The sequence below is a fragment of the Phocoena phocoena genome, chromosome 3 (assembly GCF_963924675.1).
Source record: "Phocoena phocoena chromosome 3, mPhoPho1.1, whole genome shotgun sequence".
Taxonomy (NCBI): domain Eukaryota; kingdom Metazoa; phylum Chordata; class Mammalia; order Artiodactyla; family Phocoenidae; genus Phocoena; species Phocoena phocoena.
In genome coordinates, this window is record NC_089221.1 from 123,398,882 (window position 1) to 123,543,060 (window position 144,179).

Here is a 144,179-nt window from a genome sequence, read left to right on the forward strand (position 1 = left end):
GACACGAGTGTGTGCTTCCAGGAAAAAACGAGAGGAAGGAGCCAGTCTGAGGGTCTCGCCGGATTCCCCCACGCACTTCCAGCAGCAGACAGCGGTATTCCGCGGCGGTCGGCGGCGTGGTCAAAAAAAAAAAAAAAAAAAAGGCGCCGCGGCCCCTTTAAGAGCCACAGCACCTTCTCCAAGATACCATCTTGCACCAGGAGTTCACTTAAGCTCTCTACCTACCTTGCTAAATCCCTCCTCCTTCACTGGGTACGACAGGCGGGCGGGGCGAACGAGCCTTTTCATTGGCTTTGCGCGCACGGCCCCTCTGTCTCCTATTGGTTCCCGCGCCCGCCACTCGACGCTGTCTCCCGCCCTTTCGTGCCGTCGTGCTACGTTGAGTGAGGGCTCTTGGGTTAGTTCCTGTTAGGCCCCGGCCGGGGGAGTAGGTTGAAGTCTCCTAAGATGCCCGGTGGGCTGGGGCACTGAGAGCTGTGAAGAAGGCGTCAGGAGGCGGCGAGGGGCGACCCGCGGCAGGCCCGAACAGGAGCGGCGGCGGAGCCCGCCTTCCCTGCACCATGCTCATAGAGGATGTGGATGCCCTCAAGTCCTGGCTGGCCAAGTTATTGGAGCCGATGTGAGTGAGGCAGGCTGGGCCGGGGCTGGCGAACGTGGGCGTTGGGGGCCCGTGGGGGTGTGGGGGGAGGGGAAACGGCGTGGGGGAGGGCGGAGCGGAGGGGCCGCGGTCGGGAGGTCCCGGCGACGTCTTCTCTGTAGTACTATCACCATTGTGAGGGTGGGGGGGAGGGAGAGCAAGGGGCGTAGAGGCGGTGTGGCTGGGGGGGCCGGGGGGGGGGAGGAGTGCGGGGAGGACTGCGAGGGTTTTTTAAATGTAAATATTGGGGTGCTCAAAGGGGCTGAAGGAAGTGAGGGAATTTAAAACATTGCTCTTTGAGAACTGAGGGAGAAAGCGGGGCTGTCGAGGGATTTTAAAATTTGAATATCGGGATCTTGAAGGGAGTATCAGGATATCAAGGGCTTTACAAATAATATTATTACGGGACTAAAAGATCTAGAAGCAGAGTATCGAGGACCTTTTGAAAACATGAGGGGAGAAAGGGAGAGTAGGGACATTGAGAGATGTATAGCAAGTTCTGAGTTCTAAAGGTTCAAGAGTATTGAATTAAAATAGGGTGGTTGAAAGGGATTTGTGGGCATCGAAATGTTTTAGGAATTATTGGGAACCTGATAAGCCTATTGAGGGATGTCATTATTGAGGAGTTGATAGTGCCAGGAGAGCTGATGATTTTTAAATACCATTAGGGGTTGGGAAAATTGAGATTTTTGTAAGTTTGATTGGGGGTTGAAAGGACTACCCTGGTATCTAATATTATTGGAGGACGAGCTGGGAGGGGTATACCGGCAGCTTCTAGGGATTTTTGGTTACAGGTATCAGAGTGATAAAAGGAGGGGTAGTAGGAAGAATGAGTTTTGTAAGTCCTGAGAGGGCAACTGAAGATATTGGGGTGTAGGATTATCGGTGCGGGGCTTGTTTTTTAAAAAATATTTTGGGTAGTGTTGTGGAAATATTGCTGGGACCCTTGAAAGAAATAGCGGCAGTATCAACTTTTGGTTGGTTTTGTAATCATTTTCAAGGGGCAAGGTTGTGAAGTTCTTATTTGGGACACTGGGGCACAGGTAGTCTCTGAAGCATATCTCCATGAGCAAAGACGAAAAGCTGGAGGGAGGGTTGGAGAGAGGTGCTATCTCACTGTCTCGGGAAGGAAGGCATGGGAAGGGATCATTTGCTGCCCCCTTGTCACTTCTTCTTACTTATCCTCCTAGTGGAGGGGAGGGCTTTCTGGCTGAAAGAAAAGGGGTACATGAAGAGAAGGGTAGGCTTTGATTCATTAGATCAGATCACTTTAGTGGAAAATTTGAGTTTTTGCAGAGGCAGAAAGAAGGGGTAGTTGGGGAGGTGTGGAGGTATGGTGAAGTTGGGGCTGTTGGGAGACAGCTACTTCCCTGTTGGTATATTTCCTTGTCCTCCTGAGAAACCCTGTTAACTAACTTGTTGTTTTGCCGTTTTGGTTTCTTGGGTTGGGATGGTAACACTTAGGAAGACTCATCTGTAGTCCAGTGTGTCAGCCTTGTGAAGGAAGTAGAATGGGAAAGGGAGACAGCATTAGGAGCATTTTGATGTCTGAAATGATATTTATTTGCTTTCTGAGGACGACGAGTGTGTGAGTAGAGCACAGATACGAATAAATGTACACTAAGAGCCTCTGAGTTTTACATTAGTGATGGTCTGATTAAAGTGAAAGGGACTTCTGGACACCCTTGAAAGTTTTATAGAAGAATATGGGCCTCTTGAGTGTTCATCATACTTTCCCTACACACAGTAACAAGCTTGGAGCACAAAGATGGAAATGAAGGTGGGAAATCATGAAGTAGATTTAGTGAAATTGACCATATATGGAAGAGGCTAGAAATAGAGAAAGGTCTATTGGAATATTCTTTACCTTTGTGTTTTTAGTATTTTGGTAGAGATCCTTTTGAAAGTATTAAATGTGTACTTTATGTTTTGGGTAGAAGGTGACAAGTTTTAACATTATAGTTAATTGCTATCTTTTTTTTAAAGTTCCCTGAAATGTTTTGGTCTGGGTAATGTTTTTTGGTTTCTTTCTTAATATCAGAATTTAGTTTGGGTGGGAACTTAAACCTCCTAAGGGTGTTTTCACTAGGGTTTTTTTTGACTATTTACACTGATTTTTTCATAGATATTCTGTAATTTTCATGGGTAAAAATTATCTTTCGAAATGATTATTTCTGTTTAGTTTCCCCATTTGTTTGGAGTTATATGTTCAACTTAAAGCTCACATCATGCATCTTTTCTTTTAATAAAAATTTTGTTACTTTTTTAGGGTTAAAGATCTAAAGTCACTGCTTAGACTTTAATAATACAAATGATTTTCCTAGAACTACAAAATTAAAATACTTATTTTTAACTCATAAGTAATGATTTTGGATGAAGGTGTTAATAAGAAATAGTAAATGCAAATGCCGAGGTCACGTATATTTTCATTCTTAGTATGTTGTCATGGAAGATTATTTTTCGTTTAGACATCCTAAAATGTAATAAATGATATGCTAAAGTGGGTTGTATTTGTAAATTTACTTTTTGCATATTCCAGATTCAAGAAAATTTTCATAGGAGATTGGCATGTTGCTACAACATAGCATTTCAGAGCAGTTGTTAGGCTTTCATATAATGTAGTTGCAGTGGATATGTTGGAATCATACTGTAGCTGTGTACATCATTTCCTATTGCACTTTCTTATTTAGCTTAATTTGAAGTTAACTCAATTTAGGGAGTTCCCTGGCGGTCCAGTGGTTAGGATTCTGAGCTTTTGCTGTCATGGGCCCGGCTTCAATCCCTGATCTGGGAACTAAGATCCTGCAAGCCACACGGGTGGCCAAAAAAGAAAAAAAAAGTTAACTAAATTTATAAAAGTTTTTGATTTTTAGGGATTTTTAAGCATGGTCCACCTCGTCATAGTGAAACGAAGGCACGTAACAGGATATTACTAAGCCAGTCCAGTTTGTATGTGATTATTCCCTGTAGACAAATAAGAAATCTCATGCTGTTAGAGCTTATCTGTTTCGTTCCACTCCTTTTGTAGGTGTGGGACATATCTATTACTTTACTAGAGGAAAATCAGAAGGAGGAAGGCTAGAAGAAATGACTCCTTAACTGGCTAGGAGAAACCCAGTACCATTTTTGTTGGCAGTGTAGTAAAGGGGAGAGAAACCATCTTAGTCAAGGAGTTTGTCTCTTCCTCCCACTGCATGAACAGACTGAACTCACAGATCTTCTTTGGGGTCCTCATCTTTCTTCACTTTAAAAACCTCCTAGGTATCCTAGTTACAGAGACTGTGTAGGGATTATGCTTAAGTAGGACATGTTGGGTTTCTTTATATTAGAAATAATTGCTCATTTTAAGTATTTGGACTCCTTAAAGGTAAGGGTCTAAGTAAACCTCGGGGATAAATCAATCACTAGAGAAATTTCTACAAGTTTAGGAAATGTTCAGGCAAGCAGTTTTCAACAACAAACATGCGTTTCTACCTAAAATGCTGTCTTTAATGAGGAATGTTTTAAGTTATTTATATTACATATGTTAAATACGTACAAATACATCTAATTTACTGCTGCTTGTTAGGCTTATTGTAAAAATTTGTCTTGTGATGGTCATTTTGTAATGTATAGAAATATTGAATCACTATGTTGTACACCAGGAACTAGCATAAGTGTTGTAGGTCAATTTTACTTCAAAAACAAACAGACAAACTCATACAAAAAGAGATCAGATTTGTGGTTACCAGAGGTGGGGGGTGGCAGGAGGGGAATTGAAGATAGTCAAAAGGCACAAACTTCCAGGTATAAGATGTATAAGTACTAGGGAAGTGAAGCATGACTAATATAATTAATACTACTGCGTTACATATGAAAGTTGAGAGTAAATCCTGACTTCTCATCACAAGGAAAAAATGTGTATTTTTTCTTTTATTTTGTGTCTATATGAGATGATGGATGTTCACTAAATTTATTGTGGTAATCATTTCATGTATGTAAATCAAATCATTAATGCTGTACACTTCAGATGTATATAGTTCTGTATGTCAATTATATCTCAATAAAACTGGGGGAAAAAAAGCTATAACAAAAAATTGTCCTGATAATATGTTTTAAAAAGAGTGATGGGGTTTGCAATATTTTTGGACAGTTGTATCCATCTATTTATCTATCATCTATCTATTTTAGTAGAGCATCATTATGTGGCTTAGGGCATTTAGCTTCTAGTTCTATATGTGATTCACTGTTTGACTTTGGAGAGATTGTCTAACCTTCCTGTATTAAACAGAGTTAATATGAGTATTATGATGCAGGCTATAAAAAGTGCTTTGTGTACCTCAGAATCATTAAATATAAATGAAATTTTATGGTTTTTGAAATGTGAAAATATGTTGAACTCTTTGCAAAAATATTTCACTTACTAATGTTAAGTGCTGCTGCCTCTTACAAAGTAATCAGTCTAGTGCATGACAGGGTTAGATTCTCCTTACAGGCCCTATAGGTAGGGACAAGAATTGCTAGTGAAAGGACTTGGTGTGCAGTTTCTGTGAGTTCAGGTCTTTGTAAAAAAAATGCACCAGGAGATTGACTGTTTCATTTCTGAGTATGATGGAAAAGGCAGCAATAAGGTTCATTTAGGTCATTTTATGACTCCGTGGTCAGCGGGTGTATACTTGGGTTGAACTCTAAAGTTTACATGCTGCTTATAGGTTTGCAGTCCTTACCAAGTTAACTCTGACTAGTAATCTTTGCAGTTGCTCAGATGGGAAGAAAAATCACCATGTAGCAGCTGTTAGATCACATCTCCTGATAAATAAACTACAAGGGTAAAATGAGTATTTTGTAAATATGTTCTTAAGATCAAAAAGTAGTGATAATTTTCTGAAATATATGTAGTGGCTTTATAGAATTGGTGTGCCTCTAAAGTCCTGTGGGACTTGTTTAAGGAGGCCGTTCACTATTTCACAGAAAGAGACTTATTTTGACCGGAAGACTTCTTGGCAAGTTATAGTATACTAAGTTAGGAAGGTATTTGTTCTTGTCCTTTGGTCCGCCTCCTAAATATTTCTGACTTCATTCTCCCTGGCCCAATTGTTGTAGGCTAGAAGCCATATATTGCTTTTATAGCCTTATGTTTCCTACCACTGTCTTGCCTCATCCTCTCACAGTGTTGTTACTTCATTATTAATCTCTTTTTTTAAAGCATTTGATATTTTGTACTATAATTATTTGTTTTCATTTCCATCTCTTAGCCTTGTGACTGCAGGGCAAGGTCTGTCTTGCTCAAAGTAATTCCATTACCCAGCAAGATGCTTGGCATTTTGTTAAGACTCAGTAAATGTTTAAATGAATCAATGTCCTCATATGTATATTTAGGTTGGTCACAATTAGAAAAGTAAGATTATGTTTTAGTAGTCTAATTTTCTGGGTGTGCTTAGCTGAGGGCTACTGCACTAGGAGCCATAGTCCAAGTATCACAATGAGATACAACTGAGAGTCATATTTTCCCCTCCAGATAAATCTAGGGATATTTTCTTTTACATCATATTCATTTATGAAAGCCAGTAATTAATGAAGGGGAGTATGAAAGCTTTCATTTGAAAAGAAGTAGAAGTACCAATATTTGTGTTTCTTAATATGAGTTAACAGGTTCTTAGAAATTAATAGTTATTTATTCACTTATACTCTGATAAAATCAACTCAGATTTTACTTATTTTTCCAGTACTTTCTTATCAAAGGAATATTCTGAACATAGATCTCAGTGTCAGACTTCCTGTTTTTTTACTTTTTTATAAGTAGAAATAAAAGCATTGCATTACAGAAAATGTAGAAGAGACAGAAGAGGATAAAATTATTTGTATATATTTATTTCTAGTTTCTCTTCTATGTATGAACTTTCATGTAGCTGTAATTAGACTCAAATGTAAAATTTTTTTTTTTTTTTTTTTTTTTTTTTTTTCAGTACGCGGGCCTCTCACTGTTGTGGCCTCTCCCGTTGCGGAGCACAGGCTCCGGACGCGCGGGCTCAGCGGCCATGGCTCACGGGCCCAGCCGCTCCGCGGCACACGGGATCCCTCCAGACCGGGGCACGAACCCGCGTCCTCTGCATCGACAGGCGGACTCTCAACCACGGCGCCACCAGGGAAGCCCTAAAATTTTTTTATTTTTGGCTGCATCAGGTCTTTGCTGTGGCACGTGGGCTCTTCGTTGTGGCACGTGGGCTTGTCTCTGGTTGTGGTGCACGGGCTCCAGGGCACATGGGCTCTCTAGTTGAGGTGCACGAGCTCAGTAGTTGTGGTGCGCGGGCTTAGTTGGTCTGCGGCATGTGGGATCTTAGTTCCCTGACCAGGGATTGAACTCGCATCCCCTGCATTGGGAGGCGGATTCTTTACCACTGGACCACCAGGGAAGTCCCTCAAATGTAAAATTTTTTATCTTGATTTCTCCAGTTGACGTTAGCATTTTAATATTTGTGTATTGTTTCTATAACCACTTTGGATGCCTAATGTTTCATAAACATTCAACAATAAGAGTGGTTACTTTGACTTTACTTTTTCTGTTAAAAATAATGCTGTTTTTATATAATACATGTATATGTATTTAGTGTCTCTTAGGTACCCATAATATTTTCTACGTTTGGCTTTATTTCCTGAGGTTTGTTTACCATAAGTACAACTACTAGTCAAAAGAGTATGGGCATTTTTTTTTAATTAATTAATTTATTTCTTTATTTTTGGCTGGTTGGGTCTTCGTTGCTGCGCGTGGGCTTTCTCTGGTTGCAGCGAGCGGGCGCTTCTCTTGTTGCGGAGCACAGGCTCTAGGTGTGCAGGCTTCAGTAGTTGTGGCACGCGGGCTTAGTTACTCCGCGGCATGTGGCATCTTCCCAAACCAGAGCTCGAACCCATGTTCCCTGCATTGGCAGGTGGGTTCTTAACCACTGCACCACCAGGGAAGTCCTAAGTATGAACATTTTTAATGGCTTTTGATACACGTTAGGATCAGGAGGTTTTTTTCCTGTGGCCCAGTAGCGTAGTCATTAGTTGTCTCACCTCTGAAACAAAAATCACACTGAGAGGGGCTTCCCTGGTGGCGCAGTGGTTAAGAGTCTGCCTGCCGATGCAGGGGACACGGGTTCGTGCCCCGGTTTGGGAAGATCCCACATGCCGCGGAGCGGCTGGGCCCGTGAGCCATGGCCGCTGAGCCTGTGCGTCCAGAGCCTGTGCTCCCCAGCGGGAGAGGCCACAACAGTGAGAGGCCCGCGTACCGCAAAAAAAAAAAAAAAAAAAAAAAATCACACTGAGGTAGAATGTAAAACAGCACACATTCAGAAACATGTAGTAGATTTTTCTGAAAATGGATGAGGTTTAGGTAGTCTTGGCTTTTTCCTAAAGTAGTTAGTGGTGTTTCTTGGCTTGGGGCTTAAGGTAAGGGAGAACCTTTACTCTTTGTCCTTGGGATTGGGTATATGTCTAAATCTGTAAAGCTGAGGTGCTAGCTCAGTAGATGTGTCAGTACCTGCAATGGAGATTTCATTTAGAAGGAAAAAGACAAATTTGAGCTTTTTACAGATAAGACATTTTTAGGACAATATTTCTGTTCACTTCCCCTAATAAAAATTAATTCTAGTCAATTTTTATTTTTTAAATTAAAAGATAGATAATTGAAACGTTCTTAGGACATTATTATGCAAGATGTGAATTTTAAGGAATCCTCATTTGTAACTTCCATTAAACTTAGGAAATTTCTTTTGTTGGTTCTTTATTTTAACTGAAAGGTGATTATTGGTTGAGACTTAGAACACATTAATTTGTTGTGCAGATAAACATTAGAAAAATGTATATGCTGTGATAGATTTTACTTGCATGGAATTGCAGCTGAGTTTTAGTTCCACAGGTAAGCTGTCTGCCTGCTCTTGAATGGATCACATGATTTGTCTTTACATATTTACAGATTTAGGTATCTATAAAATGAATAATGATTGATTATGCTGTTAGGGTCTTTTAAAGACTATAGTAGAATAGTAATTTTAGGTGGATATTATTACCTTTTCTAATCTCTTTGTTATAATGGAAGCCCCTTTTTGTCTAGAAATGTGTGTATTTAACATAGCCATGGCTCCAGAATTTTAAAATGTCTTTCTTTCCAAAACGTACTTGTCCCTGTAGTTAAACAGAAATGAATTTCCATAAGTTTTGGTTACAAATGAAGACCTAAAAGGTTTTAAATACTCTTCTTGGGTACTGCTTTTTGTGTAAGAGAAGTAGGAAGTGGCCCTGCATTTGATCCTATCAAGGATCTTAACCATGCTCAGATTTTTGTGACACACTTCTGGAAGTCTTGTTGGGCTACTATTAGTATTGGTACCATAGCTGCTACTGTATTGTAATTGTCAGTTTTTAAAGGTTATATGGTAAGTGGTGATGAAAGAATAAATAAGAGCAATCATAAAGGTATAGAAAATTACAGCAAAAAACTCCCTAATGTATTTAAGTTTCAACATGACTCATTATTTCAGACTGGCAATTTCCTTCACAGTGCATTTATGGATACATATTAGGAGCTGTTAAATTTAAATGGTCCCATTCCTTTGTCTGTAAACATGCTTTTGTATTTGGTGCAGAATTCTAACTATCAGTTATTAACAGTCAGTTGTTCACTCACATTAAACAAATATTTAGAATCTGTGATCACTCTTTTTTCTTGGTGTCTAGTCTTTTTCTACTCTTTTTTTTACCTTCTTGTAACTATTCATCTTGAGGTTTTTTGGCTACGCGCAGGCCTTCTTTAGTTGTGGTGCACGGGCTTCCTTCCCACTGTGGTGGCTTCTCTTGGTGCAGAGCATGGGCTCTAGGGCACGCGGGCTCTAGAGCGCAGGCTTAGTAGTTGTGGTGCACGGGCTCATTTGCTCCGCGGCATGTGGGATCCTCCCGGACCAGGGCTTGCATCCGTGTCCCCTTCATTGGCAGGCGGACTCTTAATGACTGCGCCACCAGGGAAGTCCCCCATCTTGAGTTTTAACACTGTCACATCAAGAAGTATTTCATCAGAAGCAACCTAACTCTGCATTTGTTTTTCAGAGTCTGAATACTAAATATATGTATAGGATATCTGGGTTTGTTTAACTCACCTCATTTATCCAGTAATCTGAGTTTTGCCTGTTTCTCACTAGATACTTCACATCCTTACCCAGTGTTAATACCTGTTAGGTCATGAGACTCCTTGAAGGTCCCTATAACATGGGAAAATAACATTGCTTCTTTTCTTCCATTCTTACTTATTTAAAAAAATCCTTTCTCTCTGTGTTTAGAATATCTTCCTTATCTAGGATCTGAACTTTCTAAGTAAAGGTAGAGATGTAATTTCTTTTTCCTCTCCTCCATTTGAATGTTGATTAGAACTATACTGATCAAAGGTCTTACTGTTCTCAGGAGTGAAATGAAGTCTGTCTACACATCTCTATTTTAAGGTGTTTATGGAGGTGCCAAGGTTGGCATGGCATGGGCAACATTTTTTTTTTTTTGTGGTACACGGGCCTCTCACCGTTGTGGCCTCTCCCGTTGCGGAGCACAGGCTCCGGACACGCAGGCTCAGTGGCCATGGCTCACTGGCCTAGCTGCTCCGCAGCATGTGGGATCTTCCCGGACCGGGGCACGAACCCGCGTCCCCTTCATCGGCAGGTGGACTCTCAACCACTGCGCCACCAGGGAAGCCCGGGTAACATTTTTTGAAGGTGGAAATGCTATATATCTATTTTAGAATTTAGCAGTTGGATTTCCTAAGGTAATCTGTTCATAATTCTCCAAAATGTAATAGTTTTTACTTAAAAATTCCAGCTTTTTTTTTTTTTTTTAAATTTTTATTTATTTATTTTATTTATTTTTGACTGTGTTGGGTCTTCGTTTCTGTGTGAGGGCTTTCTCTAGTTGCGGCAAGTGGGGGCCACTCCTCATCGCGGTACGTGGGCCTCTCACTATCGCGGCCTCTCTTGTTGCGGAGCACAGGCTCCAGACACGCAGGCTCAGTAATTGTGGCTCATGGGGCCAGCTGCTCCGCGGCATGTGGGATCTTCCCAGACCAGGGCTCGAACCCATGTCCCCTGCATTGGCAGGCAGATTCTCAACCACTGCACCACCAGGGAAGCCCCCAGCTTTCTTTTAATTAACATGTAGCTCATCATCTGTGTACTTATACTCCTAGTGCACTTTGACCTTTGCCCATCTTTTTTTTTTTTTTATAGTTTTGAGTTTTGTAAAATTGACAAAATTGCAATTTGCTCTCTTAGAATTTGGTACATAAATGTGCATGGATATTTAAAGAACCAACCTTGCCTGAAACAGTGTTAATATTGACAATGAAAAAGTCTGCTATTTTATTGGAATTATTAATTTTAAAAGTATACATTACACTAGAAAGGAGGTAAGGGTGCTGGTGCTTGTTTTTTATTTAGTAATCTCATAAAGTTATTGGAAATGTGATTGATACCTTGAACTGAAACTTTTTAACTTTCTGATTGATGGTAGAGGCCCAAGGATTATAGAATAAGATTAGTTAGATTTGAATAGTGTATTATAGGGATATGATCACTTTGCTTGCATAATGATTTTATTTACTGTCATTCTGAATTTTTTCATTTTACCTTCACAACAGTGCTGTGAAGCCACAAAGGATATGTTACTTAAATGTACATTTATGGGGGAAATAGAATATAAATATATAAGTGTGTGTATAATTTTTTTTTTTTTTTTTTGCGGTTCGCGGGCCCCTCACTGTTGTGGCCTCTCCCATTGCGGAGCGCAGGCTCAGCGGCCATGGCTCACGGGCCCAGCCGCTTCGCGGCATGTGGGGTCTTCCCGGACCGGGGCACGAACCCGTGTCCCCTGCATCGGCAGGCGGACTCTCAACCACTGCGCCACCAGGGAAGCCCTAAATTTTTTTTATAAAATGGAAACTTTCTATTTCATGTAATATATATAAAATGTTAAGTCTGGCAGATTGCTACTCAAGGATCATGTGCTGCCCTGGCATAGGAGATAATTTTGAATGTCAAAGTCAGGTTACTACTACTGACTAGAAAAAAAAGAAAAAGTGATGTAGACAAAGGTTATCTCTGCTGCCCTTTCACCACTTCTCTTGTCCTTTCTGTTCTCCCAGATCTTTTCTTTCTTGCTTATAGCTGCTGAAGTGTTTGCCAATAAAATTTAAGGTGACATCCTTCTTGTGTTCTCACTTTTTATCTTAAAAGATCCTTAAGATACTCACTGAGAAGATTAGTAGTGGAAATTGATTGCCACTTTTAGATGTTGGTGCTTGGGGTTATAGGGAATGGGGAAAGCTGTCGCATCACACTTTCCCTGCTTCTTCCTCGTTGATCATGTGGAACCAATAGTTCCTGAGGATACTGATAGTGCTTCTACAGGCTGGGAGTCAAGGTGCAACTTAAGGGTCCGTTGCCACTCTTTCCCTATTACCACTGAGAGCACATAAATGTAGATTTGGTCCAAAATTCTAAGTATGATTAGAACATTGAAAATAGGAGGCAAATTATTTTATAAGAATAAGCAGAAAAAGAAAAACTTATTTGTACTATATATATGCTCTTTGTTAAAATAGTCGCCTTTGTTTGCAGTCACTTTTTAAAATAAAGTTTTTGGCTTGAAGCTTTCTAAAATAGTGGTGACTTCGTTAATGACATCAGTGTTTGAAAAAAAATGTTTAAAAATTGTTGTTTTCTCTTTGTTTAACTAGATGTGATGCTGACCCATCAGCCTTAGCCAACTATGTTGTAGCACTGGTCAAGAAGGACAAACCTGAGAAAGAATTGAAAGCCTTTTGTGCCGATCAACTTGACGTATTTTTACAAAAAGGTAATTATTATAGGCCTTCAACCAAGTATTTAAGTAAAGATTTTAAATTTAAAACTTCCTGATAAAATCTTGAAGATAAAGCTTGAAAGGAAGGAAATTGGTCAGGGTCCTTTAAATACTTGAATATACCTATTCATGCTTAATTATTTATTGTGTATTTTGGCAAAATTTTTTTTCCCTTTCCTTCTCTGCTTCTCCTATATTGAGGCAGTGGTAACTCAAGTGCTTTTTAGGTGAAGTAATGTGGAAATGTGATTGATACCTTGAACTGAAAGGCATTTTCAGTTCAAGCTGCATACTATACTGATCAAAGGTCTTACTGTTCTCAGGACTGAAATGAAGTCTATCTACACATCTCTATTTTAAGGTGTTTATGGAGGTGCCAAGGTTGGCATGGCATGGGCCATGCCACAAGCTGCAGGGTAGAGCCTGGTTGATGGTTGAGGGGTAGCAATTTAAGGATAATGAAGTTGCTTATTCTTACTGTTTATTAGGACAATGAAGGTATCTGTTTTTCTTCTTCTTGGCCGGGGCTTCTTGATATCCAAGAAGAAATGGGCATGATCCTCTTCTCTTTGTGTCTTTAACTTCATCAACTTATCAAAGTCTTGTCCATAGTCTGCGGAGCTCACTAGGGGCCTGCCTGCTGCTTCTCTGACCTCATCTCCTACCATTCCCCCTCACTTTTTCTATTCTGGCCACATTGACCACCTTGCTGTTTTTTCAGCATGGCAGACATGTTCCCAGCTCAGGGCTTTTGAACACTGTTTACCCTTGCTTGAAACATGGTTTCTTATGGTTTCTGGTCTCTTCTCAAATGTCATCTTCTTGAGTGGTTTTGCCTGAGCATCCTGTATACAATATAGTATACCCCATACCCCTAATCACTCTCTCTTCTTCCCAGCCTTGCTTTATTTATTTATTTTTTCATGGTACTTGTTACTCCTTGTCATGTTATATGTTTATTTGCCTGTTTATCTATGTGTATCTCTTTCCCCACCTCCCCTTTGTCTTTCCATTTGTTGAGATTGGTGACTCAGAACCTACAGGCTTGGCATGTAGAAGATACTCAGTAAATACTGTTGAATGGACAAACAGGAATGTGGATAATTCATACTTACTAGTTCATCTAGCTGTTGGTGATGAGATGATACCCTTTAACTCAAATATTTACTGAGAAAGAAAAGATAGTAAATATGGCTTCTCAATCTAAAATACAGGATTACATATTTTGGGGGGCATTTTTAAGGCTTTTTATACATAATAAATCTAATGCAGGATTCTTCCAGTACCGATGAGTATTTTCTTTTCTAAATGTATTAATTTATATTACTTAGTTTTAATTAAAGATAGTAATGATATATGTCTTTTAAATTACAAAAGTAGTACGTGTTTTAAAAAGTGCTTTAGAAATACAGAAGCATATGAAGAAGGTCTTCTGATCATGAAGGCTTTTGAATGGTCTGATTAATTTGTCTTAAAGTTATGTGTAACAAGAGCTCACAATTTTATATCATGGAAAATGCTTACTGCACAAATTAATAGCATAAAAAAGTTTATGAAAAGATGCTTTTCTGAAGAAAAATTAATTTGACATTTTAGAAATAGCTATTTATGTAAAATGTGTAATAGTTGCAGTGTAAGCAGTCTGTGTTGTACTTCTGATATGCTCTTTAGCTGTTCCTGAGGGGTAGGACCAATGAAAGTGATTTAACTTTGGTTTGAATAACATAAATATTTTGACATTTAATTTGTAATAAATTCATCTGTTTCTCCCCATTCGATTAGTCTGAAGAGTTATAAAATAGAGCATCCCTTAAGTAAAACACAAAATGATATTTTCATATCATTTCTCATATCAAAGTTTATTTTTCAACTGAGTTAAAAATATTTTTAATTAAATTTTTGAGTAGGCAGTACATTTAATCTAACAATATAATGGTATGCCGTGAAAAGTCTCTCTCACCTCATCTGCTCCCTTCCCACCTCCAGTGCACAACCTGTCATTTTTATGTCCTTTCAGGGTTTTTTTTTTAATGCAAATATAAATAGATAAAATATTTAATCTTATATCTTTGAGAGTTGATATTATCAGTACGCATTCTTTTTATAGCCATTCTGTGTTCTGTTCAGTTGTCATATAATTTATTAAATAGTCTCTTATTCATGGACATCTGGGTCGTATCCAATCTTTTACGTACTCAAACAAGCAATCTTGCATATAAATCATTCTGTACATGTGCAAGTATGTTCAAAGGGTTTTAAAACCCAGAAGAGGGGTTCTCCCCCATAAGGGTTAGGCTCATTTTTAGTTCCACCAGCAGCGTATGAGATGTCCCACTTTCCTCAGCTTTGCCAATAGTGTTGTCAAACTTTTGGTGTTTGTTTGTGTAACACATATTATTTCTTCTCCTAGAGACTTCAGGTTTTGTGGATAAACTATTTGAAAGTCTCTATACTAAGAACTACCTTCCACCTTTGGAACCAGTTAAGCCTGAGCCAAAACCACCAGTCCAAGAAAAAGAAGAAGTTAAAGAAGAGGTAATGCAGAGTTTTCTCTTGCCTGTGGGCGCTTCTTAGATCTTATTACCAGTATCATTCTTAGCTGGTAGTTGGCCTCTTTAGAGCTCTCTTGATGGAAGTTTCTGGGTTTTGGGCATGGTGCAGATTCTTTATCAGGGCTTCTTAGTTCCTTGGACTTGAGGAGTTGGAAGAATTTCAGATAGCTTGTTTAGTGTTACAAGAAATATTTTAGTAATATTGAGGAGTTCAGGGAAATCTTTTCCAGTGACTTTTAGAAAAAGAAAACTTGGTTAAAAATAGGCTTGACTACCTCAATGAGAAGCACCGCAACGAAGAGTAGCCCCCGCTCACTGCAAGTAGAGAGGGCCTGCGCAGCGACAAAGACCCAACGCAGCCAAAAAAAAAAATTAAATTAAAAAAAAAAAAAAATAGGCTTGACTGAAAGTAAAGTATTAATGAAACCTCAAGAGAAATCATTACATCATTTTCATGTGAAGAGAAACCATTTCTTCTTTTTTAACCATATAGTTTTTTTAGTTAATGGAATTATAAACATCACTTTCAACATAGGAAAGAAAAGGAAAATAAATGTTTTTACAGTGTTGAAGTATAAAAACATGATTTAGATGGTAGTCTAATTGTTTGAACCAAGGAGGAAATTTTACAGAGTTCATTTGTAATTCTTTTTATATATAGATGTCATAGTATTTAGTATTACATGATGAGAATATGGGCTCCAAAATTAGGCTGTGTGAATTAAAATAGTAGCTTTAAAATAAGTTATTCTTTGTTTCATTTTCACATCAGCAAAATGATGATCATAGTAGTACTTATCACATTGAGGATTAAATGAGATTTATACACCATCCCCCACCCCACACCCTAGTCCAGTGCCTGGCACATAAATGTTGGTTATTATATAGAAGTATTTCCCAACTTTTGTTTTTGTTATAATTATTTAATAAACTTTTTATTTGGAAATAATTTTAAACAGAAAAATTAAAAGAATACTACCCAAAACACCTGTTTTTCATCTATTGAAGATTTGCCCTGTTTGCTCTCTTTATATATCCTCACCCAGAACTATTTTTTTTTGAATCATTTTGGGGTAAGTCAGATACATCATGACCCTTGATCCCCAAATACTCTGTGTATTTCATAAGAATAAGGATATTCTCTTAGATGGCTTTAGTACCGTTATCAGTTTCAGTAAGTTTATCACCTATAAAACACTTTTAAAAAAATATTTATTTATTTATTTGGCTGCACTGGGTCTTAATTGCGGCATGCAGGATCTTCATTGTGGCTTGCGGGATCTTTTTGTTGCGGCATGCGAACTCTTAGTTGTGGCATCCAGGATCTAGTTCCCTGACCAGGGACTGAACCCAGGCCCCCTGCATTGGGACCATGGAGTCTTAGCTACTGGACCACCAGGGAAGTCCCCTAACATCAATAAAACACTTTAATCTACTGTCGTCTTCTACTGTTTTCCAGTTTTGTCAATCGACCCAACAGTGTCCCTTTTTTATAGCATGTTTTTTTTTCTCTCCAGTACAGGATTCATTCTGAAGATCACATGTTGCATTTAGTTGTCATTTCTGATATATTTTTATTCTCATTTTTTTTTTTTTTATGGCTACACCATGCAACACGCGGGATCTTAGTTTCCCTGACCAGGGATCGGACCCGTGCCCCCTGCAGTGGAAGCGCAGAGGCTTATCCACTGGACCACCAGGGAAGTCTCTTTGATACAGTTTTAAATGCTAGCTTGATTGAACTGATCCAACATTAAAAGAAAACAAAATGTAGCTATACTTAATTAAGATCACTTGGGCTTCCCTGGTGGTGCAGTGGTTGAGAGTCCGCCTGCCGATGCAGGGGACGCAGGTTCGTGCCCCGGTCCGGGAAGATCCCACATGCTGCGGAGCGGCTGGGCCCGTGAGCCATGGCCGCTGATCCTGCGCGTCCGGAGCCTGTGCTCTGCAGTGGGAGAGGCCACAACAGCGAGAGGCCCTCATACCGCAAAAAAATTAAAAAAAAAAAAAGATCACTTGAGATTACTGTCACTTTTGTTTTTGGCTCATGCTCTCTAGTTGTCTCGTAAAGTCTTTTTAAAATAGAAGGGGCATGCAGCTAGAGATTATCATACTAATTGAAGTAAGTCAGAGAGAGAGACAAGTACCGTATGATATCACTTATATGTGGAATCTAAAATATGGCACAAATGAACCTATCTATGAAACAGCAACAGCATCATGGACATGAGAACAGACTGGTGGTTGCAAAGGGGGAGGGGGCTGGGGGGGTGGATTGGGAGGTTGGGGGTAGCATATGTAAGCTTGTATATATAGAATGGATAAACAACAAGGCCCTACCGTATAGCACAGGGAATTATACTCAATATCCTATTATAAACCATAATGGAAAAGAATATTAAAAAAAGAATATATATATATATGTATAACTGAGTCACTTTGCTATACAGCACTAATTAACACAACATTATAAATCAACTATACATCAATTAAAAAAAAAAAGAAGGGGCCCCAGTATGTTTCTTCAAGTAATGGAAATAGGAAGAAACTTTACTTCCATACTTGATAGTGTATAATTTTTGGTTTAAGGTATAGGTTAGGGAATTCCTGGCTCCCCAGTGGTTAGGACTCCGCGCTTTCACTGCCGAGGGTGTGTGTTCAATCCCTGGTCAGGGAACTTAAAAAAAGGTATATGTTAAATCTTTTTATAATAAGTTAAAATTTTTGCAGCGTATGTCCTTTTTTACAGTCATTGAAGGTCAGTGGATTGGAAGTGTCTGTTTGAAAGACAGCTCATTTGGATATGAGGAAAATTGCATTATTTTGAGTTTTGAAAGAACAGTTTAAAAACAAATTGTTGCACTATTTCATTTTGTATCTTTGTAGTAAATTCTAATTTTGAAAATTATGAAAAATGGATTTCAGCTTCTGTATATGTATAACTACCCCAAATGATGCTGTCTGGCATTTCCCCCATTTTCTAAGCTTTTATACGTAACTTAATTGTCATTACTAACAAATAATAGCTTGTAGAATAGTGTGTAAATATAATAGTTTATAGTAATTGTTAGATAACATTGAAGGAAGGGGATTTGAGGTAGCACTGTCTTTGGCTAATTATCTCTTTTTCTGGTCTGTGCTCAGTTGATGCAGTTGCTCTGAGCACGGGAGCAAATCTGAGGACTAGCTGTTTTAACTTTCTCCCTTGGTCCCCAGCTACACGGTACCATCAGTTTTACAGTAAAACTATTGGTCACACAGGGAACCGGGTGAGAGAAGTTGGATCATTGGCACAACTCATCCTGGGGCTGGAAAAACACTTGGTATATATGTGCCATAATTTATGAAGCACAGTGTGTTCTATCTGCATTTGGAAAATTACTTCTGAATTTGCTGTGGTTATAATTAGCTGTCATCAAACCCTTTACCCTGTCTGTCTGAGTTCATGAACATACACAAGAATAATCATGAAAATAGTGGATCTTTGATATTATAATTCCTTATTCACACTATATCACAATCATCTGAAACGTTAGAAGGCAGTTTTTCTTAGACCCACTGCATGGATTTATGACTGGAAATATGAGAGCCTCTGGCACAGTTTTTCCCCTGTTTGGTTTTTCTGAAAGTACCTTTATTTCACTTAATTAAAAAACAACAACCCTGTTTTAGAGACTTTTCGGTACACATCAAAAGGAGAATAATTTAATGAATTCCCAGTATTCATCACCCCAGCAGCTCATCAATCCAGGGCCAATCCTGCCTCATCCACATACCTGTTTAGTATACTTTTATATCTAAAATGGTCCAGTGGAATGGAGGCTTTCAGACTTGTATAGCCCTGATAGACGAAGATAATAAATAATTAAAAAGTCTTAAATATGTGTGTAATGATCAGACTTCTAAAAGAAGATGTGAGCTAGAAGAATTTAAGTCAGGTGGACAACATAGAAGAAAAACTTTTAAAATTAGCATGTCTGGTCATAATCTGATTCCATAAAGAAATTTACTTTTCATATTCTTAGACTACTAGGCTCAAAGTAGGTAAGAGGTTTTGGAGTATGAAGTCTTTACATATACTTCATATTAGTTCAAGAAAAATTGACAGTTTAGTGCCGTGTAGCTCATTTCAGAGTAAAAGTTTTAAATAATTATGGAAAAACATATCCTTACCGCAGGAAGTTCTGGAAATTTTATTTAAAATAGAAAAGAATACAGATTATTTTTGTTTAACTTATATAAAAAGTTTTTATTATGAAAATGCTTGAAAGAAGGCAGAATGTAATGAGTCCCCATGAAGCCCTCATTTCCTCTTCAATAATTATAGATCCATGGGCAGTCTTTTTCTGTACCTTCAACTACTTTCGATCCTCTTAAATTATTTTTAAACAAATTCCTGACATCATATTATTTCATCTGTAAATACTTAGCAGGTATCTCTAAAAGGTTATATTTTTAAAGCCCTCAAGTGTTCTTTCTTTTTTTAAAAAAAATTTATTTATTTTTGGCTGGTTTGGGTCTTTGTTGCTGCTCACGGGCTTTCTCTAGTTGTGTCGAGCGGGGGCTACTCTTCGTAGCAGTGTGCGGGCTTCTCATTGTGGTGGCTTCTCTTGTTGCGGAGCATGGGCTCTAGGCATGCAAGCTTCAGTAGTTGTGGCACGCAGGCTCAGTAGTTGTGGCATGTGGGCTTAGTAGTTGTGGCTCTTGGGCTCTAGAGTGCAGGCACAGTAGTTGTGGTGCACGAGCCCTTAGTTGCTCCACGGCATGTGGGATCTTCCTGGACCAGGGCTCGAACCCATGTCCCCTACATTGGCAGGCGGATTCTTAACGACTGCTCCACCAGGGAAGCCCAAGTATTCTTATCATGTATAAAAATAACTGTAACTTCTTAATGTCATCAGATACTTAGTGTTTAAATTTCTATTTGTTCATAAATGTCCATTTTTTCCCCATTTGTTTGAATCAAGATCTAAATCAAGTTCGTTGAACTGCCTTTTTTTTTTTTTTAATTCCCTCTTTCTCATTCTCTCTCACTTCCCTCTCCCCAGGGTTACTACTACTCTTATTTCTAATACCATGTACTCCTGTTTTTTTCATTTTATGTTACAAGAATCACATAGACTTTTTTTTTATCTGTACAAATCAAGCATTTTATTTAGTTATATAGCAAGGGAGCACTCCTTTATTCTCCACTTAAATACCATGCTTGAGATTTAAAATCATGTTTGGTAGTGTACTGCAGGATGCTAAATCAGACTTCACCCATATTGCTTTGGATTTCTTGATATCTTTTTATGTTTTCCATCACCCATTAGAACGATTAGTTTAGCTTCTGTAACCTAAACTTGACACTTCCTGGATGTAGAAGTCATACAGTCCTTTGTCTAGCTTCCTTGTTAGCTCATTATTTTATGAGATTCATCCATATTGTGCATGCCCTTTGACTTTTTTTAAACAGCTTATTGAGGTGTAATTCACCAACTTTACAAGTCACCTATTTAAAATGTACAAATGTGATGATTTTTATTGTAGTCAGAGTTGTGCAGCCGTCTCCACAATCCATTTTAGAACATTTTCATCCTCCAAAAAAGAAACCCCATACTCACTGTCATCACCTTCCAAGTGCTTCCCTCCCTAGCCCCCACCCCAGGCAACCTCTAATCTATTTTCAGTCTCTATGGATTTGCTTATTTTGGACATTTCATATAAATGGAATTATACAGTATGTAGTCTTTTGTAACTGGCTTCTTCCACTTAGCATAATGCTTTCAAGGTTCCTCCAGGTTGTAGCACGTATCAGTACTTCTCTTTTTTTTCATGGATGAATAGTACCCCATTTTATGAATATATCATATTTTCTTTATCCAGTCATCAGTTGATAGATATTTGGATTAATAGGCAAATGGTTAATACTTTTTGCCTATCATAAATAACGCTGCGGTGAACATTCCTGCACAGGTTTTTGTTTTGTTTTATGTTTTTATTTCTCTTGGCTCCTTTAACTTTTTTTTTTTTTTTTTTTGCGGTACGCGGGCCTCTCACTGTTGTGGCCTCTCCCGTTGCGGAGCACAGGCTCCGGACGCGCAGGCTCAGCGGCCATGGCTTACGGGCCCAGCCGCTCCGCAGCATGTGGAATCTTCCCGGACCGGGGCACGAACCCACGTCCCCTGCATCGGCAGGCGGACTCTCAACCACTGCGCCACCAGGGAAGCCCTCCTTTAACTTTTTAAGAATAGTTTTTCCTATTAGAAAAACTAATTAGAAAGTAGTTTAGAAAATTAGTTTCCGGGACTTCCCTTGTGGCGCAGTGGTTAAGAATCCACGTGCCAATGCAGGGGACATGGGTTCGATCCTTGGTCTGGGAGGATCCCACATGCTGTGGAGCAACTAAGCCCGTGTGCCACTACTACTGAAGCCTGCATGCCTAGAGCCTGTGCTCCGCAACAAGAGAAGCCACCGCAATGAGAAGCCTGCGCACCACGACGAAGAGTAGCTCCCGCTCGCCACAACTAGAGCTGCGTGCAGCAACGAAGACCCAACGCAGCCAAAAAATTAAAAATTTAAAAAAACAAAACGAAAACTAGTTTCCTAAAATTAGAAAAATTTAGAGTGAATTAATACATGTCCATCAAAAAAACCTTAGAAAATACAGAACAGCGAAAAGAAGGAAAAAGTTCTCTAAGTTGATGTCTTTTAAGTCTCTTTATATCTTTAAATTCCCCCTTCATACTTACGTATATATCTACCTCTCTTCTTCCTTTCTTCACCCTCTTTTTTTCCTTAAATTTTGTTTTGTTGAAGAAACTCAGTCATTTGTCTTACGGAGTTTTGACTCTGGATTTTGCTGGTTGCATCCTCTGTATTTCCTGTAAATTGGTAGAAAGAACGATTTTTAAATATAGTCTAATAATTGTAGAGTGCTTTTGTCAGCACCATATGGTTGCCATATTGTGGCTGCCATTTTATGTCGCCTGAGTTTTACTAAATTGTTATCTTCTGTTCCATTCATTCACTTGCTTATTTGTGTATTTTTAAATGAGCTTCTCCATTAGATGGGCATTTGTTTACCTCTTCCAAATGTCTTTATTTCATTTCTCTCTGGTAAAGGCCATATATTTGTTTTGAGATTAACTTCTGTTTAAAAACTATAATAGAATCACTAGTTATCTATTTCTGGTCAATCTTGACTGTTAAGTTTTAAAAGAAGCCTTAACATTTCCAGTAATTCCAATACCATTTTTCCATAATTCACATGAAATACTTAGTTTTATAGCAGTGGTTAACTTAACCATTTGTTCCCAAAACCTTTTCTGTGAAATAAATCTGAAGTTCTCCTCAAATGAATTAATGTGTGAATGAATATATTTTGTAATTAGGAAAACACACACCATTTTACTATATGATACTTAGAGATTTGCTATTTTTACTGTTTCGGTTTAAAGAATGAGTTGCTGTTTTCCTCCTATTCTCTACCTTAAGTTAGCATTTAAAAATTAACATACTGCTGTTAAAGTAATTTCAGCATCTTTTTTACTTCTTCCTGTTGACCAGCTTTTGGGGATGTGATTTGACTTCAGTATTTCAGTATATTTGTGCCCTCTCGTGTGCTGGAAAGATTATCAGGTGGATGTGTTTTATAATTTATAGAAGGACTCTTCTTGTTTCTAATGAATATTTTCATGTAGGTATTTCAGGAGCCAGCAGAGGAAGAACGAGATGGCAGAAAAAAGAAATACCCTAGTCCCCAGAAGACTCGTTCAGAATCTAGTGAACGAAGGTTTGTGTTTATTTTTAATTAGGAAGACATGTATACCTCACTTTTCAGTTACCGTAGAAGGGCATTAAAGGAATTTTTAACATATGCTCTACTCCTCTCTCTACGCTGATTAAAGAAAGAAAATGTTTTTCCTCCCATTCCCTCTGTTTTTTTTTCTTTGTCATACTTTCTCTTCCTTTTATAAACAGTCTTCATTATGTGCTTTCCCCAAGAGCTCAGGGTGGGAGCAGTCTCCTTAGAGAATATTAATGAAATGTTCCATTTTGTTAGGGGTGCTCAGTATTAAAATCATCTGTAGCATTTTCTTACAAGTAGTGCAGTTTATATGTTGAATCATCAGCCTACCATCAAAAAATTAGTCTTTGTTTAGGAAAACTTTGTTTTGAGCCTTTTGTCTTTTCTAGTTTTAAATATGTTTTTCCTCTTACCCCTCCCCATACTTTGGATTCACCTCTTTTTTTCATTTCTTCCCACCCAGTGTACTTGTAGGGAATGTTTTTTTCTTTTTATATAATGGATTAGAGGAATTATATGGTAGTTTTATGGTTTCTGGAAAAGTATAGATGCTATGAATTTTGGTGAATCAAGGAGGATATTTCATACTACTGATTTGTTTTCAGACTTGGTTTCTATAGCATACACATGGCTTTCATATCTGTGTATTATAGGACACGTGAGAAAAAAAGAGACGATGGCAAGTGGAGAGACTATGACCGGTACTATGAGCGGACTGAAATGTACCGTGAGAAGTATGACTGGAGAAGGGGCAGGAGTAAGAGCCGGAGTAAGAGCCGAGGCCTGAGTCGAAGTCGGAGTCGAAGCCGGGGGCGCAGCAAAGACCGGGATCCCAATAGGAATGTTGGTGGGTCCATGAGGCTTCCCCAAAAAACTCCGTAGTTGCTTATCTTCCTATATCACAAGGGTGCCAGAGTGTCCCTTAAAAGTAACTGTACCTTTAATATGTTTGAACAACGTAAAATCTGGAATTGTCTCAAAAAACTTGATTTTTGTTAAAGACAAGGCTCTATTCTCAGGTTGGAGTTAGAGGAGTTTGACTAAGAAGAAGCTATCCATAAGTGTATCATTTATGTGAGTAGACTTAAGTCATGTTGTATAATTGAAACAAATGTCCTTTAGTCAACAAAACTGTTACTGGAGGAAGAGGGTTGCCTGCTCCCCTACCCCCACCCCCGACTGAAAATAATTGATTTGCTTTAAGGTTGCTTAGAGTATTTAAAATTAAAAAGAAAGAAATTTAAGTAGATTACTGGGATCCCAACCACTGATCTCCCAGGATAGCAGTTTGGAAGTCAATTCTTTTTTTTTTTTTTTTGCGGTACGTGGGCCTCTCACTGTTGTGGCCTCTCCCGTTGCGGAGCACAGACTCCGGACACACAGGCTCAGCGGCCATGGCTCACGGGCCCAGCCTCTCTGCGGCACGTGGGATCCTCCCGGACTGGGGCACGAACCTGCGTCCCCTGCATCGGCAGGCGGACTCTCAACCACTGCGCCACCAGGGAAGCCCTGGAAGTCAATTCTTGGATAGCATTCTTATTAAATATCAGTAGAGAAGCAGGTCTTTCTTCATTTTGTATTGATGTTGATGTTATAAAAGGTGATTTTATACAAGTTACTGGTCAAAATGTGTCACACTATTGATGTTCCTGGTTTTAGGATATATTAATAATGAGAGCACTTTGAAATATGGACAGCTCAGTAAGTTTACTTCAGTATTCTCATCTTTCTTTTTCTGTGGGAAAATAAACGTAGTTTAAGAACATAGATGTCTGATCTTATTTGTTTCTTGTTTTTATTTTGTCTCTGAAGCAGAACATAGGGAAAGATCAAAGTTTAAGAGTGAGAGGAATGACTTGGAGAGTTCCTACGTGTCTGTGTCTGCACCACCTCCGAACTCTTCTGAGCAGTATTCCTCTGGGGCACAGTCTATTCCCAGCACTGTTACTGTGATCGCACCTGCGCACCACTCTGAAAACACAACGGAGAGTTGGTCTAATTACTATAATAATCATAGCTCTTCCAATTCTTTTGGTCGAAACCCTCCACCAAAGAGGCGATGCAGAGATTATGATGGTAAAAGTTCTCTTCTATCTTGTACCCAGAAGTACTAGTAAAGCAAATGTTGCTAGTAGTGCATACCTTTTCATTACAGTCTGGATTTTATTAAAAGGGGTGAATGAGGAGGAGAATCTCTTTTGGCATATGCTTCTTGTTGGGTGTAATAGTTTGGCCCTTGTTAACAGAATGTTTAAATTTTACCCTTTAGTTTGTTTTTTGTTGTTCTTGTTACTTCAAACACTATAAGTATACCACAAACTTTGGTAGACACTAGGAATTTTATTTTTTTTGTGTGGTGTTTGTCCCTGGGAATTTGTTAATAAGCATGTATAACCTACTTAAAATTTTAACTTGCTAACTTTCCATTTGAATGAATGGATCAGGCTGTGTGTGTGCATGCATTTATTTTAATTTTTTATTATGGAAATATTTAAATATTTACAGAAGTTGACAAAATAGTATAATTAACCCTAGTGTATCCATGATCTCGCGTCAACTCATGGGCAATCTTGTTTTTGTGTATACTTCCACCACTTCTCCCTGGCCTGTATTATTTGAAGCAAATAACAGACATCATAACATTTTTTCTCTAAATATAGAATGTATATATTTTTACATTTTATTTATTTTTAAGTAGGGAATAGAATCACATGATTCAAGCATTAAATCACTGTCACTCTGGTCTTCCAGCCACAAAGATCTCCTTCCCAAGGACAGTTTAATGCTGTCAATTTCTTGTGTCTTTCCAAACATAGTCTTTGCATGTGTACATAAACAAAAACGTATATTTCCCCCACTTTCTTTTTTACATAAATGCTAGTATACTATATACTATTCATACTTCATTCATACTATGCATAATGTTTTTTTCACTTAGCAGTATTTTCTGGAGTCATCCTGTGTTAATATATAAAGAGCTTCTTCAGTATTTTTTACACTTCTTAGTATTCTGTATGTACAAAAATGTGTTTAAACCTGTTTCTTTTTGATGGCACTTTTGAGGTGTTTCAAATATTTTGCTGTTACAAACAATGCTGCAGTGAATAACCTGGTACATAATGCTTAGTTGAATACTTTAAAGTTTCAATTCCTAGATATAGTAAAGAATGGTTGCTTTAGAATAATAGCATGAAAGTAGATAGTTGAAAGTAGATCATCTAATTCAAGTTCCTTATCCCTCCCCACCTTTGTTAAATTGTTATTTAAAATATCTGAATTTTTATTATGAAAACTCAATAGCGAATGGGTTAATCTAATAGTGGTTGGTAGCCTGTTTTTGATCCAGTTATTTGCTATCTCAACAAAGTGTAGTCTCACAGTATAGAAAGTAGAGAGTACACCTGCCCCTACTTCAGGGATATGCGATGGTTAACAGAGTAACACTCAGAAGGCTTTAGACTCCCTGGAGAAAAAACACTTCATAAATGAGATGGGTGGGTGTTTCAGGGACTTGTTTGTTTTCTAAACTCTGGGTAGATCATAATAAGATTTATCTTCTTACAGAAAGAGGATTTTGTGTACTTGGTGACCTTTGTCAGTTTGATCATGGAAATGATCCCCTGGTTGTTGATGAAGTTGCTCTGCCAAGCATGATTCCTTTCCCTCCGCCTCCTCCTGGGCTTCCTCCTCCACCACCTCCTGGAATGTTAATGCCTCCAATGCCAGGCCCAGGCCCAGGCCCAGGTCCAGGTCCTGGCCCAGGCCCAGGCCCAGGTCCTGGCCACAGTATGAGACTTCCTGTTCCTCAAGGACATGGCCAGCCTCCGCCTTCTGTTGTGCTTCCCATACCAAGTAAGTATATGTTGAATATTTCTTTAGTGGAGAATTATATTTAGAAGAATCCATCCCTTTTACCTAACTTGACACTAGATTTTAAGTTTTTGAAAAATAAATTATTAATAGAATTTGGAATATATTCCCATAATTAAGATGTTTTTCTTTTTTTTCTATCCAGTGTACATTGCATTATTTGTAGTACCTCCAAGTGTAAATTTTATCAATAGTGGCCTAATCTGTATTGACCTGGAGTCAGAATCTTGCTAATTGATAGCATCTTAAGAAAGCCAGTGTTTTGAAGAGGTCAGAAAAAAAAGAACATGCCAGTAGTTCAGTGAAATTTCCGTCTTTAAAGAAAATCTCTGCAAGAGTATTGAAATAATCTTTAAAACATTTTATTATGGAAATTTTCTTTTTTTTCTTCCAGTTTTATTGATATATAATTGATGTACAGGACTGTTTAAGTTTAAGGTATTCAGCATAATGATTTGACTTGTGTACATCATGAAGTGATTATCACAGTAGGTTTAGTGACCATCCATCATCTCTTATAGGTACAAAATTAAAGAAATAGGAAAAAAAATTATTTTTCTTATGGTGAGAACTTTTAGGATTTACTCTGTTAACAACTTTCATATATAACATACAGCAGCATTAATTATATTTATCATGTTGTACATTACATCTCTAGTACTTTTTTATCTTATAATTGGAAGTTTGTGTCTTTTGACTGCCTTCGTCCCATTCCTTTTCCCCTCTATGGAAATTTTTGGATATACACAGATGTAGAATAATAATATACCATGTACCATCATCCAACTTAAGTGGTTATCAATATTCAGCTGGTTTTGTCTCATTTATTCCTCCCCCTCCCCACACACAATTTTTTTGCTTATTTTTTCTTTTTGCTGAAGTAAATTTCAAATGTCATAGCATTTCACCAGTATGTACTTCAGTATGAATCTCTTCAATGATAAAGACTTCAAAAAAAAAAATCAATGTGCTGTTACCACATCCACCAAAATTAAGATAAGGAATGTTTAAAAATGATCATTTAAAAAAACTTAACTGGGGCTTCCCTGGTGGCACAGTGGTTGAGAGTCCGCCTGCCGATGCAGTGGACATGGGTTCGTGCCCTGGTCCAGGAAGATCCCACATGCCGCGGAGCGTCTGGGCCCGTGAGCCATGGCTGCTGAGCCTGCGCGTCCGCAAAAAAAAAAAAAAAAAAAAAACAACTTACTTAACAGTTGCTGGTTTAGCAGAAACAGAAATAAGACTAAATTTTTTAAATGTAACTGAAAAAATTCTGGGGCAGTCAGTTTACATGTGTACAAAGACATAAGAAAATATCTACCCAAAGACATTTAATGTTTTAAGAGTTAGCAAATTATTTTTAAAAATGGTTGCCATTTAATTTATTTAAGTTGTACTTTTTTAATTTTGGGGTTTTTTTAATCTTAATTTTTTTTAATTATTGCAAACTCACAAGAAGTTGCAAAAATAGTTTAACATGATTCCATGTACCCATCACATAGCTTTCCTGCAGTAATATTCTTTATAGAACACGTTTCATTAAAGTTGATAACGATTCGGAGACATTTAATGCATAGATTTGGTCAGTAGCAATATGGTTATTTTAACAGTGTTTGTTAGTATTTAATATTGTCACATGAATGGTATAATTATGAAGCTCAAGGTGAGATTTTATTTCCCAGATTAAAAGCCATCTTTGATGTATAGGAATTCTCACAGTATAAGATCTTAACCTCATTTTGGGAACATATCTGTTTAAAAGTTAAATCTAAGAATGTCATTTCCCCCCAACATTTTGCTATGAAAAATTTCAAGGAAACAAATAGCATCTAGGTTCTACAATTAACTAAAAATGTGATCTCTCCATGTTTAGTTTTGATGCATTTCACGGTATGTTGTAACATCAGTACACTTAAACATGTTTATCATTAACTTGAGAGTTCTGTAGAACTCTCTCACTGCAGAAAGTTTGTTCAGGTCCCTTGGTAGCCATTTTCTACTGCCCCTCCAGATGCAACCAGTTCTGCCATTTTTCCACCCTAGATTAGTTTTGTCCGTTACAGAACTAAAATGTCATTTAAATTAATTATGTACCCAGTGCTTAACCTGCACATATCAAATTCCTTAATTCTGTTCTAAGCCAAAGTAGGTATTTTAAGTGTGAATATCCAAATTAATACTTGGTGTAGTGAGTATTTTTATTAGCTGGGAAACATTAATGCTCTACCTTTCACTTTTGGTTGTCTGTAGGACCACCCATAACACAGTCAAGCTTGATAAACAACCGTGACCAGCCTGGGACAAGTGCAGTGCCCAATCTTGCACCAGTGGGAGCAAGACTACCTCCTCCCTTACCCCAGAACCTCCTTTATACAGTGTCAGAACGTAAGTATACATTTGATTTAAAATTACTGGGGTATAGAAAAGCCAAGTTTTCTCAGAACAGTCTTACACTTAAAAAAAATACAATTAATTTCTATTTTTATGGACTGTGCTATATAAAAATTATATTTGTGTTTAAAGGGCAGTTTACTGTGTGGTTATGATATATAACTATTTTAATTTTGTGTGATAATGGGAGAGAAGGGCAAGGCCTTCTGTATTGGAGAAGTCTACTCTGCTATAGAGTAGCAACATTCCTCCACTAAAGGAATTTTATTTTGAAGCTTCTGTTCAAAAATTGTTCCTCTGATTGAATTTCCAAAACATAAGGCTTATCTCCTAAGAGTATACAAAAGGTCCGATAAAATATACCTAATTATTTAACTTGTAATGCTGAAGTGAAGATAGCATCATTTAAACTGTAATATTTAGTGGTTAGGCTGTTTTGTAACATTTATGTTTAACTGTAATAATATGTTGTTCTTAATTCTCTTTTATTTCTTAAGTGTTTTTTTTGTTGTTGGTGTTGGTTTTAGTTGACTAAGGCTTAAAAAAATTTTTCTTCAAAAACATAAAAATAAGGTAGTTGGTGGTTTAAAATGTCAGACTGTGAGATTTTCTTTACAGAGCTAGGTAACTTTATAGATAAATACATCTTTTTTTGTAACTGTGTTTATCATAAACATTTCTTCATCTCTGTCATGACCTGGAGAGGCAACTTAGAAAAGTAATTAAGCCCAGGTTCAAATTCTGCTTCCATCACTTATGTCATTGTGACCTTAGGCAAGTTACTTAACCACTTTGTATCCTAATTTCCTCTTTTGTAGAATAGAAATAATAATAACATTACTCACCTCATTAAGGTTGTTTTGGGGAAGAAATGGATTAATACCTATAAAGCATCTAGAATAGTATCTGGCACCTAGCAAGTTACACGTAAGGAATAGTTATTATAATTTTGTAGTTATCATTGTCTCCATAAATTTCAGCCTCTCTGAAATCAAACCTGTTATCTTCCCTTAAGTCTTTACTACCTCCACAATGCCTGTCTTTCTTTGTTAATGGAAATAACACCCACCTTATCACCTAGAATTGAAACCCTGACATGACTGACTCATTGCTTTGCTTTTTTATATCTAGTTAATCGAAAAATTCTTCCTCTTTTTCTTTGAAGCATCCCTTTCTGTCTCTTCCTGCTGTGGCTTCTGCCCTCATCCACGCTTGAATCACTTCACATTTCGGATTATTGATACAATCTTCTTGAGTCCATTACGTTTCACCCCCATCTTCCCCCCATGTCACACCACATAATGCTGCTAAGCTAGTCTGCCTAAGAAAACCAGCCATGACAGCTCCTTATGAGAACTCTTCAGTGGCCATTATTTCCTCCTAAACCATAGATGAACCCCTTTCTATGGCTTCTCTTTCTATAATCTATTCCTCACTTCTTGGTAGTCTCTTTTCACTATTCCCTCATGTGTATTTTCTGTGGTCAGGCCAGTTATAACCCTGTCTGTGCCCCTGTCATGACTCAACTTTGTTTTCCTGTTTTCATTCTTCGTAATGTACTCCCTCTCCTGTTTTTGCAAGACCCAGATCTTCTAAGTATATGGGGAACATTACTGCTCTGTTCTGAACTCCTACAGTACCAAAAAGCATTTATTACATAATGACATATAATTGTACGTAGGCCACTATTTGATTTCTTTTCATTTATGTAAATCTTATGTTCAGCTGTTCTTCTTCAGAACAGAAACCACATCTGATAGTTAAGTAATTGTCCATACTGTTTCACTTTTAGTATCTCACCGTCTTCTAATTACTATAGTGTCTTGTTGCAGTGCATATTTGTTTTACTGCTTCTCTCATTTTTTTTAATTATGGGAAATTTCAGACATATATAATAATAAAGAAGGTAGTATAATAAACTGCCACATTCCCATCACCCAGCTTCAACATGTTTCATGTTGATCAGTCTTGTTTCATCTATTCCCCCCTGAATCAGCTCTTAACATTACTTCTTAATGCCTTTTATTTATCTGAGAGTCTTCTGCAGATGACACATTTTCATATTGTTAAATTTAACATTGTGACTCACAATAAAAATTCCATTTTGTTTTTAATTTCTAAAAAATCTGGCGATTACCATTTATTTTAATATTGTTAAATTTAACATAGTGACTCACTCTATAAAAGTTCCCTTTTTTTTTTCCCAGCATGAGATTTTTATTTTCTATTTCAGATAAGTTATGGGGAAATGTATATCAAATTTTGTGCCCTGAAGTACAGCTTTTTTTTTCTTTTTAAATTTTTATTGGAGTATAGTTGATTTACAGTGTTGTGTTAGTTTAGGTGTACAGCAAAGTGAATCAGTTATACATATACATACATCTACTCTTTTTTTTTTTAGATGTTGGGGGTAGGAGTTTATTAATTAATTTATTTTTGCTGTGTTGGGTCTTCGTTTCTGTGTGAGGGCTTTCTCTAGTTGTGGCAAGCGGGGGCCACTCTTCATCACGGTGCGCAGGCCTCTCACTATCACGGCCTCTCTTGTCGCGGAACACAGGCTCCAGACGCGCAGGCTCAGTAGTTGTGGCTCACGGGCCTAGTTGCTCCGCGGCATGTGGGATCTTCCCAGACCAGGGCTCAAACCCGTGTCCCCTGCATTAGCAGGCAGATTCTCAACCACTGTGCCACCAGGGAAGCCCCATCTACTCTCTTTTAGATTCTTTTCCCATATAGGTCATTACAGAGTATTGGGTAGAGTTCCCTGTGCTATACAGGAGGTCCTTATTAGTCATCTATTTTATATATAGTACTGTGTATATGTCAATTCCAATCTCCCAATTCATCCCTCCCCACCCCTCACCCCTTTCCCCCCTGGTAACCACAGGTTTGTTTTCTACATCTGTGAGTCTGTTTCTGTTTTGTAAATATGTTCATTTGTACCATTTTTTTAGATTCCACATATAAGTGATATATGATATTTGTCTCTTTCGTCTGACTTCACTCAGTATGACAAAAATTCCATTTTGATTTTAATGAAAAAGTATCTGGCAGTTACCATTTATTTCAATGACTTAGCCTAATATTAATTCAGCAAATATTTATTGAGTGCCTACTATGTGCCAGGCATTGTGCTACACCCTGGGGAGCCAAGATGAACAAAATGTCTGACTTCATGTTTGAAGATGATTTTTCTGTTATTCCTTAAAAGCCAGACTATTTTTGGTATATCAGTAAAGTCCTTTTAGAACTGAAGTTTCAAGTTTCTGTTTTTCAGAGGCTGATAACATTTCTAAGAAAATTTGGGGGACCGATACAGTTAGCAGCTTCTTATTTTGCTGTGTTAAGGACTGCATATGAAGACATCTAATATTTTGATTTTAAAAATACATTTTTATACCAAATAACTCAGAATAAATGACAGTCCTTTTAAATTTGGCTTTATGAAATATCACATTTTTTTCCCATTTTTGTTTCAGACCAATAAAGGGCAATAGCTTCCTATTGGCATTTGTGAATTAGTGCTTTAGAAGATAGTCTTATATGCTGTGTCATTGTTTATAAAGAGACTTAGTTGGTGGGCAACTGAACATTTTGAAACTTATAGAATATTCAATATTGGGAAGTTTAAAACTGTACTATGCAAACTGCTTTCTTCCTTTCTTAAAAGTTAAAATGTGATTCCAAAATTTAGAGAGAAATTTGAAAACCTAGGAGATGGTTTCTGATAATCTAAACATAAAAAATTTTTTTTGGTGAGTGTAGTTTGTTATTTATAAATTTTTTGTATCTTTCTATTCAGTTGATTTTAAAACATCTTTTTTTTTTTAATTACCTTTGAGACAGATAAGTTGAATTCTTTAAATTGTTCAGGTTTACTTTTTAAGCGCTATAGTTTATAATTTCAAGAAAATTAGAACTTGCTTCAGTTCAAATGAAGTAAAAAAGCTATATGTATGTTTGCAACGTAATAGGGAACTTAAGCTATTCTTAAAGTTTTACAAGTTGGGAAAGTTTAAGTTACAGATTTTTTTGGTCATTGAAACTATCGTTAAAATTCACAGCATAGAAAATGTGTGTAAGTGAAGAACAGCATATCAAATGGTATTTAGCTGTGAAAATTATGTCAATAGGGACCCAAATAAACATAGAAAAATGAAATCTGGGTTTTTGGAGGTAAGAATAGGAGTCTATTGAATGCTAGGTACTGGGAATATACAGATGAATAAGAAATGATTTTTCTCCTAAGAAGTTAAAATCTATTAGTGGGAAAGAAATATGTTAAAAATTACAAACCCACAAAAATCAATCACAGTGTATTTTGCTGTTAAAACTAAATGAACAGAGTGCCTCAGAAATACAGGTAACAAAGGAACTAATTCTGCCCAAAATAAAACCTTCATCTAGTCTGTAATTATCACTCATTTTTGAAGAGGTCGGTTGAATGTTAAAAGAAGAAAAAGAATTACCTCACTGGAAAACTGGGTAGGATACATGGGGCTCCTGGTAATGCTATTTAAAACTTAATGTCAGAAATGGTTATAATTTAGAAAAAGCTCTGAAATTTGGTTTTTTTGGAGTTAAGATGTCCTAAATACTCTGAAAAGGACTTAAATAATGAAACGTAGTTGGAATTATATGGAAAAACACTTATTAAAATCAACTATTTCCTTTGAAGTACCTAAACATTTTACCCAAATTTGAAGTCACCAATTCAGTGTATAGTTTTGGGGTTTTGGGTTTTGTGGGTTCCCCCTTCCCCCTGCACAAGACAGGACTATTTTAAAGTATACTCCCTTTTCTGCCTTAAATTTGACCTGTTTATTCTGCTTCTTTGAAGAAGTAGTAGTAGAAATATTTTGTAACTGCTAGGCTCGTTGTACTGGGTATGTGAAAGAGTGATAGTAAAATATAACATCCTAGATTTTATTTATTTATTTATTATTATTATTTTTTTTTTGCGGTACGCGGGCCTCTCACTGTTGTGGCCTCTCCCATTGCGGAGCACAGGCTCCGGACGCGCAGGCTCAGCAGCCATGGCTCACGGGCCTAGCTGCTCCGCGGCATGTGGGATCTTCCCGGACCGGGGCACGAACCCGCGTCCCCTGCATCAGCAGGCGGACTCTCAACCACTGTGCCAACAGGGAAGCCCAACATCCTAGATTTTAGAGACTGATTTTTAGGTTGAAGGCAGTTGTCAATCTTCAAGTGAATTTACATAAAATACTTTTATCCTTCGGAAAGTACATTTCCTGTTATTAACTATGTCAAATTATTAAAACATTATATTCTTAAACGGGAGATTTCTCATTTAATTCTGTGGAATATATAACATTTTTCTGTGCACAATCATGGATTTTGATGTCTAGAAAAGTCATTCTCCAGTAGAGTCGTCATATATTGTCTAGAGTTTCTCTCCCCTTGTGTGTTACTTAGATTTGTGTTGCATTAGTTGTCATATTGCCCATTTCAAATAATGTCTAATGAATATCAAATAAAGGTATTCATCCAAAGAAATACTTAATTGTCATTGGGATACTTTTAGTAAATAAACTTTCATCCCTTCTTTAAGTATTGAGTCCTGCTATGTGCCAGGCACCGTTTAGGCCCTGACCTTTAGAAAGTGTGCCAGGGACCTTGTATTCTAATAGAGAAGACACATGATAAGCATGGCCAATAATTGGAAGGTATAGCTTTTTTATTTTTTCTGATTGAGCTTTTAGTTTAAAACTCAGGGGGACTTCCCTGGTGGTGCAGTGGTTAAGAATCACCTGCAGTGCTGGGCACACGGGTTCGATCCCTGGTCCAGGAAGATCCCACATGCTACGGAGCAGCTAAGCCCGTGTACCACAACTACTGAGCCCGCGTGCCACAACTACTGAAGCCTGTGTGCCTAGAGTCTGTGCTCCGTAATAAGCGAAGCCACCGCAATGAGAAGCCTGCACACTGCAACGAAGAGTAGCCCCCACTCGCCGCACCTAGAGAAAGCCCGTGAGCAACAATGAAGACCCAACACAGCCAAAAATAAATAAATAAATATTTTTTTAAAAATAGAATTTTTTTTTCTTGTGAATACTCTTAAAGACAAAATCAGGAAAATTACAAAGAGTAGCTAAAATTTTAGTTTGAATAGACTGTCTACAACTGACTAGAGTTAACATTAAGAATGTGAGGGCTTCCCTGGTGGTGCAGTGGCTGAGAGTCCGCCTGCCGATGCAGGGGACAGGGGTTCGTGCCCGATCCGGGAAGATCCCACATGCCGTGGAGCGGCTGGGCCCCTGAGCCATGGCTGCTGAGCCTGAGCATCCGGAGCCTGTGCTCCACAAAGGGAGAGGCCACAACAGTGAGAGGCCGGCGTACCAGGGGAAAAAAAAAAAAAAAAAAAAAAAAAAAGAGAATGTGAAAATGTTGCTGTCAGGCATGTAAGATACATGAATGACTCAAGATAGGAGTATGAACTTAGGATGTTTGCGGTTTGGAATTATTTAGTCACTCTACACTGATCAAAACTAAATTGAATGAATCTGGGAACTATACTCAATATCTTGTAATAACCTATAATGGAAAAGAATCTAAAAAAATATATATACATACATATTTAACTGAATCACTTTGCTCTACATCTGAAATTAGCACAACATTGTAAATCAAATATATTTCAATAAAAATTTTTTTAAAAACTAAATTGAATGAAGCTAAATTGTGACTGGCTTATCTTCACCATTATTGTAACCAATTTGATTTTTTTTTTTTTTTTTTTTTTTTTTTTTTGTGGTATGCGGGCCTCTCACTGTTGTGGCCTCTCCCGTTGCGGAGCACAGTCTCCGGACACGCAGGCCCAGCAGCCATGGCTCACGGGCCCAGCCGCTCCGCGGCAGGTGGGATCCTCCCGGACCGGGACACGAACCCGTGTCCCCTGCATCAGCAGGCGGACTCTCAACCACTGCGCCACCAGGGAAGCCCAACCAATTTGATTTTTAAAAACTTTTTGTTATGGAAAATTTCAAATACAAGAGTAGAGCAAATAGTGTAGTTAATTGTCATTATTCATTTAGTGGCTTCAACATGTATCAACACACGGTTAATCTTGCTTTATCTGTAACTCACTCCTGACTTGATTATTTTAGAACAAGTCCCAAACGTAACATTTAATCTGTAAAATCTTCATTATATATCTCTAAAAGATAAGGGATAAACACACATGCACACAATTACTATACTTTAATCACAATCCCAAGATATTTATAACAGGTATTATTGTCAAATATCCAACCAGTGTTCATTATTCCCAGTTGTATCATAGATGTTCCTTTATAGCTGGTTCATTTGAAGCTGGATCCAAATAAGGTTACATATTACATTTAGTTAATATGTTTTTAAGTCTTTATTTATTTAATTTTTTTAAAGTCTTTAAATCTGTAACAGTTTCTCCTACCTCTTTTTTTTCTCCTTGACATTTATTTGTTGAAGGAACAGATCATTTGTCCTGAAGAATTTTTCCACAATCTGGACTTGGCACATTGCATCCCGTCGTGTTATTTAACACGTTCCTCTATCCTCTGTATTTCCTGTAAATTAGAGGTTTAGATCTAGAGACTTAATTAGGGTCACTTTTGCTTTTTTCCCCCCCCTTATTTTGAATGAATATTTTATTGATGGGGTTTTGTACTTCCTACTGCAGTATATCATGATGTACATAATACCAAGTTGTCTCCTTTCTGTGTTACAAATATTGATCACTGTGTACAGGTGTTTTCATCCTGATGCATCCGTTTAAAAAGTTGCACGTGGTTATTTGTGATCCCTGCCTAGATCTCTTGTTTCATTTGGGGTTATAAAAGTGTGATACTCTAATTCTATTATTTCTTCTACATTTATTGGCTGGCATTCTACAAAGTGAAACTTGGGAGTTAACCATTTCTTTAACCTGAAATTCACTTTTTACAGGAAAGACAGGATAAATGCTTGTGTCCTTTCATTTATCACTTTTCAGAAAATGAGTTTGTTTCCTAATATCTTCCAGAGGTACCACTGTATTTTTTTTAAGTATCATAAAGAACTCATGGATTTCTAATCCCCAAAATACCAAATTTCTAATACCAAACATACTAATGTTTGGTATGTTTCACCCCATTATGGCCCTTTTTGATGTTCAAATTGTCTAGTTTTTGACCATGGGGAGCCTCTTCATGTTGGTTCTGCAGATTGCTTTGTTTTGTTTTTGACATGCTAGTGTTTGGTAGCCATCTTGCTTTTGGAGGGACAGGGTATACTAAGGTGTACCAGGCCCATCTTAGAAGTTTTCTAACCAGTCCTAGAATCAGCCTTTTATCTGAGGAACTGTTTCTTTTTGAAATACTATTTAGAGACCTGAATAGATGTTGTTAAAGAAAATCAGGCCTCATTTGAATAAACAGCCATCTTTCTGAAGTGTCTGAATGCATGTTTTTTGTCACTTGTTTTAAAAAGACATTGTACAAAGTAGCCTTTTAGTTTCTAATTTACTTTGAGACAGTTATTAATTAAATACACATGGTACATTGAGTGCTGTATCATAAATTTAAACTAGTCATATGGACTAGTTTGGGAGTACTAGTTGTACTTCCCATTTTTCTCTTTAGCTCACTACTGCGTTCTGCAAGGAATTCTCTGCAGTAGGTCATGCTTAAAACTATTTTCAGATCATTGAGGATATGTTAAATTGTTTTTGCATTGTAATGATTGATCCTTTTTTCAGTTTTGAAAGGATTGGTGCTAAGCCCCCAGTTATGTGGTCTGCTTATACAGTATGATGTCACCTCCTCTGCTCCGTATATAGGAAGAGAAGGGTACTAAAGTTTAGCACATCTATTTCTTCTCTACATTTACTGTGAAATCAAGTGGTGCTTTGTGACTTGTTTATTAAGGTGTATTAATAGTCTTCTGGATTGTTCACTTTATAAGGACATTTCATCAGGTATAAAAAAATTCTAAATTCACTTTGTTTTGTGTCACATAGTGAATGTCTGTCTGACTTTAGATATAAAATATTGAGTAAATCTTAAAAATAGGTCTCATACGAGGTAGTCAGTGAAAAAGATACTATTAAATAACCAACCAAAGGGGGTTTTGCTCCTTGATACCTTGTCTTTTTTAATCTTGTTCTACAGAATTTGGCTTCATTGTTTCTGACATTTCTTGCATCCATAAATATAGATTCTAAATGTGCTTTCTTTCCAAAAGTGGTCCTTAATATCTGAGGTAATTTCATGTGTACAGTGGCTAGTCTGTTCACCTGGGATTTTTTCCTTTTTTTCTTTCTCTATGTTTGTTATCCACCTGCTAGTAGGATAACAAATTTTCACTGTCTTGTTTAATTTTTCTTTTGAATATTTCTTATTCTCTGAGGGTATGCTTGTGGTGGGTTTCTTTTTTTTAAGTTCCTTTATTATTTTTCTTTTTTCTGCTCTCAGATAGGGAGTATAGTTTGTGCATACCTGAAATTATATGAGTTTGGGGAGGAGTGTTTTTATTTTTTTTAAATGGGTATGACAGCTTTCATAACCACATGTCTCATTGGATACAAAACTCTACATGAATAATAGCTCAAGGTTCCATTGTCTAATAACTTGATAAGGTTGATTGTTCCGTTTTGGGTAAATCACGTAATTATTCCATTTAAGATTATAAAAAATGGACGTTTTGCAGTCACACTATCTAATTCTTACTCTTTGTACCTCAATGCTTCCTAACCAGTTGCATGTCTATTTCTTGAGTTAGAAAGAATCTTAGTAACATCTTTCTTGGGTACAGTTCCCATTGGTATACTTTCTCTGTTCTTGGCTCAGGTCTCAGGAAGTAGATCATTGCTTACGAGAAGCTTGTGACTCTCAATCCCAGCTGCCCTCCTATTCTTTCCTCTGTAGGACAGCCCATGTACTCTCGTGAGCATGGTGCTGCTGCATCTGAGCGACTTCAGTTGGGGACACCGCCTCCTCTGTTGGCAGCTCGTTTGGTGCCACCTCGAAACCTCATGGGATCCTCCATTGGGTACCATACCTCAGTCTCCAGCCCCACCCCTCTGGTCCCAGGTAAGCTTTGCTACAGATGGCCATCCACCTCTGATCTTTTGTACCATAAACTGGCCAACCTAAGAGGTGATCTGGTATCCTGATCTGCTCTCACAGATTCCCATTAAAACTCCTAGGTAGTTTTATTTTCTGTTTCTCTGCTTCTTTGGTTTGTCCCTAGTGGCTCCTAGATGATTAGGTCTCCTGTGTGTCTGTCATCTCTGGTGTCCTTTGTATTTACTTTCCGTGCCTCTGTAACTAAGGTCATGCTAGTTCCTTGAACTAGTTTCTAATCCGATAGATAGGAAGAGAGTATCTACTTGAATGGTTTCTAATCAGTTACATGTTACAAGAAAACTAGGTTAATTTTTCTTTAAAAGAAAACAAAAACATCTGGTTTCTTCCTGATCATGGATGAAAATGTCTTTTTCCCATCTGTCCCTTGTTGTATGGAATGGCTGTGTATAATGTGATTTCTTGAAAACTCTTCCCTCCTATTGACGTGTACATTTTGAAGATCTGTGGAGTGCTTTGAGGGTGTCTCATGAGGTTTTTAACATTTCTCACTTTGCGTTTAGATCTCAGTTCATCATGATTAACTAAAGGACTTTCAAGTTTCTTAGGGTTCTGTGTATTCCCAGGAATTATCAGATCGAGGCTATTTGATTATGTAACTTCTTTAAAACTTTCTGCAGCCTTAGTGTAGATTTTTCTGTCAAGAGTACCAAGTGGTAACTGAAAACTTTTAAATCATAATTTGCTGATCTTATACTCTGAATTATAGAGCTAATCGGCTAGTAATAAAGATCTGAATGTACCTTATCTTGTAGCTGAAACCTAATACGAGCAACAAAGGAGTTTTTCCACTAAGAAAAAAAGATGCAAGGATTTATATTGATAAATTACAACTGTGAGAATCGGCATCTTCACTCCATCTTAACCTTCTTTCATTTTATGTACGATGAAAAGGATATTTTGGAGATAAACACATTCAGAATTTTTTTAAACACTAACAAAATATTTATTTAGCATAAGAATTTTAAAAATTAAATTTTTAGGGACTTCCCTGGCAGTCCAGTGGTTAAGACTCCGTGCTTCCACTGCAGGGGGCGTGAGTGCCATCCCTGGTTGGGGAACTAGGATCCCGCATGCCACGCACAGTGTGGCCAAAAAAATAAATAAATTTTTAGTTGTAGAGAAAACACAGAGAACATGATAAAAGTGGCACTGATGAAGCGGGTGGTAGTAAAATGATGATTACATTTATAAACATAAAATGTATCTTATTTAGCTGTTTGAAATAAAACATTTGAGGTATGTTTTACATATGAAATTGGCTCTTTTCTCTCCAGTTTAAAGTGCACATAACCAGGCACTTCCCTGGTGGTCCAGTGGTTAGGACTCTGTGCTTCCAATGCAGGGGGCGTGGGTTTGATCCCTGGTTGGGGAACCAGGATCCCACATATTGCGCAGCGCGGCCAAAAAAAGAAAAAAAAAGCAGATAACCAAATTAATAGATTTTTTCCCCCAATTAAGAGAGTACTGAGAAATTAGGTGAGACGTGATAACAGAGGAAACCCAGCCAGTCATTTGTATATGGCGTTCATGTATGTGAAAATTTCTCTTAAAAATGTGCATTTAAGTTTGCATTAGGTGATTAATATAGAGGACAAAAATGGCTAGGTAAACGAATCCAGAAATATATCAGTAATTCAGAATGGATTTGCATGTCTGTGTTTTGTGACCGGAACATTTTTGTTTCTTTGACTTCCAATAGGTTTATCTATATACTGTAATTCAAAGAGGGAAATATATATGGGTTGATATATTTGTTGAAGAAAATTCATTTTTCTGGTTATTTTATAATAGGAAATTATTTAACTACTGTTATTTGTTTCATGTTTTGTTGTTTTGTTTTCCCTCAGATACCTATGAACCAGATGGTTATAATCCAGAAGCTCCTAGTATTACCAGTTCTGGTAGATCTCAGTATAGGCAGTTTTTTTCAAGAACACAGACACAGCGCCCAAACCTGATTGGCCTAACATCTGGAGATATGGATGCAAATCCAAGAGGTAAGAATGCATTTAACTTTTACTCATGCTAAATGTCATTTGGGCGTAGTATTTCTGACCTCACTAAGGTCTAAAAATACTTTCAACAGTCTCTCTTTGAAGGGTGCTGTGTAATCTCAAATGCTTTTGAATATCTCCAAATTTTACTTTAAAGCCATAAATAAAATAAAAATAAATATATTCTGCTTATATTTATTTTTAAATAAAAATAATACTAGTGTTAATTAATTGCTTTTTGTAGGACTTTAGGCTATTTTAGGCACTATGCTAGATGTTAGATATAGAAAAACGACATGATCCCTCACCCTCAAAGAACTAATCATTTAATGGCCTACTTTGTGTTTTAAGAGCTGTGCTTCACACTAGTAACATTCAGAATTTTAAACACTATGATAAAATTATCCTTTGACTATTATTTATGATTATAACCATACGTTAGGACCTTTATAAAGCATAGCCACAAATCTTAAAAGATTAAATGCAAGCATTGCCTTTAATATGGGTTGATACCATCCTTTCACCTCTGCTCAAAAAAAAGTTTGGTTAAAGCGTTTGATGAGATTCCAGTTTCTTACTTCTTATTATAGTTAGATTTCCAGTATTTAATTTCAGTTTGAATGACTGGCCATGTGCCATCCTGAGGATATTTTCCTGATTTAATTATATGGTGGACATTTTCCTTTTCTTACCTTCTTTCTTATCCTGATTTTATTAACTCTTCTTTACTGCCATTAATGACATTATTGCTCCTACCAGTTAACAGTTTTGTGTCAAGATTAAACTAAGTCCTTTTTAATATATTATTATCTCTCATATTCCTTACCAACAACTTAAATGAGGTACTATTTTTATTCTCTTTTTTATATATAGACATTGAGGCGAAGAGAGGTTAAAGAACTTGCCCATTATTAATTCTTTTCTGTTCTATTCTATTCTATACATCAGCGGTCTCCAGACTTTTTGGCACCATGGACAGTTTTCGTGGAAGACAATTCTTCCACAGACGGATGGTGCAGCCGGTGGTGTTGGGGATAGTTCAGGCGGTAACACGAGCGATGGGGAAGCTTGCTAGCCTGCCGCTCACCTCCTGCTGTGTGGACCGCTACTGGTCTTTGGCCTGGGGTTTGGGGACCCCTGCTATACATGACAGAACTAGCATTTGGACCCAGGTTTATCTAATTCCAAAGAATATGCTCTTACTTTCTGTGCTGTAATGCATATATTGTTACCAAATTACCTGAAATTAGTGGGAAGTTTGTATTTTCAGCCCCATAGTGATTATTCTTTGCTGCTGATTTTACTTTTGGTGGAGTCGCTAAAGTTATGGAGAATACTCAGAATATAACATGTGCAGTTTTGGGTTGGTATTTGCTTTTTGGTTCAACACACCTCTTTCCACTGACAGGTAACCTATCGTAAGGTCAACGTCTTATAGTATTTTAGTCTTAACTGTTGTGAATGGAATGTGTTAATTTATAACATTGGCTTTGAATTTTCCTTTCAATGTTTAGGTTTGAATAATCTTAAACCTACAAAAAAATCAAAAGTGCAATAAACACCTGAATACTTTCACTTAGGTTCACCAGTTGTTAACATTTTGTCAGCTTTGGGCATGAATGCTCACTTGTGTGCACTCTTCTCTCTGTCTTCCTCCCCTTCCTCCCCTCTCCCTTCACATTGTTTTCTTGAATCACTTGAAAGTAAATTTTGGAGATTGTGACACTTTAAGATCCTTTAGTTTACATCTGAGAATAAGACACAGTACTATATATGTGCAATATCATTGCCACACATAAAAGAAAATCATAATTCCATAGTAGTATCCTATCCATGTGAACTTCTTGTTGAATCCTATAAGGAGACAAATATTTCACTCCATTTGTGGCCTAATAAGTTTGATCACTTGCTGTAATTGTTAGAGCTCTCCATTGTAAAGTAAATAATTTCTGGAGTGGTACTTTGGCATCAGATAAATATCTTATTCTCCAACACCCTTTCACTGATTTTTTTTTCCTTCCATTTATGATCCTTGCCTGAATCAGTCATTACATCAGAGTTGGCTAGGAGTTTTTAAACGCGCATATTGTATTTTTGAAAAAGGAGGCAATTGATAATTTATTTTTGCTGTTAAACATTTCTGAAAAGGAAATGGTAGTAGTCAGGTGCTATTCACAGTGATTTTTAGCTTTTGGACTAAATAATCATTTGAAATTCCCCAAATACAACGCATAGTCAGTAATGTTAATTTTTGTTTTCTACAGCTGCTAACATTGTCATCCAGACTGAACCACCAGTTCCTGTTTCAATTAATAGCAACATAACCAGAGTGGTTCTTGAACCAGATAGCCGGAAAAGAGCTATGAGTGGTTTGGAAGGGCCACTGGCAAAGAAACCTTGGCTGGGAAAGTAAGATAATTTGCTAATTAGTAACATCTAATTGATGTTTCTGGTTTTTTGTTTACAGTAGTAAATTTGTAAAATTAAGAGTTGTCATTAATCATTAATTTTCAATCTATGTGCCTCAAAGCTAAGGTTCCCAAAGGCATCATTAGTATGTCTTAAACATTGAAAAGTTAACAGAATATTGATAATAGATACTAGTAATTTGTACTAATTTCTAGGCCTAACCCAGTATTAGAATTATTGAGACATCAGTCTTCTTTCTTTCTCTCTACCTGTTTGATTCCCATGTAATAAGGATAATGTGAAAATTACCTAGTCATTTCTGAAGAATGTTAAGTGCTTACAAAGGATACTTGAATAAATATAAACTTACATTCTTTGCTGATTATCTCTTGCCTAGGCATAATGTAGGAGAAGTAACCAAGATCTGTTAATATTCCTTTCAGGCAAGGGAATAACAATCAGAGTAAACCAGGATTCTTGAGAAAGAATCAGTATACAAACACCAAATTAGAAGTCAAGAAAATCCCTCAGGAATTGAACAACATTACCAAGCTCAATGAACACTTCAGCAAATTTGGAACTATTGTTAATATCCAGGTAGGTGTAGCTATGTTGGTGACAAAATCCATGTATATAATGTATCTTCAAAAATATTCCTATCAGCTTACCTTGCTTAAACAAGCCAGTGATTAGTCTGATCATCTCTGCTATGTGTTTTAAATTCCACTGTTTATCTGTATGCCCAACTTTATGATGGAGCTGTTGTGCTGAATTTGTCCTCTGAATTCATTTGGTTCTTTTCTGCAACCTCTTCCTAAAAGACAGTGGGCCAGTTATTGTATTTTTGTTCATAGTTATATCTCTGGACAGATGACTTTTTTACCTGCTTTAGTGTTCTAACTAAGTAGGTGAGATTTTTGGTAACTTCTAAGATTGTAAGTTTGTTTACTGACTGGCTTTTATTTTGTGAAATATTAATTGGTTAAGGATGGTTCTAATCTTGAGAATTTTAGGCACTGTAACATATAATCTAACCTCAAATAAATTGAAGCTTTTATATTTTGCTGTGTGTTTGTTAGATATTTGAATTTATCAATTTGTGGTTGGGTGTTACGCTGTAATTGAGGGTACTAGAAGGTCTGTTAAAGTTGGGATTTCAGTCAGTTACCCCTGACACGCAGTGTTGCCATCAAACCAAAATACGATTTATGTACCTCTCACTACCTTTTTTCTCTTAAGTTTTCCCTAGGTCATTATTCGTTATGGCATTTAGAAAAATTAGGAAGCTTTTAATGTAAATGAGTATGAGTCTGCTTGGGTTGCCATAACAAATACCATAGACTGGGTGGCTTAAACAACAAAAATTTATTTGCGGGGAATCCAAGACCAGAATACTAGCCAATTTGGTTCCTGGTAAAGACTCTCTGGCTTGGAGACGGCCATCTTCTTGCTGTGTGCTCACATGATGGAAGGAGAGGGAAGGGAAGAGACAGAGAGAGCTCTTCCTGTAAGGTCACCAGTCCTGTCTGATTAGGGTGCCACCCCTTTGATCTCATTTAACCTTATTTACCTCCTAAAAACCCTGTCTCCACATACAGTCACATTGGGGGTCAGGGCTTCAACATATGAATTTGGGGAGGACATAACTCATTCCGTAGCAGTAGGCCATAATTTATATAAGCACTATTCTCTATTTGGGGGAATTTATGTTGTTCTTACTATTTTTTATAAAAACAATGCTATTGTGAGCCTCCTTTTGTATAAACCTTTTATTTTTTTATGATGCATTGCTGAATTAAAGGGAATTTTGAAACTTTTTATTTGAACTGCCAAATTGTTCTCCAAAAGGGTTGTGCCAGTTGATGCTCCCTAACGCAATGTGTGAACCTCATCAAAACTCTAATATGGATCCATTAAAAATTTTTAGACCAGTTTCAAAAGTGAAAAATTGTACTTGCTTTAATTTGCTTTGTTTTTATTCCTAGGTAGACTCTAATTTATATAGACCATTTGCAGCACTTTTGGATTTACCTGTCCACTGTCTTTGCCCATTTTTTATGAAGGCATTTATAATAATGCTTTTCCAAACCTTTGCCTGTCATATATATGAAAATTACTTTTTTGTTTTGTCACTCATTTTGTTTGTGACAGGTTTGGACTGACAGTGGTTTAAAATTTTATTTGGTCAAATTCGCTGTTTGTCTTTATGGGTCCTGCCTTTATAGGTGTACATAAAAAGGCTTTCCAAAGCCTCAGATTATACAGATATTCACCTTTTTTCCCTGGGTTTTTTTGTTTGTTTTTTTGTAAAATGTTTTCTCTCTCTGGAGTTTATTTGGATGTGTAAGATACCAGGGAAGAACCTAATAACTTTTCCCCAAGTGGTTATATAACATCACTAGGATTATTTATTAAATAATCCAATATTCTTTCATATATAATGTTGAAATACACGTTATCTTTTAAGGGATAGCTAACTTTATTTACATAGAATTCACAATGGATTTCAGCAGGCTGTTTTCTACTTCTGAATTTTTTATCAATAATTTATCAATATTTGCTTAACTACAATCATTAATTTATGTGTGTTGTTGTTGTTTTTTCTTATAGGTTGCTTTTAAGGGAGATCCAGAAGCAGCCCTCATCCAGTATCTTACCAATGAGGAGGCCAGAAAAGCCATTTCCAGCACTGAAGCAGTTCTAAACAACCGGTTCATTCGAGTCCTGTGGCACAGGGAAAATAATGAGCAGCCAGCACTACAGTCGCCAACACAGCTGCTCCTGCAACAGCAGCAAACACTTAGTCACCTGTCACAGCAGCACCATCACCTGCCACAGCACCTTCATCAGCAGCAAGTGCTGGTGGCCCAGTCTCCTCCCTCCACAGTACATGGGGGTATTCAGAAGGTAATCTGCTGGTTCACAGGGAATTAAAGATCCTTTAGTCCCATCCTCTAGATCATTGTTTCTCAATTTGTGGTCCTGGGGTCTTCTACATCAGAGCCATTCAGTTTGATTTGTAGACCGGCAGCATCTGATCTCCTAGGAGCTTATTAGACATACAGTTTCTAAGGCTTCACCTCAACTTACTGAATTAGAATCACTATGAGTGGGGCCCAGTAATCCGTTTTAACAGGCTTTCCAGGTGATTCTTATGTACCTTGAAGGTTGAGAAGTGCTGTGTTGCATCAAAATCACTTATCTGGGTGCACATTCCTGGGTCTTACCTTCTCAGATCTACAGAGTCAGTCTCTAGATATGGGACCGTAAATCTGCATATTTAAGAAATACCTTTAGTGATTCTTCTCAACACTAAAGTATGATAGCCATCCACGACCGGACAACTTTGAATCTAGAACAGCTTCTTTGTTTTGTGTTAGAATCAGACACTCTTTTTTTTTTTTTTTGGCGGTACGCGGGCCTCTCACTGATGTGGCCTCTCCCGTTGCGGAGCACAGGCTCCGGATGCACAGGCCTAGCGGCCATGACTCACGGGCCTATCCACTCCGTGGCATGTGGGATCTTCCCGGACCGGGGCACAAACGCGTGTCCCCTGCATCGGCAGGCGGACTCTCAACCACTGCGCCACCAGGGAAGCCCAGAATCAGTCACTCTTATAGCGATCCTTTTGTCCCACTTTTTCTCATATAGAAAAATTCTGTTCTCTTTAAAACTGAAATGGGAGCTCCAGGAGACTGGGATTTTGTCCGTTGTATTCATTTGATCCCTAGTGCCTAAAACAAGGCCTGGCATACAGCACTCAAAACATATTTGAATGACTAGATGAACAAAGTAAAGAACAAACCACCATGCATTAAAACCATTCAGATATTGATGATAATGTTAATCTCCTCCTAGGCATTCTCTTGTTTGGATTAAATGCATTCAGATTGAAAAAAAAAGGATTCTTTAACAGTACATAGTATTAACTCCATTTATCATCGTGTTTATTTGCAGTTAAGCCTGCATTTCTTTGGTCTCTGCCCCATTTCATGTTAGGGCCAAAGGTAAATGTTCCCCCAGGTGTTGACTGAATGGTATATGAAAGAGTGATACAGTCACCTCTGTGATCCATTAGACCCTGTTCTGTTAATGCAGCCCAAGATTATGTTATGTTTTTAGGGTGGCCATATCACATTCTTATTAAGCTACTGTCAATTAAAACCTTTAAGTCTTAAAAAGCATTACATATTGAAGGGAACATTAAGAAAATTATTAGAAAGTTTTTTCTGTATGAGTATATACACATATGCATGCATAATTTCAAACATCCAAAAAAGTATGGATACTAACAGTCATTTGTATATCCACCTCTTCACTTAAAAAAGTCAAACCTTACAGATGATTGAAGCACCCTTCCTTCGCATTTCCTTATCTTCCTCCCCAGGGTAATTACTGTCCTAAATTTGTATCATTCCTAGGCATTTAAAAGAACTTCCACCGTAAATGTGTTTATTTTGTATATGCAGATGATGAACAAACCACAGACATCGGGTGCATATGTTCTTAACAAAGTTCCTGTGAAACATCGTCTTGGACATGCAAGTGGTAACCAGAGTGATGCAGCACACTTGTTGAATCAGTCAAGTGGTGCTGGAGATGATTGCCAGGTATATATTTCTGTGGACCTTTAAATATATTTAGAGTTGTTCAGTGACAGAAAGAAATTAACAAATTGATTAGCACCCAGATTTATAATGTCTTATTTCCTCAATCAAGATAATTGTGAGAGCTAACCTAAATGTGGCCAGTAAACTTCCCTAATTTCCATGATTGAGCCAGAAATTTGCTAGTTAAATTTTCTTTTCCTATTGAAAGCTAAATAGGAATTTGAAATTTTTAGCCATTTATTAATAGATGTCTATTAATCCATTCCTTTTATAATGTTTCTTCTTTAATATAATTAAGAACATCATAAAGGGGATTCAGTCATAGTCAATTCAAAAGTCAGATTTTTTTTTTTTTTTTTTTTTGCGGTACATGGGCCTCTCACCATTGCGGCCCCTCCCGTTGCGGAGCACAGGCTCCGGACGCGCAGGCTCAGCGGCCATGGCTCACGGGCCTAGCAGCTCCGCGGCATGTGGGATCTTCCCGGACCGGGGCACGAACCCGTGTCCCCTGCATTGGCAGGCGGACTCTCAACCACTGTGCCACCAGGGAAGCCCCAAAAGTCAGATTTTGAAATATGTTTTTAAGTAGTTTCCTTTCCTTTTGGGAATATATCTATATGATGACTGTCCAGATTGGTGATTTTGTTTTCCAAGAGAGCTAGGAAAACTGAAAAAGAACAGGTGGGGTTAGCCCTCCTAGACATTAAAAAATACTGTGAAGTCAGTATAACTCAAACAATTTGATACTGGCACATGAAGAGACAGACCAGTGGAATAGAATCGAAGACTGAGGTTATAGACTCACTCACAAATAGGAATTTATCATATGCTAATACATTATCTCAGTTCAGTGGGGAAAGTATGGACTCTTTGGTAAATGGTATTGGGATAACTGGATAGCCTGATAGAAAAAAAAAATTAGATCCATTTTAAAAATTACATAATAAACCAGGATAATGTCCACAAGGACCTGAAATTTATATGCTGATGGTAATGCTAAATGGTACAGCCTCCGTGAAAGGAAATTTGGCAACATCTAGCAAAATTATGTATGCATTTACTCTAAACCAATAATCCTCCTCTAAGAATCTGTGCCAAAAATATACTAGTCAAACTATGGAAGGACATATGAGCAAGGCTAGGGAATGTAGACTCTCTTCAATAGCAAAAGACTGGAAACAATCCAGTGTCCATCAGTAGGGGACTGGTTACTTAAAATGTAGTACATGCATACAATAGCATATGTGTAACTTTGCAAAGGAATGACGAATATCTTTATGTTTACCATGAGGTGATCATCAGGATACATTAAATAAAAAAAGCAAAATGGGACAAAAAATGTAGAGTCGGCCACTGTTTATTTAAGAAAGTAGGGGCAATGAATACATTTACTTGCTTATGATAGAAAAAAACAAAAAAAGTAACCCATATAATTTAAGTCTTAGTGGTTACGGCAAGGATAGAAGAAGCTAGACAACTTTAAAAACCTCCGAAACATTTCTTAATTCTGTCCACCAAAAAGGTCTAGAAACTGACCCAGCCTGATGGTAATGAACCTTGACATGCCCCTTCCCCCAGCTCCAAAAAGAACCAGGGATCCTTGAAGAAATGGCTGTTCCCAGATTTGGGGGTGACAGTGTTCCAGATGAGCCTAGAATACTTTGTCAAACCAGAAAGTGAGGAATTTGTCGAAGATTACTAGCATCCTATCAAAGAATGAAAAAATGTCATAAAGGCTCTAGAACTGCACACCAATTTAAAGGAAATTCAGAGGACAGAGGGACGAGTTAAAGGATACCATAGAATCCTGTAGTGAATACTGCAGGATGAATGACCTGGTTTCTTCCAGAAGTGATTTGCAAAGAAAAGAAAGATACAGAGAGGGAAACGGAATTAAAGGAGACTTTAAAGAGATATAACCAATTGCATTTATATGGACCTTAGTAGGTCCTAATTTAAATGTGAAAAGAATGTTTAGAAAATTATAATAGAATCTGGAAATGTGACTATTTAATGATATTAAAGAATTGTTATACCTTTTAAGTGTGACAACGGTATTGTAGTTTTACTTAAAAAAGAAAGGAGTCCTTATCTTTTAGAGATACAACTGAATTATTTACAGATAAAATAATGTGTGTGTTATGATGATGTAGTTGGGGGTTTAAATAAAACAAGGTTATTTTATATAAAATAATGTAAATGATGATTGTTTCTGCTTGCTGATGGATACGTCAGGTTTTTTATATATAATTTTGTGCTTTTGTTTGTTTCAAAAATTCGATACTAAAAGATAGAAAAACAAAAGCAATCTCAGACTTTGAAGTCACACAGCCCTTACTGACTTGACCTGCCTCTTACTAGCTGTGTTAAATAACTGGCGAGCATTGGTTTCCTTTTCAATAAACTCAGTTGCTATGGGGATTAAAAAATTTCATATTGGTAAAGCATAAAAGAGAAGTGCTTATTCGCACATAATAAGTGCTCAGTAACTTGTAGGTAGTGCCATTTTTATTTTGATAAATAGTAATAACAGCATGAACATCATCTCTGCAGGTTTCTACAGTACTTGAGAGAGTTTCCTGTGTATTTAAAGTAGGTTAAGTTTTAGGACAATTAAGTATTGTATGATTGAGATAAGTTTTGTATTTGTATATATTGCGTGATTGAATTTTCCATGAATTTCTTAGTATTATATCCTGTGTCCCTTATATCATATATCCAAAGTTCATTTAAAAATAAATTATAAATTTATTTATTTATTATAAATTATTTAAAAATAAATTTCTGTTCAGAAAGGAATCTAAATACCAAAACAAGCACAGTAAAGATGGTCACCATTTTACTTGCAAAGTTAGATCTGTGAGCTAACTACTTATGGTTGGTTGTAAACTCATAACATTTGATTAAATATAGTATTAAGATTATGACTGCAAAGTACCTTAATTCTTAGGAGGGTTTGCAATTAGAACATGCATTCTTATTTGGCATTGTGGAAAATAGCTTAATGACATTACCCTCCCAAAGACCTCCAGGAACACACCTGTAGTTGAACAACTCTTATTCAGTGAGGGAGTATACACAGTGAAACCATGGAACATCTCATTTAGAGGGTGTTAGCAAGGACTTCTGTTAGGATTGGCTGTGTTAGGTGATTTGTTGGAGGGTTAAAGGAAACAGGAGTAATTCTATGATCAGATTTCCTAGTAGTTTACCTAGAAGGAGGGAAGACTAGAATTATGCTAAAGCTGTGTTGGTAAAGTAGCTGTAGTCACTCATATTAGCCAGGGTAGAGAGATGTTTAGTCATTTGTATGGTTTGGATAGTATTCATGGTTTGTGTGTGTGTGTGTGTGTGTTCAGTCGTGATAATGGAGTGATCTTGTTTTTGCCTTGATCCACCATGGGCACAAGAGTGACCTTGTCTGAGGTTGATGTTCTATGAAAATTGTTTATGTTAACAAGGGGACACTAAGGCCTAGCTGTGAGTGGCAGTCTAGCTCCTAGATGTCAGGAGTTGTTGTTCTTTTTCCCACAATTAAAAAAAATATAAAGAAAAGAAAGATAAGTGATTGTATTCAGAAACACAACATTATTACTTAAAATTAGTTTTTGTTTTTATATTTGAATGACAATTGAGTTTATGTGTAAAGAACTTGTTTTATAAATGAAGTTTTTAAATGTAAAAAAAATATATGGAGTCTTTTTAAAAAATTATTTTAAGGTATTGCTAAGATTTAATTTAATTATATTTGTGTTTCATAGATATTTTCAGCTCCAGGCCATCCAAAAATGATCTACAGCTCCTCAAACTTAAAGACACCTTCAAAACTTTGTTCAGGATCAAAGTCTCACGATGTCCAAGAAGTTCTTAAAAAGAAGCAGGTAACAGCCTCAATTCTTTTCCTTCAAGAGGAAAGGATCTATTGAATTCTTTTTTTTTTTAATACATTTATTTATTTATTTATTTTTGGCTACATTGGGTCTTCGTTGCTGTGTGTGGGCTTTCTCTAGTTGCGGCGAGCAGGGGCTACTCTTCGTTGCAGTGTGTGGGCTTCTCATCACGGTGGCTTCTCTTATTGTGGAGCATGGGCTCTAGGCACACAGGCTTCAGTAGTTGTGGCACGCAGGCATCAGTAGTTGTGGCTCGCAGACTCTAGAATGCAGGCTCAGTAGTTGTGGCTCACAGGCTCTAGAGCGCTGGCTCAGTAGTTGTGGCGCACGAACTTAGTTGTTTCACAGCATGTGGGATCTTCCGGGACCAGGGCTTGAACCCGTGTCCACTACATCGGCAGGCAGATTTTCAACCACTGTGCCACTAGGGAAGTCCGGGATCTGTTGAATTCTTAAGTGATTATATTAACACCTCTGAACAGTTCATGTTGTTATGAAACTACATTTTAACATTTATTTAGCTGCTGCTTGATGCATTGTACACTTGAAAAAAAGATGAGCAAACAGAAAAAACGTTTTGCAGTTGCCTTTCAGTGGCTACATCAAGCACAAAGAAAGAACTTTTTTCTATGTAAAAGTAAAAGACACTGAGCTGTTGTATCTCCCCCCAACCCCCACAAGGGAGAGAAACAAACACTTTTATTTCATTATTTTCTCTTTTAATTCCTTTCTGGCTTCGTAAGTTAGGTAATGTTTCACGTGAAGTGTAACAATTATGTAGTTATTATTCATGTGACTCAGTTCTGAGTTTCATTATCATCTTAGATTTAAACTCACAAAGAGTTTTTCAAATAAAATAGTTATTTATATATATTATCTCAGTATAATTGGAGATTTAATTAACAGAGGGGTTGGAGGCAACATTTTCCAGGCAAAAATCCGTAGATTTTGCTATCATTTCTAATCTATAGCTGCATGTCACTTTTAGACTTTATTTTTAGACTTCAAACTTCAAAAGTAAGGATTTCTCTTATTATGTGGGGAAGTGAAAACTTGTTTTTCTTTACATATATATTCAGGTCATTTAAGTGAATAAACCTCATAGATACAGCTAATTACTGTTCAGTATTTTAAATATTAAAGTACAGTTACAAACGTAAACTCTTTTATATTGGAAGTGTTGGGGAAAATAGGTTTAAAGATTTCATCTCTGGCTTCAGCTATTTTTTGATAAGGGATGACTCAGAAGAATGAGTTGAGACTGTAGTAGCCATATATATCATGGGCAAACTTAGTTATTCATTACTGATTTTTTCTTTACCTGTTCATACAGGAAGCAATGAAGCTACAACAAGATATGAGGAAAAAGAGGCAAGAAATGTTAGAAAAACAAATAGAATGCCAAAAGGTAGGATAAATGTTCATTATTTGCATTCTGGAATTGATGTATGGAATGGATTTTACAAAGATATCCCCAGTAAAGTTTTAAAGGTTACTTAAACTAAAATTTACTAAGCATAGTTTTACTTTTTGCTGTTTATTTTATAGATGTTAATATCCAAGCTAGAAAAAAACAAAAACATGAAACCAGAAGAGAGAGCAAATATAATGAAGACTTTAAAAGAGCTTGGAGAAAAGATCTCACAATTGAAAGATGAGTTAAAAACATCTTCTGCAGTCTCCACACCATCTAAAGTAAAGACAAAAACAGAGGTACCTATTTGCATTTTTCATTCAGCATGGGGTTATTGAACATCTGTGGTGTGCTTGGCACTTTAAAAGTGCAGTGGAGGCTTCCCTGGTGGCGCAGTGGTTGAGAGTCCGCCTGCCGATGCAGGGGACGCGGGTTCGTGCCCCAGTCTGGGAAGATCCCACATGCCGTGGAGCAGCTAGGCCCGTGAGCCATGGCTGCTGAGCCTGCGCATCCAGAGCCTATGCTCCACAACGGGAGAGGCCACAACAGTGAGAGGCGCACGTACCACAAGAAAAAAAAAAAAAAAAAAAAAAAAAAAAAAGTGCAGTGGAATCCTTAGGTAGCTAATAGTCTAGTGTGAGACAATTATAAGTATCTTTTTTTTTTTTTAATGTTTCTGTAGATGCTGTACACTCCCTCTGAAAGAAGTGATAATACCCGGTTTGAACAAAGATGTTTTTTAACTGAATTTTTTTGTTCTCCATGCTGATGATGTAACTGCTTAGAGTGATGGCAAGGAAAGAGACATTTCCTATTTCAGCAGCTTTTTTCTAATTTTTTAATAATGTTGTAATGCAGCCATCCCTTTTAATATTCAAAAGATATCATTGACTTTAGTATGGGTAAAAATGTGGCTTTCTATTGAAAAGAATAATCAAAAGTTCTAGATCCATTTAAGTCTAATTTTGTTCATTTCTATTTGTTTCCTTACCGTAGAAGAATACTTGCTTTTACACCATGGTTCCATCATTATTCTACAGCTCTGTAGTGGGATTTTAGATAAATTTGCAGCCCTTTGAGAACTGGGAATAAATCTGTCAGATATATATATATAGAATGCAAATTTTTATGTACAATATCATATTACATTTGAAATTGTGGTTCTCTGTTATTAAAGGAATGTAAAGTGTTTCATTAAGATTGCTTTTACACAACATTGTAAATCAACTATACTCCAATAAAAATTTTTTGAAAAAGATTAATTTATGATCTAAAAAAAGAAAAAGTGATTGCTTTTTAAAAATATAATAAAATGTTATTTTAATTGAAATTTCCCCCAATTATAAAAAGAGCATTTAATTATGGAAAGAAATTTAAGAGAATATGGGGGAAAGAAAATCTCTCATAGTCACACCAGCTAAAGGCTGATAATTTGTTTCTTACCAAAAAAAACACAAAAGAGTGGCAATAGTTATAGGGTTCAGATCTGAAAGCAATTATATAACTGTTATGTTTGTACTATTAGTGAACTTTTATTGTGTAATTTATTTTGCCCTATTATGTTTCACTTATGATGGTTTATTATGTTCTCAGCTCCCTCATCTCAGATGACTGTTTCCAAGGTCTGATTTTTAGGCCATCTTTTTTTTTTTTTTCCCTCAGTGATAGTTTATTTATTTCACATAAAAATCCCCCAAAGCTCGTGGAAATGATGCCTTCATATCACGACAGTAATCAGAATGAATTGTTTTTGTTTTTAAAAACCACAAAACTCGCTGTCGGAAAGATGGGTGTGTGAACTACGACTTGGGGAGGGACTTATGATGCATCCCATGTGTCACAAGAGGAAAACTCAATGTTTCTTTACAAGGAGGGCTCGACATCTGTTGCATTTCAGCCAAAAGCTGCCCCGCAGATACAAATCTTTCGCAAAGCCGATTTCAGAGGGTGCGGGTAGCAGCCCTAGGTGCTACCGAGGACACAGTGGCCCCGTATGGACGGAGCTGTGCCTCAGAACTTCACACACCTGTGTACAAGTGGCCGACCTGGAGACAGCCACCCCGGGGTGGCTCTTAATTAAACATTTGTAATACTGCTTGCTTATTAAGCAGTAATACTCTTTATTGTTACTACTGATAACATTATACTCTCTACATGTTTTCAGTATTATATCTGTACAGTTACTTTCCTTAAAACACCCATGTTTATTGCATGCTCTCACGTTTACCCAGAAGAGATGTGTGTCATTCTGTAAGTGTAATATTGTGAACAAGATTTTGTAGGTTGTCTAAAAAATACATTTTTACTCTTAATTTTTCCAAAGGCCCAAAAAGAACTATTAGATACCGAACTGGACCTTCACAAGAGGCTATCCTCTGGAGAAGACACAACAGAGTTACGGAAAAAACTCAGTCAGTTACAGGTTGAGGTGAGATTTAAGAGGAGTTACCCAGTACATTTAACATCTCAAAAAATAGTTTTCCTAGATTTAGTCTGATAATGTGTTGTATTCTGCTTTTTGTTGTTATTCAGGCTGCACGATTAGGTATTTTACCTGTGGGTCGAGGAAAGACCATGTCCTCTCAGGGTCGAGGAAGAGGCCGAGGCCGTGGAGGAAGAGGAAGGGGTTCACTAAATCACATGGTGGTGGACCACCGCCCTAAAGCACTAACAGTTGGGGGATTCATTGAGGAGGAGAAAGATGACTTACTTCAGCATTTTTCAGTAAGTTTTTAAAGTAGTAAATGCCAACTCTAAAAGCATTGTATAAGTTGTAAAATCATGGGTATTAGCAAATTCCTATTAATATATTTGAAGGTCAAGAAGCAGCTCATGCTATATTCCATAACACTTCACATAAATGCATTTGTAGCAACAAGTTACATTTGATTTTTGCTTTAGGGTTTATTACATGGTTTACCAGATGTTTATAGTCAGTAAGTCTGGGATGGAGACGAAATCCAAAGGAAGAATTCGTTAGGAGAAGAGTCATGTTTAGTTATATTCTGTGTACAGTGATGACCACTTGCTTTTAGACAAATATGCAAATAGATATTTGCCACAGGTGAATGTTTTTATTATTTTGCACATAAACAGTATATTCTCTTTCTAACCATTCATTAATTCATTCAGTAAATATTTTTTGAGTGTTATTTGTGCTAGAGCATTTTCATACGTGATCTCATGTAACCTTAAATAACTGTATAAAGTGCAGGTAGAAACCCATGTGTACAGATCGGAAAACTAAAGCTTAAAAAAGTCACCCAAGATCATACAGTTAATAAGTGGCAGGACCAAGGTAAAAATACACAATTGACTGTTAACATCCAGGATGCCTATTCCTCAAACAACTTTTTTGAGAGAAAACATTTTCAGCCCTATTGAGTGTTAAAGATGGTGAGAGAAATCTTAAAGAGCAAGATTTCACTCCATAGTTTCTTATTAATTTGATGCTCATTAATCTTGTTTCACCCTGGCTATTAGAGAATGGTGGGTTGTTATAAGATGTCCAGATTTGAGAGCCACCTGGGCTACAGTCTGTTTACTCTTGAGCCAGTTTTTTCACTAGCCTGTTATTTTCTTTTTTTGTAAAGTGTGAGATTGTCTTTAAGTGACTTCTTTGAGGAGTAAAGAAGATAATATACGGAGAAGCACTGTACATGGGCAGGGTGTTCTTCTGGAGGCTGGGTGAATGTCGATTTTTGTCTCTCAGAGTTGAGTATATAATATTCGAATTTCCTTGCCAAAACTTGGGCATGGGCATTTAGACCCACTGCCAGCTCTGGTGAGGTGCATTAGATAATAATGTATAATAATATAAAGCAGAATTTTTATAAATTTGGCTCTGTAGAAAGTTTTAGTTACAAAAAGTAGGTAATTTTGTTAGGTAGGAAGCTGCATGCTCTACCCTGAGGGTTATATATAAATCTTTAAGTTTTAATCCAGAAGTCATGCTCAAATGGCTCTCTTTCCTTCTCATAAGTAGAGTCATTCTAGAGTATCTAATAATAACCAACTTTTTTTTTTTTTTTTTGCGGTATGCGGGCTTCTCACTGTTGTGGCCTCTCCCATTGCGGAGCACAGGCTCCAGACACGCAGGCCCAGCGGCCATGGCTCACGGGCCCAGCCGCTCCGTGGCATGTGGGATCCTCCCGGACTGGGTTACGAACCCATGTCCCCTGCATCAGCAGGCGGACTCTCAACCGCTGTGCCACCAGGGAAGCCCCAATAACCAACTTTTATATACGTATATTTGTTAAGTCTGAAATACGGCACTTGGTTTGCGGAAAGAGACATGTCCAGGCATTTGGGGAAGGAGCAAACAAAGCCAAGGCTGGTAAGGCAACTTCAAGAATGAGACACTACCATTGGTTTCGATGGTGTTTTGTAGTTTGTTTTTTGTTTTGATAGGGTGCTATCAGACAGTCTTGAGTGCTAGAAACACACTTACACTTGTAACAGATACTTGCAGTATAGTATGCTTTCTTTAAAAAAAATACAGAAATACATATGCCTAAGACATTATTGAAAGTAGGTTTAGCAAACCTATAGGGTAACTCTTCTTCAAGGTCTTTTATAATCCCACAAAGGCTAAAGTAAAATGTATATTTTCAGTATTCTTTTACTGTCCTTAATGATTGTGAAAGGATCATGGATCAACCATATCTGTATGAAAAGGTGATGGATGGGGGTTAGTGAAGCTGTTCTGAAGTGTGAGGACCTAATTCTAGAGTCCTTCAGTTTATTCTTGTATTCATTAATCCAGCAGTCACCAACCTTTTTAGCACCAGGGGCTGGTTTCATGGAAGACAATTTTTCCGCGGACCGGAGGGGAAGGGGGAATGGTTTCAGGATGATTCAAGCCCATTAGATTTATTGTGCACTTAATTTCTATTATTACTACATTGTAATATATAATGAAATAATTATGCAATTCACCATAATGCAGAATCAGTGGGAGCCCTGAGCTTGTTTTCACATGCCACTCACCAATAGGGTTTTGATGTGAGTCTGCAAGCAGTTGAATTATTAGGGTCTCTGTGCAGTCGAACCTCTCTGCTAATGATAATCTGTATTTGCATCCACTCCCCAGCGCTAGCATCACCACCTCAGCTCCACTGCAGATCATCAGGCATTAGATTCTCACAAGGAGCGTGCAACCTAGATCCCTCACATACGCAGTTCACAGTAGGGTTCATGCTCTTATGAGAATCTAATGCCGCTGCTGATCTGACAGGAGGCAGAGCTCAGGTGGCAATGCAAGCAACGGGGAGTAGCTGTAAATACAGATGAAGCTTTACTTGATCACCTGCCACTCACCTCCTGCTGTGTGGCCCGGGGTTTGAGGACCCCTGCATTGATCCACTTTTAAGAATTTATCATACGGAAATTATGCAAATGATTCTGCAAACTGTAAGTGTGCTCAGTGTAGCACTTTCTATAATAGTGAAAATGAGAACTATCTAAACGCTCAACAGTACTTTGCTGCTATTAAAAACATGTTTTTAAAGAATAATGACATAAGAAAATTCTCAGGATTGTCTTTTAGGTTAAGGAAAGGTGGGATAGGAGAGTATACATAAGCTTGGAGTAGAACTGCTTTGAATTGTTAGTTCTGGGTGGGAGAATTCAAGTTAGTTTTAATTTTTTTCCCTTCTAGGCTCTTCTCTGTTTTCTGTGCTTTCCAAAGGAACATATCTTATTTTTAAAATCAGACTTTTTAACTTCACATTCATTTTTAAGATGAAACACCAGCATTTTTATACTGTATATGTTAAAACCAAATTTGAGGATATGTGTTAATCTTGGGCTTTACGTCCCAGATACGTACATGAAAAATATGAGTAAATTTAAAAATTGTTGACCTTTGAGCAGCATGGGTTTGAGCTGTGCTGGTCCACTTGTACACAGATTTTTTTCAATAATAAGGCTGATAGTAAGTTATTACCAAGATTTTTGACCGTATGGAGTTAGCACCCCAATCCCTGTGTTGTTCAGGGGTCAACTATATACACAAATTTAAAATCCAGAGAATGTTTATATATAATGGAAGTTATCTGTAACAACATAAAACATGTATAATAATATATAAATATTTTAATAGTATATATCACTAGTCAGACTTTTTCTAGTAAAGAACCAGATAGTAAACACATTAGGCTTTTGCAGACTTCATACAGTCTCTGTCACATTTTCTCCTTTTCCTCCTCTCTCTCCAAACCTGTCCTTCTCTCTTCCTCTTCCTTCTTCTTTTTCCTTTTCTTCTTTTAATAATTTTTTATAAATGTAAAAATAATTTATAGCTCACAGGCCACCAAAAACAAGGTGCTGGGCCATGTTTGGTCTGAAGGTTGTAGTTTGCAGACCCCTGGTATATATTATTTTATTACTTTATATATTAAATATTTGAGTTCAAAAATGGGAAATATGAGACTTCCCTGGTGGCACAGTGGTTGGGACTCCACACTCCCAATGCAGGGGGCCCAGGTTCGATCCCTGGTCAGGGAACTAGATCCCACATGCATGTCGCAACAAAGAGCTCGCATGCCACAACTAAGGAACCTACCTGCTGCAAGTAAGGAGCTGGCGAGCCTCAACTAAGGAGCGTGTCTGCTGCAACTAAGACCTGGTGCAAACAAATAAATAAATATATTTTTTTTTTTTTTAAAGGGAGGGCTTCCCTGGTGGTGCAGTGGTTGAGAGTCCGCCTGCCAATGCAGGGGACATGGGTTCGTGTCCCAGTCCGGGAAGATCCCACATGCCGCAGAGCGGCTGGGCCTGTGAGCCATGGCCACTGAGCCTGTGCGTCCGGAGCCTGTGGTCCGCAACGGGAGAGGCCACAACAGTGAGAGACCCACGTACCACAAAAAAAAAAAAGTAATAATAATAAATTAAAAAATGGGAAATAATATCATGTAATATATAAATAGAATTTTGTATGTTTTAAAGATAAAATCAGTGAGTCCCAAAAGAACTTTTTTTAAAAAAGAATCCTTATTTATATATCTTTCATTTGACAGAGTTAGGAGGGTATCAAAGACCATGAAGAATTTCCTTTAAGTATTTTAATATTAAAGTTTAGGTAAAAGCTGAAAATTTTAAGTCATAGAGGCTTGCTTAAGGGCACAGATAGGATGAGAGCTTAGGGTGCTTTCCTTCACTCCTGGGTAAAGAGAGGTTCAGCTTAATTCAACAGGGAAAGTTATTTATACTGAACGTTTGGAATACTTGAACTGTACTTTGGCATTTTTTCAATAGTATGCATCATTTAACTACAAAGATTTTGAGCTATGGTAGTGTGGTTTAGAGTTGTACTCAGTAATAATAGAGTGGAAGTAGATTTTTTTATTTTCTTCTTCCTGATTATGAAAACAGTAAATGCTTCTCAGGATGCATTTAGTAGCTGCAAGTAACAGATAAATAACTTGGAAAATATGGACATTTATTTTCTTTTTTTTCAAGAAGTTTAGAGGTAGGGAGGTTTTAGGATTGATTATTCAAGAAACTCAGCTACGCAGGTTCTTTTCATATTTCTCCTCTACTATCCTAGTGTGTTGGCTTTCTTCCTTAGGTCTTTTTCTTCATGGTGTCAGTCAGGATGGCTAGTTAGGGTGTTTCCTGTTTTTTCACTGTTAATGGACAATGTTATATACATCTTACTGGATTTGGCGTTTTTGAGGGAAATAATGTTATGTGGACAGTCCTGTGCATTGCAGGACCTTTAGCACCCCTGGCTCTCACCTACTAAATACTAGTAAGTGCTCTTCAGTCAGCGTGACCACCAAAATGCCCTCTAGAGTAACATTATCGTCTCCCACTGAGAACCATTGCCCTAGGTTAGTTCATAGGAGCAAGATGACTGGATCAAAGGCATGCGTATTTGTATTTAAAATTTTGGTACAGCTTGCCAGATAACCCTCCAGGAATGTTGTGCTAATTTAAACTTGTAGTGACATTGGGTGAGAGCACCTGTTTGCCCATATCCTCAACAGCACTTAAGTTTTGTTTTTTCATCTTTGCCAGTCAGGGGATTGATGAATCATGACTGGCACAGATTTGGCATCAGTTTCTGATCTGGGAAAATGTCTGTGTAGGTGAATTTCTCTCTGCGTAACTTCTACCTCTAAGGTTCTACATGCTTCTAAGTTACTGCATATAATTTTTTATTGATGATATGTAATTGATTTGCTCATATTCACACATATTCATATATGTTAATATTTGATTTATTTTGAGGGGCAACACACATATACATAGTCAAAAAGAAAAGTACGTACAATGAAAAGTGAGATTTCCTGGACTTCTCTGGCGGTCCAGTGATTAAGACTCCATGCTTCCAATGCAGGGGGCACAGGTTTGATCCCTGGTCTGTAAGCTAAGATCCCTCATGCCGCGTGGTGTGGCCAAAAGAGAAAGAAAAGGAAAGAAAAATAACATTTCCTTCTACCTCCAGTCATATAGTTCCACTCCCCGTAGGCAGTCATTGTTAATTGTGCATATGATGTTGCTTTGTTTTTAATGGATGCATGGTGATTTATTGTATAGATGTACTGTACTAGATTTAATTAGTCCTGTATTGATGGACATCTAACTTTTCTCCACTATTTCATTATTTCAAGCTGCGGTATAGATATGCGTGTGAGAGAATATATATGTGTATATAGAAAAATTAGATATTTTGATAGGTATATGAGGCAAGTCCTAAATTTTTTAAAGTATTTTTAATTAAAAAAATCAATACATGCAAAGGGTCAAAATTCGGTTAATAAAAAGTAAAAAATCTCACCTCTTAATCTTGGCCTACTCTTACAAGGTAGTTATTATTCTTGGATATATTTATAGAAAAAAATTACGAATATAAGAATACATATATTAAGTCTCTCATCAAAAAAATTTTACCGGGGCTTCCCTGGTGGCGCAGTGGTTGAGAATCTGCCTGCCAATGCAGGGGACACAGGTTCGAGCCCTGGTCTGGGAAGATCCCACATGCCGCAGAGCACCTGGGCCCGTGAGCCACAACTACTGAGGCTGCGCGTCTGGAGCCTGTGCCCCGCAACAAGAGAGGCCACGACAGTGAAAGACCCATGCACTGCGATGAAGAGTGGCCCCCGCTTGCCGCAACTAGAGAAAGCCCTCGCACAGAAACGAAGACCCAACACAGCCGAAGATAAATTAATTAATTAATTTTAAAAAATTACCAAAATGGGATCATTTATAAATACAGAGGTGCATTCTAAACATTGCTTTTTTAACATAAATACCTTGGCTAATTGGTATTTTCTTGAAATTATGAAGATAATACTCAACTTAAAATGTTTATTGAAACTATACCAATAAGAAATGTATAGTTAAGTGATTTATCAGAAGGTACCATATTACCTGCCCCTCTGGTCAAGAAATAGAACATTCCCAGCACCCCAAAAGTCTCCTTCTGCCCCCTTCCAGTCACTATCTTCTCTCCTCCTCAGAAAAAGTCTAGCCTCACTTTATTATAATCACCTCCTTGCTTTCTTTATACAGTTGATTCTCATTATTCGTGGATACTGCATTGCACATTCACCTACCCACTAAAATTTATTACAGCCTCAAAATCAATACCTGAAGTGCTTGTGTGGTCATTTTCAGACATGTGCAGAACTGTGAAAAATTTGAGTTGACCAGTGCACAAGTTCCCAGCGGAGGTCAAATGAGGTGATGTTCTGCCTTCTCGTCTCAGCTCTCATCCTGTAAACAAGTCTTTTTTGCAGGCTATTTAGTGCCATATTTCTCTCATTTTTTTGTGCTTTCCATTGGTGATTTCACTGTTTAAAATGGCTTCCAAGTATAGTTCTGAAGTGCTGTGTAAGTGTTCAGTAAGGTAGTGATGTGCCTTATGGTGAAGATGTGTGTTAGAGATAAGCCTTGTTCAGGCATGAGTTGTCATGGTTTGGGCCATGAGTTCAATGTTAATGAATCAACAGTATATATTAAGTAATGTCCTTAAACATAAAACAAGGTTACATATTGATCATTGGCAAAAATGTTTTGACCAGAGGCTCATAGGAACCTAACCCTCTATTTCCCCTAGGAACAATGGTTCAGTGTTTGCTAATTCAGTGCTTGGGTGAACTTTATGTGACTACTGCAAATAACGAGAATCAACTGTATTTTTATCACCTTAATGTGTATTCCTAAATGTTATAGTATTATTTTGCGTATTTAAGAAAATTTATATATATGGAACCACATAGTATATATTCTGTTGTGTCTACTTTTTTTCTTAACATTATGTTTGTGAGATTCATTCGTGTTATTACATGTAACAGTAGTTTGCTATTTTTATTGCTGTATAGCTTTCAGTTGTATATATATATACCACAATTTATTTTTCCATTCTCCTATTGATAGGTATTTGGGTTATTTCCATTTCATTTTTATGAACAGTGTTGCTGTGAACATTGTTTTAAATGTCTTTTCATATATACGTGTACATTTCTGTTGGATATACATGGACTTGTTGAGTGAACTGCATCAGTTTTATTAGTTTAGATTCCCACCAGTGGTGTGTGAGAGTTCCTGACTTGGTATTATTAGAATACATCTCTATTCTATTTATTAATCTTATTTGTTACAAGTTAGGTAGTGGGAGTTTTATATTCTTAGTTCCTGACTGCATACAAATTAAATTTCTCCTTCTTCCTTCAGTAATATATATGCAGTACATCTAACGCCTTAAAATTTCTTTTGGACGATAGAACTGCTACCCTCTTTGGAAAGCAACCCAGTTAATATAGGTTAAAATTTTTTATATTGCTTTTTCTTGCTAATAAAAGTAATATAACTTTACTTAAAAATTCAAATAACAGAGTTTAAGGACCTAATGTGTAACATGGTGACCGTAGTTGACAACACTGTATTATATAATTGAAATTTGCTAGGAGAGTAGAACTTAAATGTTCTAATAACCCCCCTCCCCCGCCCCCCTCCCAAAAGGAGGTATGCATGTGTTAATTAACTCGATGGGGTATCCTTTCACAGTGTATCAAATCATCACATTGCACACTTTAAATATCTTACAGTTTTATTTGTCAGTTACACTTCAGTAAAGCTGGAAAGAATTTAAATAATATAGAAACGAACAAAATACTGAAGAAATCTCTATAATTGGGCTGTACGTTAAAGGATAGAGTAAGGGCAAGGGATGTCTGTTACACAAATTACCTGTTTTTTTCTTTCCCCAAGGTTTATTGAGATATAATTGACATAAAACATTGTATTATTTTAAGATGTGCAACATAATGATTCAGTATACATATGCATTGTGATTACTAAAATAAGTTTAGTTAAAATCCATCACCACACATAGTTAAAATTTTTTTTTCCTTGTGATGAGAACTTTTAATGTCCACTCACTTAGTAACTACCTGATTTTGAAAAGATGGTAAATGTATATTTGGGTTAGGGCCATTTTGATACGTCATTTTAGTTTGTCCCATGAGTCAAAATGTTTGGTGTCAGGTTATAAACATTTACACCTACAAGGGATAATAGGAGCTTTTCCTTAAATCACAGGCTGTGGTATCAGCAGAGACAGTAATTGACTGGTATGCATCTGGCCTAATGTACATTCTTGCCATGCAATGATCTGAGTGTTCTATGGAAATATTTTGCAAATGCTTCATGAAGTTTATCAATATTTTTCCTAGAAAAGCTAGGGTGAAACCCCAAATTTAAAAGAGCCCCTTCTATTACATATTTTAGGACTGAACCAAGAATTGGGGATATTCTACAACCCAGATCTGTTGATAGGAAAGCTGTAGGAATGATTAAGCTTTCACTTTCATGAAACTTTGGGTCTCTGTTCCTTTGTCTCTATTGCTTTGTCCTTAAAATTAAACTTTTGGTTTCTCTTACTGAAATTTGCTGGGGAGGAAAAAAATGTTTAGACAGTAATAACAAGAAATACATTTGAAACTGCGTAGTTTTACCCTGAGATAGGATAATAGGTGTTTAACATTTGTGGGATGCGTAGATGAGCTGCAGAGTATTTGTCATTGTTATATAGCATTTCAGGAAAAGAAGTGGGAATAGTTTTAACAGATATAGATGGGGATATAAGAGATGTCATGAGATGAATAGATAATTTTTAAATTACTTATATTTGTAAGGTTTTACTCTAAATATGTAGATTATCAAAGCCAAAGGCCAATAATCATATTAAGACAGTATTTGTTGTCCTCATCATGACTTTTCTATGTAGAATGACTATATAATTTATCATCCAAACCAAGACAGATCTTAAAATTTATGTGACATCAACATTAATCATGGGCTATCCTGGGAAAACCAGACATGTGGTCTTCTAATTAAAAAGAACTTCACTTTTTCTAGCTCTCATTGGAGATTATTTGTAGATCCATTTTAACAGATTTTTTTTTCCCTCAAGTCATTAAACTTTTAATAGCACACAATTTGAAGAAATCATTAGTAAGTGTGAGTACAAACTTTTGTGTTCTTCTAAAATCTATTTTAGCCTGCAAACCAAGGGTCAAAATTCAAAGACCGTCGGCTACAAATATCATGGCACAAGGCCAAGGTGCCTTCTGTATCCACTGAGACTGAGGAAGAGGAAGTCAAGGAGGAGGTAAATTTAACGATTGAAAATAAGAGTTGAACTAGATTGTTTTCCAGTTATATGCTTTTCTTAACATTAAGTAATATAAATTTAAAAATAAATATTGAGTTTTTCCATGCATGTAATTAAGACTAGTCTAGAAGTTTATTAAAGGATCAGATTAGGTGCAGAAATAAAAAAGCTCTTTTGGGGGTTATTTTCTGGTGTAGGAGAGACTGTACTTTTTTAAAATTTGCATTTATTTTGGCTTTATTGGGGCTCTGGACGTTTTTATTTTGGTAAATGAAGACATGGATTAAGTGAACAAATTAAATTTTATCTGATTGTTCTAGTTTTAACTTATTCAAGTGCCATAAGTAATAGATTTGAGTTTATTTTCTTTCTACATATAGTTGGTTAAAATGAGAGAGTGTAAAGAAGATGGACATAAGAGGGAAGAATAGCAAAACCAAGGACTTAAATAATACAAGTACTAACCAGCTTCTTAAAACATGAGAATTAATATTTCTTTTTTACTACAGTATTTCTAATTAGTTTATTAAAATGGACACTTAGGCAGCATTGCAAGTTATTCCTCATTCATCCTAATTTTGGTTTTAAAAGATAGCATTTATGCCTGATCAAGAGTCTTCCTGACCAAGTGGGTAATTTTACATAACAAAAGAAGAAACATTTCCCTTCTTTAAAAAAGAAAGAAAAGAAAAATCTTGGTATTTTGGGAATGTTTGTAGATACTTTTACTTTGTGTAAGATTTTAGATTTTTATGTAAGATTTGGAATGTCAGTGTCATAGGCAAAGTATTATATTCGTCCTTCACAATCGGATATTAGAGGAAAAGTTTAGACGTTCAAATGGTTATTTACTTTCCTCACTTTCAAGATAATAGAATAAAATTAATTTTATCAAAAACATGTTTCATAGATATCCCCCTCCCTCCACTAAATGTTCATATGTTTTTCTGATGATATTAGAATGGAAATCTATTAAACTAGCAAAATTAGCAGGGGAGAAGAATATATATACATATATATATATATATATATATATATATATATATATATATATATATAAAAATGTTTTGGGGTTTTTTTGCCCCCAAAGATAATTTTCATCACTTGTAAATCCAGCCTGGGCTTTGTATACTAGTCTGTTTGTCCTTTGGCCTAAAAAGCACTTTACTTAACTTGTGCCACTGAGCAGATTTTACCCTCTCTTTTCTTCAGGAAACAGAAACGTCAGATTTGTTTTTGCATGATGACGACGATGAGGATGAAGATGAATATGAATCTCGTTCATGGCGAAGATGAAATCTGATGCGAGCTGTATAATTTTTAGGAATATTGTTTAGAAGAACAACTTTTTAAAATTATTTAAAGAAGTCAATGAGCCAAAAAAAATTTTTTTATTTTTATTTTCAACACAGTAGGTTTAAGGACAGCAAGTTTGCTATTTAAATACATCTCATAACTGTTCATGATATTAAAGCACCAAAGGCCTAGTGACTTTTACACAGTTGTGAAGATCCACAGGAATGACTTGGATAATCTCTAGAGCCTTATTTTTCCACACCACCTGTTTTTGTTGCTATTGGTGTTGGATTATGATGTAAATGACAGGGTGTTCAGAAATTTTATTTTGGATTATAATCTGCTGATAAAGTTTCATTAAATGTAAAAATCGCCTGGAATCTTTTATCTCTTAGCTATTATGGATGGGTCATCAGATAGTAGGAGATATTTGTAATTAAAATACCCTTTTGCTTTCAAGAGTTGTCTTGGAAGAAAAGTAAATTTAATTATTTTATTGAGGAGGAGCCCAATTTGTATTCAATCTGAATTCCGGGGGGATTTAATGTGCAGCAGTAAGTAATATTTTAGTGTAAATCGTAACTGTTCTTCAATGCTATAAGGCAATGGTAGCTAGCTCTGTGGGATTTCCATTCTGTCATCATATTAACTCTCCTGGACTTCTGCCACTGATTTTTAGTTTGCTTTGAAATTACTGAGCACTGGTTCAGTTGGTCCTTTTTTTTAACATTCTCAGAATATAAAAGGCTTTCACCTGTTGCCCCTTTCTCGTCCCCATTTTCTTTCTCCTGCCTTTTTATTAATAGCCTGACTTACCCATTATTGAGATAAGTGATTCTTTTGGGCCACCAAAAGTCAGTCCCCAATAAAAAGTTTAAACCAGCACCTTGATAAACAAGTGATATTTTGATGAGAATAATGGAAGGATTTGTGGGGAGAGAGAGTCACCAGCTTTTTTTTTTTTTTAAAGCTTCACTTTAGTTAATAGTTATGCAGAAGGGTTTGAAAGTGTGTGAGATTCTTTCCCTAAATTTAAACCATGATGGTGAGGTGACTGGGGATAGGTTGGGGGTGGGATGGGGTAGGGGGATGGGTATGCTAGTAATAAATGGGAGTCATAACTTGACTTTGATCAGATGACCTTATATTTTCATAATTTTGTAGCTTGTTGCTATCCATGAACATATGCATCCTTCAGTAGACGGTTTCCTTCACTGTGTGCATTTTTACTGTACACTGTATAGAGTATCTGTTAAGTAAAATATATCTGTAAATTTATGTCCTTGTGTTCTGAATGTTAGATGGAAAGGCAGAGGAGCAACACTACACTGTATTGACCCCTGGGGAAATAAAATGATTAATGTACATAGGATGTTAACTTTTTCAAGGATATACACAGCTATGTTTTTATAGTACGTGTGGTGTGAAAATTTGAAACCTCCTGTTGGCTTCAGAAGGTTCTTGGTGATCACTATGTCGAGGATTTTGTTTCCTGAGGTGAAGACTGTTTCTCAAAATAGAAACTATTCACTAAGAAACTTAAAACCATCAGGACTCTAGATTTACTTGGCTACAAGAAGTTAAATCCCATGTTCTGACTATCTTTCCTCTTCTACATGTTTTCCTGGAATGATGTGTCAAACCAGGATCATTTTTAAGTTTTCATGTAATTTTCCCTTCATAATAATAAGGACTTCCTCTTTCTAGGTTATAGTTATATTTCTGAAAACACAAAGCTAAAATAAGCTTATAAAAGAAGGAAAACATTACAGTGGGGTAGAGTAAGCAATCTTGCTTCTTCCTCCTCCGTCATCTCTAACGAAATTTTCCTGATGTCTGTGGCTCAGTTGGTATATATTTTGAAAGATTCATTGTGGTGAATATTTTGAGTCCTGACAGTTTAAACGTGATAGAGGGAACAAAGGATTTATATATTTTTTGTACAAAGTTTTTTCTTAAACTGTATAATTTTGTAAATAATTTGTTTGGTTTTTTTGTGTACTAAAACTACCAGCGTATAGATTTCAATAAGAATTGTTGTATTTTTGTATTTGGAAACTGAAAATTACAGTAAATTAATGGAGCTGTAAGGAAATTTTCAGTAGACTGACAATTCAGCAGAGTGAGATTCCTTTTCATATGATTTTTTAACCTAAAATTGACATCTTATTACACTCTCAGTACAGAGAGAGTTGAGGATTTGTTTGACCTTTTTAGTTCTTGGGAGAGAGGGGGGTGAAAGAGAAGGATGTTAAAGTGAAGAATAGCTAGACACTTTTTCGAGTAAGTTTTGAGGCCCTTTATATAAAACTTAGTTTTCGATACACCTAAAATACTTCATAAACGTCTTTTCTAAGACTTCTAAAACATGTTTGACTCTCAAAAATGTATTCAAAATATGCGTTAAATATAATATTAGAAAATTTAAGTTAAGGTTAGCATAAACTAGTTAAATGTATATATTTTTTCCTTTAGGACTGAGATCCCCAAGCATTAGAATTTCTCTTAAAAGCGAGTAACTATGACTTGTTTTCTTGGCATCTTCACTTACAGAAATAACATATACCATCTGAGGCAAATTCTGTTCTTTTTAATGTGTATGACATCTTTCTAAGTAGCCGTTGAGCAATAACAACCACCAGCCTGGCTCGGTCATCTTGGTTTACTAGTGGATTGCTGCCCAGGCTTAAGAGGTAACCCCGGGGAATGCAGAATTTCCCTCAATTTCTTCATGCTGTAACATTGAGAAAACATTGTCAGTAGCTAAGGTGATAAATTGGAAAACGTCTTGTTAGGGTGAAAAAAAGAAGTCCATGCTGATGGATCATTATTTCAAAAAAAAAGAAAAAAAAATCATGTGAAAAGGAATAGCGGTTCCTCTTGATGTATAGTATGCCTGTATTATAGTTTTTACAAAATTGTGAACTTGTGTAATAGTATAATAGGAGATATTGTTGAATTTCTAACTGTTTATACATTTAAATTCATATATGTAATGTTTGTTTTATCGATTACAATCTGAATTTCTAAGAAGCATGTTGACTTTTGCAATAAAGATGCAATATGGAATGGTTCACAATTGAAAAAAAAAAGATAAAAGTGTTGCAAATTTAAAAGAATTTGGAAAATTTATGAACCATTCCAAAAATTATAACAATCACCAAAAGAGCTGTAATTCTGGCTTGTTCTGGAAAGAAAGAAAACGTATGTGTATGCTTGCTTGAGTGTGAGAATGAATGAGTGATGGCTATGTGTGTGTGTGTTATGTTGGGTTCATGTACATGAGAGAATGCCACTCTATGAATTTGGGTACCGAAGTCACTGGCTATTAAATATTCAGTAGAATCACTCCTTTGACAGAGTGGTCTTGAAAATGAAAGAGAAGGGCATTAAAGTGTTAACTTACAAGTAACCTTTAACAGCCATATTTCTTTGTTCATGGATGGATCTTGGTATCCCAGATAAAAAGCACAATTTTATGAAAGCAATTATTTTAATATTATCTTGAGGATATTCAGGATGCCTGCAAACAATAGGAAGGACATTTTCCTTAAGCACAATAGAGAGAAGGGAAAGAACACCTTGAAGAGATGACCTAGGGCTTCCCTGGTGGCGCAGTGGTTGAGAGTCTGCATGCTGATGCAGGGGACATGGGTTCGTGCCCCGGTCTGGGAAGATACCACATGCCGCGGAGCGGCTAGGCCCCATGAGCCATGGCCACTGAGCCTGTGCGTCCGTAGCCTGTGCTCCACAACGGAAGAGCCCACCAACAGTGAGAGGCCCGCGTACCGCAAAAAAAAAAAAGATGACCTAAAGATATGACAGTTCTAATTGTGATGGATATTTGTGAGGAATAACAAGAGAAGGAAGTGATCTTTACCCAAAAGGACTATGTGGTGATGGGAAAAGGATGTATATATCACTTGGGCTCCTATTTTCTTGTTTTAAAAACTGCTTTTCATATAAAATTCCCCTCCGAATGTTTATGCATTGTCCAAGAAGAGTCGTTCTTTAAATCTCAGCTTATACAGGAAAATAATAAAGAATGGGAGTAAATTTCATTTTCATTATTTTCAAATAAACAAGTTTTATTCATATTTTGTGAATTAAGTAAATGGCAAATAAGCTGTGTGACCATTTGTTTTGAATAGATGATAATTTATCCAATAGATGTTTATCATAAACATGAGTCTAGGGCTTTTGGTGGGGGAGCCAGCATAATTTTGAACATAATTATATTTGTTTAATAGTAACAAATAGTACCAAAATGAGCTCTCATTAATTATTGGTTTTATGTGATTTTTTTTTTTTTACTGCTTTTGATGTAAGTTATTCTATAGCCAAGGGTAAATTTTGAATCACAAGCCCCAGTTTACTGTCTAGGCTGGATCTAATTATGTTCCAGTAAACATAAGACATGAGTGAGTATGTCAACCTGCAGGACCATTTTAGATTAGAGAGTCAGGGTTGCTTTAAACAAGTGGACCAACATTTTGCAAGTCAAACCTGCCCCATTTGGCATCATTTTTAGTCTCAAAGATCTACTTGAGGGGCCAACCAAGATTGACCCAAAACAAGGCTATACACTGCTAATCCATGTATTACGAATCACCTTCATTTATGCTAAATCCATTTATTGCCAAGTGATCTCCTTTCTACAGGATCATCTACCATTTGGCCTCTTACCTGGTTCTGCAATCGACCTTAGGTTAACTAAACCATCCCAAGCATTCTGAGATAGGCGACTTGATACAGGTGAAATTAAGGTCAGAACAGTGTTTGATAATTGTTTGCAGGATATTTGTGGTTTGAGTCTACTCTTATCTTAGATTTCTGCAAACAGATTTTTTTTGGTTGTGGTGGTTAGGAAGCGTGATAAACACTTTTTCTTTGTATTTATGTTATATTTTTCCTTTTATGAAAGGTGAGCAAGGGAAGAAGGCCCTAATCTAATAGCCTATTAGTTTATTTTCATTGAAAGTCTGTATTTCCTACATCACTGCAGTTTTCTAACCACTTTATAGAGTTCTTTTTTTTTATTAGGCCGCACTGCGTGGCACGCGGGATCTTAGTTCCCCGACCAGGGATGGAACCCGTGCCCCCTGCATTAGGAGTGTGGAGTCTTAACCACTGGACTGCCACGGAAGTCCCCATAGAGTTCTATTACTTTGATAGAGTGATCCATTAGTTCTTAAAACATTTGAGTTGGGGTAATGTTTAGTGCTTGATTGTTCAGAATTTTTGTTTTTTACTCAAATCTTTGTTGGGGAGTAGGGTTATAGAAATAAGCCTTTTAGTAGCCATGTTTCTGTTGAATGAGTTTTCAACACTGCTTTGTAAGCACTTCATAAAAGTGAATGTCTTTTTAACAGTTTTCTAAAGTCCTTGTGATTCTATCTCTTCTTAGTTTGCCCCCAGACAGCTTCTTTTGTGAGATACTGATATATTTCTCTCAATTTGAAATGAAATTAGATAATGAGGGCTAACGTAGACCTTGCCAAATAAATGCGGTTTTTGAGGATGATTTGGCTTCAGGATTGAGGCTGCTCACACGTTTACTTTGAGTTCTTAGACCAAAGGCTGCCGATTTATCTGTGTAAGCTTCTGATCCTGTATAAACTATCTAGTGCTAGTTCCTGAACCAACCTCCAACAAAGGGTTATTTACTGTAGAATTCAAGATTTTAACATTTAAAGCCTGTAGGGGGCTCCAGAAGGCAAAATTTAGTGGGCCTTAGAGCAGTGACTGAATCTTTTTTTCACAGCAACTCAACAGTGAAAAACACATTTTGCACTGTGACCCAGTATATACGTACACACAAACCAAAGTTTACCAGACAATGCTTACCCTTACAACCCAGTATGCACCTGATATTTTATTCTTGTCAGGACCCACTACTTGGCTTTCAAAATTGCAGTTTGGAAAACACTAACCTATTGAGTTTCAGGGTGAATTGCATTTTTAAATCCCTCTTCCTGTGACATGGTCAATACTATTTTGAGTATAAAATGATAAAATTTTATCTTCTGTGCTTTGCTTGGAAAAGTAGTCTGGGGTCTGAAGTTGACCTTTAGTCTAAAATTAAAGGTGAAAATAATGTATACATCAATCTCTTTATTGATTACTTGATGCTCTTGAGCATGAAGTTATTTTATAGTTTTTAATTTTTAAAATAGACAACTGTGAGTGACTTTTTAAACTTGCCTGTAGTTTTATATTTTTGTCATTTTTTGCCCTGGGAAGGGAGTGGAATGCTAGAATATTGGTGCTACTTTTTATGAAATCTAAGGCACTTTGCAGGAATTATTTTAAAAAAAAACAACAAACCTGCCCACGAAGTCCATACAGCTACAAATATTTAGTGTCTGTGAATCAAGAAAAGATTATTTGGCTTTGAATTTAATTTTGCATTTAGAGTTCACCTTAGCTATCAACGATTCAAAACAAACCAGGTTTGATATCTCTGAGAAAATTGTACATATTCCAAAATTGTTCCATTGAATTCACCCTTTTAAATCATATTCTCCCATAGGTTCATAAGAAATAGGAGATATTGATAAACTCATATAAAAAATAATTAGTCCTTGCCACTTTTTTTAATCTTGGGCAAGTGTGTCATTTGTGTATTTACATGTCTGAGCTTTTCTAGTTTCTAAAATGTAAAGAGAAAGATTGAGAACATGTCAGTGTGAAGGTTGCCATATTTTCAGAAATCCATAGAAGAAAACTATTGTCTGCAAAATAAATCAACTCTGGTCATGGAAATATGTTATTTGTACATTTCAGTATTTCTATCCTCTTGTCCATGTACATTCCTTTTCGGATTCCTTAAGCAATAAAACTTGACTTTCCTCTAATACCATGGTGACAAGTAAATATTTTTAATTAACTTAGATGATAGTTTTAAGCTATTCACTTTTGTGAATTCAGTTCAGTACAAGTATTGAATGGAGACTGTGAACCAGATAATGGCTCAGTAGTTTGCCTGCATTCTGCTTGCAGCCTTTTGAAGAAGGTGCTCCCTGTTCGGCTTTGAAAACTGAGTTTAGAAGAGATTAAGTGGCTTCCCAGAGGTCACACAGCCTGTAGTGGTGGCACCAGGATTTGAACATGGGTCTGACTCCTGCGCTCATGTGCTTAACCTCTGTGCCCTGCTGCTTCTAATAAAATGGGATATTGCAAGTATGTAGAATGTCACTGGTCTTTTTCACTAGTGTCTGTCAAACACTGCCATTCTGGCTCCATCTATCTCATCTGCCCTGGATTGGAACCGGGCTCCCTTGGGGAGTGATACTTTAGGTAGCATATTGGAAACCACAGAACATAGCATTTATAGATGCTAATTTGTGGAGAAGCATTTTAAAGTAATAATTTTCTGTGACCTCCATAATGTACAGCCAGCCAATTTGATACCTTTGACAATAATTTGGCTGTATCATAACCTATGTTTATTTTATGTTCAATTTTATCTTAAATATTTTTCCTGTAGCAAACAGAATTATGATAATCTTGCAGTATTTCTACCTTGCTTCTTTGTGTTTTTCAATATTTCTGGTGCCTTCTTTCTTTTAACCTTGGCGTTAAAAAAATCATGTTGTACATAAATAAGTTTACATGCTTTAATTTAATGATTTTTCATACAGTATACTGAATTTTCTAGGCAGAAAGTGCTGAGAAAAGCAGTGTTTGTTCACAGTTATATTTATGCCATAGATTTTTTTTTAGAGTATATTCTCAGTGAATAAAACTGATGTTCATGTCATTGTTCTGTTGTTTATAGAGTTACTTGATTTTTTTACATGTTCAGATTTCTTATTTTAGTAATGTCATTCTGAATCCTTGTGGATTTCTAATTTTAGCTATTTTGGCAACTATGAGAGATGTTTATTGACTACTAATGATATGGTAATAATTGTCATCTGCAAAAAGGAAAAGATGTTAGCACCCTTGGGAGAAAGGGGGCTTTTTATTCTTTGACAGCCCATGAGAAAAGTAGGCATGTTCTAATAGATTCAACAGAAAAAGTTTTTTATTCTTGACAAATTTAGCAGCCATTGGGAATATTTCCAGTATGGGAACTGTATCAGGGAAATTGCTGAGACAAAAGAGAATGACTATAACATTCTGCTGGTAACAGTACAAGTTTTTAGAAAGGTGTTTCCCCCCAAATTTTGGATTATGTCATTAAAAAAAAAATCTCACTGTCGTCAAATGCTAAAAAAGCATACATGCTCTTTTTAAAAGTATTATCAACATATTTTGCTTTGAAATATCAAAGATGGGGAAGAATTTTATACATAGAACTTAATTTCTTAGAACTTTTTTTTTTTTATCTTTTGAAAAATTTCTACCAAAAACTTTAAGGCACTTCTCTCCCTGTGATTTATTTAAATCTTAATAAATTATACATTTCTGCACTTTAGCCATTCATGTGAAAATTATTTGGAGTCATTGAAATAGAATGGTGCTGTGTGGTCTCCTGAGGCCCCAAGTATGTCAAAGAAGTTTCATCCACTCTTAGTTTTACATTTTTCAGTGACTATTATTGATAAAGTAGATAAAGCTGGACAGAAGTCTGTAAAGATTGAAGTAAATGATTCAGATCTGTGTAGAAGTGAAGACTTAATTTATGTAAGGACTCTATATGTTTATGACTAGCTTTTGTGCTTAGTTCCTAGTGGTTTTGGAAAGCTATCTATGAGTTGTAGGCCCATATTAATTTCTCAGAAATGGCTGTATCTAGGAAAACAAAAACAAAAAACAAAGAACCCAACTGGTATGATCAAACATGTTCAGAAAACTTTGAACATTGTCTGTAAAAACAGTTCACAGTGTATTTTGTCTCTCCTGTTTTACAAACCAGGAGGATTGCCTTTTTATTCATTTTGAGGTTTCCATGATCATCACTGGCTGTAGCTTGATGCTTCATAGACAGGGTGGAAGAACTGGTTACAGTAGAGAGTTTCACTTGTTTTTCTTTCTTTGTGGCCTACGTGAATCAGAATCCAAAGAAAATTTGCACACTTAAAATAGGAGAAAAGTACAACGACTTTTGATAGTGTTCAACATTTTTGTAGGGCAATCCTTGACCGTTTTTGCCCAGAAACATAATGGGATTTTTTTGTGTATGCCATAAATAAAAAATTAAGAAAACATGAGACAAGGAAGTATATAGCCTGCACGCAGAAGCCCTTTATTAACCGTTGAAAAAATGACTTGAAGCACCAGGAGAGGTCATAAAGAAAAACCTATTTCTGCCTTTTATTTAGGCAATTTTTGTTTCATTTCGCCACAGTCAAATTTTAATGGTGCTAAGAAGAAATAATTGTAAACTTGGAATTGTGAAGGCTATTTTTATTCCCTGATGTACTCCTATAAATTGTTATTTTTCAGTTTAAATCTTGGTTTCTTTAAGCATAGTACCATTTTTGTGTTGTACGTTTAATGTCACTGTTCCCAGTCAGAGAGGCATGGCAAGCGGAACTCCAAGGACCCACAGGTCTGATGGAGGTAACTCCTCTCCCACAACTGAGGTGTTCCTCAGCCTTTCAGGGGTCAAGAGAGCCCTAGCCTTGGTGTCAAAATAATATTGGCTGTGATTTCAGTGCTCATCATGTGACTCATTGTGCTGTATGGTTTCAAGCATTCTTATTTACTCTACAAGGTATACTATGATTTTTCCCTTTCTGTCCAAGGGAAATCTGAGGCACAGGCAGGTCACTGTCTCAAAGCAAAGCCTAGATTTGAAGCCACAATACATCTGACTTCAAAGCATGGCTTGTAACCACTGCTTGGTACTGTGCTCTCGTCCCAATAGCTGTGTGAACTGAGGTTAATTACTTAGTCCTTTGAATGCACAGTTTACTCATAAAATGGGCCTTATAATAACAGAGCCCATTTAATGGTCGCAGGATGGCAATAAGCATTAAATGAGATAGTATCTCTGAATGGAGCTGTTTTCAACTACAAGTGAATTTCTTACATTGGTTATTAAATCTTGTGGAATCACCTAAATAAATGTGCTTAGCAAATGTTGGAAAAAAGAGAAGGGAATACTTCATACCTGAGATTGCATCTTTATATTTCTTTAATATATCACATTAATCAAGTAGATAAAGACAACCAGACTCTAGGTACTGACATTTCCTAATCCTTAGCAATTGTTAGTGAACATTACATGTAGCCACGAGGTGGGTCAACTACCTCGTGGTAGACGGTCAGCGTGTTCTGACCGTCTTACAAGCCTCTAACTGCAGATGGGTGAAGGGGCTCCATTTCCTGTCTAGAATCCCCTTACCAGTCTTCCACAGAAGAACAAAAGTATTATATATACTTATGTGATGTACCACAGAAAAGCCTAAGTATTCCCCCAAAGTCTCAAGCCCTTTGATCTGGGAATTTACTTAACAGAGCCAATACTTCAGAATCACCCTCTACTGGTTGTTCTGTTTTTTGCCATATGATCTGCTCCTGCTGGATAAGTGTGAATCTCTTAGTGTAAATGAGATTTTTTTCCTTGTTTTAACAATTCTGTTAAAATTGTTAAATTGTGGTCAGTGAATTATGCTTTAGGGTGTGACAAAAGGAAAAAAATTTAAATAGAAAAATTAATGAAACTATTTTTCATAAAGAATATATTTGGAGGACACTGGAATTAGCACTTGAATAGACATATCACTAGTACAAATTATGTGAAATAAACGCATTGTTCATGGGTTTGGTGTCTCTGCATAAAAGGCCGAAAATATTTAAAAGCAAGCTGTCATTTTCTCCAACTCTTTGTAAAATTATCATCCAAGTGTGTGAAAAGAATCACGTTAAAACTCTTAAACATTTCTTTTTTAGTGGGTTCTACTGTAATTATTTAAGCAAACATATTGATTTATTGAACATTCAGGAAGATAAAGTTTTGGGAGTTTTTTGGCCACGCCACTCGGCAGGAGGGAATCCTAGTTCCCCCACCAGGGATCGAACCTGCACCCCCTGCACTGGAAGTGCGGAGTCCCAACCACTGGACCTCCAGGGAAGTCTACGATAAAAATGTTTTAAACACTCAGATTGAAAATATACATGTTTTAGGATGGCACCTTCCCTCTCTTGCTTCCCCTCCTCACTTCGGACTTTACTCCACTATTAAAGTGACCAGAGGGAGACTTTCTCCTTTGCGACTCTTTCCACATCTCTATTTTACACTGCCTCAGGACATCATCTCTCTATTCGTAAACCTGCAGGATTTTGTCTTCTTTTTTTTTTTTTAACCTATTCCCTGTAACAAAGGATTCCCCTTCAGGAAGAAAGGAGGTCATAGCAACAGGCTTCTCTCAGGGATCGCCAGGGGCACCATGCTTAATTCACTGCTATGGTGGTACCATGCTTGAAGGAACCAAGATTCTTTCTTATTGTTGGAATGGCTAACCTAATGTGAATGCCCAGAAGCCATGGGCGGAGTTGCACTTCAAATTTAAAATTAAAGCAGGGGGATAGCAGGTGCGAACTTTTTGGTACTGGCTCTATCTGGACTAGATCTGGAACATTAGGTGAAGGGACCTTTTCCACGGGTAATGAATGGATTCCATTCTAATACTACACTGTAACCCCAAAGGGTAAGCACAGCAGAAGAAAAATGAGGCTCTCTTATGACCCACACACAGAGCTTTTTACAGGCAACAAACCTAAGAATTATGAAATCATTCAAACCTTTACAATGTTATAGTACTTTTCACCCTGGAATAACAGGTTATGAGAGAGGCTGGGGCGTTTATGGAAGAAAAGATCATTTACTGTTGTCACTCTATGCATTGGTGCTTATACTAAAAAGTAACTTACAGAATTTTTTTTTTTTTTAACTTACAGAATTTTTGAAGAACTTAGCACCAACTGCATTGTGTCAGGAACAAATGAGTGTCATCTGCCCGTTTGTTTAAGGAGTATATTAACTTACACGATAAACACAGAGGGAAGATTCTTTCCCCTCATATGAGTTGATTTTGCATAAACTTATCAGTTCAGATTTTTATAAGAATTATCTCCTTCTTTCAAGCAATAAGAGCCTGGCAACACTGGGAAGAAGAGAAATTCTGGAATAGCTCTTTAATTTTCTTCCTTTCTCCCACTAGCTGGTTTAATTGTTATTGCAGTACACTCTGCAGGTATTTTAGTAATGGGTGTAATTCTGGACGTTGCTTTTTAAAAGTGATAGTATCTGTCCTAAAGGAAAAATACCTGAGCAGAAGCTTGTGCAGATCACTGAAATGGAAGAGTGGTCTGGAAATTGTAATTTTGAATAGCTTCATAGGCAAATTAGAACATTTTGTTTTAATGTGGTACAAAACGTGAGTATTACCAAGTTTGGGTAATTAGCAAATATTTATCTCTTCCACCTTTTTTCATTTTTATGGTTTATAGAGTGTGATTCTCCTTCAGATTAATTCCATTCTGCACTGTGAGAGTTTATGTGTTTTTACAGATCACGTGGCAAATAAGCACGTCCTTCAGGTTAGAAATGTGTAGAGAGAGAAATGGAAATGTGACCAGTGTGGGTAGAAAGACCTAAATATACTGTTGCCGTATATCTGAGTGGCTCTTTGGATTCAGTTGGTCTGAGTACAGAAAGCAGTGCCAGTTACATGGCCCGACAGGTCGTGTTGTTTAATAAAACATAGAAGTGACACAGAAAGCTTTGGCAGCATGTGGGTTTGATTTTGTTAGTACAGCTAAGGGTGAGTACGCTTTGCCCAGCTCCTGCATGTTTTCCCCACGTTGGACAAATGAGCTAGTGTGCTACTTCCAGAGAGCTTGGTTTTAGGTAATAGGCTCTCCTCTCTTTGTGGTATTTCTTTCTTTTTTAAAAAAAAAAAAAAAAATTTATTTATTTATTTATTTTTGGCTGCATTGGGTCTTCGTTGCTGTGCGCGGGCTTTCTCTAGTTGCGGCGAGCGGGGGCTACTCTTCCTTGCGTTGTGCCGGCTTCTCATTGCAATGGCTTCCCTTGTTGTGAAGCACAGGCTCTAGGCGCGAGGGCTTCAATAGTTGTGGTGCATGGGCTCAGTAGTTGTGGCTCATGGGCTCTAGAGCTCAGGCTCAGTAGTTGTGGCGCACGGGCTTAGTTGCTCCGTGGCATGTGGGATCTTCCCGGACCAGGGCTCGAACCCGTGTCCCCTGCATTGGCAGGCGGATTCTTAACCACCGCGTCACCAGGGAAGTCCGTCTTTGTGGTATTTCTATTTTAATTCCACAACCTGGTGACTGGTCCAGGGTTCATTGATGCTAAAGGAGTAGGTGCAGGGGATGGTGGAAAGCAGCAGAAGGATGGATAGGAAAGGAATCTGTTATCCTTGTCTTGTTTCATGTCTATTTCCTCTACTATTTGTGTGGGTTCTTGGCTGAAGCCATCTCAGCTGAGTAGGCACAGAGGGGAAAACGGACAGAGGTGTTAAAGAGAGGTTGATTGTGGCGGCAGGGCGGATTCTTGCCAGTGAGAGAGATTCTTGTGTGAAAGGGGAGACAGTCATTCTGGCCCACAGGAGAACGTGATGCTGGCCTGCTGCAGCGAGGGCAGGGTCTGCCCTGCCCCACCTGGTGGGTGACGCATAATTACCTGAGCAGCACGCTCTGCTTTTGTGCATGTGTTGTGCGAGCTACTGAAAAGAGCACCCCGCCCCTTATTTTTTCTGGTAAGTAAAGCAGTATCTCAACCACATTCACTAACGGCCCATCAGTGGCACTCACTCATTCAAGACACCCGCAGAGATTAGACAGGATGCCGGTTTATGCCCCAGCCATATAACTCCTCTTCTCTCCATGCAAGAAAACATTAGAGAGCGCCAGTGAGGGAGAGTGACTTCATTATAGGGGATAACCTCAAGTCCACCCTAATTTATGACAGCAGATCTTTCATAAATGTGGACACTCTAAATCACAGCAAATGATGCGGGACACGCAAATGTGCTCTGACACAAGGTGTTGAGAATCCCTGCCTTGGAGTAGAAGCTCCAACATCTGATTGCACACCAGAAGGTTCTGGGGAACTTTAAAATATACAGGTTACTGGGCTGCAGCTATGAAGATTCTATTTCTGTAATCCTAGAGAGGGGCTTAAGTATACACACACACACACACTCAATATAAGTATATTTTAAAATTTAAATCAAAACTTTTTAAACTTCCCCAAGTGATTCTGGCAGGCAGCGTGAGATGTACTTCCTAGGATCACTCCATATATTGATGAGGTATATTTCAACAGGCAGGACATCCCAAAGAGGGGTCATTCCCTGTGACCCTTTGGATCCAAGGTCTGAGTGCTGCAAGGGCCTTTGAAAAGATCTCATCCGTAGTCTCCAGCGTGGGTCGGGAGAGGGGCACTGGAAAAAGGACAGGGTTAGCAAACCAGTCTCCTACCAGCTCCCATATTGGTCCCCATGTTGACACAACCATTTTGCACACCTTCTGTGGAACATGAGGGGAACTGTGTTCTGCTCAAAGGATGATGAGAAACATCATCATGACTGAGACTATGAGTTAGCAGGCAAGGTGGAGCTGTCACTATCCATCCATCACAAAAGCCGTGGCCGGACAGAATGTGAATTCTGTGTAGAAGACCAAGTCCTGTCATTCCGTAAACTGGGTTGTCCCGAGAATTCATTTTATAACCTTTTGACTTGGGTCCTCTTATTATTCTATTTTGCCAATGAGGAAATTGAGGAACTGAGAGGCCAGCTTGTCCAAGTTAAAAAGCTATTAAGTGGAATAGCCAGGTTTTAAATCCAGATGGTCCAGCTCTCAGAAATGTCCCCATTTTAACAGCAACTCCCATGCTGCGGCTCACAGAACTGCAGGGGCTGCCTTAACACAAAGTTTGCAACTCAGAAAAGGAGCCAATAGATTTTGTATGAAGGCAAAAATGGAGCTTTGAATCATTTCAGAATTGGATATGATGATTTAGAAATTTACAGCCTTACTAGTTATATAACCTCCATGAAAGAGGCTGCTTTTAAAATATTTACTGGAAATTGGGCAGTTTTCTAAATGCTGTTTTCAAGAGGGACAGGCTCATTCTTTTCGTTCTCCAGTATTAGCTTTAGCCCTCTACATTAATCTCGTATTATTATTGCTTAATATAATCCTTAAATATTGGAAAATGTGAACAGAACGTGCGCTGGTAATTTTATTGTGCCTTGCAGTTTAAACAAACATTGTCTCGGGGGCAGTGATGTATCCCCTGTTTTTGTTTCCTGTCATCACTATATATTTATGTATTTTTTCTATTTGTGCCTCTTTTATACTCATTCTATTCTTCAAGATTGTCTTTATGAAGATACATCTGTTTAGCTTTGGTGATTAGCAGAAACATTAGCAGACCTACTGTTTCAGAGCATAAATAATTAATGGCTGTTCCTCATTAATTTCTTCTGAAACCGACTCTTGTTAGACTACCGTTAGATATATTTCTTGAATTAAGGGAAGACCTAAGGAAAAGAGACTCACTGTCTATTTTGAAAACAGATCATTTACTTTTGATGGAAAATTATGACATTTGAGTTCATAGATGAACAAAAAGAAACCTCTTTTAATGAGATACGACATATGTCTTTTGTTTGCTAAGGGCCTTCCATCACAAGTTGTCTGTTCTGTGACCTGTTTCCCTCATTTCCACACAAACCTGCCTTTTTTTTTTTAATTTAATGCAAGTAGTAACTATTTATTGTATTGAAATATTTATAAAATATTACAACACACCTGCCTTTTCATCAAACAAATCCAAAACCCAAAGGTCCCCTCTGTCTCTGCATTGATCCCTTTCTTCCCTTTGCTGTGAAATGGCCCTGTGTCATTACCAGCTGGGGGCTTCCTCTCGGTTGATAAGCAGACAGAACCCTTGCCCCAGTTTAGTCTTTAGTTCCCTCCCTTGCTATTTATTAATGCACACGCACTTTAAATAATCCGTTCAAATTAATGGGCAGACAATAAAAATATAGGTTCTGAGGGAAATAGCCCAGTAAAATACTTCCCTAAGCTCTTTAGCCTAATTAATAGTTACATTTCCTTCTATAAAAAAAATCAAATGCACATCAGGGTTTGTGTGGTTCTGACACCCAGAATAGGCAAAGCTTCCCCCCGCCCAAATATCAACGAAGTACCCTCTTGGGCTTCCCAAGGATCTTCAGAAATTATTCAGCCTAGCTCTAAACTGGGCTACACTTCACCCAACCAAAGGCAAATTGTGGTTGATTTAAAAACACAACAAAAAAGCTAGTAGAATAAGTATACAATACAGAAGTAAGTGCCTCCAATGTAGTGATAAAGTATATCTCCTTTATGGCTTTGCTAAAATTCTAAGTAATGGCAACCACTGCAAGCAAGGAAAGCTGTGTTTCTTAGATGTTTTCTTAGCCATGGTGGCCTCTGAAGATTTATCCCAAAGTAACAGTGCCAGGCACTGAAACCAAGCAGGACCCTATGGTCCTTTGCCCCCCATGTCCTCCACCTGCCTTTTGTCTGTGGAAAAATTTTAGCAAAAGAATAAGTTTAATCAGAGAAGTGAGAAAATGCAGAAACAGAGGAAAACTGTCAAAGGAGACCAGATAATAATAGTTTTGTCATTAAGCGTAATCAAGGCCCTTTAGTTCCTTCTCAAGGGCTGTTAGATAATATTCTGAGCCACATCCTGTGAGCTGTCTTGTAGATGCTGAAAACCCCACCAGGTGGAAAAAGTTAACTACATGACGACCAGGCTGTAGCCATGACATAAGCTGCCACAGTTCTGGGAATTGGCCTCAAAGAAATGGAAACAAACCGACCCTGGAACTGAAGATTAACTGTACCTAAACAATCGAGATGACGCTGGCCAGACCACCGATGACCAATTTCAAGATGACTGTCAGAGCTGACTGTGTTATTTCTGCATGTAGCCCCCTCCCTCTGTCTATAAAAGCTCTTGCCCCCTGAATGTCAGTGGGGGGAAGTCGGCCTCTGGACAGGCGACTGCCCTCCCCCTGCAGTTGCCAGTATCCAAAATAAAGCAAACTTTCCATTCCACCAGCCTTTGCCTCTTTATTGGTTTTTATGTGGCGAGCAGCCGGACCCCACTTTCTGTTACAGTACTAATGAGAAATGTTGGTGTCAACCTGAAAAACCAGCACTATTAGTAGACTGATTAAATAAATTATAGTTTGGCAATACAGCTGAATAGACCCATCCATTATAAATAATGTTGTCGTAATGAAAATAGCTAACTTTTTGAGCACATTAAGCATAGTGCTAAATAATAGTTTTAAAGGACGTTTTAAAAATGTTTCATTGAATCTTACAATAATCCTTAAGGTGCATATTATTATCCCCACTTTACAGATGAGAAACTAAAGCACAGAGAGATTAAATAATACGCCCAGGGTCACACAGTGAAGAAATGGCAGAACTCGGCTATGAATCCAGGTAAGATGAAATAAAATTGTCCAAATGGATTGTTAAGGGAGAAAAAGACATCATGGAACTGATTATCTAGTTAGTTCCCAGTTTAATTGACAAAAGAAGACAGTTTTTATTTTCTTCTTTTACTAGAGATCATATATCACTTTTGCATTTTTGTAATTGGAGAAAAATTACTTTGACATTTGAGATAAAATATGTTGGGTTATATTTGACATAAAGTGTGTTGGCTATTTATAGGACTACACCACAATGTCTATTTAGTGTCTACTTAATGACATTGAGACGGCATTCCTTTTTTTGAGCCTGCTGTCTAAATTCAGAGAAGACTAGGCAGCTCATTGAAAAAACTCTGGAGAAAAGCATAAAGCCCTAGTTTTCTGTGAAATTTGTTTCCACTATAATTTAGAATTGGTTCATAAAGAAAAAACTAGGCGATAACTCTCAGCTGTCTAACCAACTGCAACGTAGCTGGCGGGCTGTGGCTGAGAGCCCTCGTGGCAAGAGTTGGGTGAAGGTGCACGACAGGGGAAGTGCACACCAGCACACTCACAACTCCAACGCGATATTGGTTTCTTTAATAAATGGTGCCTTAAAGTTGTATTGAAGTGAATATACATTATTAGCATCGCTTACCATGTTTACGATCCACTCCACATCAAAGTGCCGTAGAAAGCAGAGTTAGTACCAGTTAATAACCAATTGCTCATCAAACTTTAATTTGTATTTGCTTTCCCCTGATTGATACATCTTTTATAACTGAAAGGCTCCATCTCTTTATAACATATGCTATCATTCGAGGCACTTGTTTTAATCACTCTGTAAACCAACATGAAATTGTCTAATAATTCACCCAGATTTTGTCACAAGTGCCTGAAGTTACAGCTGTCTTTTAGAAGAAGCAGTGGTCCTCCTCAGAACATTTGGAATTATTGAAACAGTGGGTCAGATCCCTGGCTAGGAAGCAATCTTGTCCAACTGACTGATGAATAAAATACTGATTTTTTTCAGAGGCGTGAAGTTTATTTCCTTTTTTCACGCAGTGGTTTGGAGTTTGGTAGCACAGCCGCAGAATAGAATTAATAGCTGCAGAGCTGTTGGAGTAGGTTTGGGGGGAAGGTTGCAGTTGAGAGGTGTCACCTGTCAGCTTGGTCCTGCAATAGCAATTTTCAGTAGCTACTCATCCACAGCCAGTGCTGATTTGGATTGGACATAAGGTAAAAACAAACAAACAAAACCAGTTATCTTTCATGTTACCTTCTATTAGGCCTTCTACAGATAGTGAATAAAGAGTCATGCAGGAGGCTTCTTTTTATCTGGCTCTCAACAGCTTGAGGGTTCTCCAGGGCACCGGAGGGGATTGCCTGCACACAGAGTGACCTACAAGACCCTGGCCCTTCCCCTTCCCCTTCCCTCAGAGCCCAGGCAAGCCTTCTTAGTGTCTAGGTCACTGCCATGTTTTAAAGGTTCCTGCTCTATTAGAAAATAAAAGAAGTAACCAACATGAAAATGTGAAATCGGCATATTTAAAATCTGGGTGAGTGTCTATTGAGGAGGGAACAGACAAACAGAGCGTCCAGACCAAGGCGATGGCACCCCGCCCTCTCTCAACTATGGAAAAATACAGGATGGTGGTGAGAACACGAATCCTGGGGTCAGACAGGCCTGCTTTCAAATACTGGCTCCGTACCTGCCTACATGTCAGATGTTGGCCATGCCACCAAATTTCCGGGCTATCAACACAGGATAAAAATGACACCCCCCAACCCCGTAAGTATTGTTATGAGGACTAAGTGAGATCAGCCTCTCAAAGCACATGGCACAGCGCCTGACACAGCATCCACGTTCAGTAAACACAACTAGGTATTATCACAGAACTGTGAGTTGCTGGGCTCAAGCCTACAGAGGCAGGAAAGTGGGTGAGTGGGCAGCTGCACTCTGCTACCAGGACAGCCACATGTTACTGCCAGAAGTATTATATGTCCAGGAGAACCTGAAATACAGCACTGACTTTAGTTTTTTACATCATGAAATATCTCTGACTTGCTATAAAGTTGAGAAAAGAATCCAGCAAACACCAGAGGTACCCATCACTCAGCTTAGGAAACAAAACATTATGAACAGCAGCATTTAAATGAATGAACTGGAGGGATGTGGATAAATCTCAGAGACAGAACTCTGATCTGTAGGAGCGGGTGGTGGTGGGCTGCATACAGCACGATGCCACTTATACCATGTTTGTAAACTGGCACAGCGATGCTGCGGACGGGCAGTTTAGTGAGGCAGACAGAGGTAGTTAAACCGTCAGGATACGCAGGGGAATGAGAAGGGGCTTTGTTCTCAGCAGGGCCGAGGCCAGGAGCTCCCCTCCTTGCTGTCTTACCCAGATGTTAGCCCCTGTGGAGGCAGCACTCTAGGCAAACAATGTTAAATACACCGAAAGCAAAATTCTTCCTTTGAATGTACTCGGCTCCCATTAAAATCCAGGGGCGCTTTCTCTGCAGGCCTCCTGCACACCGTGGCATGACATATCCAATCTGAATTCTGAAGGTTGGGTGTGACATAAAAGCAGCCAACCAACAGCATAAATGTATATGAAATGAAATCAATAAAAAGTGTATTTTTTTCGGCTCTTGAAGATAGTCCTGCGAGGGTACATCACAGGAGCAGGGACAATGCTAGGGAGATGCAAACAGGAAGGAGGAAGGAAGGGAGGCCCTGGGGATAGAGGCGGGAGAGCTGAGGGTGGGTTAATGTTAATATTTACTGTGTGAATCAAGGTTTAGGGAGAGCTGTTCTTCCTTTTCCCTCATCACCTAAAAAAAAAAAAAAAAAAAAATCAATTATCAATGCTTATACCATGAAATAGGGATATCTGACTTGTTCATTCCACTTTCACCTAAGAGGTCATCATAATAAAGAATTATTTCCGAGATCAGATTGATAATCGCAAAAGGTTGATATCAGATTATGAGTTTATGGTGGATTAAAAACTGAAATCAGGCAGAGAGAGAGAAATGCCTTTATTCGTACATTTATTTCTGCTATAACAGTAGTGGAATTTTTATAACTCATAAAAATAAAATGCCAGGGTACAGCCACTGTGGAAAGCAGTATGGAGGGTCCTCAGCAAACTAAAAGTAGAATTACCGTACGACCCAGCAATCCCACTCCTGGGCATATACCCAGACAAAACTCTAATCCAAAAAGATACATGCACCCCTATGTTTATAGCAGCACTATTCACAAGTAGCCAAGACATGGAAACAACCTAAAAATCCATCGACAGATGAATGGATAAAGAAGACGTGGTACCTATATACAATGGAATACTGCTCAGCCATAAAAAAGAGTGAAATAATGCCATTTGCAGCAACATAGATGCAACTAGAGATTATTGTACTCAGTGAAGTAAGTCAGAAAGAGAAAGACAAATACCATATGATATCACTTATAAGTGGAACCTAAAATATGACACAAATGACCCTATCTACGAAACAGAAGCCGACTCACGGACATAGAGAGCAGACTGATGGTTGCCAAGGGGGAGGGGGTTGGGGGAGGGATGGAGTGGGAGGCTGGGATTAGCAGATATAAGCTATTCAATATGGGATGGATAAAAAACAAGGTCCTGCTATATAGCACAGAGAACTATATTCAGTATCCTATGATAAACCATAACGGAAAAGAATATTTTTAAAAAAGGATGTGTATATATATATATATATATATATATATATATATATATATATATATATCTGAATCACTTTGCTGTACAGTGGAAATTAACACGACACTGTAAATCAACTGTACTTCAACAACAACAAAAATATGCCAGGCATTGCAACAAGGCCTTTGCATCAGTTATTTCATGTATCCCTCATAATAAATGTATGAGGTAGCATCAGAGAGCTTATGTGGAACTGGAGGTACACTGGAGAGCCAGCATTGAGCTTGGGCATCAGACTCCCAAATCTGCCCTATATCACCATGCGATATACCTACTCCCATTGAAGAGTAGGCTGCGAATAAGTGTTCTTTGTTTACTAACAAAGTAATCCTCAAACTGTACTTAAACTTTACCACAGTGCTGTATTGCTGGTAGGGCTTTGGAAATTATCTAACGCGACCCTTTCTATCATAAACCTCGTATTCTAAGTGATGATGTGGTCTGGTGGTTGAGACCTTAGCCTGGGAACTGGGGACCTGTTTTCTGATCCCCTTATTATTCTAAAATTACCCTGCTGCATAAGACACCCCTTTCCCCTTTCGTAAGTGTTCTCCCCTCCCCCAGGCCTGGGCTTCTGCATCCTTTTTTATATGACATGACCTTGTCCTCCTGTGGCCGCAGGTGATTAAACCATAGGTGGACACCTGACCTAGGGGAAGGCAGTCACTGGAGGGCAGAATCAGCCAGACTCTCTTCTGGGAATTTGGACAAAGACAGAGACGGTTGAGGAATAATACTGTCTCCTTTCTAGATCTCAGTGTTGTCATTTAGAAATACCTGGCGTCATCAGCTTTATCATTCCATCCTAAAGACCAGCGTTTTTGATTCTCAGCCTAGAGCAGTTTGTATGTTATATCATCCCATCTTTGCTTCTTTTACCCTCTTCTCCCTTTCAGAGCTTTTTACGTGGTGGGGTCACAAAACTTTGCTGCTCCATCATCATTGCTTTGGGTTATGTTTTCCAGGATTTCTGTTCATTTTGCATTAGTTGTACATCAGAATGTTTTTCTTCTTATAGCAGATGGTGCTGGTAGACTCATCTTAATTTCAAAAGTGTGCTATTTTCAGAGCACTATATATGTATTATGTGTATATATGTATATGTATATATATACAGTATGTATTCATTTTATTTCCCAGGAATAATAGATATTTTCTGACCTTTTCCCACCAGATTCCAGGCACATATGTGCCATTACCCAGTATCATCTTGTGACTTCGCAAAGACTCAAAGGGCTGGGTGTGAAAGTGGTCCATGGAAAGGGGGTTTTGTATCTCTTTGGGTTCCTTGGTTGTGAGCAATAGAAACTAAATCTGGTTAACGGAAAGAAAAATGGAACTACTAGAAATATAGAGTAGCATACAGAATTGAAGAAAAGCCTGAAAATCTCGAGGAATGGCAGAAACCAGGCAGTTCTGAAGCAACAGGAAGGAAGGGACGCAACTTTCGGGTGTTACAATTGTGGTGAGTGAGCTCCTACAGCCCTTCTCAGTCCACTCAGGACAGTGTTCATGGAGAAAACAGGGGCCCGGCTGACCTTGAGTTCTATACCAAACCATCACCCAGAAGAGGGCAAGGCTCTTGACTGACAGTCCCACCAAGATTGCCTCCACTCAGGAAGGGCTAGCTGCCCAAAGCAAAGTTGAAGTGTAGAACAGCAGAAGGGGGAATGGAAGATGGTCACGTTAAAAATAGTTGTTCATTCTATTCTTTCCACATTTCATTGGCACGCTTCGCAAGCAGTGTACGAGAGGAGCTGCCATATATGGGCTTGTTACCATCATAGTCATGGATCCACCACACTTAGCTTTATGTTACTTGGCACTATAGGCTTGTACTTGGTATTCATGGGCCATGAGAGCCTCTAGACTTACATGAGTGTGGTGCTGGGGGCTGGGTTGGTGACTGCTAGTATAACATGAAGAGATAATCGGCTCTGTGACTGAGACTAAATTCTATATCTTCTGCAGAGAAGGAGACTGATCTATAAGACTATCTGGAGACAGAGTTTTCTAAGTGGTGATACAAAAGTCAATAACTATTCCTAATCAGGGCCCCGAATATGTCTACTTCCAAGTCAGGAAATGCCTTCTCCCTTTGATTTACTTACATCTTTCCAACGAAAACAAATATTTCATATTACTCAGTTTTGGATCATGTCCATATACATAATATGAAAGCTTCCCGGTTTATTCGCTGTTTAGGTTCACAAAGATCATTGCCCTCTAAAATATTCATCATTTACTTTAAAGTAATTTTTAGCACTCAAGTAATGTATGTGCGTTGTACAAAAATCAGAAAATAGAGATTGGCCAAAAGGAAGAAAGTGATAATCCACAGACAACCACTTGATAACTGTGTGCCTCTAGAGTGTTTTCTCTGTGTTTAATGTATTTACGTATATAGGTGCTCAAAGATTTTAAACATGGAGTCATGTGGATCGTGTTGCTTTCATTACCTTTTTCATTCAACAATAAGTTGCTACCTTTCCATAATTATAAAAAGTATTTCTTTTACATTGTTTTCATACTTCTAACAGGCTTCCTATTTTAATATCACTTTGCTTACTGGTTCACTGTGGCACAAAGAAAAGACAATTTGCCACATCCCTTATTTTTCATCGGTGCCTTCATTTTGATTTGCTCTCTTTACATGACCATGAAACCTAGATTTTTCTAAAGTGACATAACAGAATCTCTGACACAATAGTGGTTTTTTAAAATAATTAATTGCCCTGGCAACAAAGTTTCCTTTCTGGATGCCCAGACATGTTAGAAGTAAACGCTCGGATGTCTTCTTTCTGAGGAAGAGGCTAGCATTGCTGTCTCTATTTTACCACTCAAAAAAAGGAGAGCGACAGTTTTGAGGCCCTGGGAGAAGTCATTGGCAGAGCCCAAAAGAGGACATGAAGTTCTAATGGCCCAGTCCTCTAATCTAACCACAAAGCCACACTGCTTCCCTTTCCGCTGCTTCAGGGCTGGGCTGGAAGAAGAAAGCGCCACCTCCCACTGAGGGCTGAATGGTGATTTGCCATTCACCGTCCAGGTCTCTCAGTTGGTTGAGAGAGGCACAGACGCCCCCAGTCAATGGCGGGTGGAAGCTTGTTATCATGTACTAGACCCATTGATCTGTTTTGACAATGACTCCTGAATTATATGGCCCCTAAATGTTTGCTGCCAGAGAGATCTATACTGTGGATGCGATGATGAGTACTTACGGGAAACTATTGTCTGATAGATGAGTTTTGCTGTTTTGTCTCAATGAAATATTCCTGTGTACTTGGAGATCTCTCTCCTCCCAACTCTTTCCCTTGATTCTGGTATAATGTGTTGTGCTAGAAAATAGTGAAATACAATAAGGTTCAAACATCTTAACGTTTAAAGTAAAGCCATATTGGTTGTGTGAGTGCAGAGTGACAGAAGTTTTTCAGGAGATGATTTGTCAATTCATTTAAAAAAAATGCTTAAAAATTGTGTCTACCCATTTACCTGGTAATTGTGCTTTGAGTAACGTATTCAGAGAGAATAAGAGCGGAAGACTGCAAAGAATGAATTCCAAGGGTCTTTTCTGTAGTGTCATTTACGGGATGAAAAAAAATTGAATCCATTTCAAAACTGAACAATAGGAGATGGGTTAAATGAATTATGATTTCGCTGTATAATGGTATTCTATGCTGTCGTTAAAAATAAGTTGTATTAGTGTTTATAATGACAAGGAAAGTTGTCTGTGATATACTGGTTAAGTTTAAAGAAACAGGCTATGAAACAATTTGAGCTTGATACTTGTTTTGTAAAAATGATACAGGCATACCCTCTCCCCTAGACACACACAAAGGCACATCGCACAGAGCTGTGGTCCTGCCTGTCTGTCTTGCTGCCTCTCCTACTATTCTCCGGCTACCCCAGGCCCAGTGCCCAAGAAGTCTTCCTTCTCCCTCTAGCTATACACCCTTCAGATATTGGCTTAAACATCACTTCCCGAAGATAGGGGTCAGATCCCTATTCTACATTTTCAGAGTCACCATAGATGAAAAGGACATTTTTTGCATAGCACGGTGAGGGTCATTACTGCTGCTGATCAAATGCAAGGTATTCAGAAGTCTGGAAACAAGAAAATATAATTCTCTCACAAATTGTAATATTAATAAACTGTTCATTATGATTCTCCTATGTTTTCAGACTTTGCAGACACTTTGTACTTCTGCTTCCCCGCCATCTAGGGACAAAATTGGACCAGGCATCCCTTACCTCCATGGGGTTAAGTGTGGCCATATGACTTGCTTTGGCCCATGAAATGGGAGAAGAAACATGTATCAGTTCCCTGTAAAAGCCTTTAAGAAACAGTTCAGTTTGCTCTAATCTCTCTTCCCTGCCAAGGACTTGGAATTGTCCAATTGTAAAAACTTAGTCAGCCTTTATTGCTGAGTGAGTGTGACCTGGGCAGAGACCATCTCCCATTTCCACTGGAGTATGATGGACACATAATGTGAGAGAGAAACAATTCTTGATTTGAGATGACTGAGATGTGGGTGTTGCTTTTTATTACAGCATAACCCGGCTTATCCTGACTAGTACATGCACTTATCACAGGTGTAGTTTTACATTTGCTAGTGTAATTTTTAGTCTCACCTATGGCGCCTGTCTCTTACGTACAGACACTGTACTAGAACATGGAACCTCAGCAATGAACAAGGTAAACAAAGTCCCCTGCTCTCGTAGAGTTTCATTCTGATGGGAGAGACAGATCATGAGAAAATAAAGCAGAGATCTGCATGAAAACAAGTCATGTGTACAATACGGGAGCAGAGGGCTCCAGACAGAGGGATGAGTGAGTTCAGAGTGGGGTCCTGAAGTTCCTGAGGCTGGGGTGTGGGAAGCAGGGTAGAGAATGGGAAGTGGTGGAGATGAAGATTGTAGAGGCAGTGGGGGAGGGGGGAAGATCATATAGGATCTTGTAGCCCTGGATAAGTCTTGGGATTTTATTCTGAGTGTGATGGGAAGCTATTGGAAGGTTTTGAGCAAAGGTATGATATGATAAAACTCATTTTAAAAGGATCACTGGTTATTGTTTGGAGAATCAGAGAGACAGGGAGATAAGGACAGAAGTCAGGAGGTCAGTTAGAAGGCAACAGGGGTTGCTGGTCTAGACACGAGTGACGACCTTGGAAGTAGTTTGGAAAGTGGGGGAGATAGGGATTGGTCAATGGATTGGATGTGGGGTGTGCAAGAGAGGAATCAAACAACATTCCTAGAAATTGTCCTGAGCAACCAGGCAAATGGTGGTACTATTTGTGGGATAGGCAACATCGAGAGAGGAGAGAGCTTGGAAGGGGTGGTAGAAATGAACTGTTGTATGAACGAAAACAAGTGTCCAGAAAATAAAAAAGAGCAGGATGTTATTTATTAACTGCTATAATAAGCACACAATAAGAAAAAATCGTTTTTAGAGATAAGTTGTATTTTTCCAATTATAATTTGGGGGTTGTGGGAGTCCAGCAAAGTTCTCTGATAGCCCTCAACAATCCTCTAATGTTTTAAAATTTGTACTTTCCTTCCTCATTCAGCAGTACCCACTCCCTTTGAAATACCCCCAGGTCAGTGATCACTATGACATGAGAAGGAAGAAATTGAAGGGAGAAAATATAATTTAGAGAAGTAATATTTTTCAGGGTAAAAATTAATTTTTAACTGCAAAACTGCATAAGCCTAGCACATGCTTGAGCCCGCCAGTTGTGTATGAAGTTACTTCTGCCTGTTCTAATTGCTTTCTGCATCACCGGAGGCAGTATCCTTAGAAGGGGAGCCTCTGAACTCACTCAACCCTGGGTTCAAGTCCAGGTTTTGACACTTCTTCTCTCCATCACCATAGTTATTTAACAATCTGTGCCTCTGTTTTCACACCGGCAAATGGGGAGACAAATAATACAAGCTGCCTAGGCTTGCCGTGAAGATCGAATTCAATAGTGCCCTAAATGCTGAGTATGATGCCTGCCCTTTGTAAATGCTGGTAAATCCTGGCTACTGTTACCCTTGTTGTTAGTTTGGGGAGGGACTAGGGATAGAATAGCCTCGTCGTATGGGGACTAGCTTATGTTTTAGTACTGGTTATAATGAGTACTCACAACTAACCCTGGGAGGTAGGTACTAATAGTACCCCTACTTTACAAATGAGGAAACTGAAACTCAGCCCAGGTCACACAGCTGGGAAGAGGAAAAGTAGGGCTTCCAGCTCCTGTCCCTCTGCCTGTAGGGCTGGTGCTCTTAAGCCATTATTGCACACCATCTTCCAGTGGAGCTGATACATGCTATGTCTGTTGCGTGTATCCTCTGGGTCCCCATTTAGGAGAGTGCGTTCCTTGTTACCCATCTGCCATTCTGATTGTAGCAAACACATGCTGATGGAGCCCTTCCCAACCGCACAAGATTGTTGCCAGAGCCTGACTCACTGTCTTAACTGCATCTCACCTTTCCAACACCAGCCACTACCGTGGGCTAAGCAGGGGCAGGTCCCTGGGGACAGACTCTGTTACTGCCAGGGGTGTTTCGTCCAAACATTTTGTTTTCCAAGTCTGTGAATTTAAAGACTTTTTGGAGCTTATTATCATACCACAAGTTTTTTTTTTTTTTTTTAATAAATTTATTTATTTATTTATTTTTAGCTGCGTTGAGTCTTCATTGCTGCGCGCAGGCTTCCTCTAGTTGCGGCGAGCGGGGGCTACTCTTCGTTGCGGTGCACGGGCTTCTCATTGTGGTGGCTTCTGTTGTTGCAGAGCACAGGCTCTAGGTGCGCGGGCTTCAGTAGTTGTGGCTCATGTCCTCTAGAGCGCAGGCTCAGTAGTTGTGGCGCACGGGCTTAGTTGCTCTGCGGCATGTGGGATCCTCCCGGACCAGGGCTCGAACCCGTGTCCCCTGCCTTGGCAGGCGGATTCTTAACCACTGCACCACCAGGGAAGTCCCACCACAAGTTCTTAATGGGAATTGATTACATCAATTCTCTCTCATCCATTTCTGTTTTATGGAACAGACTCCAGGCACTAGTTCTATTGCTACCACTCGTGGTTACCACTTAATGACACAGAGAGAGCTAAGTCATGCTCACAGGTTCACAGACACAAGTCTGAAATGCCCTGGGTAAAGTGTATAACAATGATGCTTTAATCCACAAAAAGTAGAACTGATCCATCGGGAAGGGGCTGTGATGTGTGACTGTGGACTGCACAAACCCTTTCCCAGCTTCAGGGCCCGTTCAGTGACTGAAATGGCCCTTTGCAAAGTGTTGCTCAAGTGGCCTGATAAACCTTCTCCCACGCACATCCCTGCCTTCCAGAAGCCTTGGGGGAAACCATGTAATTAGAACAAGGCAAACATCACACCAGAAGTCATGGGAGGACACAATAAAATGTAGAGCAAAGCTGTAACTTATTCACATAATTAGAAGAGAAACACAGACCTCCTTGTTCCAATTACAGTGATTTTGGAGAAAGCCTACAAACCTCCGATGAGAAATAAAAGCTTTTGCTTCATTTCAGAACCAACCATGTAATACATTCCATTTGCCTTAAAAAGTGTATATTGGGAGAAAAGATCATTATAATAGGTTTAAAATTGTTATATGTCTTTAAAAAGTGTATGTGATATTTTAAATGTGCATGTTTACACATTTAAAATATATAAGATACTGTATAGCACAGGGAACTATATTCAGTATCCTGTGATAAACCATAATGGAAAGGAATAGGAAAAAGAATGTATACATGTGTAACTGAATCACTTTGCTGTACAGCAGAAATTAACACAACACTGTAAATCAACTATACTTCAATAAAATAAATTTTTTAAAATAATAAAATACATAGGAACTTCCCTTCGCTGCCCCCAAAACTTCCCAAATGAAGGTGGCACATCATAGTTATGATTATTTGCATGTGAACATGTGGATTCTTAGACAGTCCACTTGCCCGTTGCAGTATAATAGAAAGGGACATTGTCCAGGACACCATGATTATATAAGGGCTGGGACTGAAATTCATACTGGGGCTCTTAATAACATTTAACTAGCTGAACATAACATTGATGTTTGCAGTCTGGATGCTGTTAAACATTGCAAAGAATAAAGAAAGATCTAATTTTCTTGCTTTAGAGGGGTATCATCATGTGCTAGGTCTCTCTGGGATGCTTAATTAGTGATAACATTGGGAAATTTGTTTGTCTGTCATTTAAAGATCAGCTGGGTGAGACCTTCTTCAGCAACTCTAAAGTAGTACTTCACTTATATCTACAAATGTGTGTGTTTAATAAGGACTTTCAGTATCTGATACACAACAGGGACAAGTGATTGCAAGTAACAAAATATTTACAAAATATTTAAAACTATTTTTCTTACTACATATGTGATACATTATAATCATTCTAAGAAATTCAGAGAATACAGATGAATACATAAATCACGAAATATCCTTACAATGGAATACTACACAGTCAGGAAAAAGCTAAGACAGAGCTTTATGTACTGATGCGGAAAGATGAACATGGTGACCACTGCCACCGCCACAACAATGGTAACAGCTATTAATGTTAACGAAGACCTACATGTTTCAGACCCTGAGCACTCTGCGCATATTGATCTATTTTTCCCCTTAAAACAACCCTATGAATAGGTACCAAATACTATATTCTGAATGCAGATGAGTTACTCTCTGTAACTTTCCTACCCAAGGGTAGGACTTTCTGGCTCCTAAGCTTGAGCTGAATTCAGGACTGAACAACTGAGTGCCGTCTGACCGTACTGTCCACCAGTAAGTCCCTGTAACCACTTGGTGGGCAAAATAGACACAATTTAAGATGTGACATTTCGACAAGGTATTTCGAAATCAGTGAATATAGGGGGGCTGTCAGTTCAACAGACTTCACCCAGTGTTGCACGGCAGAGTAGTTCCTCTTGGTGGTCTAGACGGGCCCAAGTATTTGCACTATATATAGATTTTAGCTAGTTCTTAAGAAGCATATGATGGGAACTTCTTAAAATTAATGTTATTTACCTGCTAGGATGTAAATGCTAAAAGGATGTGGTCTACATTATGGACAAGGGCTCTGTAAAACATGATATTAGAAAATGGAAATTTTACGAGTTCTGGGAACAGAAACAGGTGATGTGAGTGAAATGGGAGAAAATTCTAATTTTTGCTACCTTGCTAGAACTTAATCCAAAGTACTTTATTTAAAAAAAAAACCCATGAATAATAGAACTACAACATTCCTGGTTTAATTGTGCTCACTTTGGCTCCCTCGAGTTGCCTGTTTCTGAGAAATAACCCTTCTACTTAAAACAGTGGTCCTTTACACGGGTGTTCATGGGGTTAGAATCACAGAACTCCTAGCTATTGAGGCTCTCAGGGCTGTCAATCCATCTCCTAGCCTGGGACATGAATTCCTCTTCGTTGGGGGGTTATGTCATCTGGCTTGGAGACTTCCACAGTGGGTGGTGGTAGAGTGTAGTGGGCAAGACCTCAACAGACTTTGCTTTCAAATGGTCCTCACTAACTCTGTGACCTTGGGTGTTGCTTAGCCTAAGATTTTGTTCAATTCATTTCTAAAATGAGAATACCTCATGGGACAGTTGGAAGGGTTAAATGAAGAAATCTCAGGAAAGTTGGTGATTAAAGTGCCTGACAAAGCATCAGTAGCTATCTTTATCCTCATCATCATTATCATCACCAGCATGGCAGGGAGGAGTAACCATGAGAGAGCTGTCATGATGTGGGGCTTCAGACTCCTGCCGTTGGAGAGAGTGATAAGGCCCTAGGGCTATGTTTGACCATAAACCACCCCTTTATCTTGAAATAGGGACCAGTCTCCATGAGCCTGGTCCTTGTGAGAACTCTTCCCTCGTTGTAAAGGAATTCTTATGGTACTCTTCTCCTATTTTGAATGTTACTTGACATCAAAAAAGACCTACCTCGGGGCTTCCCTGGTGGCGCAGTTGTTGAGAGTCCGCCTGCCGATGCAGGGGACACGGGTTCATGCCCCGGTCCGGGAAGATCCTACATGCCGCGGAGCGGCTGGGCCCGTGAGCCACGGCCGCTGAGCCTGCGAGTCCGGAGCCTGTGCTACGCAACGGGAGAGGCCACAGCAGTGAGAGGCCCGCGTACCGCAAAAAAAAAAAAACAAAGAAAACCCTAAAGACCTACCTCGTGCAAGTGCTTTCTGTAGTACGGGCAGAACAGAAAACCAAAATTAAATCTATCAAAAAGGGAAACAAGCTGATTGATTCTGCCCACTTCCCTCCCACCCTCCCCAATTAAAGCCTAATTCTTCGAGTACAATATTAACCTACAATATAGTTGTAAGTACATAGTGATAAATACTTTCTCATATTTTATTTCATTTAATTATTACTGGCAAACTTGAGAGGAAGAAAGAGCAGAGTATACATTATCATCCCTGTTCTATAGATTACGGAAACCGAGAGAGGGAAAGCAACTAACTTGCTTAAGATACACAGTTAATGATAGAAAATCACAATCTCTACCCATAGGCCCATTGTCTTTTCATTGCACCAGAGAACGCGAACATGTGCAGCCACTTTCTCACTCTTCACTCGTAACAGACATCACTAATCAACCACCAGATTCTCTCCCACCACCTGAACGTCTGCTCAGAGCCATTCTCATCACAGTGTTCCAGACAGCCATCACCAGGTGAGTGTAAGTGACATAGGAATATAACAAACTTATTTGCCATTCCTGGACAAGAGTATCTAGCCTTCATCACTGATCTCATCAGCTAATTCACTTGGCGTATCAAAGCTGGAGGGAGGATCTTTCCTTAGAAATCTTATGCCAGGTCCTGTTTCCAGTGGGTATGTGGTCAACATTTATTGTGAGCTCCTCCAGGCCAGAATCCTGGGCGTTTTCATTTCCCATAACCTGGAACGGAACCTGACACAGAAGGATGTTGAACCATGCTTTGATGGATGGATGGATGCGTTTAGCAATTGAATAGGCCCATAGAAACGGGTCCAGTGTTGGGAAAGAGCCTCTACTGCTGATGGTTTTATAGACTTTCACTTCGGATGATGGCTTGACGCCTTTGTGTCTCCCTAGGATTGGGCTGTCAATCTAGAAAGCACTGTCCACCTTCCAAACACTATTTACTCCATTTATCAGAGGATATTATTAGACATTGTGCTGCTGAGGTAGCAAATTAGTCAGGGCTTTTAGTTCTGGGTCTGTGATAAGGATTGGGGGAAATGCGTTCTGCCAGCGGAGGGCAGGTCCATGGTGTCTCTATTACTCTGGCCTGATGACAGCTGCTAGCACTCTGCTGAATGGTCAATAACTGGCTGCCAGTCCAATCACTCCTCATTGGCTATTTTAAGGACTGCTACAGAGATCCACCGTGGACTCACGAGGAAATATTGTGATCAAGGAAGTCCATTGCTTCTCCTCTATACAAGCTTTGACCTCAGTCACAGAGCCCAGGGATGCACGCAAGTCCAGGAGACCCTTCTGAGGGGTACCACTGAAAGCCATTTATGATGGGGCTGAGGGTCAGCCATTCCCATGCACTTAGACATCGATCAGGGTGCTGTCCCACTGGCGCCTCGACTTCAGCATTGTTGGTGAGAATTTGAGGTTCCAGTTATTTCCGCCTTCCCTGGATTGCTTTCCATTTTAGTTGCCTCTTTCTCAAATAAAGATAAAAGGAATTTGCAAGAGGTCCAGACAGTCACCGAAGAGTCTTAGTTTATAAGAACAGTTGCTTTGACAAGGACAGGTTTTTTAAAAATAGGATTTCTTTCCTTTACTTACTTTGTGTTTTATATACAGAATCTCTGGGAAGAACTTACAGGACTGGGCAAAGTTTTTGACCTAATGACAATTTTTGTGGGCTTGGAGTTTATTTACCCTGCAATATGTGCTAGAATTGGTATCACATATGTATTTCCATTTCCAGTACTCTTTTGGAGAACAGATGTTACAATCTCTTTTGTGGTAATGATGACTAATAAAAAATACTTAGTGTAGACTTCAGTTAACTTTATTTTTTTAAGTGAACTAGTTCAAAAATATGAAAAGGCATGGAGAATAAAATTAACCTATGTAACTATCCCCAGCTTAGAAATAAAATATTATAAATACAGTTCAGTCTCCCCAGTGATATTCTTTACTCCAAACTTCACCCCTACTCCCAAGGGAGTCACTACACTGATTCTGGCGTTTTTCATTCCCATGCATGCCTTTATGCTATATGTTTGTATCAGTAGACAATAATATTTTGCATGCTTTAAAGTATTATATAAATGGCAACAAGCCAAATGTTTCTTTCTGGGAATGGATTTACAGAACTCATCAACATATATATGAGGTTTTTTTCCCCATTTGTACATGGAGTTAAAGTTAATTTTTGACTTCAAGCAATTGATTTTTCCAGGACCGATTTGAGAGTCCAAGAGGGGAGACTTCTCTAATCCCTAGACCAGGTTAGCTCTCCCTGTTACGGGATTTCATCACACTCTGCTTTTCTCTGTAATGTTTAATTACACTGCTTTTAATTAGTTTTGTTTAATGATTAAATATGTCATTATGGATTGATGTCATGTCTGTTTTCCCTGCTGGAAGGTAAGCTCCCTGAGGTCAGGGACCATATATCTCTTGCTCACGGCTGTATTCATCACACTTAGTTCAGTGCCTGGCACAGAACAGGTGGATGAATGGAGTAGGCTTTCCTGCCTCCAGTATAAAACTCAGCTTCCTTAGAATTACATATGGCGTATTTAGTGATCTGGTTCCCACTTCTGTTTCTGGGCCTAATTCCTGCCCTCCTGTGACCTGGGCCCTACTCCTTTGTCCCGCTAAAAAGTTTGCAGTTCCTGGGACTTCCCTGGTGGTGCAGTGGTTGGGAGTCCGCCTGACAGTGCAGGGGGCTTGGATTCGAGCCCCGGTCCTTGCTGCGGAGCAACTAAGCCCGTGCGCCACAACTACTGAGCCTGTGCTCTAGAGCCTGAGAGCCACAACTACTGAGCCTGCAAACCACAACTACTGAAGCCCGTGTGCCACAACTACTGAGCCTGTGAGCCTAGAGCTCGTGCTCTGCAACAAGAGAAGTCACCGCATTGAGAAGCCTGTGCACCCCAATGAAGACCCAACACAGCCAAAAATATAAATAAATAAATAAATAAATAAATAAAGTTTGCAGTTCCTGAACTCCCTTGGGACTCTTGATTTTGCACACGCTGTCCCTTCAGACTGGAACATCTACCCACCTTTGTTTGCCTGTCAAACTCCCTCTCCTCCTTCAAGACTCACCTGAAATGACACCACCTCCAGGCAGCCATCTGCAACAATTTCAAGCATAATGCAGTACTCCTTCTCTGTGCTCTCACAGCATCATCAAAATTCCCTCATACTTTATTCATTAATTTATTGAAAAATATTTACTGTGCTCCTATGAGCCAGGCCTCTCTCTGTGTTCTAGAGATGCAGAGATGAACAAGATATGGTCCCTGTCACTTACAAATAAGTCAACAGGATCTATGAAGGCCTTAAATGGGGTCATGGGACATGGTCCTTGGCAGTCTTCTTTAGGGAGGGTAATGGAGGAAGGCCTGGCTGAGGAGCTGACATTTGAGCTGAGACCTAAGAAGATGCGAACAAGTCAGTCCCGTGTAGGGCTGTGGCAGTATTTTCCAGAATGCGTGTCCTCACGCCCACTCCCCAACCCTGAGGACAGGAATTGCTTATAATTTATCTGCTTCCCCAATGCCAGCAAATGACCATGAAAAGTATTTCACGGGGAATTCCTTGGCAGTCCAGTTGTTGGGACTCTGCACTCTCACTTCCAAGGGCCCAGTTCCATCCTTGGTCGGGGAACTAAGATCCTCAAGCCATATGGGATGGTGGGGGACAGCACAACCAAAAAGAAAAAAAAAGTATTTCATGAATGAATGAATGATGGAATGAAAGGGCCAAATTATGCTGGTTCAGAATGAACCTCAGTTATCAAACTCACAACAGCTTCACCTCGCATGAAATATTCACATCAACCCAAATCAGGCCCTTCTCAGGTGCTAACAGCTGTGGGAAGAAAGGAATTCCATTGAACCCTGCGACCAGGTGATACTCAAGTGTAGAGGGAAAGTGGCTTGGCTTGCTGTGGAGTCTGTGTGCACGAGTAGAGTTTCCCCGTGAGGAGCCTGCTCCATTGTCACTGCTTGTCATTAACGTTTCCACAGCATCAAAGCGAGAGAGAGGCATGGACATGTATACACTACCAAACGTAAGGTGGATAGCTAGTGGGAAGCAGCCGCATAGCACAGGGAGGTCAGCTCGGTGCTTTGTGACCACCTAGAGGGGTGGGATAGGGAGGGTGGGAGGGAGGGAGACGCAAGAGGGAGGAGATATGGGAACATATGTATATGTATAACTGATTCACTTTGTTATAAAGCAGAAACTAACACACCATTGTAAAGCAATTATACTCCAATAAAGATGTAAAAAACATAAAAAATAAATAAAGATAATTATCCCCTGTGGAGTGGTTAGCACGAGCCATGCATGGTCTCACTCAATCCTCACTTTGTTCCCATTATTATCTCTGAGAAAATGGAGGCTCACTGAGGCCTTACCTCTGGTAAAGGTGAAGCCTGGGCTCACCAGAGTTGGTCTCACTCGGAAGCCTGCACAGCTGTACAGGCCTTATGCTTGGAAGGGCCCCGTGCTTGGTTTAACTGTCCGCTGTTGCCATCTTGAAATTCTTCATAATTTTTGAACAAGGGGATTTACATTTTTATTTTGCAATGGGCCCGGCAAATTAGGTAACTGGTCCTGCCTATACCACATGAGGTCCTGGAACATTGGATATAGTGAGCCTCCTGATTTTGTGATAACCCTGCGTCAACCCCTGTATGAGCTGAAGCTGGAATCACAAGCTCCTTTCCTCACGATCTGTATGTTCAAATCTGATTTTTTTTTTTTTTTTTTTTTTGGCCACGCCATGCAGCTTGCCTGACTAGGGACTGAATCCGGGCCCTCGGCAGTGAGAGCTTGGAGTCCTAACCACTGGGATGCCAGGGTATTGATCCATGAGTCTTTTTTTTTTTTTGATTATAAAAGTTATACAGAGAAATGCTGGAAGTAGCAGTCAAGGGGATTATAGTTTTATCTACAGTGGAACATATTTTTATAAGGAAAAAGTTAATTATGTTGCATGTATAAATCTTTGTGTCCTCTATACAAACTTTTGTATCCTGTTTATAAATTTTCCTGTCCTTACAATGATTTTTAGACTCAGTCTCAGATGGATGCCTGAAGAGAAAAATCCAAGAATTCGTAGCACCCAGGGGATTTTTTGTTATGCTTGCAGTGTACGTTTGCTCAATTATATGCTAGATAAGCATCTTTGACTTTTAACTAAAACATTAACAGTATGTGTTGTAAAATATTCTTACTCTTCCTGGTAAATATTGCCCTCATTTGGAAAAGGTGATTTAGCTCATGTCTGTTTTTAAAAAATTTTTATTGAAATATAATTGACTTACAGTGTTGTATTAGTTTCAGTTGTACAGCAAAATGATTCAGTTATACATATATATATTCTTCTTTTAATATTCTCTTCCATTATAGGCTATTACAACATATTGAGTATAGTTCCCTCTGCTATACAGTAGGTCCTTGATGGTTATCTATTTTATATACAGTAATGTGTATACTTTAATCTCAAACTCCTAATTTATCCCTCCCCCGCCTTTCCCCTTTGGTAACCACAAGTTTGTTTTTTATGGCTGTGAGTCTATTTATATTTTCTCAGCCATAAAAAAGAATGAAATCATGCCATTTGCAGCAACATGGATGGCCCTAGAGATTGTCATCCTAAGTGAAGTTAGCCAGACAGGGAAAGCCAAATGTCATATCATACAGCTTATAGGTGGAGTCTAAAAAAATGATACAAATGAACTTATTTAGCTTCTGTCTTGTACATTCCTTCTGATGTCTCTAAACCCAGCCCATCGGCCCTCAACCCCCTTCCCGTTGCCCAAGCTGAAACTAGCCCCAGTGGGGTTTACCACTTGATCTCTCGTGCTGGTGATCCCTGGGCCCTCTCTTGCCACGAAAAGACTCATATTGTGGAGGGTGCAGTGTTGTGGGCTGGTCAGGTAACTTCTGTTACTTAGCAACTTTCTCCTGCTTTGTTAAGTCGGGCTGTTCAATCTCCTTAATGAATAAGAGCATCAAGCCAGGTAATTGATGCCTGGACGTTTAGCTCATGAATAATTGACTGTCTGGGTAATCCTAGATACATTTCCTCCATCAGATTGTACAATGGAACAGTCATGTCATAGCCAGGGTTGAGTTTTTATTGTTTTTTTGTCCTGATCAGTTTTATGATGTCAATAATCTGCTTTCTTGACCCAAAGGCTCAGGTGAACAATGGAAGCAGTGACCCTCCCAGGGCTGGGACATGCTTCCTCTTCCCTGTACGAGAGCTCAGCTTTTCCCCTGGAGTCTGGGCTTAGAAAAGTTTCAGCTCTTCTTGTTTATCTTTTCGGGTATCTTTTCCCACATACATCGGGAAGGCAGTGTGCTCTAAAGGGGAGGAGGGAACTGGGAATTGGATTTCCTGGGCAATGCCAATCACTTACTCTGCACCTCTAGGCCAACCTTAGCTTGTCTGACTTATTTATTCATTTATGCATTCATTCAGTACACGCTTTGAGCACCTCCTATGTGCCAGGCACTGGGGAGTCCATAAAAAACAAGGGTGACTTCGTCTGCTTTCATGGAGCTTACATTCTATTGAAAGCACGTGAGCGATAAGCACGTAAACAAGGAAAGGAACAAGTTACTTTCGGATAGCGGAAGCGCTAGGTTGAAAAACACCACTGGAGTGATGGAATAGAAAGTGACCAGTGGAGGGACGGGATAGATGGAAATCATTTTGATTGGGTGGCCAGCGAAGGTCAGGGATGTCCCCTCTGAGGCGGTGACATTTGAGTTAAGAACTGAATGACAAGGAGGAACTAGCCAAGTAAAGAAATGGGGGAAGAAACTTCTAGTTAGAGGAACATGAAGGCAGAGGTTTAGAGATGGGGATGGGTTTAGCATGTTTGAGGGACGTAAAGAGGGCCATGGGGCTAGAACAGAATGATGTGGGGCACAGTAGGAGGTGAGGTTGATGCCCACCCCTCCTTTGATACCCTTCAAGAGCACAAAAACTGTGTGGCCTCCCCTTAGACATGAGGGCCTGAATGAGGGATGTGGATGGAGCTAACTCTTTCCAAGTACATGTCTCATCAACAGTGCAGGCAGTGCCATTCTTCGTCTATAGTGAGCAGGTGCCGTCAAAACTCCGCTCGGGTTAATTCGTTTATTCCACCCATACTTACTGAGCTTTAGGCAACGTCTGTGACACTAGGTATGCAAGAGGGACTAAAGCCACACTCCTGCCCTCATCAAACATATCCTATCTGGAAAATAGGCAATAAGAATCATAAAACAGGAAGATACACATATCTTATATGAAGTACATAAGATAACGAGTGTTATGGAGATGAATAAAGCAGGGCGGGGCAGAGGAAATGAGGGAGGAGGGCGAGAGAGTTGAAATGTTAAAAAGAGCAGTCAGGGAAGGCTTCGCTGAGAAGCGGACAGTTCAGCTGCCACGTGAAGGGAGTGTGAAAGTGAGCCCTGTGACCGTCCAGGGAGGAGAATTCCAGGCAGAGGGAGCAGCAAAAGTACCCCCCTTTTTTTCTGGAAAACCTCCCTGCCAGCAGCCTGCCTCTAGACTGGGTCGTGTCCCCTTTTATGAGACTTTTATCACAATATGTATCACTCTCCTGCTTCAAACCTCTCACTGCACTTGGAATAAAGCATACGTTTCTTACCATGCTTACAAGGTCCTATTTAACCCCTTCACCTCTCCAAACTCCTCTCCCTCATTTCATTGGCTCCAGCCACAGCAGCTTTCTGCCTGGTCTCTGAACACGCAGACTCATTCCCAGCTCACTGCTCTCTCTGCCTAGAAACTCTCCCCAGAGCTTGTCCTATGGTTGCTTCCTTCTTCTCATTAAGGTCTTAGCAACTCAGAAAAGGCTTCCCCGACTCCCCAAATCCTCTGCCCATTCCCTGTCACATGGCCACTTCCCACTCATAGCCTTTATCAGAGGCTCAACTATCCGGAAGACCTACCACTTATTCACAAAGGAAACAGTCATTTCCTACTGCACAGAATCTGGCCCATTATGTATAATACGCTCTTTGGAGAATAAGGAGGTTATAAATGTGAGATGAAATGTAACAGAGTACCCACCTACCATATCGTGAGGCTTACAGCCCTTCAGAATACGACATTCATTTCCAGATCCTTCTACTTACCACCAGACCTGATTTTGAATTTTAAAAGGCTCCACTGCAAATGCATGCAAAATTCTCTACCCTGCTCAGGAAGTAGGATGTAAGAGCAGAAGAAATGGATGAACTGCCCTTTTCACAGGAAAGAAAAAAGGTCTGAAAAAACACTGGAAAAGAGCTTCCAGGTTCCCTGTATTTCTAACCTACTAGAACTTGGATGTTGAACCCACTCGTAAGGCCAGAACTTCATTGTCTTATTTGTTGTGTTAAAAAATTTTGGGGGGAAATATAATAAGTTATGGATAAATATACATGGGAAGAAGGGGAAGGGGGTAGTATTTGCTTATAGTGTTTTGTATTGTTTGTAAAGTGGTTAATTTTAGCAAAGAGAAAGCAGCTATCTGTAAAACCCTTCTGGACTAATGTATTAAAATATGCCAACGGTAAGGTCAAATTATGTCAAAAGCTGAAATAATCTTTGATCTCAGTTCACCCAAATGGGTTAGACCAGACAGAAGACATGGGTCTTGGAAGATGAGGTCTCCACCACCATCACCACCACCACTACCACCATTAGCACCACCATCACTCCCCTTCTAAGTCCCATAAGTGAATCCACTAGGTGAAAATAAGCTCAATGCCCAGGATGGCAACTCTTTCAGTAGTGCTGTGCTTAGGGCCACAGGACAAGCAAAAAACATAGACACATATTTATCCTCCAGCTGAAATTTAATGGTGGAGTAAATAGGTAATTGTGTGTGAGCTTCTTTTAAACCCGCTCTGGGGAGGGGGGTACGTTATCAGAGCGTGGGAAATTAAAGAGCTTTCAAAAGGGAGCTGGACAGTTTCTCCTCAGTAAGAAATGCCCATCCTCGGTCTCTCAAGGAAAAGAAAGGAGGGTCATTAGTTGGGGAAGGTTCTGTCTGCCCCACCTCCGGACAGAAAGCCGCTCAACATGGCTCTACTGGAAGGAACCCAAATGAAGGAAGAGGGCCACGGGGGCTGTTCTTTATTCCCCAGCCTGTCCACCCTCAGCCCGCTGGGTAAGCTCACCCTCTCCCCATTTCCAAAGGTTCAACCCTGAGTGAGTCATCACTGCTATTTCCAGTTTGGTGGATTTTTTTTCTTTTCAAATGCAGGGGACCCATCAATTATTTAGGGCCCCAGGATGATCTCAGGTGGTGACACCTCTGTAGGTTTGTATGGCCTTTCTGAAGGGAAACCATCTGGCCTTCCTTAGCTTGTTCATCCCTGGGCTTCTCTCCCGGCTTGTAAGGTGTGGCAGCCACAGAGAGAGCCAAAACCATCAATATTTCACGGCCTTAATTAAAGTAAGCCGAGAGCCTCGGGCCTCTCACAACTGGCTTCCTTTTCCAAAACAAGTGCCTGGCGTCTTGAGCAGGGGGCACACACAGGGAAATGGGAGTCTGACTAAAGTTGGGCTGGGGGAGTGAGGGAGCACAAGATTTCATTTACCAGGACCTTCGGGAGTTATAAGGCCGCCAGAGAGGTGCAGTATATCCTCTGGTGCTGGCGGCAGGGCGGGAAAGAGAGAAGGGGGGCTGCCTTTGTGCTTTTTTTGGACAACACTTGAAAGGGAGTAGACACTGGGCAGCCGGGAGCTGTGGCCAGGCTTCGACTTCGGGCTGCATCCGCTAGTCTAATGTGAAATAGCTCCTGGGTCCCAGCAAAGGCTTCACAAAACACGGGGCGCGGCGGGGGGCGGTAGCTTTGGTGCAGGTCTCTTTGCTGCTGCTGCCCCGCCCCTTCCCTCGTGGTGCCCAAGTGCCAAGGAGGCCCACGCCGCCATCCAGCGGGGCGGGCAGGAGAACCGAGAGCCCTGCGATTTATACGTCTATTAATTACCTCCAGCATGGAAGAACTGCCTATAAATACAGTGGCACTTTAGATAAAACTTTCATGCAGCTATTTAGATCCTTTAAAATATAAATGATTTCCTCTAAATTTTTTATCATAAATCAGGGCATGGAGCTAGGCGACAAGACGCCGATTTCCCCCCTGATGGGAGCAAAGCCTTCACCTGTCTTCCCTCTTTCTTTTTCTTTTCTGCCTTTCTTTTTCTTCTTCTTCTTCTTTTTTTTTTTAATTTACAGAGGCTTGTTAATGACTCTGCTTCTCTTTGCTGCATCCAGGGCTTAAAGGAAAGTGAACAAGTGGCAGAAGTTTCGCCCATTTTCCTGGAGGCTGTCTAGTGTGTGCAGGAAAGCTTGTGGCCTCTGGGCAGCACACCTGAGTTCAAATCCTATCCCTGCCACTTATTCCTGTGTGACCTCAAGGAGCACACTTAACTTCTCTGACTGAGCCTCAGGGCTCCCCTCTGTGAAACAGATGTAATAATAGTACCTACATCATAGAGAGGGTGGCTGTGAGGATTAAGTGACATAAAGCACAGAGCCAGGCTGGCAGAGTTAGAGCTCAAGAAACAATGAGCTGTGCACTGATAGACAAGTTACTTCACATCTCTGAACCGGTTTCCTTATCTAGAAAGAAAAGGTGGAGGGATAATGCTCACTTCTGGGAGTATTAGGAGGACTGAATAAGACAACAGCAGACTCTAAGCTTCTTGAAGCAGGGACCATGTAGCCCTTGTTTATCATTTGATCTCCAGACCTAGCAGGTGCCGGGCACAGACTAGGTGCTCAGCAAGCATTTGACGGATACACAAAGCAACAGAAGTCCCTGCTTTACTTACAGAGCACACTGCAGAACCATCAGAACGTGGTTTCCGTTTATGGCGATGGATTTGGCCTCTACCTTTTCCCCAAGATCTACACTTGAAACCTTGAGGTATCCACACAGGTCCTGAAGGGGCCTGTGGAGCCCGTCTCCCTAATCCTGTTATAGTGATAAGGAAACTGAGGCCCAGACACCACGAGTGACTTGTTCAGGATCACATAGCAGGTTAGTTATACATCCATATTAGAATCCACACTTCCTGTGCTCTGTCCCTTGAAGCCTCTTCACAGCCAAGCTGGCTGGGTAAGAGAAACGGCCTAATCCGTTGGCCATGGAAGAGGTAACAACAAGCTAGGCCACAGGGGGATTGGCTTTATGACTTTGAACTCTGAGACACCTATGAACTGGAGAAGAGGGAGGCAAAACCAGTCCTCATGTGCCAGAACCATGTGTTTATGGAGTCCAGCTTCTTGAGGGCAAGCACAGAGCTGGCCACACTGCTCACAACACATATGATAATGTCTAGAGCTCGAAGATGAAGACACAGGGGACCTACATAGGGTGTGGAGGGAGGAATATGCAAAAGCTGTGGGAAGTTATTAGGAAGAGTCTCCTGGGCCATGACACCTCAAACTCAAACGATTCCCCATGAAGTCCAGGACTAAACCCAGAAAACTTGGGGTCTCTCGCCTCCACTCTGGACCACCCACTGGAAGTAGACCTCGAATCCTATCTCTGTCCTGTTTAAATGCTCTGCTGGCTCCCCACTTTCCTTGGAGCAAAACCCAACCTCTCTGCAAAATCCAGCTCCTACCTTTTGACTCTGCCATTGCCCACATTCGCAGTTTTCCCACCACACTCCCCCCACTCTAGCCTTCCTGCTCGTCCCTGAACACCCCAAGCTGATCCCACCTCCGGACCTTCACCCTGAGCTGTTCCCCTTTATCTTCCGTTTTCTCCTTCCGGTCTTGGCTCAAACGTTACTCCTCCCCTTCCTGTCCATGCATTTTCTGTTCCATCACCCTGGTTTATTTTCTCTGTAGTAGTTATCACTACTGGAGGCTTTCTTTTTTATTGCTCATCTTCTGCTGAAGCAGCAGCTCCAGGAGGGTAGGGGTGGCAGGTGAAAGTCGGGGACTGTTTCACTTGCAGCTGAATTCCTACCTCTTAACATAGTGGCTGCCACATAGTAGGCACTCAGTAAATGTCTTCAGTGAAAGAATGCGTGGTGGAGAAGGGCTCTTGGCGATCCCTGGGCTCGGTCCTCTCATGTTTCAGATAAGGAAACAGGCCGTGAGGAATCAGGGACCTGCATGGAGCCCTACTGCCTGAGAGCCAGCGCTTGGTCTGTGGCGGGGACCCCAGGGGAAGGGGAGGACGCCTGGCGCGTGCGGGGCCCTTACGGATGCTCGGCCCCGGGCTCCTGAGTCCCACTGGGCGTCTCGGATCGTCCAAGGCCGCTCAGACAATACGAGGCAAGCGGCCGACAGGCGAGTCCGCAGCAGCTGCGCAGGCGGCGGGTACATGTGAGAAGTTTGTGAAAGGAGACGAGAGAAAGGGAGAGGAAGGCGAGGCGGGCGGCTGCGAACACCTGGCCAGGCAGCAGCTCCGCCAGCTGCCTCCCCGCGATGGCATCTTGAGTTCGGGCTGTCCTATCGGGGTCGTCTCCCATTCCACCCCTTTTCTCTCTCCCCAGCACTGGAAGGTGAAGGTTGGCCAGGGATGGAGGTGGGAGGGCGGGTAGCTGCTGGCTTCTCCCTGTGGCCTCAGCCGGAAGCACGCCTGGAGCGGGGCCAGACTCTGAGCCTCTGGAAGCATGGCCTTCTGAGAAAGGAATAAAAGCTGGCTCGCCCCGCTGCCTCAGGCCCTGGGCTTGGGTGGTGGGGAACTGGTGCCAGTCCGGGATGTTAGTCAACTTTCAGCATGGGCTTGGGAGTCAGAGACCTGGCTTCCAGTCCCCACTCTACCATGCTTACTGCCTTCAGGCAGCTCAGTCTCTCCGTGCCTCAGTTTTCTTATCTGTGAACCAGAGAGAATGATATCGACCTCACAGGCTTGATGTGGGGATTCAGCGCATAATACTGCTGAAGCACTCAGCCCAGAGTCTGGCACACAAGGAGCCATCCCACCAATGGCTCCTCTTGTTGTCACTGTCATCACAGGCCAGAGTCCTGGGGAGGATATTATTCACGCATTCATTCATTCAACACAAATTATTAAGTTCCTGCACGTATACCTATATATACAGGAGCTTAATATATCTCTATCTGTAGACACGGCGACAGATAAGACTCATCTTCAAAGAAGTCCCGGGGTCCTTCGAGAAACAGAGGCCGTGAAACATCATGTTCTTCCCAAGACATAATAGAGGAAGATGCGAAAGAGTCAAAGAAGGAAAACTCTTTGAGTCCTGGTGAAACTTACATAATTAAATCAGGGCTTTAACACCATCATGTAACAAGTGTGCAGAGCAAGTTTTTCTGAATTGATGGTCCCGGATCATCTGCACACAAATCAAGGATGTCTATTTAAAAAGCGCCTTAGTCCTTGTAGCCAAATCTCTGTGTGTGGCCCTAGGATGCCATATTTTAAGAGGTTGCGGATGATTCCTACTCACAGCAAAGCTGAAAGCCACTCCTCAGGGAAGATGCCTCTCCCCACCCCGCTCTTCCTAGCACTCCTATAGGGCTATAGTCCTTCTGGAGAACATGGTGCTTTGTGTCCTGACTTAGGCTTACATGTAGCCATTCTATTGTCCCCACTAGACTATGAGCCCCTGAAGCAGTGTGCTCTATTCCCGCAGAACCTATACAAGGCCCAGCTGTCAGTAGGTATTCGGAAATGGTTGTAGCACGAAGAAAATGCCCCATTTAGGGTCACTTGCGTAAATGCCCATGTGGTCCTTCCCTGGACCCTCAGACAGATTTTGTTTGGTCCATACGTGATGTGTGTGTGTGTGTGTGTGTGTGTGTGTGTGTGTGTGTGTGTGTTAACCGTAATTTAACGCATGGGGTGGGGACATGTGCTCTCCAGTTTACCACAGTCCCAATCCTCCCTTGTATACACCCAGCTAATTAATTTTACCAGAATTGCCCCTGACAGAATTTAAGTCTGCAAATCCCGTACAGTACAGAGGATGTTATCAATTGCATTCTGGGGCTCTCCTTCAAGTTACTTTCTGAATGGCCTTTTCCTTCATTCTTCTCCAGTCTGTTATCTCCAGGGCCTTCTCAGTAAGAGTGGTCCCTAAAGATGGCAGTCATCTTCCTGCTGGCTGCTTAGAGCTGCTAGTAGACCCTCTTGAAGGGAAGGGTGGGAAAAACCCAGGGAACACAGGTTGTCTGATGCAAGCATGGTTTTTGATTTGTGATCCTAATGCCTCAGGAGGCTGGAGTGAGGGCTGGTGAGCCAAAGGTCTGCACTGGATGCCTAAGGGGGCTAGTTGGTTGTGCTCTGTCTCTGACCCCTGTCTGACCTCGACCCTGGCTAGTATCTCCCAGGCCCCTGAAGGGACAAAGTGGGGGAGAATGGATGTAGACGGGCCTTTCCCTTCATTTCTGGGGGTTCAGCTTCACAGACAACTAGGGTCTCAGGGCACCGCGAAGTCAGGCGAGTTACAGATTCTTCTCCCTAGAGGATCCAGTATACCCAGCTTTTGTCCCCATTTTCTCTTTTGGCTTCTAGTATTGGGCAGAAAACAAGAATGAGTGGTCCTAAATGCTGGTGAGTGATACAATAATGCTGCTTTTAGCTTCTGGAGAGTTGAGGATTCCTGGAGAGAAGCTCCTGACCTGCTCAAATTGTATTTCATTCAAATTAACCAGAATGGTAGTCTTTTGCTGCAGCTGGAAGCATTTAGCGATCATCTAGTCCAGCCCTCTCTTATGGGTAAACTGAGGCTCAGCCAGCGTCACACTGACACAGTGTTTGAATGCTGTCCCAAGCCCAGGCCTCCTGAGGCTCACGGTCCCGGGTGTGTATTCTGTATTTCAAGAATCCCACCAGCTTTGCTCTGTGTCTTGTGCATGAATCTACATCCCCTCCACTGCAGTGCAAGTTCACTGTCAACTTCCCGCAGTGGATTTTAGACTGGTGATTCCGTGAGGGTAGGGATGGTGTCTGATTCACATCTGTGTCTCAACCTTCACCACGGACTCTGGTGCAAAGCAGGTGAACAGAGGAGAGCAAGGAGCCAGTTTGTACCTGCAGACAAACCGTTCTCTAGAGAGAGGACCCAGGCCACTCCTTTTCCCAAAGGAGGGAGGAAGAAGAGAGGAACAAACATTATTCCATGATTTCAGTGTGCCAGGCACTGTGTCAAGTGCTTATCTCAGCGCATTCCTCACAACAATCAGTGGAGGTGAAACTACAATGTCCATTTAACAGATGAGGAAACTGCAGTACACAGACACCGAGTTGGCTCCTGGCCTCTAGCAAGCAAGATCCCAGGGCAGAGCCTGAGGCCCCAAGCATCAGGTTGTGAGGAAGGTGACTCAGTGCTCTCCTTTCTACTCCAGCTGTCAAACATCTTCACCAGAACCCAAGAAGGCATAGCAATGCAATTCCCATTTCAGAGCTCAGGAAACCGAGGCTCAGAAACGGTTAGTGAAAGGGCCACACGTGGCTTCCGCACCGGGGTTAATCCTCTCCACCGGTTGGAGGAGAGGACCCAGGCAAGGGGGTTGACTCCGATGTGGAGAAGACCTGAGGGTGGGGAGGCCAGACCCGGCTGGGCTTCCTCTTAGGCCAGGGGGTGGCCCCTTTCACCCCGCCCCACCCCCGTTAACCTTCGTGGAATCCTGACTCACAGCCCCAGGCGTGGGGTCCTAGCTTACAGGCTGCCAGGATCACTGAAACCCGAAGGCCGCTCCGCGGTGGAGGCGACGAGGTGGGCTCAGCTGGGCGCGCAGGGCTTTTCTCCCAAGCCCGAGGGCGGCGCGGCCACGGTCCCAGGATTCCCCATGCATTATTCACGATGTTTACTAGCGCGGGGAAAGGAGAGGAGAGAAGAGGGAAGGAGAGGGGAGCAGAGGGGAGGCGAGGGCGGGGCAGCACTAACCTCGGGGCACGCAAGTCCGAAACTTCGGGAGGAAAGATAAAGTAGCTGAGTGGTTAAGAGCCTGGGAAGTCAGACGTGGCTCCTGGCACACAGTAGGCCACCAGTAAATACGTGTGTAACGGATAACGACAACGGAACGAGTGAGTGAATGGCTTTGCTCCCAACCAGTTATGTTGTCTTGGCCTTAACCCATCTGACCCTCGTTTTCTTCGTCTATAAAATGGCATAACAGTAACTATTCCACAGGGTATTGAGGGCACCCTGAGCCAACTCTAACACACAGTAGGAGCTCTGAAATGAACGCTGCTGTTGTGGGTAATGGGGCTTGTAAGCATCAGCGGCCCAGCAGAAGTCCTCTGATCGACTCCCAAGGCCGGTGGGCAGTTCTAAAAACTAACCTGCAAGATTCCTTAGACTGGCGGCTTGGGGAATGGGGGAGGCGGGGGGCAAATTGTCTTTCTCAAGCGAAGGCAAGAAAGACAAGTGCAGGGAGGAAACTTCAGACCTCCTGCACTGGGCAGGCAGTTACTTTCCCCACCTCCACCCCGGGAGGTGGAGGTCACCTGGGGCTCATTCTGGTAGTTTCTCATCCTCCCCGGAGCCCGTCTGGGCGCTTGGAGGCGCCCCTTCGCTGCGCGGCTGGGCCGGACTCTGGTGGACCGCACCGGCGTGGGACCAGGAGCGCCCTGGAAATGGGCAGTTTGGCGGCAGCCGGGCAAAGTGTGTGTATGGGGTGGGGGGTGGGGAGAGGGAGGGTCAGCTTCCCGGCCTACGGCTGCCCTTCTATCTGGGTTATGAGAGTTGGGACAGGATGGAGAGGTTTGGGACTTTGGGGGAAAGAAGGTCCGAGAAGAAGAAGAAAGAATCCGGAAGGTCTGCGGGCTGGAGCCGGGCAGGGCGGGGCGGACGGGGAGAGGCCCGGCCCGGCCAGGGTATAAATGCTGTGTCTGGGGCGGCGGGGGCCCGCGCGGAGAGCTGCTGCCTGGCCTCGCCTCCCGGGCCGCCCCCGCGAGTCTCGGGCACGTGAGCACGCCTGCGCGCGCGCCCGGGCCCTTCCTGGCAGGCTGCTTGTAAGATGAGTGAAGGAGCAGGTGGGGGAGAGGGGAGGCAGCGAGCGAGAGGGCGAGGGGAGCGCGGGCGCTGAGCGGCGCTCACTTGGAGTGCGGCGAGCGAGAGAGCGACAAGAGCCTGATCCATGTCCCTCGCTGCCTCCCTGCCCGGCGTGCGAAGATGATGGCCATGAACGCCAAGCAGCCTTTCGGCATGCACCCGGTGCTTCAAGAACCCAAATTCTCCAGCCTCCACTCCGGCTCTGAGGCCATGCGCCGAGTCTGTCTCCCAGCCCCGCAGGTACGTAGTGGAGCATAATTACCGCTCTAAGGCACATTTTTTGACAGGCACTTGGTTCATGTTTTTTTCATGTCGCCCAGAACAATCGCCGCTGTCTGAACCCCTCTCCTTGTCTCCCCCGTGCTCTCTCCCGGCGCGCGCTCTCTCTCTCATTCATGTCTCTGATCCACACGTCTGTTTCAGCAGAGCCTCTGTCTCCGTATTAATTTTTATGACCTGGGCTTTGAGGAGAGGCATCTCGGTTGCTTGAAAACGTGTTTTAATCCTGAGTTGACAGTATTCCCCACTGACCGTGCTGTGCGCCTTCTCGCTTGCAGCTGCAGGGTAATATATTTGGAAGCTTTGATGAGAGCCTGCTGGCACGCGCCGAAGCTCTGGCGGCGGTGGATATCGTCTCCCATGGCAAGAACCATCCTTTCAAGCCAGACGCCACCTACCATACCATGAGCAGCGTGCCCTGCACGTCCACTTCGTCCACCGTGCCCATCTCCCACCCGGCCACCCTCACCTCGCATCCGCACCACGCAGTGCACCAGGGCCTCGAGGGCGACCTGCTAGAGCACATCTCGCCCACGCTGAGCGTCAGCGGCTTGGGAGCCCCCGAGCACTCGGTGATGCCGGCACAGATCCACCCGCATCACCTGGGTGCCATGGGCCACCTGCATCAGGCCATGGGCATGAGCCACCCACATGCCGTGGCGCCTCATAGCACCATGCCCGCATGCCTCAGCGACGTGGAGTCGGACCCGCGAGAGCTCGAGGCCTTCGCGGAGCGCTTCAAGCAGCGGCGCATCAAGCTGGGGGTGACCCAGGCGGACGTGGGTGCGGCTCTAGCCAACCTCAAGATCCCCGGCGTCGGCTCGCTCAGCCAGAGCACCATCTGCAGGTTTGAGTCTCTCACTCTTTCGCACAACAACATGATCGCCCTCAAGCCGGTGCTCCAGGCCTGGCTGGAGGAAGCCGAGGCCGCCTACCGAGAGAAAAACAGCAAGCCGGAGCTCTTCAACGGCAGTGAGAGGAAGCGCAAACGCACGTCTATCGCGGCACCGGAGAAGCGCTCGCTGGAGGCCTACTTCGCTATCCAGCCGCGGCCCTCATCCGAAAAGATCGCGGCCATCGCCGAGAAACTGGACCTTAAAAAGAACGTGGTGAGGGTCTGGTTCTGTAACCAAAGACAGAAACAGAAACGAATGAAGTACTCGGCTGTCCACTGACTGCTGCGGGGCGGAGCGTCCGGGGCCGGGAGAGCTGAGTGTATGTCCCCCTGGAGTTGGGGGGCACGGTTATGGGAGCCCCGAGACGTTTCCTGGTAGGTCAGGCTCTCTCCCCCGAAGTCACAGACTTTCCCCTTTATCCCACCTCGTTGCCTCCCGGCCTTCTCTTTCCACTCTTTTCTTTCTATTCCCACCAGAAAAGTTTGGGCGCTAAGAAAAAAATTCCTGAAAGGCAGGCCTGGAGGGGCTTGTGCTGTCCGTGGTGCTGAAAATCGCCCTCGCGCACAAGACCGCGCGACCTCACGGCGGGAGCCCAAATGCAGGGGATGGTCAATTGGCCCGAACGCACGACTCTGGGGTGAAGACACCACTTTACTAAGCGCGACTAGACAAGGGGTGAAGGGATGGGAAGGAAGCGATAAGGAATAACACAGAGTCTAAGTGGGGCACAAACATGTACTGGAGATTTATTTAGAGTATAAAATACATGTATGTTTCCAAAGGATAGCCTTATACTCCGTTCGTCGCCTAAATTTTATCCATTTCATCCTTTGGTTTGTTGTAAGTTGTCTAAGGTAGCATAGATTAGGTTCAGGGAAAATGTTCGGGGAGTAGCGGGCTCCGAGCTGTTCTCCACCATAAGGTGGGCTCCAGAAAAGGTGGACCCAATTCAGCGACTGAAAATGCTGGGGTGGGGTGGGGGGGATCCTGTAGCTGGTTTGCAAGCAGCAGCCGGCCCCTGCTGTGGCCCGTCCGCCACGATCTGCTGGGTAATGACAGCAGTTTGAGGGGTAATGCCCGCCTGCAGGAAAGCAGGACACTGGTAGCAGTCGGACTGAGGACTCTCTGACCCCAGCTCGCTCTTCCAGCCAGACTCCCAGAGCAGTTGCGTAGAGGCAGCTGCTCGAACGAAAGTAACTGTAACTTTTCCGAATCATATGCAAGTCCTTCTAACATGTCTCACCTCATTGTGCTTTTATTATTATTGTTAGCACCGTTATTTACTGTTATTTATTTAACTCTACTTCTTTCCATCCCCCAACCTCTCGGCGGAGGTTCACTCATAGCTTTGAACGGAAAGAGGGGCGAAACCCCGGCCTGGATCTTTCTCACCCCAAGTCCCTCTGGCCCCGTCACATGTTTTCTTTCGTTGCTTCATGTAATTTGTGTGTTGCTGTGTGACCTTTGGTTTCATTGTCCGAATAGACACAAATAAAATATTGTTTCCTTCTCTCTTTACCCCTTGAATTAACTTCTAAAATAAATGCTTTATTTTTCAACCAGAATTGCAGTGTTTTTTCTTTCTCGGAGATTAAGGAGTACTAGTCTTGGAAAGGATTTAAAAGTGAGAACCCAAAAGGGCCGGACTTTCATTTCCAGGAGGCCAGTCTCCTGCAATCTTCCCTCCTTGCTCCTCTTTCGGGGCTGCCTCATCTTCTCACCCAGATCCTCCCCGGACCTCAGGGTTTCCAGGCCCTTCCTCCACGCTTCCCACGTGCTAATCTTTCAGCTTCTATTTGCTCAACTTGACTCAGACAGAAAACTTTTAGGCCTGACTGATGGGAGCAGGGGCCCCCAATGCCTCCACTCATTGGCTGAACGATCCTGAAGTGAGTGTAACTTCTCTGAGTCTCCATCGGTTGTCTGCAGCATGCAGATATGAATACTTACAAGGCTATTGTCAGGACTAAGTAAGATTATTTATTTAAGGTGTCTGGTAGTGCTTGGCTCTTCTCGGGAAACGATTATTTTAAAAGTTTCAAACAGCTAGATGGGAGGTGAGGAGAGATGCAAAAAAGGGAGGAAAGTGTTCTTTGCTGGGACAGAGTCGTTTGGGCTTCCTCGAGGTCAATTCAGAAATTCATTTGGAATTGTCACCCAGGAGATTATTCCACGGTCTATCGAGGCTTCTGTCTGTGTGTGTGGGGGGGTGGGGGTTGGATAATGAGATAATTGCGGCAAAGATCCTGGCCTGGTGCCTATACACAGTAGGTGCTCAACAGATGCCGGTTTCCTTCTCTCTCTTCCACATACTCTAAAAGGGGGAGGAAATCTTATCTGTGAGACGCAGAAACACCTTCATGATTTAAAAATTAATGTTCCAAGTCCTGGAGTCGTCTGTACATTTCCCCACTGTGTCTGCAAAGAACTCTGCGTCATCACCTCTGGACTGAAATTCGAAGCAGAGCGGGTCTCCCCTCCGAGCGATACGCCCCCCATTGCAAAAGCAAACCTGGGGATCATCCCCAGCCCCTGGGTCTCACCCTGTCGCCCCCGCCTTGCGCACCAGCCCCAGCGATTCCTCCACCTCCCTCTCCATCGGGTGTCCTTTAATAATAAATGCCCTTATGCCATTACATTATATTGTGGGTTTTGAAAATTTAAAATACGGCTGATGCAATATTAATTGCCTATAGTGGTATAAAACACAGGGCCAGAGCCCAGCCGGGCTGCAGATGAGGTGGCCGTGAGCGTCCCGCGCGCCGAAGCGAAGTGCTCCAGACAGACGCGCCTTTGCGGGCTGGGAGGTTTCCTGCAGGTAAGGGCCTTCGGCTTTTTTGGCCCGGGGAAGAACCCGATATCCGCCTCCATCTCCTTTTCGGAAAGTTCCCCGCTGTTATATATTTGCTTATTCATTTGTTTGTTTTATTAATAACCTCAAAAGTTTGGGAGACTTTTTTTGGAGAGGGCGAGATGAGTCGCCTGAATGCAAGGTCTGCGTCAGTAGTGGCCCGGCAGGGTTGTGAGTTGGAGCCGCGCGTTTCGGCGTCATCCGCTTCAGACGCCCGGGACCGTCCGCGCGCACGAGTACTTTGACCAGTTTCTACCTGCCGGCGGGAGCTGTGGCCGGGTCCACGAAGCGCCCCATCCTCTCCCGCCCCCTGAGCGCGCCGGGCAGGCGCCGCTGCCTCTCTCCTTGGGCTCTCTCAGGAAGCGTCGGGAGCTGTGGTTTCTCTGAAACTGTTCAGTCGCCTCTGCCACTCGTCCGGTGGAGGCACAGACTTCTCAAGGGGTGTGTGTATGTGTGTTTGTGTGGCGGGGGTCGGGATCTGGGTACCAGACGGTCTGGGATTCACGCAGGCCTGATTTGCATCCTGGCGGGTCATTTCCTAATCGTGTGACCTTGGGCAAGTCACATTACCTCTCTAAGCCTCTGCTGATGGCTGTACAACCACACAAAAATTACTCTGAAGAGTCATTGAAAAGCACTCTGGAGCAGATTTTCTTTTACCAAGTCTCATCAACTTGCAGCATTCACTGCCTAAGGCCCAGCTGGGGGTTTCTTTAGACTGTGCCAAGGTAAGGTGAGGCCAATGTTCTGGGCTGCTTTTATGGAAAGCTGCACTTGGCCTCTCATGATGGGACTTTGAGAGTCATCTGTGGACCAGAGTAAGGCTTCTAGGCCCCTACCTGGCTGGAACCAGGGCCTGACCTGGAATGAGGCAGGCATACACAAGCCAGCACGGCTGAAGCCTTGAGAGGCAGAATGTGGAGGAAGGAGCCCTGGGCTCCTGGGCCCAGGCTGTGTGATCTCTGGCCAGGAGCTTCCTCTGTCTGTGTGCCTCTGGTAGTGTGAGTTTTGTCTGTTTCATGCTTAATGCCAGCACAGGGTCTGGCTCAGAGTGGCAGACAATACGTATCTGTTGAATGAATGAATGAGGTTTTGTTTTGTAAAATGGAAGGACCCCTCTAGCCCAATCCTCTCTGGATTTTGGGGACTATAGGGAAAGACAGAGGCCGTCAAGAATAAACAAGTCAGGAGCAGGGCCAGGGCCAAGGGTCTGCATATCAAGCTTCCATTTAAAGACAGCGAGTTTCCCTCCTATTTAAATTAGAAGAGGCCTTGCCTCACTCTGTGGTGATCATGGGTAGAGATGGGGTACTCTTTGACATGGGCTTTAGAAACTTGAAGAGGAATCTCAAGGATCAGGGTGTGACCTCTGGCCTGCTGAGTGTGCCTGACCCTCTCTTGGCCCTACTATGAGCCTCGGTTGTTTTACTTTCCTGCTGAGATGTAAACCGCTCCAGCTCTGGAGTGGACAGACCTAGGGTGGAATACCTACTCCATCTCTTAGTTGACTAAGTGACTTTACCACTCTGAGCCTCGGTGCCTTTATCTGTGAAACTGGAAAAAAAAAAATGACTGTCTTTCAGGATTGCTTTGATGAGTAAATGAAATCACAGAAGCCAGGGCCTGACACATAGTAGGCATTAATGGATACTCTCTTTAAAATATTACTTATACTCAGAAAAATGAGAGATTATGTTGCAGTGGCAAATTTCAGGATTTGGAGTCAGGTGGGATCAACATTTTTCCTCTGTAAACCATCATCTGTTCATGTACAAAATGAGAGTAGTGAGAGATGCCTCCGTCAGAGGCAAGCTAGAAAGCATAAAAGAAATTTCTTTGCATTCTGTTCATCCCAGTGACGGAAGGAACGAGGAATTCGCTTCCCAGGAGCCCATAGAGCGATTATGTAGCTCCTACTAAGAGGCTTGACCCTCTGACAGTTCTCTGGACTCAAGCCTTCCTCCTCTGTAGAATCCTGGCAAACATCAACTGTCAGTGACATTTCGAGACTCAGCGCGGCGCTTCCCCTGGAGGGGCGGGGCTCCAGAGGGCAGAGGAGGCGCTGAGGATGAGGCCCCTGGCTGTTCTCCCCGCCCTGCACCCACCATTGGCCGCCGGGGTTAGAATGCGTCAGCCAAGACGCAGAGCGAAGAAGCATCTCTTTTCACTGAAGGAGAGACTGAGGCCCAGAGAAGGGCGGGCACACTCCTTCTACCTTAAATTGTTCTTTTACCCTGTCACGCTATCAAACTACGCCGTTGAATTTCTTTCTTAGTCCTTATTACTCCTTGATAGCACCCCGTTTGTTTATTGAGCAGTAAAAGCGCTTGGGGCGAGCAAGAACCATGTCGGCCCAGTTCCCCGGTCTCCTTGAATCGAGTGTAGGACAGCACACAGAGTGAGTGCTCCACAAATATTTGTTGGATAAATGAGTAATAATGATCTCTGACACGTATTGAGAGCTTCCTGTATGTCAGGTTTTGTTCCAAGCACTTTATATGCATTGGCTTATTAATCCTTAACACCGTTGAGTAGGTACCTTTTTTTTTTTTTTTTTTTTGCGGTACGCGGGCCTCTCACTGTTGCGGCCTCTCCCGTTGCGGAGCACAGGCTCCGGACGCGCAGGCTCAGCGGCCATGGCTCACGGGCCCAGCCGCTCCGCGGCGTAGGGGATTCCCCCCGGACTGGGGCATGAACCCGCGTCCCCTGCATCGGCAGGCGGACTCCCAACCACTGCGCCACCAGGGAAGACCGAGTAGGTACCATTTTTAAGCCCAGTTTACAGATGAAAACTTGGAGGCACAGAGTGTTTATGTAACTTGCCCAGGGCAAGTCGTGAACTTGTTTAGTTCAACTGTTTAGCTGTTTGGTGGAGAGATCTGGCAGAAACCTGCTGATTCGCCTCACCCGTCCCCAAGTGAGACTCGACCCTGGCGAGGGGCAGGGGAGGGGGGCCGCCAAGGGTGGGGGCGAAGCAGGCGTGTCGGATTTGGCTGGAGACGCCAGGGGCGCAGAGGAGGTGGCGGAAGCCGACGAGGCCTGCTCTCCTCGCCGGGTTCTGGGGGGGCTCCATCTCTGCGGGTCTCCCCCTCGTGGTTCTGCGCCTCTCACGTCTCTGTTCCTTGCTGTGTCTGTTTACTTATCTCCCACACACCCGCTCTCAGCTTCCCTCGGACTTCTCAGGCGCGAAAGTCTGGCCCCAAAGTGCAGGAGCGAGGCAGGCCGCGTCCCCGGGGCGAGCACAGGGCCCTTTTCCCTTCTTTCTTCTCTTCCGCTAAGCGGCAGGATCCCCCGCGGTAACCCGCCCGGCGGGCTAGACGGAGCCAGCGAGGACCCCGGCGGACAAATTAGTCTCCCCTTTGATCGCTCTTTTCTGATCAGGTCAGGTTTCCCTCCGCCCCGCGACGGCGCTTCCGCACCGGCCCGGCTCCCTGGGCTCCCCCAAGGGGTCAGGGTTCGCCCGGCTCCGCCCCGCGCCTCCGCAGGAGACTTCTGCCGCGTTCCGGGCCTGGAGCCCCCTGGACTTTGGGCGGGGCGTTTCGGAGAGAGGAGTGGGCGCCGGTCCCAGGCTGCTCGCGGGAGTCCTCCCCTCCTCCCCCATCCCCCCACCCCCGGCCTTGCCTCCGGTCCTCAGCGCGCGGAGTACCTGTCTCCGTAAAACGTCAGTTCTCTGCTCCGTCCCTCAACCCAGTCCGGCCCAGTCCGGCACGGGAGGCAAACTGGTACCGAAATAGCATTCTCTCTCTTTTGAGTTTTTCAGTTTTAGAATTTCACACCCACAAAAATCCAAGTGTTCATCCTGGGAAAATCCGAATTTCATTGGACTTCTTTATACATAGTTAGGATTTAATATTGATTTTACTTTGAATTACATAGGGAGGAGGAACCACCATAATTTCAAGAGCTCTCTGCCCGAATCCCACTCCTAAGGCCAATATCTCTTTCCTCTATTGACAAACTCCCTGCCCCCCGTCAGCCCAGCTCCAAGACCCAACATCCCCGCCGTGATAGCGCCCCCCAATGCCTGGGGCTTTGCCAAGCAGCTCCCCTCTTGGCAGATAGAGTTAACGTCCAGCCCTCATAAATCAAGACCATAAAAAGCTTACTTTCATATGCACTCAATTTCTACAAAACCTAAACTAATTGCATAAATTCCTTTAGGCCACTCAGAGTTGCTCTCTGGGTTGGGATCTGATCAATTAGTCATTAGGCACTCCATTAGCTGGGGTTTAAGCTGCCTCATATAAATGTCTCCTGTCAATTTGCTTGTAATTGAATGAATAAAAAAGGGTATAGTTATTAGCACAGAGGATCAGAATGAGGAGAGGTCAATTTTATTCAAATATTCTTAAAATGTCTTAATCTAATAATATTAATAATAACAATAAGAAGAAGGCATTTGGACACCAGCCACACCATGCTAAGGAAAGCTCTGGCCTGAGACACAGCCACCTGAGTGGTATCCCAGCCCTGCCACCTTGGGAAACTAGTCTCTCCCACCCCAGTGGCCTGAGTTTCTTTACATATAAAACGAGTTGGTTGAGGTGATTTTCTTTCTTTTCTAATTAGTTTTACATTTTGTCAAAGTAATTTATGCACATGGTTAAAAAATTGAATACAGAAGGGCAAAATGACCAACGCTCTCCTTAGCCACTTTTAGCTGTTTCTTTTGGAAGTTAATTATATCTAAATAATATATATTTAGCACTATTTAAAATTCAAGGTTTACGTATGCTAACACGTATATATGGAATCTTAAAAAAAAAGTTTCAGCAGAACCTAGGAGCAGGACAGGAACAAAGACGCAGACGTAGAGAATGGACTTGAGGACACAGGGAAGGGTTAGGGTAAGCTGGGACGAAGTGAGAGAGTGGCATGGACATATATACACTACCAAATGTAAAATAGATAGCTAGTGGGGAGCAGCCGCATAGCACAGGGAGATCAGCTCGGTGCTTTATGACCACCTAGAGGGGTGGGATAGGGAGGGTGGGAGGGAGGGAGAAGGAAGAGGGAGGAGATACGGGGATATATGTATATGTATAGTTGATTCACTTTGTTATAAAGCAGAACCTAACACCATTGTAAAGCTATTATACTCCAATAAAGATATTTTAAAAATTCAAGATTTATTTGAATATTAAGAATTTTAAGAAATGTTAAGATTTTGATTAAATAATACATGATTCAAATTCAAAAGAATTAGAAGATTTACAGTGAAAAGTCTTTCTCTCACCCTTGACCCAACTTACCCAGTTCCCTTTGTTGAAGGCAAATAACAATTTCTTGTGTCTACTTCAGAGATAGTTTATTGGCTGCCATTTCTTGATCTGTCTTTCTTAGTCATTGTGCATTAACTTCTTGCTATGATATCAGAGAACTAGAGATATAATAATCTCGAATAATCTCCCCACACCAGTATGCTAAGAAGTTTTGTATAAAATCAATAATTAAAAAGCATGAACTGCATGGGCAGTTGAAAATTCTGATTCTTTGTGTGTGTGTGTGTGTGTGTGACCAAAAATTAATTTGGAGATGTGGACACCACAAATATATAAAAACTGCCTACTCACAAAGATAAAGAGAGTGTTTATAGGTTGATTTGAGTTCTAGCCTTCCAAATAGAATTCAAAGCAGCCTATCTGGGGAAGACATGGATGAAATGATTTAATAATCCACCTAAGGTTAGGGATTGAGCATCGGACTACAGAAACTCCAGCTGAGCTCCCACACGTGAGGAAGCCAAGTGCTTTGGGAAATAAATTCTACCTCTGACAGAGGTTCAAAGTGGTGATCCTGACTGGCTGCTTGGAGAGGTACACGGAACCATTGTTCCCAGGGCAGGATGGATTTGTATTGAGCCCTGCGTATTCTCAGTGAATTCCTCTTGTTAGTAAAAAGCTTGTACTGGAAGAGAGTTAACTGGGAGAATTGGAATCATCTCTGGTCAGCCTACAGAGCACAGGCCACATGGTTCTTGGAAGGTACACAAAAAGTTCTGAATTCCAGGCCTTACTCTGTTCTACGTGACCTTGGTAACTCTACTCATTTCTCAGTTTCCCCAACTCTAACTTGAGGAAATTGACCTAGGTAGTAGTTCAGTTTTGGTGAGGGTTTTTGGACTTCCTTGAGAATCTGAGGAAAACTGTTTTTTCTAACCCAGAAAAATGCACATCTGTGCACTCAAAAGTTTTGCTAACTTGTTGGAGTTCAATCATGGATTCCCTGGGTTCAACCCAGGAGTTTTTGGTCCACGGTTAATACCCCTTGGACTAGGTGATCTAAAGTCCTTTCTTTATGTCACTATCTGAATTTACAGTCAAATACCTGTAGACACTGAAACCAGTTTAGGAAACTGGGAAGAACTTTACTGAAGGCAAAGATAAAGTGTTAATTAGACTATAAGCCAATTGTTGATAAAGACTCCAAATGGCTTTGGCAAAATTATTTTTCAGATCAATAGTCAGTCTCCCAAGAGGTAATGAGGTGGAGTGAAAAAAGCACTACATTAGGGGTCAAAATCTAGGTGTTTTTTTACCAGTCTTCCAACACCTAGAATTGAGATTTTTGAGCTGGGGGCTTCCCTGCTCTGGCCCCCTCTTTTCTTATCAGTAAAATGAGAGGGTTGGACCACATGACTCCTGAAGCTGTCAGCTGTAACTTCATGTGAGTTTATACGTAAAGACATTGGCATGTCTTACATTTGGTATTTGTTTTGGTTTATTTTATTTTTCTATTTTGTTTTCAAAAGGATAGTTGTACAAAGTGGTGCTGGAAGAAAGGTTAGTTCCTAGTTCCTGGGTTCCTAAGCACTGAGGCTTCTAAAACCACGTGGCAGAAGCACAACACCTAATGGAAAAACAACAACAATTTGTAAGTTTAAAATTTAAAGGCAGGGTGGGAGTAGGAGGCAGGATGAAATTAAAACATTTTGTTAGACTAAATAGTTCTGGCTCAGCCAAGCCAGGTCATCAGCAGGCCTGGGGATACTCAGCCCAGTGGGGAGCAGAGGGCAGTTGTGGGCTGGGCAGGGCACCCAAGCCTGTCCCAGCTCTGGCTGGAATCCACAGATAAGAGAATGCTGACCAGGGCTCCTGTTGTCTGCTCTCAGATCTTCAGTTTTTCTACCTTCTGACTTGGGTTAGTGTTTGCAGCTGTGAGCTCACTCAGCCCTTGAGGGTCTGCGTTACTGGTCACATTACTCAAGTGAAATGATAAGAATGTCATGTCAACTTCAACTCTTCCATTTCCAACTTACCAGAATTTCTCCTGTCTATTTTATAGTGTCCCCCCCTCCCCCGTTTTACTGAGATATAATTGGCCTATAACATTGTATAAGTTTAAGGGGTACAACATAATGATTTGATATTTGTATATATTGCAAAATGATTACCATAGTAAGATTAGTTAACAGCTATTACGTTACATAGTTCCAAAATTTTTCCTTGTGGTAAGAGCTTTTAACATCTACTGTCTTGGCAACTTTCAAATATACAGTACAGTATTGTTAACTATAGTCATCATGTTGTACATTACATCCCGGGACTTATTTATCTTCTAACTGCAAGTTTGAACCTTTTGACCACCTTCCCCTAATTCCCCTGTTCTGTAGCTTTGACGTCTTGAGTTTTTCACTCACAGCTCTTTACTGTTGCTTTTGGTTGTGTGTAGTATGACTCTATGCTTCTACTAATGCTTTTAGGTCATGAGGGGAAGGTTTGTATTTCTTGACTGTCACAGTAGGGGTTTTTTCATCACAAAAAAGAGTTTTGATAATATTTACTCAAGTGCTTTATATTGTCACTGTCAGAAGCATGGAATCCTAGAATGTGAGCCAAGATGAATTCTTAAGAGATTCACTGGCTGGAGAATATGATGTTGTCATTCTAGGGACCCAGGAATCTATATTTTTCACCATGTCTCCGCATGTCTCTGCTTATTTGCCCAGATTTAGGAAGATGTTTCTTATACTTTTTTTTTTTTTCCTCACCGAAGTGCCCTCACACTGGAGTTTGGGTATATAGCCTGAAACACAAAATTGCTTTCAATTCTGATTTCATTAAATGTGGTGTAAACTTTGCATTCCATCCACAACATGTCTGTGACTGTTTTGCCCTGCCCACCATTGCTATGGTAACTTACTTACCATGGAGTAAATTGTTGCAACACCCAGAACTTTTGGCTACAGCCATACTCTGCACACTGATATGTAGCCTAGTTTGAAAGTAAATTCTAATGCAACCTTTTTATTGTAGGGCAAAAAATGAGACCTAAAAGAAATTTAGTAAATATATGGTATAAAATATATTTAGTATATAACAGTAAAAAAAAGCAACATCTCTAAAAAAAAAAAGGTTCTGAAGAACCTAGGGGCAAGACAGGAATAAAGATGCAGACATAGAGAATGGATTTGAGCACACAGGGAGGGGGAAGTGTAAGCTGGGACGAGGTGAGAGAGTGGCATGGATATATGTAAAATAGACAGCTAGTGGGAAGCAGCTGCATAGCACAAGGAGATCACCTCGGTGCTTTGCCAGCACCTAGAGGGGTGGGATAAGGAGGGTGGGAGGGAGATGCAAGAAGGAGGGGATTTGGTGATATACGTATGCATACAGCTGCTTCACTTAGTTATGCAGCAGAAACTAACACACCGTTGCAAAGCAATTATACTCCAATACAATAAAGATGTTAAATAAAAAAAAGCAACCTCTCTACTGATCACTTTAGAATAATAGGTATTTAACAAATATCTGACATTAAGTCTATGAATGAGTGATTCTTACTTATTTTCCTCCTGACCACACCCTTTCCCCCGCAAAGGTCAAGGAAGGCAAGGATGAAATTTTAAGATATGGAATATTCCTATACTCAAGGTGCTGCCCCTTCTAAAATGTTTTACACGCCTAGTTTAATCCATATTTTATAAATTTCCAAGGCCATACAACTAATAAGTGATAGAATTTAGGAGTTAAGCCCAGGATTGTCTGCCTCTAGAACTGACCTCTTTGCACTGTTCCATGCTTGCTCTTGTAGAAGATGATGGACTTAAGTTTTTAAGGTAAAATCTGTAGGACTCTAATGTGAAAGAAGTCTTACTCTTGTTCTACAGGGCCACAAGGGGTACACTAAATAGAAAATGAAAGTCACAGAGAGGAAAAATTTCAGTTTCATAGAAAAAAGAAGACTTTGGTAGTCACCGTGGTCCAAGGAGTGGGCTCTACTGTGAGTCCTTGGGTTGGAGGATCCGAACAGAGATTTTAGTGAGTGACACTGGGGGTGGATTTCAGTATCAGACGTGTGGTTGAATGAGGTGACATCTCATTCCAACCTGAGAGTCAGTGCTGCTCTACATGGTTGTCCATTTCACCTCCAGTGAAAAATATAAAGGAACTATCTCATAAAAGAACGTACAAGTCCCTTAAAGGAGCATGGGAAGTAAATATTACTTAAAAATATTTGTTCTTTGCATTTGCCTTTTGGAATGCCAAGATATATACTTCAAACTAACAAAAATAAAAACGTTAGGCTCTGGTCCTTTATCGACTTGGTGTATTAGAAGAACCTAACAACATTTGGCTGCCTGAGTGTGGGCAGAGGAAGTCACTAGAGACTTCAGGGGAGAATGGGAGTGTCACTGAGGAGCTGTTATTTTAAAATGGCTTTGTAGAGTAGGGACCAGACTTGGGGTCCTGCCTGCCTTTTGCCTACCGGCATGGCTTTATGTCCTCTCCCATCTTTTCCCCCTTAAAAAAAAAAAAGCTTCTTTTCTTTTGTTCCTTCAGTTCTTTCTCTCCCTGTCTCCCTTTCCCTGATCACAGTGTCAACGTGCTTGCAAGGACTGGTTACTGTTTAACTTTTTCATCTGGACCCTTGAAGGCTCCAGAGGCAACAGACCATGTAGAACGCTCTGAGCCAGGGCTCAGTTACCAGAAGGCAGTCTAAACATGCACTTTGGGTACTTGCAAAGGAAAGACACCCCAAAATAACAAAGGATGTTTTGGAAGACTTCAGTATTTGGTATTTTAAAAAGCATCCTGGGAATTCCCCAGCAGTCCAATGGTTAGGACTCCAAGCTTTCACTGCTAGCGGTGGGGGAGGGGTGCGGGTTCAACCTCTGGTCAGGGAACTAAGATCCCACAAGCCACGTGGCCAAAAATAAATAAATAAATAATTAAAATTTTAAAAAGTAGAAAATCATCCTTGTTGTCGAGTTCAAAAGGGTGCTGGACTTCCTCCCATGTGTTTTATGAGATAGTGTTTTAAATTTCATACAGTAGAATGGGTAACATAAAGCATTCAGGGTTTCAAGCTTCTAAAGATCTTCATTTGACCCAACATAAAATAAATACAATTATAAAAATGATTATGAACACTGTGCTATGTCTAGCTCAACTTGACCAAAGAATTGAAAAAAAATGGGGTCTCTTCTGGTTTCCGTGGAGATGTTTGGTTTCGTCAGAAATAGCTGAGGTCTAATACAGGACAGACTGGTGGTTGCCCAGGGGGAGGGGAGCTGGGGGAGGGATGGAGTGGGAGTTTGGGGTTAGCAGCTGTAAGCTATTATATGTAGGATGGATAAACAACAAGGCCCTACTGTAGAGCGCAGAGAACTATATTCAATATCCTATGATAAACCATAATGGAAAAGGATATGAAAAAAGAGAATGTATATATATATGTATAAATGAATCACTTTGCCATGCAACAGTATTTAACACAACATTGTAAATCAACTATACTTCAATAAAAAAATAAACAGCTGAGGTCTAGAAACATAATGAGTTAGTTCAACAAATATTTATGTTATTTACTCTGTGACAGGCCTTGCCCAGGATGCTGGGGATTCAGCCAAAAACTCGGGACTCAGACCTCTCCCCCGTGGTGCTTACACTCAAATTGGGGTCTAGGATATCTCATTCCTGGGATTCAGGGCCAATATCTTCGTTAGGTGTTGACCAAGTTAACCTGACCTTTACCTGTCTGCAGTGTTTGAGAACCAGTCCTAAAGTTTCGGAATGTCTCTGTTAGCATACTATGTAATCTGTTAATACTGTTCTCCTCTCCCCCCACCCCTGCCCTCCTCTTCAGGGAGAAAAGTCATGGAGCTGAAAAGAAGAGACAGAAAATAACCTCCAAAGCCTGGTGATTTTGCATCACAGCAGTTGGTAACAAGCTGTGGAACCTGACTATGATTTTTTTGAAAAAAATGACAAGTGGAAGTAATAGTCAAGTGGAGAGGAACGTGTGTGTTCCTGGCAACCACACCAGATCATGACACTGATGGCGCCCCTGCCTGTGTCTCCCGTGGGCCACCAGTTGCATGAATCCAGCTTTTACATGGCCCTCCTCTTTGTACACGCCGTGTTGAGATGGATGCCTCTTCTCCAGAACAAACTAACTGCCGACCTGTATGCAGCTGGACTCTTCAGAGTTTAAACCCAGTTTAAACGGTTTTCTAAGGTGAGGAGAGTGTAAGAAGAGCTGCTTCTTTTCTGAAGGATGAGAGGTTTGATGCCAATAGGGTCAAAGGTTGTGTTCTAGGATTGAGATTAGTTAGGAACTAGGTGATGCTTATGTTTTTCCCAAGAGTCAGAGCAAGATTTCTTTTCTTTTTAATTTCTTTTTAAAATAAAAGTTTTATGTGTCCATAGTTCTAAGATTCAAATAGTTCAGCAAGACTTGGTTTGATAAAGAGCTGTCTTACAGCTTTAAATGCTTCCAGCTGGTTCTTTTGCTATTTACATCACTATCTTTATTTTATTTTATTTTTATAAATTTATTTATTTATGGCTGCGTTGGGTCTTCATTACTGTACGCGGGTTTTCTTTAGCTGGTTGAGCGGAGGCTACCCTTCGTTGCGGTGTGTGGGCTTCTCACTGTGGTGGCTTCTCTTGTCGCGGAGCATGGGCTCTAGGCACACAGGCTTCAGTAGTTGTGGCTTGCAGGCTCAGTAGTTGTGGTGCACAGGCTCAGTAATTGTGGCGCACGGGCTTAGTTCCTCTGCGGCATGTGGGATCTTCCCGGACCAGGACTCAAACCTGTGTCCCCTACATTGGCAGGCAGATTCTTAACCACTGTGCCACCAGGGAAGTCCCTGCTGAGCAATTTTCAATCTTGACATTCACAATTTTTATTACAGGAAGTTTTCTTGCATTATTTCTTTGAAGTTTTCTGGGTTTTTTTCTTTATATTTTCATATTTCTGAATGCCTATTGTTTTGATATTGGGCCACCTGTATTGATTTCTTGATTTATTTATCATTTCTCTACTGTTTTTCTCTTTGTCTTTTTGTTCTTTTGTGTGATGTTTTCTTACATTTTATATTTCAAACCTTCTACTGAGTTTTAAATTTCTCCTATCATTAAAAAATAAATCTAGGGCTTCCCTGGTGGTGCAGTGGTTGAGAGTCCGCCTGCCGATGCAGGGGACATGGATTTGTGCCCTGGTCCGGGAAGATCCCACATGCTGTGGAGCGGCTGGTCCCATGAGCCATGGCTGCCGAGCCTGCGCATCCGGAGCCTGTGCTCCGCAACGGGAGAGGCCACAACAGTGAGAGGCCCGCGTACCACAAAAAAAATAAAAATAAAAATAAATAAATAAATAAATAAATCTAATAGATCTTTTGTTCTTTAAATTGAGGAAAAAATATTTTTCTTGTTTCATGGATGCTATCTTTTTAGTTATAGCTCTGAGTGCTATTCAGTTATGTCTCTAATATTGAAAATAGTTTCTCTTTAATTTCTTCTTCCCTCAGAGTCTATTTCCTCCAAAGTGCTTTTATTTTCGAAAAACTTAAAGCACTGTTCTGTCTCTGTGCCTTGTATTAGGTATTGTTTATTTAATTGGGTAAAACGTTGATTGGAAGCTCTGCACATCTCAGCTGGCCTTGTTTACTTTGGTTTTCTGTCTAGAGTGACCTGGCTGGGCTGTTTCCTTGGGATCTTGGAGTTGTCTCATGGCAGGGGTTTTTTTGTTTTTGTTTTTTTTTCTTTTTTGGACTGGCTGATTCTCTCAATTTCCTGTTTGGAGGGTATATGTCTGGTAGCTGATGTCCAAGGTGCTGAGTGAGGGAAAGGAATGGGGTTTTCAACATTTAGAATGTAAAATTTCACGTAATTCCTCTGTTTTCAATATGGTTTCCCACCCTTAACTGTGGTTGGTGTCTCAAATACAATGACTTTTAAAAAACATTTTTTTCTTGTGAATGAATTACCAGTATTCTGCCAGGTTTGGGTGAGGCAGTTGCCTGCTTGTGCCAAGTGGGTGAGGTAATCTGAGGGTCTGATTGCTTCTTAAACAAACTCTCAACGGAGCCACCCATTGCAGCTTCGTCTTAACTCCAGAGATGTGTGCTACTATCCCTTCCAAAGTCTTTTAGGGAATCTGCTCCGCATTTCAGTTTGCTTATCAGCTCTCCCCAGTGCTGACTTAGGATTCAGCTTTTTTGAGTCTCTCAAATCAATTACCTCTTATCTATTTGCTTTCCAGTGTCCTTTTATTTATTTATTTTTTTGCAATTGTCTCCTTTCTCATTGTCTTCATCATTGTAAGTGGTGTATGCTTTAAATGTCCTTTACTCATCATTTTAGGTTAGGTTTAAGGAGAGAATGGAGCTGATGCCTGTGTCCAGTCTCCTACTTTAACTCGAAATCTCCAGAACTGAGATTCTGAACTAAGGTCTCAGGACTCCTGGAAGAGTCAGAGATGGGTTTTATTTGTACCCCCTGAAACTGTATGAAAATTATGTGTATATTTCCACCCTCACTAAGTCTATAGCTTTTATCAAATTCTCAAAGTGATCTGTGACCTCAAAATCTAAGTATCATTTCTCTAGAGGCCAAGACTATGTTACATTGGGAAGAAGATGGCGTAGGTTTGAGGAGACTCAAACTCGGGAGAATATTAGACCAGCCCCAAACTTTTCAATGCTGCTAATAGATGAAGTTTCCAACAGGGACTGGGCATTCCTTGAAAACTAATTCATTCCTATTCGTCACACCATATAGTCCTAGGTCCAAAGAACCACTGCACTATCCCTGGGGACAGAGCACCTACATGTTGAAATCATAGGTGGAAAGTAACTGATGAAACCTTTGAAATGATCCTTTCAGATGAACAGATTCAAATGCCAGAAGGTCATGGAGATGAGAACAATGAGCCACACACAAGGTGGGAGAGAGTGGTGCAGACTGTGGTGAACTGAAGGGCAGGGGCCTGACCTAAAGGGGGTAGAAGTTACTCAGCACCAGCCGGTGACTGCCCTGTGGGGAAATGAGCCCAATGTGAGGTGAACAAATCGGATTTGCCAAGAGAAGCTGTAATGCTTCTAAAATGTGATATCTACTTATCTCTCCTTCCTTAAAGTAAAGGTAAAAAAAAAAAAAAAATCAGGTAGGTCAAACTGAACACACGTGCAGGCCAGATTTAGCTCACAGACCACCAGTTTGTGAAATCTGATCTACTCCAATCTTCTTTTGCATATCGGGATCCTGTTGCCCAGAATGAGGAAGCTCCCATGTCAGCGTTATCCAAGAGAAGGTTCTAGACTGGTCCTTGGATCCCTGAGGGGAGCCCTGGGTCCTTCAATATAGACCAAAGGGTGGAAATTGGTGGCGCTGGAGAGTGTGTGTGAAAGAGAGGTAGAGTGTTGGGGGAAAGAGGGGAGGACTCTGGTGAGGAGATAAGATGAAGAGAGAGTGTTGGTTTTGACCATTATAGTTATACTTCTCAGAGTTTGCTGGAAGAGTTATACAAAGTTGGGGGTGGGTGGGAATTGTGAACAAGGCAACAATGACTGAGTAGTTTTAAAAGATTCTAGAAAGGTTCAATGCTGTCCAATAAAACTTTCTGCAATTATGGAAATGTTCTGTATCTGCGCTGTCCAATATGGTAGCCACTAGCCACATGTGGTTATTGAGTACTTGAAATGTGGCTAATTCAACTGAAGGACTGAATTTTAAATTTTAATTTAATTTAAATTTAGAAGCTACCTGTGGCTACTGAACTGGGCATTGCAGAACAACAGACCAATATATCCTGAAGTGTGTTATGTCTTCCTTTGCAAGTGACATGTGGTTAATTAAGACAGAAAAACATGTCTGTATTTGTAGCTACACCCACCCTCTAGACAGACAGACAGACAGACACACACACACACCCCAAACCATGATTTCATGGATACTGTTGCCTGGCTGAGACCAAGTTTAAAAAAGGAGTAAGTTAAAGAAAAATGTTAGTTAAACATTTTTAGTAAATGTATTTAATAAATAGTATATGGGTGGTATATACATAAGGCAAATATCATAAAGGTCATACAAATGACTGAAATTTGGGAAACAATGAACTATATGGATTTTTATCAAGCTGTGGTCTTACATACCACTGATAATTCATAAAGTATTGTTTCACTATAAAAAGTATCGTGTCAGAAAGTAAAATAAGTTTGGGAAATTTTCAAACAGGTTTGTTGTTGTTTCTGTTTGTTTTAACTGCAGAACTCTTTGGAGTCTTTTATAAGTTGAGATGAATGTGAATCTCTAGGACAGGAAGCTAGAATAGAGCATTTCTCAAACATATTTGACCAAGGAATGACCCCTCTCCCCCCCTTTTTTTTCTTAATTGTCATCATTGTTTTGAGGGAGGCTAGTTTTCCTTAGAACCCCTGAGAGACCCAGCTTGGAGCAGAGCCACTGAAACTTCTGTGCCTCTGTACCCTACAGAAACCTCTCCTGAGCCCAGTGTGGAGGGTGGGTGGCTCGCTCTGGGGCAGCTGGTTTTTCCAGCTTCAGGGCCCCGGAAAGTGGAGGAAGACATTCTTTGGGAGATTGATGACTCAGTCAGAAGCACCTGTTAAGGAAGGTAGCCCCAGATCTTGGCCACTGCCAAACTGTACGGTAGCTGGAAAAGGGAAGAGGATGCAGTAGAGAGGACAGTACCTCAGGAGACACCTTGCCAGTTTCTAGTTTAACCAACCATTAACCTGAATTCGACCTCATGGCAACTTGAAAGTGGAGAGAGTGGAAAGAGCACGGGCTTTGCAGTCTGAAAGACGTGGGTATGAATGCCAGCCATGCCACTTACTAGTTATGTGACCGTGGGCAGGTCCCATGGCTTAGCCTTTCTGTTCTTATCTGGGAACTGAGAATGATGGTAATAGTAACTAACATTCATTGAGTCTCCACTATGTGCCGTGCAGTCACTCAACTAGACTCTGGGCAGACAGGTGAGATGCCTGCTCTCAATGAGCCTCCATTTTAATTAGAGCATAGGAAGAGATAGGCAGTACACAGATGACATAGAGACTTGCAAATTGTGATCCACACATGATGGAAAGTAACTGCAGGGTTGCAAGTACCCACTTAAGCTGAGGTGAAAAGGGATGGGCTTCCTGTATAAGTGACACTTAAGCTGAGGATGAGTATATTTATTGCGTCCTTACCACGAACCGGTCACCTACCTTTAAATGCAGGACCTCATTGGAGGTAAGCACCAGTGTTATCCTCACTTTATAACTGAGAAAACTCTGGCACAGAGAGGTTAAGTATCTTACCCAAGGGCGCACAGCCTAGGAAAGGGCCAAGTAGGGACTTTAACTAGGACTTTCTGACACCAAGTCCCCTACTCCTTTTTTTTTTTTTTTTGCGGTATGCAGGCCTCTCACTGTTGTGGCCTCTCCCGTTGCGGAGCACAGGCTCCGGACGCGCAGGCTCAGCGGCCACGGCTCACGGGCCCAGCTGCTCCGCAGCATGTGGGATCTTCCCGGACCGGGGCACGAACCTGTGTCCCCTGCATCGGCAGGCGGACTCTCAACCACTGCGCCACCAGGGAAGTCCCCCTACTCCTTTTTTCATTCTACTTATGTTACAACATGTGCTAAAGCTCGAATAAGAATATATGTGAAATGCTCAAGCTGCTTATTCAATAACAGCCCTGCCCTTAATCCCACTCCTCCACGTCTAAGCTTTTGGGATGTCTTTCCTGGGGTCTTGAGGTTAAGCGACTAGAGAGCAGGCCCCCAGGCCTTGATCCTGGAGGATTTCTACAATGAAATAAATCTAAATGAGGTTCTGCAGCTGGGACTCCACCCCTTTCTAGACCACAGCCCAGCAAAGGGGCAAGGGAAGTAGGGATCCGTTCAGGGCAGGAAGACATTAATCCTTACCTGGACTTCCAGGTGAGTTCAACAGTGTATTGTTCCAGGAACGAGAAGCCATTGCCCCAAGGACTAGGTCCCTTAAGGCAGGTTTCGGAACCCTGCCCTGTCCCCCACCTCCTTTTCCCATTCTCGCATGCTCCTTAATATCCGGCTTTGCATCTCCTGAGAACTGGAGCCTCGGAGATGAAAGCCAAGAAAACGCGACGAGCCATCGGCGGCACTCACTCAATTGATTTTTACACAAAATTTGCCTTCATGAACGAAGGATGGAAAAATGATCCCATAAATAATGGATAACAAAAACAAATGCAGGGAGGAAATCAATAGTCACACACTTGATACTGCAGGGAGATGGGAGAGGAAAATATGGAGCCCGCTCCGGCTAAACAACACCCCAGGGAACCCCTTCCAGCTGGGGAGGGAGAGGCACGTGTTGCCCTAGCAGGCCTCAGGGGACAGTGAGCTGGGAGAATTTGTCTGAGCTTCTCTCAATGTGTCAGAGTCGATCTCAGGACAAAGGAACTATCTGCCCCTCAAGGATCACCCTGATTTGCCGCCCACAGACCAGGGTACCTGCCCTGGTTCTTTTCCTGAGCCGTCCACAGCCTCAGGAGCTCCATCTTTCAGAGATGCCAAAAGGCTTCCATGCTCTCTCTGAGCTTTTCCCCTTTTTCTATTCACAGCAAGTTGCCTCCAGATCTGGTTACCTGCTCTGGTGCTATGGAAGCCCCGTGAGTGGTGTGGGGTTAGGGATTTGAATCCTGGTTCTACCATTTCTTCTACCTGTGTGACTGACTCTTGGTAAGTCATGTAACCTCTCTGAACTTTCGGTTCTTCATCTGTAAAATGGGGCTAGTAAAATCTTTTATGCTGGTAGGAAGGATTAAATGACTCGATGTGTATAAAGTGCCTGGCATATAGTAAATGCTCAAAATAGGGCAGGTAAAATCACCCTCGCCTGATCCCCCGAATCTGTGCCCTTCCTCCATGCTCACCTCCACTGACTCCAGGGCTTCACTGCCTCACGATTGCATGGGTCAGTAGCCTCGTAATTAGTCTCCCTGCCTCTGGCCTCTTTCTTTTTTTTTTTTTTTGCTGTATACGGGCCTCTCACTGTTGTGGCCTCTCCCATCACGGAGCACAGGCTCCGGACATGCAGGCTTAGCGGCCATGGATCACGGGCAGAGCCTCTCTGTGGCATGTGGGATCTTCCCGGACCGGGGCACGAACCCGTGTCCCCTGCATCAGCAGGCGGACCCCCAACCACTGCGCCACCAGGGAAGACCCTGGCCTCTTTCCTCTTGGGTTGTTGCTTCTCACAATCTTCATCCTCCTGAAAAATACGTCTGATCATAACTTTTTTTTTTTTAGTTTTAATCATACTCAATTTGTTTGACTAGGTGTTACATTCACATGGTCCCAAATTGAAAAGGTGCCAAATGCTATACAGTTAAAATCCCTTCTACTTCTCTTCCCATCCACCCAGCACAATTATCAATTTCTTGTGTGTCCTTCCAGAGAAATTTTACTAATTATAAGCATATGTATTTTCTTATTTATGTATGTGTGTATCAATACATATTTATGTATATGTGTTTTCATATATTCTTTTTTTCTCAAGGTGGTAACAAACTATGCATACTGTTCTATGCTTTTCTTATTATACTTAATATATCTTGGAGATTATTCCCTGTCAATATATAAGGAGTTTATTCTCTCTCTCTCTCTCTCTCTCTCTCTCTCTCTCTTTCTTTCACAGCTTCCCATTTTATTCCATTCTAGGGACGTATCATAATTTATTCAACCAATCCCTGTTCATGGAATTGAAGTTTTTTTCCAGTCTTTTGCTTTCACAAGCAATGCTGTGATAGGTAACGTTGTACCTATGTGACTTCACAACTTATCTCTAGGATAGATTACTAGATGTGTCATTCTTGGGTCAAAGGGGATATGCATTTGTACTTTTGATAGATATTGCCAATTTGTTCTCCATAAAGCATATGCCTTGAGCGTACCCAACAGCAATGTGAGAAAGTGCCTCTGTCTCCCACTCTGGCCTGCATTCCCAGGATGTCTTCACCATGCCACACAAGTCCCTTTACCCATCTTTCAGCCTCCACTCCACATGCTCAGGCTCTGCATGGATTCTCCACTCCAAACATTCAGAAGTATCCCTGTTTCCCCATTGTGTCATACTCTTTCCTGCTGCCATAACTCTCACATGCTGTTCCCTCTCCCTGGCAAAATTCCAGCCATCCTTCAAGTCCTTACTCCAAGGCCACCTCCTGTGTGATGCTTCCCTGTCTTCCCTGGGCTGAGTCAGCCAGTAGCTCCTTTCTCTGTTCTCCCACACGACATGCCATTTGTATAGCACTCATCACACATGTCATGTTTGTTGATGTACTTATTCTCCAGGTCTTACTCATCTGTGTAACCTCAGTAGGAACTGTAAGCGCTGAGTTAATATTTACTGGAGGGACATGCAAGGCACTACACTAAACTGTACTGGGGATACAGCGAGAAAAAAGGCAGGATCCCTGCTCTTGAGGAACTTGCAGAGCTTATTAGAACTCTTTGATCTTAGATAAGTGGATAGCTGTTCATTTTAATCATTTTTATAGCTGTCGCAGAATTCATGTGAACCTTGCAGTGAACTCTACACAGAGGTTAGGGAATGTATATGTGCCCTAGAGTTAAAGGAGTATGCACATAAGCAAGCCCATCCTCATCTTAAATAGGTTTTCTTTTCTTTTGCCTTCCACCCTCCTTCCCTCCCTCTCTCCTTCTCTCTTTCTTTTCTTCCTTCCCTTCTTCCTCCCTCCCTCCCTCCCTCCCTCCCTCCCTTCCTTCCTTATTTCTTTCCTTCCCTTCTTTCTCTCTCACTCTCGCTCTTTCTGAAACAGGTAAGGGAAAAATGGCTTTGCCCAAGTATATAGGAACCTTTGAAATGTCAGGTGCATGCCAAAAACACATTGTGCTGCTTTCTGCTTCTAATATATGTATTTCACTTTAAGACCAAATCAGAGAGCTCTCAGGAAGAAGTGATAGCGAATACAGTTTATACTTCAAGAAACCACAGTAAGGTAAAGGAAAAGTTATAGGAAGGGGAAAACATTGACATGAGACAGAAGCCAATCCTGAGAAGTGAAGCTTGAGCCCTGCCAGCCCCAGTCACTTCACTGAACTGGAAGAGAATTCTGAGCTTCTCATTCTCTTGGCTACCCGATTTGAAACCCCAAACCTAGCAGAGGAGCTTGATCCTTAATGTGGATTATTATTTTACAAATTATGAAGAAGAGCAATATCTCTCTATTTACTGAATGTCATAACAAAAGAGATAGGAGGGAAACCAAGACATTGTCTACCCAAAGAGCCCAGCATTTGGACAGTGTAAAATCACTAAATAATTCAGCATCTATTTGAAAGTATAGTGTTTTGTAATTTCGACAGAACCGTCTTAGTCTGGCTGTCTGTAACACAGAATTTTAAAAAGATGCTTGCCTTCGTGAGGATCTATTTCTAGGAGAAACGGGAGTTGGGTAGAAACGCTGGGCAGGAGAAAGAGGGCTGTCTAATTAGAGAACCTCGTGTTTACTCGGATGTTAAACTTTCATGAGCCTGCCGAGGGTCTAACCATTTTCTAGTAATATCTTTCTTTCTCTGTGCCCACACACGTGCTCTAACTATACAGATCTGTGCCCTGTATGTCCATGGAAAGGGAGACCACTGTGTCTGAGGTGATCATGACACATTGACAGAAAGAAGAATGGAGAAGACAAATGTAACCCCATGAACTGTTGCAGTAAGGTTGGTCGTGTCTGGTTTGTCTCGTTCAGAATAGCTGGAGACTCCAGCCCAGCAGCACGTGGGAGAGGCTGCACCCTGACAGGACTGAGGTGGGATGACGCAAGGAGGAGGAGGGCTGATTCCAAAGGATGCCACCACTCATGATTTGTTTGTTTGTTTCTGACCTTACTACAGGGAGGATTTCATGCCGTTTACCATGGTGCACAAAATTAAAACAAAGCATGCTTAGTATGACTGGGAGACAGAATAGCATGATAAATAAGAGAGTGCTTGGGTTGGTGTCTAGGCTCTGCTACCCCCTGGCTACATGACCATGGGAGAGTGACTTCAGCTCTGTGGGTCTCAGTGTCCTGATCTTTTTTTTTTTTTTTTGCGGTGCGCGGGCCTCTCACTGTTGTGGCCTCTCCCGTTGCGGAGCACAGGCTCCGGACGCGCAGGCTCACGGGCCTAGCCGCTCTGCGGCATGTGGGATCTTCCACGAACCCATGTCCCCTGCATCGGCAGGCGGACTCTCAACCACCGCGCCACCAGGGAAGCCCTCGGTGTCCTGATCTTTAAGGTGCAGGTCAATCATTGTGCTTACCTCCCAGGGTTGTTGTGAGGATTATACCAGAAAATAATGTAAAGGAGCAGAACAATGCTTGGCACCTGGTAAGTGCTTACTATGTGTCAGCTACTATTATTCCTTTGCCATTAGTTCCTCTGAACCCCAAGAATTAGGGTAGGCAAGTAGCTACTTATAGAGAACAGAGCTCTGTGTTTTATGTGGCTATTGAGTGAGAGCCTCTGCAAGTGCTTATTGGCAAGACAGACTCCTATGGACGAGTTATGTAAGTGGCATCCCAGAGGTCCCGGCATGGATACAAACCAATTAAGTTAAGCACTTACCGCAGTCACAAGTGCAACTCATAGGTTTAAAAGTGGGTAAGAGAGGATATGTGAACTTGGCTTTGCAGAACTTGGCTTTGTCAAATCTACTAGAAATACAGCCCGTGAATACTTCACTCTTGTTCTTCTAAATTCTGGAATACTTTTTGTCGAACGAAGTGTAGAATTCTGGCTCTATTTTTTCCTAAGCTGTGCAATCTTGGAGATCTATTTATATCTATTATATTTATACTCTCTTAAGACTCAGTTTCATTATCCATAAAAAAGGTTCAGTGTAGGAATCAGATATCACCCTAAGAATTTTGAAACACAGAGATTTATTACTGGGAATGCAGTACTTACAAAATTGTTGGAAGGGCAGAAGGCGTGGGCTGTAGGTTGGACATGTAGGGATGGCTCTCAGAATATGATGGGAGCTATGACCTTTGTCACAATCTTGACAGTGAGTAATTGGCAGCTCACTGGAACAACTGAGGTCCAGAACATATCATCTTGCTGCTATCCAGGAATCAGGAAAGGCTCCAGTGCCAATCCAATGTCCAATGTGGACACTAGATCACTGAAACCAGCTGCCACTACCACTACAACTGCCTATGGAAGCTGGAGATGAGACCTTAGTGTCTCCATACTTTTTCTTGCCAGCTGAAAACAGCATAATAGCAGGAAATTGCCCTTCACTTTATTTCTGCCTTCTAAATCTTGCCTGAGCATATCTACTTCATGAAATCTATCTCACATCTAGAGTCCTACAAGGGAGCCTGGAAATGAATGACTAGCTTTCTAGCCTCTCCAAAACAGGAAGCTACCTTAAAGAAGATGGAGATTGAGACTCCCCTGGTGGTCCAGTGGTTAAGACTCCACACTTCCAATGCAGGGGGTGAGGGTCTGGTCCCTGGTTGGGGAACTAGGATCCCACACGCCACATGGTGTGGCCAAAAGAAAAAAGAAGATGATGGAAATTGATGCCAAGTAACAACTGAACCATATCCAGACCAGAAAATAATAATAGTAGCTATGTCATAGAGTTATTGTGAGGATTAAATAAGATAATGAAATAGTTTGAACACTAGCAAAAAGTAGACAATCATGGGGGCTTCCCTGGTGGCGCAGTGGTTGAGTGTCCGCCTGCCGATGCAGGGGACACGGGTTCGTGCCCCGGTCCGGGAAGATCCCACATGCTGTGGAGTGGCTGGGCCCATGAGCCATGGCCGCTGAGCCTGCGCGTCCGGAGCCTGTGCTCCGCAACGGGAGAGGCCACAGCAGTGAGAGGCCCGCGTACCGCAAAAAAAAAAAAGTAGACAATCAATAAATTATTTCTAGCACTACTCCTTCAGTGGGATACAATGCTTCATCTTCTAAAGGTAACCAAAGGGAGTGATTCTTTCTTCAGATGTCAGGCTGAATTTCCTGCAAGGATAGGAGAATTCTCTACCAGCTTAGTGTCCTCAGTGTAACCAATGGTTCCCTCCCTACCTGAGGTCATAGCACAGGTGCCTATAATAGCCCTCCTTGTCTATATGTCAGTGCTTCAGGGCAAGTTTCCAGGCCATTCCTCCAGTTCTCCATTCAGCCCCTTCACACCCCCACTCCCCATTCTGGACTCTAAGTTCCCATCCTGTTGCTTCAGGCCAAATTCCTAATTCTCTGCTTGCCCCTGTCATGGTGAGATCTGAGTAGAATGAATTATTTGCTTCATCTTTGTTTTATCCCCGGTCAGTACTGTTCCTATTTCATACCTAGCCCAGGCCTTTGGACCCTGTACTAAGCGTGGAGCCTAAGGCCCCACTAGTCATCAAGGAAACTATACATAATTAGGTAAAAGATGGAAGAAAGTACTGAGAATTCCAAGACAAAGCTCTAACAAAATAGGTTGGTCTATGACAAACACAGAGAACATTTATCTTTAATGTCTTCCAAACCCCGTTTTGTTGTTCGGTATTTTCCACTTACATATTGAACTTGAGAGTTGCCTTTTTACTTGGTATCATAACAGATATTCTCAACCAGTGTTACTTGTTCTGCATCTCATTTTTTTCAGGGTTTTATAAAGTGGCCAGTTGGCTCAGGGATTCTCAAGACTGCTTGTGCCTCACCTCAGCTCAGTTGAATCTGAATCTCAAGGGGGACAGCTGAGGTCTGGGCAGCAGTATATTTTAAAGGTCTCCAAAGATAATAATTATAATGTGCAGCCAGAGTTGAGAACCACAGGGCTGGCTAATCTGACAATCTGACTGGGGTTGACATGACAACGGGTGCAAATGTCTTAATATACTGGCCCATCTAGGGCAGTTCTGGTTCTCTTTCCCAAGGACTGTCTTCAGGCAATGCCATAGTCAAAAAGTAAGTTCATGATGGCGTCTCCAGGCCCACTGGCAGGAGAAAGTGATAGGTGAAGCTCTGGGGTCAGGACAATATTTTAATATCCCTCAGGTTATACCGTTTAAGCAGGTGACTCTTACACCTATTCACAAAACTAGTT

General features: G+C 40.6%; 2 protein-coding genes across 2 annotated transcripts; both read left to right on the forward strand.

Annotated features, from left to right (window-relative positions):
- Positions 1-560: 560 nt before the first annotated feature.
- On the forward strand, positions 561-67,821 carry RBM27 (RNA binding motif protein 27). Its single transcript, XM_065873291.1, has 21 exons — positions 561-619; positions 12,366-12,484; positions 14,901-15,025; positions 22,728-22,819; positions 23,488-23,681; positions 24,650-24,910; positions 26,399-26,686; positions 28,955-29,089; positions 38,998-39,162; positions 41,067-41,216; positions 43,478-43,622; positions 44,066-44,219; positions 46,233-46,529; positions 48,092-48,232; positions 51,994-52,113; positions 53,456-53,530; positions 53,671-53,835; positions 55,860-55,964; positions 56,069-56,260; positions 66,048-66,158; positions 67,374-67,821. The coding sequence occupies exons 1-21, from the start codon at positions 561-563 to the stop codon at positions 67,455-67,457; spliced, it is 3,177 nt and encodes a 1,058-aa protein (XP_065729363.1). The 3' UTR covers positions 67,458-67,821.
- Positions 67,822-115,944: 48,123 nt separating this feature from the next.
- On the forward strand, positions 115,945-117,278 carry POU4F3 (POU class 4 homeobox 3). Its single transcript, XM_065873292.1, has 2 exons — positions 115,945-116,064; positions 116,382-117,278. Exons 1-2 carry the CDS (start codon positions 115,945-115,947, stop codon positions 117,276-117,278), a joined length of 1,017 nt encoding a protein of 338 aa, XP_065729364.1.
- The last annotated feature ends 26,901 nt before the right edge of the window (positions 117,279-144,179 follow it).

Bases quoted from the DNA above. Each gene is read 5' to 3' on its own strand.
- POU4F3 (XM_065873292.1), top strand. From the start codon at position 115,945: ATGATGGCCATGAACGCCAAGCAGCCTTTCGGCATGCACCCGGTGCTT. The intron at 116,065-116,381 runs GTACGTAGTGGA...TCTCGCTTGCAG, and splicing joins TCTGTCTCCCAGCCCCGCAG to CTGCAGGGTAATATATTTGG.
- RBM27 (XM_065873291.1), top strand. From the start codon at position 561: ATGCTCATAGAGGATGTGGATGCCCTCAAGTCCTGGCTGGCCAAGTTA. The intron at 26,687-28,954 runs GTAAGTATATGT...GGTTGTCTGTAG, and splicing joins TGTTGTGCTTCCCATACCAA to GACCACCCATAACACAGTCA. The intron at 66,159-67,373 runs GTAAATTTAACG...TCTTTTCTTCAG, and splicing joins AAGAGGAAGTCAAGGAGGAG to GAAACAGAAACGTCAGATTT.